Genomic DNA, 144,179 nt, shown 5'->3' with positions numbered 1-144,179 from the left:
CACACCAAGTACAAGGTTATGCGACAGTGTTCAAATAGTTTGAAACATGCATTCCTCAAGTCCTGACAAAAAACTGTAAAAACTCTGCTGTCCTCATTTCTAATATTCACTTGAAAATGGTCCTGCTTTTCAATACATTTAAGATGATAATAACAATTTAGTTTTGAGCACCTACATATATGTTGCACTTATTATTACCTAACCCAAAATAAAAACATAAACAATGCAAGTTCTCAACAGTAATTTTTCCCTATTTATGTCAATCAATCAATGTGTGGATGTCAAGGGGGCTGCTAGCCTATGAGCCATAGGCTATGACTGCAGCGGCTCTTTCCGAACCTGTCAGTATGCTAACGGTTAGCTTTCATGCTAATGGTCATCTGTCATCTATTTTAAAGAGATCCAGGAGGCTTAATCCTTCCTTCCATCATACAATTGCTGCGTTTATGGCGTCCATGGTTTAGAAAGGTGTGGTTGGTAGTTGTAAATATTTGTCTCCCATCCTGATGAAAACACCTTTGGTGCATGCATAAGCATACATTTGCACATGAAAGAACGTGTGGCTGGACTTAAGGAACCTGGTCTGGGGCTTATAAATAGGCTATGGCCAGTCAAAGCCAACTATAGCTGTGGAGACTATTAGCCTACTACCATCAAAAGTACATAGGGGAGAACGGGGGAATCTGAGGCATCAGGTAATGTGAGCCACCCCCTGTATCTAGGCAACGGAAAACATTTTTGGTCATGTGAGATATGTTTTCAAGCCCCTGTCATTTCACCTTGGCCCTGAAAGAAAGGACCTCATGGTGCTGTGGTAAGCATGTTTTTTTCACCAAAATAGGTATTTTGCATGTAAAAGTAAATTTTCTTGCTGTCAACTTAATCAACTGTTGTGCCAAAGCAAATGCATTCATGTAGAAAAACTTCTATCATATGTGTTGATGAATTACCAACATATAAAAACCATGTGATGATATTAGCTAAAGGTTAGCCTGAAATGCTAAGAGAGGTAGTTTTTTCTCAAATTGTGGTGGTGGGGGAAAGTGAGCCAAATGCTGACACTGTCTCACTTTCCCCCACCATGAGGCACAAGTTAAGTTTAGTCTTAAACATATTTTAATGTAATATTACATAACATATGTTTTATTTTAATATCATACACATTGTAGAAAAGCCATCATGCCAAGGAAATACACCAGGAAGACGACCTGGGGCAACCACATGGAAAGAGCACCTTCTCATCTTTCCCTGTAACCTTCAGGGCTGGAATGTAGAGTAGACCTAGTTGAGTATGACAGGCTGATGTTATAATCCAGTTGGGTCTTCTCCTGTGTTCTGAGTCCCAGGCTGTTCTCGCTGGTTCTGATTTTCCTATGCTTTGACCCCCAGACACAAGCTGGCTCTAAGGGTCCTGTGTTCTGACCCCCAGACTGTGTTCTAATCTAACTGGTTATATCTTTCTTTTGAATCTTATTAAAACCTTCTGAATTATAATGTGTTGTATTTGATTTTGTTCAGAGTTACTTTCAAGTGTTTAGAAAATTTGCTTTGCTTAATTGACCAAACCCCATCATTCTTTTACTAGTCCGACATTAGTTCTGGAATGTGTGGCTAGCTTTCAATATGTGTTGTTATGGTAGATTCAGAGTGGAAAAAGTAAGTGGATCAGTTTAAACCCAGCTGGTTCGCTTTACCCCCTTGATTTTTCTGGTCTGTCTCAGTTTACCCCACAGCTGGGGTAAAGTGAGCCATATGACAACTTTTTTAAAACAATCATATTTTCACTGCCCTTTGTCATACAATTGCTGCTAATGCCCATTTCCAGGAAACATCCTGAATTAATGGGAAATGTGTAAATTTGAGTGATAAATCATTTTAGCTCGCTTAGAGGGGAGCAAAGTGGCTCAGATTACCCCATTCTCCCCTACTCATGGTCAGTCTGCCCCAGGGCAGCTGTGGCTACTCTCGTAGTTTACCACCACCGGTATGACTGTGTGTGAACCAAGCCCTAACCTCAGCGATTTTTACCAGCATCCAATAAGGAAGTGACCACAACTGTAGTAACCAGGAAGTGCCACTGGGGGCTTGGAGCAGAAGACAGCCATCTCTCATTGACTCCAATGTTAAACATGCCGTTTTCACAGCATTATTAAACCTGTTTACAGCCTGGGCCACGAAACCATTTTAGTCTGTATGTTTAGGTCATATCTCCATGACAACACTGAGGGGGGTGAATTTTTTTGGCCCACACTAGTTTTTATTCTTTTGGAGGTTAAAATGTATTGGCGCGATCTCTTGAGTGACAGCTCTCCGCCCACTGTCCCTCACTTTGCCTCGAAGCTATACGTCAGCTATCTCCCTCCCCCTCACAAAATGGCGACGCGCACAAACCAGGATTATTGGATGCCGTGTGAATAACTGAGGTCAGCCCGGATGCTACATCCATATTATTTACTATCTATGGTGTGAACAAATTGAACCTGGAACCCTGTAAAGCGCTTTGAGTCACAGAGAAATAAAGCGCTATATAAATCCAATCAATTATTGTCTGTGTATTTGACATTGTTACATCACAATAATAAACATTCTTTTAAAATAGGCTAGGATAGCCTTCATTTAGTTGGAGTTAACTTTGAATTTGAAATTTTTGAAGTAAAAGGTTAATGGTAGGCTAGGCTTTGTTTAAGAACGCTACACCTTTGCTTTTGCAGATCAAAGTTTTTCATTCATAGAAAGAAAAAAGTCAACACCAGTCATATTCTAATTGATCAGATTTCCTTCAGTTTGCTAAATTTCCCACCTTAAATCTGTGGCTAATAATCTAGGCTGAGGAAATGGAAATGGAAGTTGGGAAGAGTAAGAAGATGAACATGCGGGATACATCGAAAACAGGACAAAATACAACCATGAAGGAATGAAGTAAAAATGTGTGAAGTGGAATGGTTGTTTGAGGTGAGACAACGGACACCCCAAAGACCTTAATTCCACAAGAAAAGATGGATGGAGGATATTGATTCGTATGCGCCTCTCACATGCAATCAGATAGGCTACTGTACAAATTGCCTTTTTTGTCGATTGGTAATTATATAGGTGAATGATTTACTGGCAAAGCCCAGCAACTGATAAAATGTGCTCTTTTTTTGCTGATGTCTTGGTTAGCCATGATGCGAGATTGAGAGATCACACAGATGAGGATTACATCTAAATAACTGATGGAGGGGAGGGGGGATTCACATCTCATTTTGTCATATAAACAAAATTTCCATCTCAGTCAACATGACCTCGGACTTGATCCATTGGGAATGTAAAAATAAAGCTGTTTTGGTACGAGAACACGCTCGGGTTGACGTCAGTGACACAGGCATAGATTTGTCTTCATCAAAGAGATGAATAAGGGAGTGATGAGCACATACTTATTCCAACCTTTAAAAGACAAACAGCAGACGACAGTGAAACCCCAACATTGTTCAGTGTTGTTCATTCATGCATTCTGCTGCTGAAAAGGAAAAAACTCCTTCTCTCCCACTGTGGCTCGTCTGAAATCCTAACAGTGCCCTGCTGTGGGCCTCTGCTACTTCAATACATTTTTTTCTGCAAGTAATGACTGCATCAGCAGATGATAGTGGAAGAGAGAGACAATGGCAAAAGGGATAGTTTTCAACCTATTTGCTCAGCGTGCTGCAACAACCTCCGTCTCAGGTGAATTCCATGAGATTTACTTTCTGTCATGGCAACGCTAAATCCATTTGAGATCGTTGATAAAAATATTGCATCAAAATCAAGTTGCATTAATCAATATTTCTGTTATAGCAATTTATTAAATGACTTTGTGTAATGTGAAAGGTATCGCTTGTAGTGACAAACCCCCAGAGAGTTACCACCCACTTTGCGGCTTCCCCTTGGCTCTAGTATATGGAGAATTGTAGCATCCTTTAGGCTCATTGTTCTGGTATAGGCCCACAGTATTAATATTGAATGTATGTTGAGTCTCACTGCTCTCATTTAGCCTGTTTGGTTCTTAAAGTACAGTAAATACTAGATTAAAGTCTCTGGGTGCCCACAAGCAAAGCTCGGAGTACATCACAACAAAAAGGTCTCTTCAAAACAAACTTATTTCAAACAAAGCCAAGCTTATTTGGAAGAAAAAATTAGTTGGAAATCACAACCAAAACTGTTCATTGCAATTACCTGAAGTCCTAGATAATGTGACTAAATCAGCAGCTTGTTAATGGCCTGTCTGAGCTTCTGACTGCCCTTGTTACTCATTGGAAAGAGTTGTAGCGACCTCACAGTATTCCCCAACTGCAGCAATGACTTTGTTAAGTACCCTAGACAAAAATAAAATGATGATGGCCTAAACTTATCGAATGAAATCCATGTTGAAGGATAAAGTAAAATGATCAGCAGAAAACAGAGAAAAAGCTAAAGGGGTGTGCTGTGGATTTTGATTCGGGGAACATAAAGCATAGCTTTCATTGCTGTGATTTCTCATGTGAAGCTTTCTGACATTGTTTTAGTGCATATACTGTATACTGGCATGCTGGTTTCCTCCCAGAGTAGATAGGAGCAGCAGTGTGAATGAGGGCTTAGAGAGAGAGAGAGAGAGCAGCACCAGCTCCCAAAAGCCTCGTCTGGCTATCTCCTCCCCGTCCCACACCAGAGCGCCGACAGAAACATGTGCACATTTTAAAGAAGCAGTCTGGATTTCCGGATGGGCAACTTCATTCATCTCTGTGTGAGAGGGAGAGAGAGAGAGATATCGTCTATCAACCCCCGGAGCAAAAATAAAAACCCAGTGGGGGTTTGGAGTTCGACATATTTTATATGCAAATGACTTCATACTTTCAGGCACTCTTTGTAGTGTAATGAAAAGAAATAGCAGAATTAAGAAAATGTATTTTTTAAGCTGGACTGATGGCTGATTTTGTGCGTTGTTTTAAAATACAGCTGTGTGTGTGCGTGCATGTGTGTGTGTGTGTGTGTGTGTGTGTGTGTGTGTGTGTGTGTGTGTGTGTGTGTGTGTGTGTGTGTGTGTGTGTGTGTGTGTGTGTGTGTGTGTGTGTGTGTGTGTGTGTGTGTGTGTGTGTGTGTGTGTGTGTGTGTGTGTGTGTGTGTGTGTGTGTGTGTGTGTGTGTGTGTGTGTGTGTGCTGTCGTCCTGGCTTGTGCCTGGGTTTCATTTTCAGAGGGTGAAATGAGGCCGGTTGATAAGACTGCGGGAACGAATTGCATCTCTGCTGTCTCACATTTTCCCATTGCAGCGGGGTTGACCCCCCCCCCCCACCCCCCACAGCTTTGCCACAGCAGGCACATCTTCAGATATTAAAAGATTATGCCGGTCAGAGGTAACAAAGACTGTGACAAGTAACTGAGACATGAACAACAATCCGAGCGAGGATATATCTCATATTAGCTTCCCACCGCCTCCCCTTTATCTCATTCCTGTGGGAGAACACGTTTGCGAGCGTCAGTCAGGGTTCAGTAGGTCTATTTCGGTTAGATGTGTGTTTGGTTATAGCAGCTCACTTAGGCTCGGTGCACAGCCGGGGTGTTGTCTGAGCACTGTAGCGTTTCTTACTTCTATGTGTGTTTATAGCGCATGCCATTTCCAGCAAACAACAACCTAAGAGCTGTGGTGTTGTTCATGTGTGAGTGTGAGACAGTACCCCCAACCAACTGCTTCAAAATTGACTCAAAATGCAAGGAAGTATAGGTAGGAGGAACCCATTTTGACCTTACTGATGTGGAAACAAGTTTTTGCTTACATTGTGTTAATAGACATTTGTAGAACAGAGGTACATGTTGGTAGGTTGAGGTGTAAGATCGAGAAAACTTAAGCTGTGTCCAGATTACAATTACAGATGCTGAAATTAAGATGCTTAGGAACCAGAAATTGTTCTTAGGAGTTGGGGGAGACCAACACATGAGCTATATGGATGAATGAATGGATGAATACTATGTCATCCGTCCCTGGATTGAAAGGAAGTCCATTAGTTATAGGCATGTTATCACTGATGGAAGCTAACAGGAAACTGCTTACAACTGATAATCATAAAAACTTAACAAGGCACAGTTACAATACTAAAGTGAATGGATCCCTTACAGGGTCGTTGGACACATGGAAACTTGCAGAGGTATGTATTCCTCCTGAGTAAATAAGCTGTTTGCTACAGAAAAACAAAATTTGCATTTTTTATCTTCTACAGACTCATCAAATTGCAGTGCCCACAGACACAACTTTGGTTAAGAATCTTTACACTAGAGTAACAGAAAGGGCTCGAGGCCTGCAATTCAATTCGCAAGAGATCCTACAAGTGGGTTAGACAAGTTATTATTCCATGTGGTGACACGTGACGGTGATACTGATCGTTTCCAACTGAAAAGAAAAAAAAACATCTAAATGTAAACACCACTAAATAGGTTAATAAATACAAATCCAACCGAGCGAAAAGCGAAATATATATTTTTAAAGGAGAAGTGCCAACCACAGCGACACACCATGAACAATGATCGTGGATTGGTCAAGTTTACTTTCACTTTAGAAGTTAATTAGCACTTCCTCTGTAAGGATATGTGTCTTGGCAGCATGTAGCTCTGCAGTGGCCAGAAGAAAGCAATACAATATCTCAATCAGAAATCTAATCAGGTAAGTCCTAAGTCCTCTAACGCCTTCACACTAAAAGTGCACAATATGCAAATCTTATTTAAACTTTATCGAATTAAAATACAGCTGCCATCTGCCCATCTAAAACTGTCCAAAGAAACCAGCTGAAGTTGTGTTCCGTGTCGAATAAAAAAAAAAACGAAAGCAAAAATACATAAAAAGTTAACTTTTCAGTCAAGCTCTGGACTAAAGTAAATGAGCAGCAGGTGTGATTGCACCCCTCGCTGCCCCAGGAGGGAAAGGGAATCCTGGTGTGGCGCATCCCGCTCCGCTCAGTTCACATGGCAACGAGACCCTCCAACCTCAAGAGGTCGGCCACACGGGGATCCTGGGAAGCTGAGCTGTCAGATCCAGAAGCCACTCAGGCGTGGTATATGATGCAGCAGGGGGGGGAAAGAGCAACACACACATATGCACACATGCACAAACACACACACAAACACACAGCACACACAAACACACGCAGCGCACACAAACACACACACACACACACACACACACACACACACACACACACAGGACATGACACTCAAATTCCCCAAATCCATCAGCGTTACTCCCCCATCCTGCATTACTGACACTACTCTCTGTGTGATTCTAGAGCTCCTCTCCTCCCCCCTGGCAGCCTTCTCTGTGTTCTACCCAGGTTAAACTGATACTCTCTGGGGCCGGATGGGGGGCCAGGGCCCAAACTGGCTGGCGGGAGCCAAGGTTTCAAGGGATGCAATTAATCTCGATCCAAATTCCCCCCTTTAGGTGTGATTAGAAAGGAGCCGGGCTCAGAGGAGAGAGGCTGCAGCAGGATGCAGTGAGTGAGCTGTACACTGAGACCGGGGATAATTTGTCTCGCTAACGAGGATGTAATATTGATTAGGATGCAGAGTGAGATCATACGCCACCTCTGTAACATTTTAAACCTTCATATCGATTTCAAATATTCGACCAGGTCACAGCTTCAAAGGGTATTTGATTTGGTTTAGGACAGTTTTAGATTTAGCTGTATGGCGTCCCCAAGGGGTCAATATTTTAAATAAGATGTTATGACATAAACAGTAGTGAATAGTGTAAAATGTGTAATGTAATCTCAACAAACAGGAGCTAATAGGCTACATTTCTTAATGGTTATGAGCGCACAAGAGGCAGTGATTGACTGAAATTCAAATTATGAATTCAAATAGTCATTGGGGACTTTAGAAGAATATAATATTGTATAATTATTGAAAAAGAAACTCAAATGATAAAATGATTTTAAATAACTTCTGAATGAAATAGATAAAAGTTAATGAATGTTTGTACACATTTTGTGACATATCAATTGCATGTGTTATTTTTTATTTAATATTAAACACTTTCTGGCTCCATATGTAGAAGTACCTGTGTCTCCATTATTTGTTCTTGAACAAAAAAAATACTTTTAGGAGAAAATATGACATTACAATTCACCATACAATCATTCACATTCTCCTGCTGTGTGTCATTTCATTTCATTTTTTCATTTATTGTTCATAAGTGTCACTATTATCTCCTAGTAGTCCTTCTCTTCATGCTTATTACTTATTACTCTGCAGCTCAGTTCCCCCCACGGGGATCAATACATTTTCATAAGATCTCTCCTGCTGTGTTTGGATATCTGATTCAAAACCAAACACTGAGCAGAACCAGAGTGAAGATAGCTCGGGTTGCGACGTTTTTCATTGCTTTGGATTCAGCATGCCTCCTCTGCGATAAAGACCCTTGATCCTTTCCGAGTTGAACCTTCCCCCGTCGACTCACACTCAGGTCGTGACATCAGCGCTCGGCTTTGATCACCATATCAACAGTTCTATCTCTCGCTCGCAAAAGGCAACGGTAGGAAGGCAGAGCGACACGGGGATCAGAAGCCAACATTTCCAGCAATTAATAGGGCTTTCTACATCGTTAGTCCGGGTGAGTGTTAATAAAGGCGTGTGTTTGAGTAGGCCAAGAGAGGTTATTTGATTGCAGCAACAACAAAATAAAAGTGCCAGGAGCCCAAACCAATCCATCTCATAAACCTGACTGTGCTGGACTAAATGTTTGATTCATAATCTCTTAGTAATGACTTTGCCGTCAGAAGAGCTGTCGGAGTCGGATTTCATCCTAACCTTGTTTGCATAATACTGCGGGGCCTTTAAGGGTGAAACGCAATGACAAAAACCCACAAAGAGCCATTATGCTTCTAGTGGCAGGGCTCACTCGCAAATCACATTATTTAAGGAATGAATTATGGTGCTTCACAGGCAGTAGGTTTTAAGTTGTTTACTCGAATCCTGCGGTGTTCGCTTGGTTTGTCGGGTTTGTCTGGATGCCTCCACTTGCCATTCATTCTCGTGTGGCAGCAAGGATCCATGAAAAGGCCGGAACGATTAGCTCTAACCTTGTGACTCACTCATACACTCTTTTCTCACAATGAACATTTACCCGTACACAGGTTTCAAACTGTGATTTTCGGCTTATTTAAAACAAAAACAAAGAAAAAATTCTAGCAAAGGTTCCATGTTTGGATTGGATGGATTCAAATTATATTTAGCAAAAACAGCATATTTATGACTTTGTCAACATTGTTGAAGAAACTCTGCCAATGAGACTTGCTTGGTGTTGGTCCTTTACACAAGAAAATATGTCTATAGATTACTGGTGAAATGTAACATAACCAAAACAAACCTTTAAGGCATACTCAGCAGTGACACAAGACTTGTCTAGTTTCGAACTGAGCTTGCAGTGCGTCAAAAACTATGCTTGGCCAGGGCCCGTCTGCTGGGGTATTTGAGTGCAGCACTAAAAGACGTTGTGAGCATCCATCCATGCTAGTTTATTCATTATTTTTTGTTCTCCCTTTACTCATCTGTATAATCACTTTATATTCTCAGAGTGTATAAAAAGCAAAAATTAAAGCAACTTTTCCATCCCCATCGACCCTGCTCAGAGTTCTCCACACACTTGGAAGTGCAGTTTTACTGGATAGATTACTGTCTTTAGCAGCAGTAAGAAATGGAAATAATTGCTGTGCACTTTGCCAGAGTCAGACTGTACCTTTAGGCCTCGTAAAAACCTTCACAGAGAGGAGTGGGGTAACACTTTTTGAGCAGGCGCACACACACACACACACACACACACACACACACACACACACACACACACACACACACACACACACACTCACACACACAGGCTGCCAAACATGCAATCAGTTCTTGTCTTGGCTCCTGTGATTAGTCACACCAACACTTCTTTATTCACAGCAGCTCAGGGACATCCTCATGTGACCGCCATTACCACAGTGGTAAGCTGACAGAGGGGGAAGAATAATTAGGAACGATGCTTCACTCACATGCGCCTCCCAGCTTCTTCTGTACGTATAATTGGTCAGACAGTGTACTGATGCTGTCAGGTCAATATACAGAGGCGAGTGCTGTTACGGTTAAAGATATTACTGAACACTTTTTCCATGTTGAAAGATCTACTGTAAGGCAGAGGAGGTTTTAGGAGCTGGAAGATTCTTGGACTGGAAACTCCTAAATTATGTATGTTACGTATAGTCCTACGAACCCTATAATCCCCCGTTTCTCTAGATGGGAATTGCACCAGGTTCATTTGCAGTAAAAATACAGATTGATGGTGATAGTGTCACAATAACGGCTCTTAGATTTTATGAGCTTCTGCAGGTGCTGTAAAAGCATGACAAAGTTTTTGGTGGCGCAGATACACGGAGGAGTGAAATGCCCTACTGAGTCGATGCAGAAAGCTAGAAAAGGACATCCCACGTAGATGTTCTCAATGCTTTAAAACACAGAGTGGCCATTTGAGTGAAGCCGATGTCATTTAGCTTCTACATTCATATTCCAAATGTCTTACAGCCGGGCAATTACCGCCAAGCTTGACATAGACATGCCAGGGACACACCAACTGCTGCTCATGTTATTAATTGCCACGAGAAAAATCTAATTTGTGCTCAGCAATTTAAGAAGAAAAAAGGGAAAAAAGGAGCACCCATCTTCTCTCTCTCTCTCTACTCCATGAAGTGAGGCGTCGTCTGAAGTGGGGACTATCCATGTGCAGGTGATATGGAGATCAGATGACCTGCCAGCCAGCCAAGGCGACCTGTGGCAGCCAGCGCCACCCCCCCCCCAGCCGCCTCTTGAAAGGAGACACAATCCCGATAAATGTATTCCTGTCAACATTGCTGCGATGCCTTTTTAATACAGCCCCCGGAGGATTCAGGCCAAGAACAGCCCGAGTCAAACTCCATTTCTGCGGGGCCGAAAGCAAGTTGTGACAACGAGGGCCTGGAGCAGGTCAGGGACAGTCGAGGACTGTGTGGCAAACACACAAGCCATGAAGGACGGATAAAGGCTGTTGGAAGTGTATTTTTTTTTTTTTTTAAACACAACTGAACTGAGTAATCCCAGCGCGAACAGAGTAGTGCGACACCTTTCAAGCTCAAACTCCATCACTTATTAAAGCTTGACTGTCGAGGACAAACTAGGCCAGGGGTTTCGGGAAGAAGTGTGGAAAGAGCTATTTGGTTTGGGTAACTTCTGTCCGAGTGCACGGTGGAAAAGTTTGCTTTTTTTGCACTCTTGGTCGGTTTGCAAATGTCAGCACAATGTCGTGATGCTCATCCATCACAAGCAGCACCCCATATTCAGAAGATCCAAACCTTTTGTTCTGCTTGAGTCATACAGGAGCAGCTGCATCACTTTGCACTGTTCTATGGCATTGTTTCAGTGGTTGGTTGGGAACACCCCTTATGCACAGACCAGCTGTGCAATATAACTTAGTTATATACATTTACTCAAGCACTGTACTTCTAGCCTGTTGAGACCAGGAAAATTGCCAGCCTGATCTACGAGAGTAAAACAAAAGTGAAGCTTGCGCAAGTTGAGGCTGGTCTCAACAGACTACTATACTTCCACTGTATGCCTCTGAATAATTGTACGTATTAAACAACATTTTGCAGGTAAATATTGTACTTTTGATTATACTATATTTTCTTTGATAGCTGTTGTAACTACTTGAATAAGTATACTTAATCTAATAAATTCTGATATATTATTATTGGTCAACACACCTTGAGACATGAATCAATCTTTCTGTGGTGTGGAGAGTTACTTTTCAAATCTTCCTCTCTGCCACACTCCAGCCACTCTGGATTTGACTATGAAGGACGCCCGTTCAAACTGAAATAAGCCGTTACATTGTTCTTCAAATGGATGTTTTTAGATTAGCTCATGCTGACAGTGAAAGCAGCCTCACTGCTTGCCACACACACTTTCTCATCTGCACACACAAACACATCCTTCTTTCAAGAAGCCTTCTGAAGGTCCTTCACCTGGTGACCCATAATCCAATGTTCTCGACGTCATGCCCCCGACATTACAGTAGCACAGCTTTCATGATGGGCCATCCATCGATTTTATGTCAGGGAGGAAACAATAAGGAATTGATTATGAAAGCCCCTTAGACCGTCTTAAATTCAGCTAATCCTATGCTTTATGTGGGGTTAAAAGCTAGTTTGTAGCAGCCGGCCAGCCGCGGTGGGCGAAGCAAAAAGATTAGGTTTGTTTCTTGGGGGTAAAAGGCCGACAGAACAATAAGGTGGCTCACAAGTTTTGGGGCAAGTGCAGGTCAAGCCCTCTATCCCTGCCTGCTCTGTGTCCTGAACTGGCCTTAGTACGCCCTCAACATTAATCGACATCTAAAAGGTTACATTTGAGAGCCGGATATTGAGCCTCGCGGACTGCAGAGTATAAAAGCAGGGCAACCAGGTTGGAAGAGAGTAGGGGCTGAAGCCTGCCGGCGGGCAAGGCTTCGTGTTTACTTGTCTGGGTCAGAATGTCACGCCGTTTTATCACACGGAATGAAAGAAGATATAAGGCATATGTGCAAAGTACTGTGCGGTAAGACCGGCTCAGGAGATGGCTGCATGATTAAAGCTAAATTAGATCAGGCTGAGAAACCTGCAGTGGTGTGTTATTGGATTGTTAAATCATTATTTATTTTGTAGATTAATAATTCATTTAAAAGGCAGTAATTGAATAGGTTTGGTGGGCCACTCTCTGTAAAAATAGATATTTTAATAGAATTCTTTAGTTAGATGTTAATGGATGGTCTCCCATGATTACTCTTGTATAGAGCTTTCGACTGTACTTGTACTTGTACTGTCAGGTTAGGTATTAAATTGTCCAATTTTGAAACATTGGATTTTTTCTCATGATTTTTCTCTTTTCACTATATGGCAGATTTAATTTTGTTCTAAGGAGCAACTTTTATGCTTTGATTTTTGGTTCACATAAATGGATTGTTGCTGATATTCTTCCTGATTTCATTTTCATATTTTATTTAATGTAATTTAAGTTTTTCAAAGTCACTGTCTTTTTCGGGTTTATTATATTGGTTCTGCATTAGGAATGTTATAGTAAGAGAACAATCAGTTCAACAACTCAGCTAGCTATTGTGCACAGTTTGAAGGAAAATGTCTTCATTGGCCTTTCAAAACACATTAGCTGAGCGCTAACCTGCTTACACACAAATCCACAACTTCTGCATTAGGTGCTCTCTTTGTTGGCTCTGTTTTAGATCAAAGCGGACTGGAGGTGCAGCCGCAGAGTCAGTGCAGATTACCTCACGCTGCCAGGTTTGGTTCTCTGCCAGCGGGCTACTTTGGAACAGCAGGGCAGTGGCAGCTTGCTGTATAGAGGGCTTTTCTTTATGGTAAATCACTGACAGTCCATATCTTTAATCGCACCCATTAGATTTCTGGGGGAAAAAACTAGTGTGAAGCCCTTCAATTAATCTGTGAGGGCACTCTTCACTGCATCTGCACCTGCTGCTAAAGCACTGCACTCCAATTTAAATTACAAAACCACAAACGACATCATCTTTTGTCAGACAGCATTGAGGTTTGAAAAAAAGTGTTGAGCAGACCACAGTTTCTCTCTTTAAACAGCAAGTACTGTTCCTCCGTTCACTTTACAAATTACTCAACATCAAAAGTGACTTTCATCCATCACTTGTTACTCAGTAATTACATTTTTACGAGTTATGTAAAAAAAGTCATCAACTCCATCTAAAGTTCCTTTAACAACTTCAAAGCCTCCTCATCCCACAGGTTAAATCTTCTGTATATCACATGTAAACACATGAGAAAATTACGTTGTAGCATAGCAGAAAGCCAACCGTTTTACATTTATACCTAGCAGAACAAGTCCTTATTGTCTTTTCATTCTGTTGCACCCCAAAAGGGAAGAAGAAATCCTCAACATTGAATTATTCTGATAATGAAACCACAAGGTCATTAAAGGTCAGGCTGTACCTATAATCCTATTCTCCGCTATCTACGTACTTGAGCTCAATCAGGAACTGCTGTTTCAGAGGGAGCCATTTTGGCTTCAAGGTGGCTGGTTTATGGGAATTTAATAACCTGATGAGACTAGATGAAGACGTGGCGGTTCGCAACCTTCAGTTGTCTTTATAAATCTTTTATCCAGCCTCTGCAGCTTTGACGGCTTTGTTTTCTTTTGTTTTGAGGTTCTGAACCTACTTCTGCACTGAGTTGTGAAGAGCACACTTTCTCTGAAAAATCCTTAATTGCTTTACAGCGAAACAGGGCTGTCACGGGCAACATTTCAGGCTGCTAATGATTGGCTCTGTATAATCCCGGCTGCGTGGGACTGTGTATGTTGCGAACCAGGAATAATGCCGAGCAGAATTGCTTAATTAAGAGCTGTGATTGAGCATTGAAACAGTAAATAAGGTATTCTTCCTCACCCATACGGCTGAAAGACAATTCATCACCACTCAGTAAAAATAAATGTTCACGTATTTGCCCACACTGGTTCCATTCGGTGATTGTAACACACCATGTTTCTTAGTAAAGCTCTCCCATTCGTCACTCCTTTCCGCAGATAAAGTGAGAATTTGTTGAGCCGAAAGTCAAAGCATTTTCCTATTTCCAGGCCGTCCCCACGGGTTAACGCGGTGAGAATAAATATAAACCCATTCTGTTTCAAGGCAAGGCAAGGAATCGGCAGAGAAAATCGTCCTTTCATACTGCACAGAAAAAAAATCTTGTTCCAACTTGAAGAAATTGGACTTATTCTCTGGAGTTCAGCTATCTGAGTTGTAATCAACATCCCCCCCGAACCAAACATCCCACATCTCATTTCAACAAATGATGTGCTGACAAAATAATACACAGGGTACAAATGCATTTACATATAAATTAAACCCTACACCTCGGCGATGGCTGCACAGAAATGTTGTGCGTTATGAGTCGATAATTTAGACTAATGACTGCAATAATGGCAGTGTTACTGTAGAAGCATGTAAGTGGGATATAATTTGCCTATAGCATGTGTTCCCAATGTGCTGACAGACACCAGCATCAGTCTTGTGTATTTATTTTCTCAACAGCATCCAGAATAATGTGCCAAAGACAAGATGAGAGCAGACAGCTGAGAGCTCTTTTCAGTTTTAAGCATATTATCGGTCCCACTTTGGAAAGCTTTATCTGTATTTAAATAAATAAATAATAACTAAATAATAGGCTTAGTGTTGTGCCTTTAGTTTTATCTTGTCAGAAAATGTAGAAACATGGCCTTGGTGGCACAACTAAACTAACAATGAGTTGTTTCCCCCCACTAAGTACAGTTGTTATTAATTGTAGGATTGTTTCTTATTAACTTGACATTCCTGGATCACCACATATTGTATTTCCAAACTTAAATGATTACACATGGAGAATATACAGTGGAGGAAATAAGTATTTGATCCCTCACCGATTTTGTAAGTTTGCCCACTTACAAAGAAATGAGCGGTCTATAATTTTAAAGATAGGTTTATTTTAACAGTGATAGACAGAATATCAAAAAGAAAATCCAGAAAATCACATTAAAAAAAATGTATTAATTATTTTGCATTTCATTGAGTGAAATATGTATTTGATCCCCTACCAACCATAAAGAATTCTGGCTCCCACAGATTAGTCCTCGTGCTTTAAAAAAGTATTCCTAATCTCAACGAGTTTCCTGTGTAAAACACACCTGTCTCAACGTGTTACCTTTATAAAAGACACCTCTCCACAGAGTCAATAAATCAAAACTCCAACATCTCCATCATGGGCAAGACCAAAGAGCTGTCTAAGGACATCAGGGACAAGATTGTAGACCTGCACAAGGCCGGAAAGAGTACAAGACCATTGGCAAGAAGGAGACAACTGTTGATGCAATTATTCGAAAATTAAAGAAACAAAAAATTACCATCAATCTCCCTCGGTCTGGGGCTCCATGCAAGATCTCACCTTGTGGGGTATCAATGATCATGAGAAAGGTGAGGGACCAGCCCAGATCTACACAGGAGGAGCTTGTTTATGATCCCAAGGCAGTTGGGACCACAGTGTGAGGAAACGGAAGGTTCTCCGTGAGAATCGTGACTGATTCCCTCACTGCAATCTGGTGTGTGGCACTGATTGGCTGATTGGACCCAGGTGTGAGGAGATGATATATGCCCTGAGATCCCAGTGCTTTGTGCTGCTCATTATCTCACCTTAAGAGGTAGTGAGAGGTTGTCTCTGAGTGCTCCCTGTGTGTGTCTAAGTCTTCTGTTTTGTGTGTGTGTCCATTCAGCTGCTTGGCAGTGGTGGTTTTGTTCGTGTTTTAGTTTTCAATATTAAAAGGTAGCCTGTGTGGCCCTGCACAACTTGGTGCTTTTTGTTTTCGCCCCCCTCCCAGTGTCGCGTTGCGATTTAGTGGTTATCCCTCCGGGGATAACTTTTAGAAACCCCTTGGTCCGCACCTGTGTCCCAAACTCCCCCCCGAAGCCTTACAGAATGAGCAGCCCAATGCAGGGCACAGCGGACCTCACTAGTGCTGCTGCTAGTGACAGCTTAGAGGTCCATAGGCAGGCAATTTCTGCTCAAGGAGCCATGTTAGGCTCGCACGACCAAACCCTACGTGCCATTTTAGAGCAACAGGCCTTGCAGGACTGCATGTTGCGGGAGATACTGGCCCGTTTACAACCACCTGGGCCAACCCCTACCCAAGCACAAACACCTCCAGTTCCACCCCATGACCCTTTTGTAGGCCAGGAGACCAAGCTGGCAACCCCAGCCCGCTATGACGGGCATCCAGGGAGGTGTAAGGGATTTATAACCCAATGCAGTTTAGTGTTTGAGTTACGACCCTCTATGTTTAGCACCGACCGAGCCCGGGTCGCATATATAATATCCCTTCTTTCAGAAAAGGCCCTTTCATGGGCTACAGCCTTATGGGATAGGCAGACTCCAGTCTGCGCTGACGCGCCCCTCTTCATGGCGGAGATGAGGCGTGTGTTCGACCACAACGTTAGTGGCCACGAAGCAGCCAAACGCCTCCTTAGGTTACGTCAGGGCTCTGCAAGCGTTGCAGAATTTTCAATTAAATTCCGGACTTTAGCTACGCAATCAGGTTGGAACAGGGAGGCTCTAGTGACCACTTTTAGTCATGCCTTGTCTGAAAGAGTTCAGGATGAGCTCGCTTCCCGTGAGATTCCAGATTCACTTGAGGATTTAATCTCATTGGCTATTAGAATTGACAACAGAATTTGTGAGCGCAATAGAGAGAGAAAACAAGCGTACACCCACCAGATGTCCGAGGAGTTTAGTATCCCTTGTGAAAGACCTACCCTGCCTGAGGGGTCCCTTAACAATGATGATCAGGAACCCATGCAAATAGGACACACACGGCTTACTTCCGTGGAAAGACGGAGGCGTATGAGCAGTGGCGTGTGTCTATACTGTGGGAGTGTGGGTCACTTCATTCGCCAGTGCCCCTCAACGCAGAAACACAATAAGCAGGGAATCAGGGTAGGCGTGTCAGACCTTGGGGAGGTCTTGCAGAGTCTTAATAATTCCCCTCCTGTGGCCAGTAGTCGCACCCCTTTGTCCTTTGAGTTATTTTGGGATGGACACTGGCGCGCCTTCTCGGCATTTGTTGATTCAGGAGCAGCAGGTAGTTTTATGGACTCAACTCTGGCCCAAAAGCTCAAATTACCCATTTATGATCTTCCTTGTCCACTCGCAATTACTGCAGTGGATGGGCAAGCTTTGGGTAGGGGTAGGGTTGAGAGGGTCACCGGCCCGATTTTCATTCGCATTGGCAATCGCACGGAAGAGATTACGTTCTTTCTTATTGATACACCTCAGTTACCCCTCATTCTGGGACACCCGTGGCTCAAGGAACACAACCCTCACATCAATTGGAGGACTGGGAGGGTGATGAGCTGGAGTCCAAACTGTGCATCTCACATGATGGAATCAGACTCGGTTCAACTCCAACCTGTTGGATGTGAGCCTCCTCCTGCCACCAGTGCCTCTGTCTCAAAATCTCCCAGTTCAGTAGGCCTTCCCTGTGCTACCCCCAGTGACCGCCTGACTCTTGGGGTTATTGAGACCTTGACTCCCTCTGATTCTTCGCCCTCTGTGTCTCTTCCTGCAAATGGGGTTCCTGCAGAGTACGCTCCACTTAGTGAAGTCATTAGTAAACATAAGGGCCGTCCACGTTCAAAAAATCGGAGGCTAAATGCCTTATCTATACGATTCCAGTGTTCAGATAGTGACAGTTCTCCAGAGCCCATTGTGCCCCTTACCCGCATCCGTGCCCCACTGACCGAGGAGATTGACTCGGTGGTTCAGGGGGCTCAACAGCAGGAGCCTGACCCAGGAGGGGGGCCCCAAGACTGTCGGTATGTTCCGGCACGAGTGCGATCACAAGTCCTTGAGTGGGGCCACTCCGCAAACCTCACAAATCACCCTGGTGTTCGTTGCACTATTGGTTTTCTCAAACGGAGATTCTGGTGGCCCCGGATGGGTAGAGATGTGAGCGAGTTTGTGGCAGCTTGCAAAATTTGCACCCGAAACAAGACATCACAACAGCATTGCCGCCCAGCCCCAAACTATCGGGTGGGTCAGAGGGTGTGGCTCTCCACAAGGGATCTCCCACTGCGGGTAGAGTCTCGCCAATTGCCGCCACGTTTCGTTGGTCCCTTCAGGATCATTCGAAGGATAAACCCAGTCACTGTTCGCCTCTTGCTCCCTCGGTCCATGAGGATTCACCCCTTGTTTCATGTTTCCCGCCTCCAGCCAGTCTGTTCCGATCCACTAGCCCCTCCAGGGAGGCCTCCACCCGGGGTGGGTGGGGGGTCCTGTTGGAACGTCAGGTGCCGTTCCTTAGAGGGGTGGTCCTGTGAGGAAACGGAAGGTTCTCCGTGAGAATCGTGACTGATTCCCTCACTGCAATCTGGTGTGTGGCACTGATTGGCTGATTGGACCCAGGTGTGAGGAGATGATATATGCCCTGAGATCCCAGTGCTTTGTGCTGCTCATTATCTCACCTTAAGAGGTAGTGAGAGGTTGTCTCTGAGTGCTCCCTGTGTGTGTCTAAGTCTTCTGTTTTGTGTGTGTGTCCATTCAGCTGCTTGGCAGTGGTGGTTTTGTTCGTGTTTTAGTTTTCAATATTAAAAGGTAGCCTGTGTGGCCCTGCACAACTTGGTGCTTTTTGTTTTCGCCCCCCTCCCAGTGTCGCGTTGCGATTTAGTGGTTATCCCTCCGGGGATAACTTTTAGAAACCCCTTGGTCCGCACCTGTGTCCCAAACTCCCCCCCGAAGCCTTACACACAGTCACCAAGAAAACCATTGGTAACTCACTATGCCGTAATGGATTGAAATACTGTACTGCAGTCAAGAAGGGACATGTACAGAACCGTCTGAAGTTTGCCAATGTACACCTGAAAGACTCAGATAATGCTTGGGAGAAGGTGATGTGGTCAGATTAGAACAAAATCAAGTTCTTTGGTATCATAGTGACTCACCATGCTTGGAGGAAGAGGAATTCTGCCTATGACCCCAAGAACACCATCCCCACAGTCAAGCATGGAGGTTGAAGCATTATGCTTTGGGAGTGTTTCTCTGCTAAGGGGACAGGTGGACTTCAATGCATCGAGGGAAATATGGATGGGGCCATGTACCATGAAATACTAGGTGACAACCTCTTTCTCTCAGCCAGGTCCGTAGAAATGGGTTGTGGATGGGTCTTCCAGCACAGACCCTAAAAATACAGCAAAGGCAACAAAGGAGTGGCTCAAGAAGAAGCAAATTAAGGTCATGGAGTGGCCTAGCCAGTCTCCGGACCTTAATCCAATAGATCTGTGGAGGGAACTGAAGGTCAAGCGACAGCCTCGAAACCTTTAAGATTAGGAGAGGATCTGCACAGAGGAGTGGTCCAAATATCCCCCTGAGATGTGTGCAAACCTGGTCATCAACTGCAAGACACGTCTGACCTCTATACTTGCCAACAAGGGTTTCTCCACCAAGTGCTAAGCAATGTTTTGAAAGGGGATCAAATACTTATTTCACTCAATGAAATGCAAAATAATTTCTATCTTTTTTAATGTGATTTTCTAGATTTTCCTTTTGATATTCTGTCTATCACTGTTAAAATAAACCTAGCATAAAAATTATAGACAGTTAATTTCATTGTAAGTGGGCAAACTTACAAAATCAGTGAGGGATCAAATACTTATTTCCTCCACTGTAGATCCTAAGGGGTTGAAGACTATAAAAAGAAAATGGTAACATCCTATTTTCAAAACATACTGATGCTATGATACCCTGCTCAAGCTTCCTCTCGGATTGATTGCGCAAAATTCAAATTTCTTGGTATTTTCAATAAAATGTCAAGTAGCATTTCTGAAGCATGTGACGTCGAAACTATAACCAGACTGGTTTCCCTCAGTGTTGTAGCATATTTTAGTTTGTTATTTTGGTCTTAATCCTCCAACTTTAAAGTTTTTAAATCAACTTGGTTTTCATCTGGCCAGTAGGCAACTTTTTTGTGTGGGTGAAAAAACCTGGTGCAAACCCACTGCACCTCATCGCACCAAACAGCATACAAAAAGACATATGGTATCTGAAAGGCAATTTTTTTTATTATTATTTATTAATGTATCTTTAAAGACTTAAACCTCTTGGGTCATTTCTGTGTGAAGTTGTTTGCTGACACATATCTAGCCACATCTACTTTGTAATGTGATAACATGTCAATATGGTGTTAACAGCTCACTACAGTGCCCCAAAGTGGCCAAAAAGAGAACCAAGATCCATCGATGCAAGTTTTTTACTGCTAGGAGCTAAAAGGTGTAATTTCCTTTTAGTTAACAGTCTTTTTAGGACAATTTTTAGGAACATTTACCGAAGCCGAGAACGGCCGTTCATGCATGCATTAAGTTAATTATCTCATGATCTTGAGAAAATAAAGCTTGTTTACTCATGATATTTTAATTATGTTTAATCTTGAGAAAGCAAATTAACGTCATAATCAACCCACGGTATTGCAAAAGGTTGCTTCCTCTTAAAAATACTGTAATATTAAAAAAACGTGACAACATGATTGTAAGTCTTGTTCTACCAACAAGCTTTTTCTGGCAGATTGCACTTTAATGGGACTAGTATTCAATTTTTAGATCACATTATGGCAACACTTAAGAGCTAGTAAGTGGACATTTGGTTAACATTATTTTGTCAAACTACCATTGCCAAGATCAAGACTGAACTTTTATGAGCATGACAGACAATTTAAGCATTAAAGCAGTTTTCCTTTTTGTTGCAAATAAGGTTTTTAAACATGAGTTTTCTGGCAGGGTGTCTCAGTTCAGCTTGCCATCCCACAGAGTAGCTTAACCGCACTGATAGCAAACAGTATACAATGCTCGACCCTACATGTGAGAGGCCAAAGTATGTTTTGTCAGCTAAACAGGAGATAATTTAGTGGTGAGAGATTCACAGTCCATCAGGTCAACGTGAAGCTTTTCTGCTGCCCCTCTAATGAAACTGTAAACTGACCCCAGGGGATCGCCTGCCACGCAGATTGATTGCAACCTCACATCTCCTGCAATAGGCCACTGTAGACCCCCTTCTCCAGTGTGTGGATTATGCTTGTGTATGATTAGGTCGATTGTGACGAAAAGACATTAAATAAAAGCCCTGTTGGTGGCACGTCTGTGCTGTAAAGAAGCGCCACCACTGCAAATCTGAATGCACGACCACACTGCCTCCACTTTGCCCTCACAGCTGTGCATTCGATTCCTTCTCACTCTTGGAAAAGGTTAATGTGTTTTTCCCAAAAAGCAGCCTTGTGCTGGGATGTTTTTCAAACTTTCTCACTCCGAGTTAAATTGTCTGCCGGCAAATCCGATCCTCCGTTCTTCCTCTGTGGAGCATATGCTGCAACACATGTTTCACAGGTTTCTTGATAACACCAATACTGTGTGTTTTGCTTCGCTGCTGTCATCTCATCAGCAAGCCCCCTTTGTTCTCGGTGCGTGAGGAATTGTCGACGACAAGTGTCTTGCAGAACTTCAAATTATTCCGGTTACTGAAACGAATACATTGAGAAAACTCAAGTGTTTTTCTTGGAAAACATGGACTTTCCCTTTCCTCTGCATCTGTACGCTCATGTTTGCGAGGCTCGTATTTGGCGAGGCTTTGTGAAGAGCAGCAGGACCTGAAATACAGATTTTCCCCACATGAACCAGCCACCACTGTGACGCATAATTGAACCGTATTTGTATCCAGAGGGTTGGAAACTCAGAAACCTCCTGCCTATTCACATGCAAGGGAACAGGGATCAAATGTGCCGTAACAACTTCCAAAGGAAAGCAACTACATTCAACACAATGGCACACATGTTGCCAAAAAAGAAAAACACCTAGAGATTAATTTTATCAGCATGAGGGCTGGGTAATTGTACTAGAGCCAATTCAAAACAATGCTTTTATCACTACCTTACTTTGACAAATTGTTTTTGTACCACGCACCGTTTTCATGTAACAAAAGAAGTTCTTAAATCGGTTCTTAAACCTCAAATGACTACATGTAAAAAGAAATGTGTCACTAGTAAAGGAATTGTCACCCTAGCCTGGAGTCTCACTTAGCAGTACATGCTGCTTTAGAATCATCTAGCTATTTGTTCTGCTGTTGCACCAACAACCTTCAGCAGCTACATCAAGGAATTTCCGTCAAGAGTTCAAAGACCAAAACAAAGCTTAAAGAGAGTGAAAATTGGACTCAGGAGCAGAAACACAACACCATATGAGTGTTGCTAATTTTGCTAATAGCTAGTGATAAACCATTTCCCACCTATCCCTCTCAAGGGATGTTCTTTAATCCGCATGAAGCAAGAACAACCGTTAAAGTGCCATACTAGCATGCGTATCGGATGGATTTTTCTCTTTTTTTAAGGAAGATGCTGCTTCAGGAAAATCATTTGTTTCCTTTCTGCAATCCACCCCTCCGCAGGACCTTCACATGCCCAGCAAAGGCAATCGTTAAGAGCCTCTTTTTTCCCGCTGCCATTAAGGTCTAATATATCAGTTGTGCAGTCAATTGTACGTGACAGGCAGCTTCTTGAACTTGAACTGGGTCATCTGGTGACAGATAACATGGCCCTGTTTGTTCAATTTCCTCCTCTGCAATGGCATCGCTCTGGAGTGAGTTATTATAAATCACTGTGGATGCGACCATCATGTATCTTGTCAGTGCCGGGGAGAGTGGTGCAGGGTTTTTGTGTGTGTATGTTTGTTCCTGTGTGTGTGTGTGTGTGTGTGTGTGTGTGTGTGTGTGTGTGTGTGTGTGTGTGTGTGTGTGTGTGTGTGTGCATGTTTGTGCATGTTCTTATGTATGTGTGTGTTGGAGAGACTGATCGTACAGTTCGTGAAATGGAGGGAAAAAAACAGGAGAGGACAAATAGGACGGGAAACTACTTGAGCATGTGTGCAATTTTTTCCCTAATGTGAAACATGCGTCCATTCGGGCTGTGTTATTTACATCGCTACAGTGTGCTTTTTGTGGGCTACATCTGCTCCTGAGTGTGTGTGTGTATATCCATATATTTGCGCCAGGCGAGATGACACAGGCCTAGGAGGTCACCCCAGGGGCCTACGCACAGGCCGTGGTGTTATGAGCATTAATGTGACACAGAGATAATGAAGCTCTGACCCACCACCATCCAGCCACACAACCGCCCACTCCCGCCAGCCTGGGAAGAGAGGTTAACGTCTGAAGTGGACAGCACATACTGGAGAGTGGATGGCAGATTACTTGGCAAAGCTATCCTCATTTCTTTTAGCCCTTATAACACTGCAGGGGACAACTTCTTCCACCTCTAATATTACGGGTAATATCACAGTGAGAGCGTGTGTGTCCCGCTTTTATCTATCTAAAGAGGTAATAATCACTGGCAATAAATCAGTTGTATTGCTCTACATGGCTGGCCATAACACAGTGATCAAGGCTGTTTTTTTCTCAAAAGCTTTTTAGTTGTTGTTTTTGCAACATTCGGGAACAAAATAACAGAAGGACAAGATGGCTGTAGTTTAATGTGATGCACCAACGACATGGAGAAGTCATCATTCCAGGCGAAGCCCAGGTGGAGCTAATAACATTAACGATGGATGGCTCCTGCTCCTGCTAATACTACTGCAGTGCAGTGATCAATCAGGTAATCAGTTGCACCTGTGTTTGACCAGTCAAGTGTCTGCTGTGAGAAAGAGGCTGGTTTTTTAAGGTATTTGTTTGATCAGTTTTTTTAAATGATTTAATAAAAAGAGGTATAATATGCTTCACCTTTGTCATATTACCATTATTAATCTTTTTTTTATTATAATTTTTGGGCATTTTTATGCTTTATTGATAGTGCAGAGAGACAGAGGTGAAATGTGGCAGAGAGGGGAGTGACATGCAGAGAACGACCGCGGGCGGGAATCGAACCCGGGTCTGCTGCTGGGCCCGGCCCGGGAGGGGGGGGGGGGGGGGACGCCCTGCCAACTGAGCTAAGGGCGCCGCCACCATTATTAATCTTACATGGTCACTTATAAATACGTTACCTATTATTGCAAAGCATCTGCGGTCTCTTTTCACAGAGGTATTCGCTTGCTAAACAAATCGCCACTAGAACCGCTAAAAACTGAAAGTTCCTCTTATTAGCTGCTTTAAGAAGAAAATTTATCATGAATCAGGCCTTTAACAACATATGTACAAATCCTTCAGAATAGTGCTAAAATGATAATGGACAGTTAAGTTGACATAAGTGATTTAGAAGTTGGGATTTATGGTTAAGAGTATTGAAAAAAATTATCTTGAGATAATGTCCTTTAAAGATGGTTGTATGGGAGAAATGTACAGGCGCAAACAGACAATGTTGGGTAAAATAAACACAAAGGTACATTTTGAAACTTTATGTTAAATAGTTTGAAAGAAGACATGTTATGGAAGCAAAGCAGCCAAACCTCTCAAAATTGACCAGTGCTTTAAAAGCTTTTCATGTTTCTTTTCATATTGCGCATCTTGATAGGAGCACATTGCATCGTTTTTTTTTCTTGTGAATGGTTTTTTGATTGAGGCAGTGTTTGTTGGGATTCAGCGGATTACTGTTTTTTTTCCCAGAAGCCCCGTGTGCCAATCCTTCACCGCCAGTTGGCCTTGAAGGAATCTCTGGAAGTGTGACCGTTTCCATTGCATCACACACTGTGGCCATTCTGCTTTGGACTAGTGTCCTTGGCAGTGGCTGACAGCTAGCCTGACGAATGGATCTCCAGACGCCACGTTCCTCTGATGAAGAGAAGTCACAGATATCCGTGATGCGATTAGGCTTTCACAGCTCTGCAGCGACGCGGGTCAGGAGCCTGCAGACAGAGAGGAAATGCAGCCAGATGTTGGCCCTTCACTGACAGTTGAGAGTGCAGTGTTGACTGGTGGAATGTAAACCAAGTACAATGACTTCACTACAATTCAAAGAGGATTATTGATATCTTCCATGAATAACTATAATTTTTTACAAATTAAGATTTTTGCATTAAAAATACATATGAAGTGCTTATAAAATGGGATGCTTTTTTTCCACGTTTCAAACTGCCCAACATTAAAAGTAGAGCAACAATAATTAGCTGATTTAATAATTAATCGGAAATGAATTGAGTTCAAAACGGTTTCCATCATTAAGGTCATTTTCATGCAGAAATGACAAACATTTCATGAATCCAGTTCCACAAGTTTTCCTTTCAGTTTTCTGAATAATTGTAAATGATGTCATAGTCTTGATGTTTGGACTGTCAGTCAGACACAATAGGTTTCACTCTGGACTGTGACTGTGAGTCACTGTGACAGGCATTTCTTACCATATGCTGCCAAACAATGTCCAAGTCAATGAACGAAATTAGATAATAATCCGCTGTAAAAAATCATTTTAAGGATGCACATTTACACATAACTAGTTATATATTGCAAATTCTGCATAGTTATTCAAACATTTTGGAAAAAAATTGTACCACAAAGAATCATTGATCTACTGCTGGCAAAGTTGCATGGTATCTAGGCCTATAAGTTTAAAATGTTCCCCTATTCATCTGCAGTGTCAGGCCGTAATTTAAGTTTAACAAGATAAATATAAAAGAGCCAGGAACGGGTGTGAAATCACAGACTTTTAGTACTTATCATGTACCTATTGTGTGACTTCCTGAAAGGAAGTCACGCACTGTAGCTTGAAACACCCAGGTTAAACCTGTGAGCTATAATTGATGTCAACGCGCAAACAACTAATTGGCTGCCTATTTTCATTTTTTAAACACACACACACACACACACACACCCACCATATATTTACCATATATGTCCAGTGTCAGAGAAGGCATGCTTACTAGACGTCACTTCTTCATTTAGATTTGGAGTTTGTAAAGGGTGATGAGAGGACCTGCACCATAACAGCGTGGGCAGCACATCATAGGATTGGGTTCATCAGAGTTAACATGGAGAACATACAAGCGGTAAATCTCTACCTTAATTAGGCCTCAAGAGGCGGATCAGTTCAAACATACAAAAAGCTAAGCAATTTAGCATTTAAAACCGCAGTAAAATGAGTTCCACAATTAAAAAAAACATACATACAGTATACAAAGTATTGATATACTGACAGATTCACAAACCATATAGTAAGTATTTTGTAGTCCTAGTCCTTAAGTGTCTGCTATAAACTATTTCAATAAAGTGCAACTAGTCCATAGTCCTCCATATTTAGAGGATTTTTCACAAACCAAGTGCTTATCGACTTGTGCAGGCTTTCGAAAGGAACACAAGCTGGCGTGTTCATGTCATGTGGCATTTATTCACGTACTGTATATAAAGATTTTGACTTGAAACCTGAGTCTTCTTCATGCAGCCTTGCTCCACAAGGTGTGTCCTCTTAAAGAACACTCTTGAAGCTAAAATGTGGCTCTCCTGACATTCTAAAAATCTGCATGTTATTTTGTTGACTTTGACTTCATGATCAGAGCAAATGGAACCGCTCACTCCCATCAAAGCTGCACCCTTCCTCTTCCACAACATTTTCCGAGACCGTCTAGAAGGTTTTATTTATTTATTTATTTATTTATTTATTTATTTATTTATTTATTTATTTATTTATTCACAGGGGAGAAACAACAACAGCCAACAGATTGTGTGAGGGTCCAAGAGACCGGGCTAAAACATCTTCAAAAAGACACGCAAACAAACTGACTACACAGAGCAAAGTCAATCAGGATGAAGAAAAAACACCACACGAGCAGCACCGAGGAAATCAAAGCGGGCCTTCATTCCTGCTCATTAGCTTCTCGGGTTCCTGTGACAGAGTTAGACCTGTACATCACACAGAGGCCCCGAGACGAGTGAGACGCCAATTTGTCCTGACATGTTAAGTTGTGACTCGATCAGATTACCAGACGTGGGCCCGTTAATGGACGGGATGAGCGCCTGTCTTTTCCACGCTGAGGGCTGCGGGCGGATTCAGTTCCATACAGGAGTCTATGACCTTGCCAGTGTCCATCACGCAGTCAGTGGCTCATCCACAAGATCATTGCCGCACTTCAATCAAACATCAGCTGTGGCAATTTACTGTGGGATGATCACCTCACCCTATACTCTCTCCATCGCCTCACTCACTGTCTACAGAGAAACTGGCTTGAGAAGGCTGCCACTGCAACAAAGGCCTGAGGTGAAAAAGGTTGTAAGATATAAGCATTCATGTGATTTATCCGAGCATATTTGGCTGAGAGAAAGTGAAGATGTTCATGTGGTTAATTCCATTATAAGATGGAGCAGCTGGATAGCTCAGAAGGTAACATCACTGACTGTGGTCCTTGACTCCTTTGGCAGGACCCGTAATACTAACTGCATACTTCCAGTTGAAGGACGCTTTAAATAAAAGCATTCATTACATTACAATATGATTAATAATACTGTGGGATTCAATTATGTATTATACAAAAGTTATTATTGTCCCTAAATGAACAATTCTCCACACACCATAACCACTCAGCTTCACCACATCTGGCAAGGTGGCTCTATGTCAAAGCTGATTGGTCGGCCTACCACTTTGGTCCAAAATAAAAAAAACTATGCAATGGAATCTTGACTTTTCCTCTGCTATCTTGCTACTATGTTGCTGCCATTTTTTGGGGGGTTTTTGGTGAAAGGTGTCATTGGCTTTTTGAGGAGGGTTGCCACTACATGTGGATAGTCACATAGATGAATATGTTCAGCAAAACTTTTCCGTGAATAAATACAGACATAATAACTTAAATTGAACGTGTTTTTGTCCATCTGTTCCTAATGGCTGGTGGGGGTTGACAGTACCCAGCTGGCTAATAGATGCTTGTAGTGGGCTATTGCCAGCTGTCTCTTTACATCAGGCGTCCAGCCATTCTCAGGATAGTGCTGACTCTTCTGCCCTGTGCCAGTTGTGAAGAAATCTGTCACTTTAAAGCCAGTCAAGGGCATTACTGCTGCCTGCTGCACAGCTTCACAGCCCTCCTCATACCACACCAGTTCCACACATGTCGCAAAATAACAAACTCTACCTGCAACATAAACGTCATGTTGCTTTTTTTCCAATGAAGCAGAGCTGTGTCAATCTGCAGGAAAAACTATTTCTAGCTCTAACTGGAGTGAAGGGGTGAGTTTATTTTGTAGAGGTCAAATTTTATAACAAGCCTTTCGTAACAAAAGTAATTACAACGATTACACGAATATGTCATCTTGTTTATCTGATTGCTTTGCGGGGCCCCTCAGTAAAATCAATTTTCACGGTTTAAATTGAATTGCTTCATTAAGAGAGGTTTGTTCCGTGTTTTCAGAGCTGGTTGCGCTGCATTGATTGATGTCTGATTTAGTTATCAGTGCAGGGAGACAGAATGGAGGCAGCTCATAGTGTGTGAAAAACAAGGAGACTGGAGCAGACAAAAGCCAGACGTGAAAAGCAAATTTCCGCCGCATTTAATGTTCCCTATCTCTGTGTGTGTGTGTGAGTGTGTGTGCGCACGTGCACATCTGTACCTGTGTGTGATTGTGTTAGTGCAAACCCATGCTGGCTGACATGTTCCGTTAGAATGATCTTGGCATGGCATCTGGTACGTTCTCTAGACGCTATTGTTTCATGAACACCAGACAAACCCTAACCCTAACCCAGAGAAAAACAACCAACAAAAGTCAAAGCATAATTTTTTATGTTCATCTTAATGAAAGACAAATAGAGCAGGCCTAAGCACATTTCTCATATGAAGTACTTGTGGGTTGTATTCCATCCTTGGTTCTGCATAGCTCTACTACAAACTTGATGGACTATGCATGCTAACACGCTTACACAAATACAAACATTAATCCAAAGGGGTTATTCGTTGGAGTACATGAGTAAAATCACACACTATTGCACGTGTCACTTCTTCATATGTAATCCTACTGTAGCATAGACTTCACTCACATGAAAAAAACATAAAGAAAATATTATATTATTCTATGTGATTTTGTTTGTTGGATAAAGTAATCCATCAGATCAGACTCACAGTGTGGACGCCTGTTAAATTTAATCCAGGCACAAATCTAGCCCCGACAACACTAGCATAACATTAACATGATGAATCAACTCTGGAAAGATGATATATTGCACAGCTGCACGACAACAGTGGTGTGTCGGAAACAAAACAGTTGTCCCTAAATGATTCATGAGTTATAATAAGGGGATAGTTTGTGTACACAGTGTTGGCCGATGAGGGACTTGGGGAAGAGAGAACTATATTAGGGCATAGTGAATATGGAAACAGCAGTAACAGCAGTTATAGAGTGAAAAGACTGTAGGTTTCTATGTTTGCCAATCCCTTTTCTGATTTTGTGAGAAAAAAAGCCAGGCCTCGGCTTTGCTTTGCTAGGCTCGGGGGAACCTGTTTGTAGTGTAATGTTATTCTGGCCCGTGGACACATGGGGGCTCTGCCACAACAAAAGGGAGATTAATTTGAGGGTCGGAGAGTGAGATGGCTTTTCAAACAGAATATATTAAATGTCTTCTTTTTGCTCGCTTTCACCTTCTGTGTCATCTGTCCTTTGAGTATTTGTTCCGCTCACCTGTAGGCTACTGCGCTAACAAGGCTCCCTGCTAAGGTCCCCGGTCACACTGTATTTACCACACCATCACTGCAGCGACGCGGGCAACACACACTGTATATACACCGGTTACAATGGCAGCACAATGTAGCTTCCTGGGCTAACCTTTAATATTTTGAATCGCACTTTTTCAGAGATGTTCAGTGGATAGTTTGGAACCCTCCGTAAAGAACGGAACTGCAGCCAAAAAAAAGGCTGTTTGGTTGTATCAAGGGAAAAATAGACTTAATATCAGGGTGGCCTTTTATTGTGGACAGTCTAAGGTACACCTGTGCACTAATCATGATGTCAGATCAGCATCTTGATGTGGCACACCTGTGAGGTGGGATGGATTATCTCAGCAAAGCAGAAGTGCTCACTATCACACATTTAGACAGATTTGTGAACAATGTTTGAGAGAAATGGTAATATTGTGTATCTGGAATGAATTTTAGATCATTAAGTCCATCTCATGAAAAATGGGAGCAAAAACAAAAGTGTTGCGTTTATATTTTTGTTGAGTGTAGTTTAACAGTGAACAGAGATGGAACGCTCCCTAACACTGCCTAGGGGTATACCAGTTTGTCAAATTCAAATGGATAGGATTTTGAGTGCAGAATTTGTCATCAGAAATAGATGATATTTAATGTGAATTTTAAAATACTTTTATGGCTAATTTACCCTATAAATCAGCAGTACTTTCAATAAATACCACTTTAATTGGCTGTATTATTTGCATTTCAATATATTCTTACAACCAAATATGCTCCTTTTACTTGATAGTGTTCTCTTTTTTACTTTCTATATATGTCTCTGCTGTTGCTTGGATGAGCCGATCTTACCTTGCTCCTGATCAGCACTGGAGAAACTCTCTTTCACTCACAAATTGGGCCTTTGATTATAAGACGTATACCTTTCCATGTATGTGATTGAACTCACTCAGCTATTTCCAAACGTTCCGCGGTCATTGTCTTCGCACCTTAACTTGCGATCTAACAAAAGTCATGCTGGTTTTACACACGGCAGGTGATAACGAAGTCATACGTTTTTCCCACCTGCAGTGAATGGCACAGTAGAGCAGGGTATATGAGAGCAGGAATACAAGAAGTCCATGTTTCTTCCCAGGGGGTAAACCTCAGCATGCCACCCATGCTGCTGCAAAGACAGGCCTAGAATGTACTTTGAGGAACACATTAAACGGGATTCTATGTTATGCTCTTATGTTCTTTATATAGTGAGCAGATAGGTGTTCATTACAGTAAAGGGAAGTACTTCTGCCAATTAGAGGGTAGATGATCAGCAAAAGAGATACACCGAAAGTGGAAATCAAATTGTCTTACAGGAAGACTGATAGCACTGTGAGCCCTGTGCCAACACTTTTTACTTGATATAATTGTATCCCCTGGGAACTAAATTACAGCCTTAGTTTTGCTTTCCCCAACCCTGCTAGCTGGACACCAAACCCAGCCAAGTAGCCCCACAAAATCTATTGAAAAATTCCCCATGTCATGGTTTCAGGAAGTAATATATCCCTTTATGTTAAGACTCAGGAGAAAAAGAAAGACGTGTGAAGGTCGATGTGGGAGACCGGGGTTCACATCTTTTCATAAAAGGCCAATCAATGTTTGGTTTATTGATCATGAACGTTGATCCTTAACCCTTTAAGGATCTCCCAAACCAGGTGATTTAGTAGTCTAAGCCTAACAATGCATTTGCCATAACTATGTTCTTTCCTAACAACAAGCATACTGTAGTTGCCCTGTAAATACTTTAACAAACGTCAACTTTCATTGTTTTATATTTACTTGTGTGAATATTTCAGGTTAAAGAGAAAGACTTCAGATATTCAGGGGCTGGAAGACAGGCACTGCTCCGTACAGGTGACTGTATAATATCAGACATGGGGTAAATACAACCTCAGAGGTCTATTAGAATCTGATGCAGTGACTTGTCACAGAGAGAGAGAGCGAGAGAGAGAAAAAGAGAGAGAGGGAGCGAGAGAGAGAGAGAAAGAGAGAGAGCGAGAGAGGATGTTTTTGTTTATACAGAGTCTGACCATGGTGCCCAGACGGCTGACCTTTTTACCTCGCGTCATGGCATGAAAGATGCAACCTGCTGCTGTATGAATCCTGGGTAACCTTGCCCCCGTAGGCAGGACATGCCTAAGTATAGCTGCCCGCCGTGCCAGAGGTCAGCGGGCGGCCCTGCTCGTCAGGAGAACGGACTGCTTGATTAAAGCATCCTACCTCGTGTCCTGCTCCCACCCTGGGTTTTGCATTTTTTGAGGAACAGCCGTCGGCAAAAAAACCCTCCCTCCCCCTCCCCCTCCCCCCCTCTAAAAACACATCCTGAATTCATGCAGAGAGCGTACGGTCAGGAATCACTATATGGTGATGTGATGTGACGCTAAGTGAAGAAGCTGGCTGGCTTTTTGAGAGAGCTAAGAGGTGGAGAAGAGTGATATGAAGAGGGCAGGAGATGTGCTGACACCTGGGCCTGAAGTGAACTCTTCCTGAACGTTCTACCTCAGCGTAGTGACACACAGTTATATAACGGACCGACTATGCTTCAGCCCAGCCTTCATCATGTGTACGTCTACTCCCAAAGTAGAGGTGGAGTCAGCCATTCTATAGAATGCTAGTTGTCAAAAACACTTTGTCACAATCAGTGAATATCTCCTCACAATCCTAGTTGTATATGTAGCGTGTGTACACTGAACAAATATATATGGTGTTGGTACACAGCTTATATAGGCTCTCTATGGGCTCATAACGAGTATGTTGCTAGCTACTGTTTTGTTTACATACCCTTTGTCTACATACCAGTTTACAGAGCACAGTCTGTGTATTAACCACAGTTTTCTTTTTAGAGCACACACATTATGGACCGGTAGTGGATCGTGAGGAGATAATCACTGATTTTGACAAAAAAAGGTGATTTTGACAACAAGCATTCTCCAGAATCACTGACTCCACCTTTTCATATTTTGAATAATTACATTCATTAAGAAGCCCGGGACAGAGCCTGAGTCAGGCTTCTGCTGCATGCTGGGATCAAAGTGTGTCTTGACAAGTTTACGTAAAGCCGTAGAGTCATAAATTAGGGCAGCAGAAAGAGACATTGCGAAGGTGCTTTTGCAAACGGCTGCTGGTGATAAAGATGAGCGTGTGAGAGGCATCAGAAGAACTGCTGTGACTCGCAGCATATTAGTTTGGGTGTCAGCAGCACAGTCAGATTGTAATTAAATACCTTACCGGTGCCGTGCCCTACTTTTGCCCAACTTTGGCAGCCCCAGCACATGATCTCCACACCGCCGGGTTGAAGGACATGATAAATGACATGGCCTTGTGAGGCAAAGGCAAAAGTCTGTGCCATCTATTGTTTTTCTTTGTTTGTTGATCCCCCCCCCCCCCTCCACTTCACCTCCATTTTCTTTTTCTTTTTTTATCTCCCTCTGTCTCCACTGTGATTTATCTCCCGGTTGTGTGTGTCTTTCCCGCGATGGTCTAAAATTAATTTCCAGAGATTGTTTTTAAAACAAGAACAGGAATACTGGGGAAACGCAAAGTGTAAAATTGGAATTCCAATGATACTTGTTTATTGCTTTGCTGCGCTCCGGCGTGGCTGTCATTATCATTGAGAGATTGCACTTAATCTCCTCACCAGGCTTAAATAAATAAAAAGTAAAAAGAGAAAAGACTTCTGTGATGCGGTGACAGTGACGAATGAATTTCCACCGCCATATCTGCAGAAATTGTGGTGATTTTCTGATGTCAGCAGCTACTGTATAGCTTTATGCTTAATGGTGTGTTCGAGGCGTCCTTGTTTTTTGTTATTATTTATGCTGTTTGCTCTCCACAGTTCTTGAAGCTTCTGTCTCCTTCAATATTATGATTCATTTATTACCTCGTCAGAAAGTTATCTCCTCACTCTGATTTCTTTGGGATTCTGACTTTTTTTTACCTATTGCCATGACGTCATTATGAATAACAATTCAATCAAATCAGCTAAATAAGCTTGTTTTTGACAGCTCAGAATACAAAAATAAATATTTGTATCAACCATATATATTTGTGTAATATGGGAGGGTTTACTTATTACTACCTGTTGTACACAGGGGAGCAGTTAGCTGCAAAACAGTTAGATATTTCACTTGTTGGTGGACATACGTGTCTAAAATATAAGTCAATACTTCTAATACCATGCTTTAAAATGACTCAAAGTTTGTCTAAAGTTGTCTAATGCAGCCTACACTGTAGAGTAGTAGTAGTAGGCAATACTATTAAGTTACATTGGCTACAAGGGAAATACTCAGAATACAAGTTTCCCAAAGATTGTACAAGGACAGTATTGAGTAGATGTACTTAAAAATAATAAACATCAACTTTATTTGTATAGCACCTTTCATACCCTCTGAAAGTTGCTTGAATAAATAAAGCTGTGGACAAAACAGCTCTTGTTATGTCCCCGAAGAAAAACATGAAAGATGTTTTATCTGACAACAAAGAAACTCGTTTTCCGCATAATTAGCGAAGGATCAAACTCATTTGTTATCTTAATTTCTCACAAGTCGCGAAAGAAACCAATGACTTTAGGAGAAATGTGTCAGACTCTGATGCATGTACAATCTGCTTGCTAGTTAATAAACTCTGTATTATTTTCCCCTTTTGATGCAGAATAAAACAACACACACACACACACGCACACACACGCACACACATACACACACTGAGGACAAACCAAGGACGCATTGCCAAGGAGAGGCACATTTTGGCACTCCACCGACGGAAGCTGCTGCCAGGCCTTCCTGCCGACGGCCTTGTTTGCTCGTGGTATTGTGTGCCGCTGGCTAAAATTGAACACGGAGATTATTTATTGATGCAGAGTTTCATCAGGAACGACCAAGCCTATTTTCTTTTCTTTTTTTAAATTGATCAACCAGATAAGCCTGATAAATATTATGATGAGTATTTGGAAAACCTTCTCCAAACAGAGACAACCGTGGCTTGACCATGATGACTCATCTGAAAGAGTTTTTTTTTTGCTTGTTTTTTTGTTGTTGTAGATTTTACACTCAGGGCTCATTTCATAGTCAAGCTGAAAGTCGTGCAGCACAAAAATCTGCCCATAAATTCAGACGATTCACCCTCGGCGCTGACAGGAGCCCACAAATCTGACCTCCCACTCACTGTCAATAGAGCTGGAGAAAGTCTTGAGTGTGTAGAAGGCACATTTTGGAGCCTCTTCGTGTAAAGCTAACTGTCAAAAATCAAACTAGAGTCTTCTTTCAGGGTGGACTTATAAGCTTTGAAAACCACTGGCTAACACAGACATATCAGACCGTGGCGCTGGCTCATTTTCTTTTCCCCCTAAATGATAGAGATTAGGGAACGTGTAGGGAGCTTTTTAAAGTTGAAGACAAAACATACACCGAGCTGTCCTTTCTGTTTCGCACAAAAGCAAAAAAAAGAAAATCACCTCAGTTAAAACTTGCTCTCTGTCTCTCCTCCTTTGAAGCTAGCCTCTATAAATAACTTCCCAGTGGTATTGTATGTTTTGGGACTGGAGAGAGAAAACGAGCTTAGAGTGCCCTCTACGTGCAGGCTGAAGAAGCTATGTGTCTGCAGAATGTGGCACACAGTCATGGAACAAATGCTCCAGATATACAGTAGGATGTACAGAATCAGGCGTGTCTGGCTGATATTGAGCCAAGCAGAATGACTTGGCTGGGATGTTGATGGATGGTAAAACATTTTCCATTTTTACCTGCCTCTTAGGCGGCCGAGATGCTGCATTTTTTCCACACAGGCTCAATATTGAGAAGGTGAAATGCATGATGGGGGAAATTTTAACGTTGGTGCTGCCCTCTCTAAGTGCAGTGTCATCAGGAGTTAAGTGGGGAGGCAGGCCAGATCAAAGCAGCCGAGCAGATCTTCACTGTCTGACTTCATCTCTGCTTAAAGCCAGAGAAAAACCCCAGTCACAACCCCAGATGCTAAAGGAAAAGAAGAATTCTTCTATTTTTTCCCCCTTCTGGACTCATTATTCCCTCCCTCGCGTGCAGGGCTTCATGCAGCAGTCACGCTTGCGAAAAAGTCCAAATCAAAGCGCCTCGTTTGAAGACTTGTTTGGTTAATAAGTCTATTACTGAGCTTCAAAAACTGCAATTAGATGGGAAGTCTGGAGTCAATGTGTCAAAATCCCCGCTGATTCTTCCTCCAGTCAGATGATGGCGATGGCACGGTTTGATTTGTCACATGGCTGAGACTCGCGCCGAATGAATAAACAGTCACAAACATATACATTTATAAATATCCTGGCAAAGGAGAGATATTAGCATACTACACATGAGCACCTGTGAGGGAGTAGAGGATAGAACAGGGGCTGTGGAGTCAGATGTGGTGGCATGTTTCAGACTGCCTGAAACCAGTTTTCAATTAATTTCCCTGTTCATCTATAGTCAAGTTTGTAAAACAAGGAAATACATTTTTTTTTGTGGGGTGGGGTGGGGTGAAAACAAAGGAAATTTCTAATAACACAGTGTAGCAAAGGCAGGCCAAATGCTTTGAAAGCCATAAAACAGGAATTATCTTGTTACATTTTTTTGGAGGGCTAGTGTGAACAGAAATTGTGACAGCATCCCCAAAATGTTTAATTAAAGGACTGACTGACTCTTCTTAAAGATCACCTATTGTGCTTTTTCAACTGTTATGACCTATAAACGTTGTTATAATGATTTATAGTCATGTTTAACCACACTTAATTGCCAAATGATGACTTACATGCATTAAGACGTATTCCCTGCTGACCCTCTGGGGTGGCTGTGCAAAGCGCTAAACACTAACGCCGGTCGGCGGTTGTGATTCACTTGTTCAGATTTACGGGATTTATCTACGTAGATCAATCCGGATTTTCCATGTATGGTAATGCTGCAACGTGCTCAGGCACGCTCCTGTCATGCCCCCACCTGCCTGCTCAAATCTGCCCGTGCTCCGCTGAAAGTCTTCCGGAAGGTAACCAATCACAACGGAGTAGGGTTGGCAGGAGGGGGCGAGGGAACGGAGAAGCACAAAGCCGAGTGATGACAGAGAATGCTGAAAGCGCCCAGATGAGAGGAAGAGTTTCCCGAAAATCTACATAGTTCGTTGTGCTGTGATTCGTGTCAGGTTGCTCTATAGGAGTTGTGAGGAAGGTGTAGCTTCCTAGCGTATTACTATTGTGGATCTCTTAAAGGCAGAACTCGCTGCAGGTGATCGGTAAGAATCACACAGATGTTCAGGTCCAATTTGTTTATTATCTTCTGCACCACCACATTCACAATCCAAACTGTCTGATGACTCAGTGGTTTTGCGCTAGACGCACGTCACATCAGATGACAGGTTTGGATGAGTTGTGACCGCAACACCCACGGTTTCCCGACTCACGGGGAGCGGCTTTTCCAGCTGGGTAAAGTCCGTGAAAGTGAAACTTAAGAGCTCACGTCTGAGGAAAACGTCTGCTAGGGGGAACCTTTTTCACAGGAGTCATTAATGAGAAATGAAGACCAGAAAAGTAGTATAATAGGAGATCTAACCTTAAAATAATCAATAATCAACCTCAATAGCTGACACGCAAATATCACCTGAGTGGCATCTTTAAAGCTCTATATTATAAATTCATGACCGGATAAGGTACAGTGTGTAACGGGAATTGCCGTTTTCAGAACATGACTTGGTAGAAATGGAATATAATATTCATGTCTGTTTTAATTAGTGAATAATAGCTTCAAAATAAATGTTTTTTTATTATATTACAATGAGCATTTTATATCTACATTGAGAAGCGCCATCCATGTTGCACTGCCATGTTTCTACAGTAGCACAGAAGGGAAAAACTTGACGGCCTCATGTGTATTTATATCAGTGGGCATCCACTGGAAATGCACCTGTTGGACGAGCAAGTACAATAAATGACTTAATACATCTTCACCTCATCACTTGATATTGTCGAAAGACTTGAGGCAATAGTGGATGATGTCATCTTTAGTAAAACGTGTTCTTGAAAGCCAACTGAAGCTTCTGTAAATTCTTAGAGCGGGAGGGTGTGCGCCCACACCAAACGTGTCAAAAATGGTTCTACGCGCATAACGCGCCTAGTCTCCCTGACAATTATTGATTTCCCCTGATCAACCATGGCTGCGAGCAGACCCGACCCGACACAACAGCGTGCATGTCCGCACAAAAACAACAACAACACAGCCAACAACTGTGCCAAAAGACAAATAAACAGCACATATAGCCTAGCATTAAAACAGCATTCCGCTGCTGCTATCCGGCGCTAACTTGGTTTATCGGCTAAGCACAGCCGCACATATTCACTGAATTAACCAGGAAGCCCATTCTCCAGGTTTACTTTCCCCACGTCTTCTATTCCCAAGCGGCTGTCATACAGCACCGGCCGCCCGCAAATACATTTTCCTCCTCGGTGTTTGTCAGCCTCTGTGTACACTGTTCTCCGACCGAGCCGATGTATGTGACGTCGGGTCATTCTCCAAGCTGATTGGGGGCGTCACACGTAGGAGCGTAAAAAGTTCAATAGGTATGTGCGTTAAGGCTCATTTATGCTCAACGTTATATCCGTCACTGCCCTCATACTTCCATGCGTCCTTTATGTTGGATGGAAATTAAGCAAATCAACCACTTGTAGGCAGCAGTGCCGCTCAGAGTCAATAGTTACTCAAAGGAAGGAGAAGAGTCAGTGAATTAAATTTTACATACTATCTATCCCCCCGGCGATTTTCTGTGGTACTGCTCCGTTCTGTCCGTTTGGTACGCATCCGCAAGTTTGCAGGATAAATGCAGAAATACGGACAAAATGTACGCAGAGTACGGACCATGGGCACGGACAGAAGGCTCGGTCCGTATCCGTATGCGTATCTAACATAGAGCATTAATGAGCCTTTAGGCGCGTTAGGTGTGTACGCGCCTAACGCGTTGCTTTAGCGCGCGTAACGCATCTACGCGGCTAAACCAATGGTTCCCCATGGAAAAATTGACGATTTTATATGCCTCTTATGCGCCTAACGTGTTTGGTGTGGGCGCAGCTTAAGCCACATCCCATTCAAAGTACTAATAAGTCTCTTGTATAAAAATGTGTAGAAAAGTAGATTCTGAGCTTTGCTACTGACCAAGTAATCACTGTGTCTTTCTTTGAGTTTTTAATCCCCATTAATGGTCCAAAATACAGATTTGACCAACCACACATATTGCTGTCAAACCCAGAACATTTCAAACAAGCTCAAGTCAGTAGAAGCACCAGCATCAAACAGCAGCCGGAGAGCGTGAGCATACGTAGTGAAGCACTTAGCAGCTCCTACTGGCTCCTTAATATATTTCCCTTAGGAGTAGTGAAGACTATTAATAGCTAAAACAAGAGTGAAAGTGGTCAGATTTAAAATACGAAAATGCTAATGTTCCACTGTGTCTGCTCGGTGTGCAAATTGCAAAGTGTTGCCAACTTGCCATTGTGTTGACAGCGTGTTGCACTTTGTTCAAAAAACGAAATGTCTGAAAAAAGATAGACAATGGATGGACACATACTTGAGGGCTTTTACGCTAGAGCTAATTTTTTCTTTTCCACATCTAGCTGGATTGTTGATTATATTATTATGGCGTCTGAGTCGTTCCCTATGGTAAAAATCTGACACCTTGCCCCTTTAAGATCAGGATAATGTCTTTTCAAAGTGTCTTTCTGACACTGAGCCACAGTCAGTGCGTTTCCATGGCACCAGTGAGTTTCCAACTAGATTGGATTAAGACATATACCGAACTAGACACTCGAACGGACCATGTCACTTGTCTGAGTATACATGGCCTTTCAGGAATCGGATAAATGTCCGATGCATGGCTGTCTCCACTATGCTAGATGGCGCTGTAGCCCTTCCGGCAATAACCCATGGTGTAGCCTATAACGTGCATGCACACAAGCGCAGAACGAGAAGTCCGATATGCGATATCCGATCCCTGTATACATGCAGAGAGAATGCCGACTATGAACGAGTTATCCAGGTGTTCTTATCCGACTTCGCTTGTCCGTTAATGTGCCGATTTGTGTGCGAAGTAGATCGGATAAAGGTCTTTACGTGCATTTTACAAGTCCTGTTGAAGTCTTATTCGTTTATTTATCCGAGTATGAGTCTGCATGTAAACGCACTGACTGAGAAGCCAGCCAGTATACTGTGAGTGGCGTAACGCTCGCTGGAGAACCAACAGCCAGTTCTCCACTCAACAGCCTGCATGGCGCTGGAGCAGACAGATGTGCTGATATGCCATCTATAGCCGCGGGCCGTTTCTGACTTCTAAAGGCTTCCGCTGTCAAAGTGGGGCGCCTGGGAGCGCATGACACAAAAGTTAAATGAAGGTTAAATGGAAGCACTTCAAAGTGGGAGATCTCCACTGAAAAATAACGGCGGAAAGGTTAATGTGTGTCTTGTTGGGAACACCAGAGCAGCTTGTAGCTTTTGGGCATGACGGTTTGAGGTCCGGTGTGGGTCACAATGCCTTGGGCCCGCCGTTTATTGCTTTTATTCACACAGTCTCTGTGTGCAGACAACTAATGCTTGCAGAGCGGTTTTGTTCCAGGTCAGATTTCCCTCTGTTATAGCTTCAATGCATATGCAGTAATACTAGAGGCAGACGCTATTGGCTTTGAACATGTTGGATATCATTTTGGAATCACCTCTAATCTAATGGATGCTCCTCGCTTGATAGCTGATACATGGAAACAGGTTGTAAATGCAGCAGAAGAGTTGGATTTTTTTAAATTTTTTATCTGGGCCAATTTTTGTTAGGTAAGATTTTTTTGCCTTACAGGGAACATCAGGATCAATTTAGTGATTTGCAGGTTACAGAAGTAGTTCAACATTTTGGGAAATGTATTCGCTTTTTTTTTGTCAAGAGTAAGTCACTGCAACCGGCCAAGAAATTGTTTGGACACGGTTGGGCAAGCTCTCTTTTTAAAATGCTGCTGGCTGCAGCCTCATATTTAATGGACAGAGTGGTACCAATCTTCTCGTCCAACCCTCTGCAATGAAAGCAAGTTGAGATTTTTAGGGTGGAACTCAACTGCTCAATTTGTATATATTTTGATGTGCAAACTGATCATTAATTAATTAGAACCTTTCAGACACATACGTTAAAGAACTGAACAATCATAGCAGATGTTTAGATATGCTGGAAACTCTGCTCTTTGACATCAGATCTTAGTTAAATACATTATACGGTTGGCATGGTGTGTCAAGTTATATTGGCTGCAGTCTATGAATATGATTATAATGCAGCTGATATCCACACAGCTGTGAACCAGCCAAGGATCTTGATGCATGAAGGAAACAGCTGACAATAAACGCAAGACGGGGGCAGTGCTATTCTCTATTTATTTGCAAAACTTAACATAAATGAAATAGTCCTGTTTATGCAGCCTGTGTAAAAAAAGAAAAAGAAAACGTCAGATAGTAGGTAGATGTAACTAAGGCAATTATACCAGCTCAACGCCACATCAAAATAATGCTAACATCTCCTCTGGGCTGCCTGCATCCCTTCAGTATTTAACCTATTATCACAACATAGTTAGTGAAGTGCGCTCAGCCCGATGTGACAGCTAATTGCCAACCGCCAGGACTCCAAAGGCAGCCGACCTGAAACTCTCGCAGCTTTCGCAGGGAATGGTTTGACACGGCTTTGAAGGTCAACTCCTTGTGCATTCAAAGGCCCAACAGGTGCCCCCCTCCCCACGGGGTGCCAGCTCCCTGCTGGAAGGCCCTATCAAAGGCAGACTGGAGAGGCTTATTGTTCTCTCTCCTCTCCAGTTGACCCTCACCGCCCCATTAAAATCTAGCCTCAAACTCTGCCTGAGGGTCTCCAGCCATCATCGGCACGCGCTGCCTTCACCAAAGCACTGCATGCTAATGAGTCAGAGGAGAGGGGAGGGGGTGTGTGTGGTGGTGGGGGGGGCTGTGTTTGCATATTTAAAATGGGGGGTTGGGTTTCGTTACCAGGCAGAATTAATAATAGGATCGCCCGTGCTTGATTATTAGTTAGGTTTGATGAAGGAGGAGATACACGTTGAGGTATATGTGGTGTGTTGACTTTTAACGGTGTGACATGCACGCACACACACACACACACACACACACACACACACACACACACACACACACACACACACACACACAGTATTCATGGGTCTTTTGACTGGGCATGGGGGTTCTGTTTTTACCTGGTGGTTGGTTGGTTTGTCTGTGGTATAAACATTTGAAACATATCCTAGACTTTGATGTGCAGGTCAGCCAGCTACAAAAAAATAACTACTGTATTATGTTGATGTAATTAACTTGAGCACATACGGTATCTTGATCGACAGTCCAAAGTGTATTGTTGTATATACTGTATTGTATTTTCATAATTAGAGTTGAATATATTTTAATCTGGGCCCTCTTGTGTGCAGATTGTATAGCATACATATCTTGGAATATCTCCTAGTCTTAATTAAAGCCACCATGCGTAGTTTAAAAAAACAATTGGCACCACCCAGTGGTTGTATGGGGAAAAAACCTCCACCAATACTCAAAGGGAAAATAAGGATGAATGAAATGAATTTGCCAATTGTGACTTAATAAAAAAAAAATCTAGGAAATTAACCAGTTATAAACCAGTTCAGTTTATATTAATGCTGCACTAATCTATATTTTCTGTGTTGACAGCATCTCTAATGACTCATGGTAACAGGGCCGCACGTAGTGACAAACCCACAGAGAATAATCAACGCTAAACCACTTTGGTAGTTCTTCTCATTTAGCATCAAACATAAGACACACGCACGCACAAACACACACACACACACACGCACACACGCACGCACACACACACACACACACACACACACACACACACACACACACACACACACACACACACACACACACACACACTGTTGTTCATCCTCTGGTGAACATAGGGAAATATTTGGCACCTACAAAGTCAGATATATCTTTTGGTATAACTGGTGGAGAGCAAGAATAGAGCGATAAGTGATTGAATAGTGGACTTACATTCATCCGGTGACCAGAAACACAAGTTCAAATGAATGCTAATGTTAGCTCTGTAAGTACTGAATGTGCCTGATTAATGCTCTCCAAAGAGGGGCTGGTCAATGGCACATATATAAGACCTCTTATCTTCCCATGACCCCACATTAAAATCCACTCATTTGATCACAGATATTTTTCCACCATGCTTGGACCTTTCTCAAGGCTAGGTCAATGTAGGTGTCAGCTATATAAATAATATATAGAATCTACAGCTACACCTGGTTATCTACAATCAGAATTGTTGATTGCATTGTCCTCTCGGACAATACCGCTCTGATGAAAACACGTAAAAGGTGGCACTCTATTATAAACAGTCGTGAGGCTTATTTTGATAGATACTTCCTTTATTTTGCTACTGTGATAGGTGATAACATTCTCTTGGAATTACAAAAAAACAAAACATTTATAAGTTCCTTATACCCGTGTGGAACTTTTCCTCACTGTAACGGATGACGGAGGCAGTGCAGAGGTAGTGGGAAGACTGACACAAACTCAAAAGTAGTTTAATGCCGTATACATACAGGATATTGTTTCCCTGATGAGAAAGCACACAGTATGTCTGCTACTGGTAGGACCTAATGGACTGAGTTCACAAAACTACAGAGCTGAGGTCCAAACTTGTGAACACAAAACTGTCCGCAAAATGGGTCTGTGCACAAACATATTTGCATCCTTCGCTTTGTGTGCAAAGCCCTAAAAATAAATGTATGTATAGCAAAATACTGCCCAAGATAGAATAATGCAGAAATATTTGGACAATATGTGGTGTTACAGCTTATTTGTTCATGTGCGTTAATATGGCGTAAAGACACAGAAAGGAGTGAATTTTGAAAGATTAACGATATAAGTTGGTTATTTACACTATTTACACATTGTGTAGACTGCAAGGATTTGTAAACATACCGTACAGAGGAGGAGCAACCAAGGTGTCATGGATCAAACAAGACAATATAATTTTGAGTGTGTTCACAGAAAGCTGTTTATAATGGTCAGTATAGCACAATAAGGCACAGTTAGCTTAACAGCCTTCGGCCCCCCAGTAGCAAACTACCTTGTTTACAATCAACACCAACACACGCTGATCTTCTTACCGAATCAATCAGTCAAAATAAAATGGAAGTTTGTTCAAGAATTTTTTCTGCAGATTGGAATTGTGTTAAATAAATATAACACTTGACTTTGAGGCAGAGATGGGAGTTTTGAATGTGTTAATCCCAGAACAAAATAAACTCAATTTCCCCCAAACGATTCTGTTTTTCGAATTCTGTTTCAGATCACGTAATTCAGAGTCAAAAATTCAATTGAAATTCAGAACACGTCGTTTAAATGAATTCCCCTGGTGGCAAAACAACTTATTTCATTGAGTTTTGCTCCACGGCTACAAAGACTGTTTTCTTGACTCTGGCCTTTAAGGATTAACTGGCCCAATTTGTGCCTCTTGATTGAAACTCCATGATTGTTTGAAACTCCAATCTGCTGTCATTTCAGTCAGCTAAGCCCTGTGTTTGATGCTTAGCACTTTACAATTCACAACTAAAACCCGAAATGTTGCCACATTCTGCCAAGTTTGACTTAACTACTTGGAATCCAAAAGAAAAACTCAACAGCATCTCTTACAAATGTTTAAGCCTTAACACTCTGCATACTGATCCCACACATCAGGGAAAAAAAGAAGAGCTTATAACAGTTAATTAAAAAAATTCAGCCGCTCTAAAAAAAAAAAAAAAAAAAACAGAAAAAAAACAGAAAAATTAGGGCCCAAAGTATTTCATATTCACTTCAATCTATCTTCTGCTAAATTTAATCTCCAACTTCAAAATAAACCTCTGTTATAGACTGTACACATAGAAAAAAGTCCACACAATACGTATATGAGATGCTAAGCAATTGATAAGGCTATTGGTGCATGTCAAATTCAATCAGTTATCTCTATTTAGATTCAAACATTTTAATTAATTTCCTTCCGTTCTAAAATAAAAAATAAAATAAAAAATTAACTGAAACGCATAGAAATGTATTGCTTAAACTTGAACAAATAACCATGTGGTTATGAAGTACAGAAGGGAGAATACCACAATATTTCAAGCATTTGCTATTCATTATATATCGGTACAAGTGCTCTAAACCAGCATTTACCAACTTTTTGTCTTATGTCGCATTTAAACTTAACACGATCTACTTGAGAGTCCTTATCAAAGATATGAAACCATGTTTGAACCAAGCTATTTTAAGTTGCTGATCAAGCAGGCTAAAAGAGGAAAACCTCGCTCTTATTTTACTGATAAATTCATTCAATCTTTATTCATCTCGAAGGATCATTGAGAGCAAGCTCTCATTTACAATGACAAAAGGAAATTCATGAATGGAAAAAAAATGAAATTAAGTGGTGTTCCCTTTGGGTCCTTCAAACCATTGCAAGTTCTAGTTTTGTTTTATGTGTATACTCTAAATTATAAATACAAAAAATATATATTCAAACTGGCAATCCCCCAACCATTGGACAAGACCATGTATTGACACGCTTACATCACCCATGAAACTGAAACCCTGTTTGGTCGAGTAAGTAAGTGTGTTCTCCTGTTGAAAGGGAACCTTGACTTGCTTTATCTTTTGGTCTAGTTGTTTTGAAACCAGCAGGGGGCAGTGTTATTTGGTACAAAGAGGTTGTACAGCAGTGAATTACCCTCTCACATGAGAGTCATCATGAACAATCAGCATAGTGACATCTGAGTGCAGTGAATGGAAGTAGTCCATCTTTTCACTAGTGTAAGTGTAAGCAGGAGAAGTTTACATTCATAAAAAGGTATTAGTGTTGTTCATTAACCACAAAAACAAAGTCACAAACATGGCAATATAAAACTATGGACCAATAGTATCATTGAAATGGCGGCGAACTGCAATATGAATCTGATAGCCAACAGACTTATGTACAATAAATGGCATAGCAGACATGCCCAACCATACCCTAGGAATTCATCCAGCCAATGATGGTGGCATTGAGTCTTGGATACAGACGGAACAAGGTTGAGAGCCTCTGCTACAGAGCTGGACATCCATTTTCATGATACACATTAAACTAAACAAAGCACAAACACATTTGTTACTAAAACATGTTTGGCTTTGTTAGGACATCTGACACAGGACACCATTTGGTCTGCGTTTTGAGATGACACATGATCAACAGCACGGCAGGGGGACATTTACCAACACTTAACACACGGAATGGATAAGAATATTGAACAACATTGACAGTTATAGCAACGGTTACATTGCTACATGTTATGTCCGTCAAGTACATTTGCACACAACACTGGTTGAAAATACAGGTAGCCTTGATTAGCATACATTGATTAGTAGTATCAGTACTAGTATTCCCTATTGTGTTTATAATGGCGTGGAAGTTAGTGAATTAGGTAGTGGAGATACGGTAAAGGACAACAATACTTATACAACATTACTTTAACAGTTTAAGACAGACATGTTAGGAGACAAATGGAGCAGACTACACCGATTTATGCCCGATTTTAAAGTTAGTCACAGCAGAAAAAGTGGCTCAAATGTAACACTTAGATATATCAACTTCATATAATACTATCAAGTATTCACTGCTTAACTGCCCCAGCATTCGTTACATTCCAGTTGAGGCAATGTATCACATAATGGACTGTCACACTGACGACAGGGAATACATTTCACTGTATATCTGAATTATAAATATGAGAGCTTATATCGCTCATGGACTCTAGGTGTAGAAAAACCACTATTATGCAGATGGGTTTTGGTCATTAATACCTTATTAAGGCCCTCAGAGGAAATTACATTCAACCATAATTAAATTCATTGAATTGCAGCAGTTTAATATAGATGTGTGGGGTGAAGTATGGCCATTCTCTCTTTTAGTGCACCGTCATGGTAGACAACCTACAGGAAGCATTTTATGACTTGATCTAAGTATTAAAGTGGGACATTGGTGCAGGTTTCACTACACGACATAACAGTGCTCGGGCAGACGGCATAATACACAGGGCACCGGCGTCACCAGCTGTGAACACATCTGGTATTCATTTATGGAGGTGGGATTATCGGGGCACCAAATTGCCATATTACACACAGTGCAATTAGGATCTTTGAGCTCTTGGTTGACACATCAGCATATGGATCAACTATTCCCAGTGTATTGCCGATGCTGCATACGCACTGCAGACGACAAAATCAACAAGTCGTCAGGGGGTTTTGCTTCCCACAGAGCTGAACAACCAGGGAAAATCAGACACATTTTTTCGCCTCTCGACAACTGCCACCATCCAGACAGATTTTTCCTCTTTTGTTCCCTATTGAGATGATTTCATGAACTAGGAGCAGTTGCTTCCAGTCTTTCAAATCTGTCCAGTTCTACACAACTATAGAGTGTGGAACAGGCATCTCAAAGGATGATACTTGGATTATGGGTGTATTCATCACCTGTAATCCAAGCATTACGGGTGATTATAAAGACGATGATAACTTCTGAAATCATTATTCTTTAAATGAACACCACCGATTGTAACGCGTCTGATCTGACTGGACAGTTGGTACAATAACAGACATTGGCTATTGTTAGCATCAAACCCATGATGTTCAATCAAAGAAAAGGGTCATTCTAGCCCCCAAGGAATCATTTCACCGCTTCCTCTTGTTAGTTTAACCATCCCTCATTTACGGAGACCTTCAGAAATCATGAATTAAGTGTGCTGTTGAGACAGTAGCAAGACGCCGGTGCTGCATTCACGTCATATCGGAACACACAGAAGGAACAAACGGAATGATACTCGTTGCTACAACTAGGAATATTTTAACTTGTTGAGATAATGATTACTTAAGTCAACCATAAGCAAACGGCAGCACATACTACTTTTCTTACGCAGAGCTGATTGTCTGACAGTGAATTTGACAAGTTTTCCAATACATCCAATATATTCCTACCAACATCTGTGGATGTGCTGCCATGGTAGCTGTTAGTTGACTTCATTTTGGAATTCCTTCATTCTACATAATTCTGCATTTAGGCTGTGAATGTACTTTACCCCTGTTTGCCATATTGTATTTACAGTAAATCCGATATGAGGTGAACGTGGCGAAAAAAGAAAATTTGGTTAGTAATATACTGTTTCCCATTCTATTTTCTGACTTTAAGCATCTTCACATGCATACAGTATCTTACACTATTCTCTCCGGAAAATATTTCTGTTATAGTCACAGCTGATGCACTTTGACAAACAAATACAGGACGCCGCACAGCTTCCTACAACATAGCTGTTGCTTTGGCAGTTAGTTTTTACAGAAGTGCAGTGGACCCCGAATAGAGCCTGGCGGAACACCGAGAGGCACCTCTTGGCTTAGGGCTCAGTTTGATCGTAGTGGAGGGTGCTGGGACGTTGCCACGGAGGTGAGTGTTGAGCTGTTGGCAGAGCAGGAGGATCTAGATGTTGGTTTCCCGCTGCACGTGGTCCTCATCTGTTTTACTTTGGTCGTCCAGCTCCTCCAGCGCCTGGGCCGCTCCATCAGCGTCCTTCTGATCCGGGACATGGTCCGGGTCCTCCGTCTCAGTCCGTTTGTACATCTCTGCACGCTTGCGCTCACGGTCCAAGAGTCTGTAGTTGATGAAGTTTCCAATGAAGAGCCAAATGCTCGCCAAGATCACGACCGCTCCACAGGAAAAATACATGTACTTGTAGTTTTTTGTGAGGTCAACCAGTTTCCCTGCAAGACAACACACAGTTTTTTTAATTTTTAAACGTTAAAGTAGCTGCACGGTTATAAAAAGAAGAAATCCTGTAGAATTTAGATATAATTCACCGAAAACACGTCAACTGTTGTGTATTTTAACCATTTGAGTAAAGACCTCAAATGCACATTCAAAATGGCAATGTAGTAAAATCAGTTACTTTCCACTTTCCAATTGCAACACTCATTTGATTCACTTTGGGATGAATTTAATTTCTCTTTTTTTTGTCAACTTTGGGGAATTTTGACATACGAACAATGAGCATTGCTTACCCTCAAAAGAGTACTCCACTAATATTTAAACCCCTCAGTCAGTACACACCCATTGTCAGCAGTACAATGTGGTATCATGCGTTTAAAAAAAATAAGCATATGGTCCCTTGACAATCAAACTAGCTTGCTTCCATGTTAGCTACTACGAATAGTGACTGACAAGCGTAGAAACTCTCAGTATCTGGTGGGACTGGGCCTTTATAATATTGTGAATTTATTGACTGAATCTAATCATTGAAACTGCTAAGAAAACATGAAAGTACAGGCCATAAAAACAGTACATGTTAGTGAATGAATGATGCACTCAAGAGAGACAAAACATACCTGCTAGAGGTGGACCAATGAGGACCGGGCAGCACTCCACAATGGTAGTGAGTCCCACAGCACTGGAGAACCTTTGAGGCCCAACCAGATCCATCAGTGTTTCAAACAGAACTGAGCTGACCATGCCAAAGGCAAAGCCAAAGAACATGGCATAGACTACCAGACCAGTGTAGTCTTCCACGAATGGGCAGAGGCAGTGGCACACACCATTGTACAGCACAGCAAAGCTAAAGAAGTACTGGATCCTGGGCCGGACCCAGCGCGAGTTGGCCAGTAGACCCATTGAGGGCCTGGCAAACATGTCCACAAACGCCAGAATTGATAGCAGGAAGGCAGCCGAGTACTCGTCCACACCAAGGTCCTTGGCGTAGGCTGTAAGGAAGACAATAGGTGCAAAGAAGCCCAGGAACATGATGACATTGCCTGTCAGGTAAATGAGAAAGCCGCGATGCTTGAAGAGTGACAAGTCCAAGTACTTGTTGATGGTTTTCCAGACAGTGCGCTTCTCTTTAGTTGTCGGGGCCAGGATGGCTAACTCTTCATCCTTCTTGATCTTGCTGGGCGGTGGTCCCAGAGGCCTCATGAGGGAGCCAGCAACACAGCAGTTCAGCAGCAGGCCGCCCAGGATCAGGAAGCTGCCTCTCCACCCAAACTGGTTGAAGAGCCACTGGTTGAGAGGAGCCAGGGTGCTGAGGAACACTGGACTGCCCGCCATCGCCATCCCATTAGCAATGGGGCGCTTCTTACAGAAGTATTTACCAATCATCGTCAGCGCTGGCTGCAGGTTGAAGGCTAGCCCCAGTCCTATGGGGAAAGATGTCAGAGGTAGATTAAACGTGTAATTGTTGCTTAACTAAATAACAAACACATTTTATTTTAATACACTTTGTTTGAAGTAACTGAGCATCTTTGAGCTACTTGGTTGAAGAGCAAGCTTCCAACATGGGTCTTGAACATGGTTGATGCTTTCAAATGCCAAGCTATTTTTGTTTTTATTATTATTGAATTAAAGCCACTACGAGTAACATGGCACGTTGGCGTCCCCTTTGGACAAAAGCGGTAGTATTTTTACGACGCCCGCTGTCGCAAAGCTGTTTTCTAGCTCGTGCAGGCGCGCAAGTGTGAACTGAGAAGGGAGCAACATAGTGCATGTCCGTGTGTTGAAAGTGTGAGGACTCTTTTCGGCTCCGTGAGAGTGGTTTTGACACTGCATCAACTAATGCCAGTCACTGCCACACACACCTGATTGCAATGAGTTGATGCAGTGTCACCTAACTACTCTCTCTCTCACGGAGCTGAAAGATTACGTGTCCGACTCGTCACAGAAAGCGAATGAACGAGAGACGGCAGTTAGTATGGATCACGATGAGGTAATGTGTTTATGTTGTTGTAAATAATGACTATTTCAGATAATGGTTATCTGATGATGGTGAAGCAAAGCAAACTTTGTGTTGGTACCAACCGCTCATTCATTTAGGAGTAAACACTGCAGTCTAGTTTCGCTCTCGTGAAATTGTATACACGTTGCTTGGCAACGCCCTGGTCCCGCCCGTAGCCTATATCACTCTCCCTTTTAGCTTTTCTTCATTGCATTTTTTCTTTGATGGTTCAGCCCCGTTATCAGTCATTATGAAGACAAATAACTGTCTCAAACAAAGCTCCCGCTCCCCTTCCCTCACCTGGAGGGATAGGCTTCTCAATTCACGTTGCTGCGCCACACTGAAATCTGCGACCAATACGGATATGTGACCATAGAGCCTGCACGAGCGAACCGAAAATCGGACTGGGTGTGCGACCAGACCAAAAGCAGTAATAAAAAATATTTAAAAACTTCTTTCTTTGCACTGATGGTCTCGTTTGCTGTTAAAGGTAATTTATGATTATCAGAGGAAACATGAGGCTGTTTAAAAGATATTTAAATGTTTCTCGTAGCCGCTTTAATTGAGTTTCTGTTATGCCAAAACAAAGAGCTGTCCATAGTTTGGGTTAAAAGACTTGGTGCAGAACAAGACATTGTTATAAGTTTGCTTTCTACACAAGGTGACCGATTATTAGATAGAATCATGCCATGGCATTGGATTTAAAATGGGCAATTGATTGATTGTTAGGCTTTACCTACAGTAGATCTATGAAATATGCTCTTTGATTTGAGACCATTTAGCTTTCATGAAGTAAAAACATCATGTTGGTATCCTGCCAGGTTACAACCCCTTTTAACAGTAAGTTGTAAATTAGCATAGAAAGTTATGTTAAAAACATAGAAATACAACACAAGAACCAGAATAGATTCAATAAACAAATCAAATTGTCTTCCCACAACAGTTTCTATTTTTAACCTGCTACTTAGAAGTCGAGCTTAATGAAATGAACCCGTGTGCATTTAGCTGGATTAAGATGGGCTTACCACCGATAACTCCTATGCAGATGTATAGCTGCACCACACTGTTGCAGAAGGAAGCCATGATCATGCCAGTGGAAGTGAGGCAGCCCCCCATCATGACCACGGGCCTGCAGCCATACGTGTTGACCAGAATACTGCTGATGGGACCTTGAACAAAAAGGAAAGCATTAAATCAAGCCACACATGTTGACGGATGTTTACAGCAGTCAGGATCACTGAAAGGGAGAGCATAATGATTTAATCTTGTTAGTGCTGCACGCCAGCGGGAACCCAGCTTCTATTAATAGCAGCAACTGGGCTCTTTCAATTTGAAGACACGACACTTCCACCGTCTCCTGTCAAACTGAGAAGCAGCTGACACTGAGAAGAATCAGAAAATACTTCCATATTATTTTCTGTTCAATATAATGTTTTTCAATATTGTCTGGGAAAGAAGTTCAGGTGCATCAATAAATATATATATTTTTTCTCCAGCATGTGATTTCCTGATTTTGTTTATACCACTGCAAATCTATTGTATGGATGTTGCTGCCAAACTGTAGAACTACTTGCAAAGGACTACTCAGGGTTTTTTAACAACACCTTTGATAATCAAATTCTGAATTTCTAAATGACTTTCTGGCCACTGGGGGACCCAATTACATATTACCACCTTGTAAAGGTCAAATTGCAAACGTTGCAAATCTACACATACAGCACCAAGCAGCTTTAGTCATCAATTGAAGTTGTGTTTGTGTCAACCTGATGAAAAGGCCAACATTCGCTTCACTCTACCTATACACAGTAAATTCCCCAGTGTTAAATATGCAGTGTCAAACTCCATTAACTCTATCTGAGTTAATATAACAACAGCTGGAGTAGAATGCCTCCTAGTGTTGGTGTCAATTTCGGTAGTTAAAAGACGGGGTGTAGAAAGTACTCTATAAGGCTTTAAATAACACTATACAGTGTATTTTTAACTCTATTTTGAGTTAATTTAACTCTAAAATTGTAACACTTTGAAGAGAGTTAATTTAACTCCAATTCTGAGTGGGACCAAATACACTCGGAAATGGTGTTAAATTTAACTCTTTTAGTGTTATTTTAACACTTCAAAATTTACTGTGTAGCTCCGTCAATCTGCTGTTTAGTCGCATAGTTTTATTTTTTTAACTGTAGAGTCAGGTGATAATTCTCTATGGGTTCATCCCTGGAGCAACATCTTTGGTCATTCAAATGTCAATGATGAGGCCTTTTCCTGTATACTAATGACTGAGCATCTGCCTTGTCACTTTATCACTAAACATGTTGTTCGGTCTTCTAATAAGGTACATCATATAACTACAATTTCAGAAAATCCAATATGTTATATAGTAGGGTTGATTTTTAATTTCTAGGATGCTAAATATGTTTCCATCTTTTCAATTATCGCCTGGTTCCCTGAATTGTAAAGAACAATAAGGAGGTTGACTACATTTAGATTTTACATTACACTGCTGCTCTTTTTCTTTCTATTCTATTGTTTTACATTTAGATGAGAATACGTGGCTGCTCAAATGACTCATTTTAGGAATCTGTTCATCTTAAGTTCGACCCCGCCTGCTATCCCTTTGCTGAACTTTAAGCACAGGAGGTGTAAATCGAATCGGGAAGGGAGAAAAGTAATAAAAGATGCTCTCATTATCGGCCAGAAGAAGATGTATGATATTTCTGCCAGGCCCAGTGCAATTTAAAAAAGACACAACGGGGCGAAGGAGGAGTCATCCGACTTAATTTGCTCGGCATGAATTATTTTTTTTTTCGACCTTGAGGAAAAGTTCCCCTCATTTACATCCACAGTCGTGATCAGGGCTCTAGGGGGCTCGGCGGGACCAAGACGAGGGAGCCCCTCAGCCTCCCTCCAAAAAAGGCTTATCATCTTCTGGCCAGACACAGTGTGGAGCCCATTACACAGTGGTCAAAACCCAAAACTATATACAGTATAACCGCCTAGAGAGAACGACACATATAGAAATGTGTCTAACCGTTTTTGCCACGACCCTTTTCGTGTGAGCTGAAGCGAATGGGCCGTTACAGCTCATGATGTGAGGATGCTGGCTATCCATCGCACTTTAAAAATAGGATCAAATCAACAGAAAAGGAAGAAAAACAACTTTTAAAAGCTTGTTCCACTGTAAGGACACTGACAATGTGTTTTTGGAGTGAGTGTGTGTCTAGCTGCAGATCCATTACACAGATATTTACAGCAACATAATGGAAGGTAGAGCAGCCAAAAAACAAGTTTATTTACGTGATCAAATTGGACCCATATTTTCTGGGTGATATGAGGCGTCGGGGTGAAGTTTAGGGCGGTGTGGTAGTAAGCAGCTTCATGCAGGACGATGCTGACATGGCAGCCGAAAGCTTAGTGACGTGTGTATAGTGACAGCAAGATTCAATACCCCTTTGGATAAAGTTTACATTTTGTTAATGCTGCATTGGCCACGTGTAAGCATACAAGCAATTGGACGAATCATGATATCAAGTATAAACGCACCTTTTAGTTCCATTTTGATCTTGAACAATTGCTAAGGGGGAAAATCTGTCTTGTGCAATAATTGTCTTTGGGTTTTGTCACTAGGCAACAACTTTTACATGACATGTAGTCATTTCATAATTTGTTAATGTTAACATATTGATACATTTTTCTGTGGTAACAGTCTCTTAATTAATCTGGAAAACTCAACTCACTGACAACATTTTTGACCGGAATGAAGTTCTACTTAAGAAATAGTCCCCCATGCAAACTGTTCACAGCACGCTCTATGGATTAGCCACTCTAGCATGCATGCTAAAAGACTACAGAGACTAAGTGCTCAAGCAGTGTCACATGCACTTCAAGGTGCTCTTGAAGAGGAAAAGACTTCTCACTTTTCAGAAAACCTTCTTCTTATAGCAAAGGGAGCTGTTTTGTCAAAAGTCTTGATTTAGTGAACCGGCTTGGACAATGGTGGAATAATAAGAAACAAATTAACGACACCTAGTAGGCATACTTCTATAAACAATATAAGATATGAAAAAGTTTTGTTTTAAACATAACTTAAAAGTTGAGGTATTCCCTTAATGCCTCCTTAGAACAAATGGTATTAATTTTTTTTTGCTTCATGATACCAACAGGTGAACCAGTTTCCTGTTTACCTATCATCTACCTGTGTTTACGACCGTCAGTGAACATAACACAGACGCACGCCGATTTCAAGCTGCCTCGCCCAAGGTCAAGTCCTCCTGTGTTTGTGTGTGTGTGTGTGTGTGTGTGTGTGTGTGTGTGTGTGTGTGTGTGTGTGTGTGTGTGTGTGTGTGTGTGTGGATTAGCAAAACTGATTCAGCACACACACACACACACACACACTGCCTGCGGCTTAAGCACGTCATCACTGAGCGTCGCTTGCTGTGCTGAGGCAATGAGGGATGTGTTGCCACAGCCGGCTGTTGTAATTCTGTGATGGATTGCGTGGTAGAGCTGAAATGTGCCCAACCCACAAGATAGTAAAACTTAACTAGTGCTCTCTAATTTTCTCGGTAGATTTTCGGAAGGTCTTTGTTTTCTTGTGTGCCTGTTGGTACATGTTTGTTAATGGATTTACATATTTGGTCAGGCAACCGTCAACTGTCATTGTTGTCCTGCCAGCCTTCAGGTATCAGTTGGTTTACAAACTGGTCTGAACACACAAGCACAGGTGTTGTAATTTTCCTACATGATGAAGCACTGGAATGGCCACTGATCGTTCAATATGGAATCCTACTGCTTGCTTGACTGACGGTTAAACTTTGCTGTTTGTCGGTTGAAAACTGTACAAACTCCGGTTGTATCCGACCTCTTTCATGAGACTGTGTCCGTCAAGCTAAAAAAAAAGAGATCTGAGATTTGTTTTTATTTTGTTTGTAAAAGATTGGCAGATTGCACACACAAGCTTTTCAGTAGTGATAAGAAAAAATGTCCTTTCTGCAAAATGGAGTGTGATTAGATCAATGCCACTCGCTGCCTGAAGCTCTTGCCCATTATCAGACAGCTTCACAGCAATAGGCGAGCTGTGTAAACACCAACACACACAGACACACGAAGTAGGCGGAAATTGGAAAAGGTGTTAAACATTCAAATAGTAATTGCTTCTTCGGCGTAACAGGCAGAACAAGAGAGCAGCTGTTTAATGAATAGCAAATGAGTGCAATCAATATGAATGAATGAGAAACAAGAGCCGCTCGCTTGGTAACGGCACATATTGACGACATCCCCACATGATCATGACATACAGTCGTTATAAAGCTTACCCAGCAGTTGGAGACCGGTAACAAACTGTGATTTGGCCTGACACACGCCTCACCTTAAGTGTTGCTCAGCCAAGGCAGAATGGTCTATTCCAAACTGATATTTAATCAACCTAACCCTTTCAGCAATTGTTTTTAGTTGAAGCAAACTCAAGTCTTTACTAACATTGAGCTAGTTAACATTCCCAGGGCTGACAAAGCTAAAGCCTGTCAAAATGTTTTTTTTATTGACAATCATTTTTGAGGAGGATCCTTTTAACAGGAGCTATTATGGTATCGGAATACCAATATATGTACTGACTGAGGGGATATTTTAGGGTTGGAAAATAAACTCGTTATGGCGCCCAACCACTAATTATTTATGCGCATCATATCCAAATCACCTCTTACGTTTTTGTGAGGTGTACCTTTTCCTCCTGAAGGAGACCACCTGTTTATAAGGAGGTGATAGTTAATGAGATATCAAAATTCATATATAAGGCTACCTGTTCTGCTCCAGAGAGTTCCTGCAGATAAAGAGTAAAACAATGACTTTTGCCGACAGAATAAGATTTAAACACAGTGTCAGCAGCTGTATGAAGGAAACAAGAGAGGTGATGTTATTGTAACCTTCAATGCTGTGTCACAGCAGAGCTATACTGTGTCGGAAATCGATAACAATTGGTTTGAATGAAGTTGCATGCCAAATGTATTGTTTTAATCCTCTGCGGTCCATGACTAGCCTAATAAGGTGCAGTCACAGAGAGGATGAGAGATTACGCTACGCTTCAGGTGGTGTTTCAGTGTCTGGTTCTCCTAGACAACAACTTGCATACACAGTGAGGCCCGGACCAATCCTTCACACCCAAGACAAGATCCACAAATAATTGATGAATGCGACTGTTACGTGCTACGGAAGAACAACTCAGGACCACACAGGTGGTTATGCATTGTGCCCAATGTCCGTGAATGACCTCAAACATACTGTTATCTTATTTTATCCTAGTTATTTACTGACATTTCTTACTTATCGTCCGACTTGTAGGCTGATACTATTATCTCTTAAGGCTAATATTGACTTATATATTGTCTGGAGGGATTTATAGGTGCCTAGAGAGGGAGAGTGACCATGTCAGTAACTGTGCTTCAAAAATTCACTAAAGAATTATTTATCAGCATTTGCTGCTGTAGTTCATTATTTTTGACAGATAGCGTCAACGATACAAAACATAATTAAATGTTTTGAAAACACGAGTTCAAGTTTTTTTTTGTTATGTTATGTTTGTATCTTGGTATTAAAGATGAATGCATTTGCTAGAGTAGTCCACTGCTCTTGGTGAAAGCTGCACAATGCATCATACTAAATGAGCTTTCTAGGGCCTGCTGTTGACCAGTACACACTGTGACATCAGCGGTACGTCGTGTGACAGGAGGATTACAGCGTGGACAGATGGCGGCCGTGGCACTGCCAAAGCAGAGAGAGCTGTGGGGACGGAGACAACGTGGGAAATACACTAGGTGATTAGCACTAGAGCTCTTGATATTATATATTTAGATGTGTAGCAGTAACAAAAATCCCATTTAAATGGATACAAAGCTCAGATTTTATCTTCTATGGTGCAAGCTTTTATGATGAATGCCAAATTATTCTCCTAGCCTGGTTCCACAAGACGCCCAACTCAAATATTTCAACATATAGCTTATAGATCTGTTATTGATATTTAAATGGATAACTTCCACTTTGTTGTAAAGTGAAAATGTGTAAGCCTAGCTTGCTTTCAGAATAGAATACAAACCTTTAAGCAACAAAAGCAACAACAGCAACTTAACAGTCCTCTCAAATGAATGATGTTATGATGTTGGAATGATGTTAAGGGACAAATGGTTAATAGCTAACATTAAATCACCTTGCTCTTAAAAAGGCAAAAACAGTCTTGTATTAAAGTATATACGATGCTCTCCAGTCAGTCATCTGCTGCCATAATAAACGTAAAGCAATTAATACCTTTTTCTTTTAATAGCTGTAGTATGATTGTAGTTTGTATTTGGCATGTAAGCTTATGAAGATATTTCCAATTTCAGTGTGACTTTAATTGAGATAGAAAATACATTTTAAAAAAATAAGGTAAAAACAGCCGGTGACTCACCTGCGGCATACATGACCGCGAGCATGATGGAGGAGATCCATGCGATCTGACTGTAGCTGCAGTCAAAGATGACCTGGATGTCTTTGAAGTAGACGGTGATGGCCTTGGGGAAGGCGTAGGAGAAGCCTATGGAGATGAAGGATGCGAGCACCACAGCCCACCCCCATCCGCCGTCTGGTGGGGGCACGGCGGGGGGACTTGTGGCCGGGGGCGGCATCACTGGCCCACCTCGACACTGACTATTTACTGCAGAACGACAGAAAAAGAAGTGGGAGAGAAAATTAAAACTCAGGAATGAAAACTTACCACCAGCATTCTATTTCCTCTATGACTTTTAATTAATTTAATTGTTTTAATTTCCTAACGGACTTGAGGGCTTAAGAAAAAATTCCCTTGCACATGAGCAGCTGTTTATAGGACAATGTCACAGATCATTACATACAATATATATAGATGAATCAGATCACCAGCTGCAGCTCATATTGACAGTATACAGACGGCTGTGTGGGATTATAAAGCAGGTCAAACGCTTTGTCATTTACAGTAGACACTGCCGGCAGCAATGCAACACGTCCCCAGAAGGATATAGGTTATGAGGTTAGTATCCTGGTCAAGGCATGTGCAAACACACACACAGTATCACATATCCGTTCCAAAGGGCATGAAAGCACCGTACCTGAGAGACCAGACCTGCCCCGCCCAGTGTTCACCTTGAGACCCCCACCCTCCACCCCCCTCAGGTAGTAACGACAGAGCAGAGGCTGTTGACTGATAGAAGCGTAGTAGCAGATTAAACCCGGTGCTGCTGTGTACAGAGCAAACACACCCTTATTGCATGGTATAAAAAAAACGTAATTTTGCTGAGTATAGGCTACACTGACATGAAGACACACACACACACACACACACACACACACACACACACACACACACACACACGTCAGTTTTGAAGACTTAATATAGACTAACATTAATTTCATGGAGACCAACCGTAACTGTAACCAGTGTTTGCCAAAACCCAACCCTAACCTTAACCACTGACCTAAAAATCTGAATTGTACCAATTGTGGACACAGCTTTTGTCTCGAATTGCACAAGCTGTCCTCAATAAGCTGTTTTGAAGTCTAGTGTGGGTCCCCGAAAGTCACATAATTCAGAAAGAAACACACACACACACACACGGCAGGCAGCCGCTATTATTTAGCCCTGTTTAACCTCATTTGCTTCACCTTCCTAATCAGACGGGAATAATTGACAGCTGTTTATTTAGCTCATGCTGCGTCCTGACATGACAGTAGCCAGTTTGGTCTTCACACAACAGCCAGGGGAAGACGCTGCATGCCTCCCCATGTTTGCATTACATCATCGCAATTATTTGAGATTGACACAGCTAGAGGCGGTTCACCAAGTACGGTTGTAAGATAATTGCCACCAGCGATTGCAGCATGTAGCAGAACGTTCAACTCTTTGTTAATATCAAGGTCTGTTTACATTTCGGCCTTCTTCTCCTCAGTCTTTAAATACACCATAATAAATAGCTTGAGGTGTTATGTCGCTCTCTGGAGGGAGTTTACTAAGGTCTGAAAAAATACCAGTGATGATGTCATCTCTTTGGATCCCCAGTATGGTATATTGACCCATACTAGGGGCTACAGGTCAGGATATCTCAGACTGTAATTTTGTAAAAAAAAAAATACACCAACTTAATAGACTACTAAAGACACCTAATCCATAAGTATTGTGTTTTACTTATGCATCAATAGGCATCCGAATTCCTTACACATGTCAATGCATCTTTTTCTTTTTAGTGATTTCACAGTAACAGTATGGATTCACAAACACAAACATATGAGTATTTACGCAGAAACAAATTGGTGAAACCTAGTTTAAAAAAGTGAGCTAAACGCTTGCAGCAAGTCAATGAAGCAAGAGGTTGTTCATTTTTCATAAATTATTAAAAAACTGAACAGCTTAAAGCTATACCCCTGTTGGTCCAAAATAGAGTTTTCTAAATGCATAACTGTGCTGCATTGGAGCTAGTGTTGGCGAGCAAATAGGAACCAACCCCTTGGTACTGTTGATGTAAGTCCACATATTACAGCAGAAAGAGCCATTTAATAACATCCCAGCCTCACAAGGGAAATGGACAGTATCATCTGTCTGTAAATGACCTGTGAACATCAGCTACCAGCATCAATAAATAATGACGCTCTCTTCCCTTGCTGCCGCTCTTGCTGGATCACGTTGCGATGTTGCAGAGACTCACACATACTAAGTTCTAAAAGTGTCAACAGGAAGCCACTAGAGTGATGAGTGCAATGCCATTCAGGTAAACACATTTGCCAAGTAAAAAAAAAACATAAATAAATGCTTCAGAGGTTTACACAGGTTAAAGAAATACAGAGAATTAGAAGTAGCTGCTGGCACATGTGGAGGCCTGAGAGTGCCAGTCAAATAATGATACACTAGTTGAAGCCATTAGTTAGATCTTTGGTCCCACCTTAAAATAGACACTAGTGATTGGTCGGCACCAAATTGCACTATTTTGAAAGGACACGTTGCAGTTTCCTGGTCTTAGCACCGCCCAAGACGATTGTGATTGGTTTAAAGAAATAAAAACAGGACAGCCCAGTCTCCCCCCCCCCATATGATTTAGCTTCGTTCCAGACCATCCTACTAGCTGTAGTTTGGTCTGGTTGTGTAGACTACCTAGTCTCTAACTTTTTTTGATTAGCGCTAGGCAGGTGTCAAGTTGTTTCACCATCAGTGAAACCCTTGCCACGTTTATTTTCATGAAAATAAATTTTAAACGAGTCACCCCATGCAAATAGGACAAAATATGTTCCAAAATCAGTCACATTTGAAAAATGATAACATAATGATGAATAAGATTTGACTGATTGAGTTCTGTTTTTAATCAATTCCTTCACATAAAAGCACACAGCGATAAGTAAAACATAAATTCATTTGCAAACACTAAATTAGTTTGGGTCTTTTTTACTGTGATGGAGGTTACAAAACAAAATATCTCTAACTTGTGCTCAAAACGTGCATGGTGAATGGAAATATAATCCTCTGTGTATTTCCCTTGTACTGACCCATTCATCAACATAAGAGATTATGCCTTTTTTTCAGACTTCTATACAGTTTGTCTAATCCATGCTAATCAGATTACAGGCTGTCCGCAGCATCACTCAGTGTCGATACTGGTATTGATTGATTGAACATTACAACAATGCACGATGGAGCCACATAACTCATAAGCAGCTTACATTTATGGGTTCCAATATGAAACTCCAAACTGATTGACCACTAAAGAGAAGCTGAGGAGAGGGGGGGAAAAGGCAAACTTTCCGCATGCTTGACGAATTTGGTTTATGATCAACCATTTAAGTACTTAGGAAGTCAAACAAGGCAAAGTCACTGTTCGGTCACTACAAAGTCAACACTTCCTCCCTGCCCTCGAAACCCACATTCTCCACTGTGTCCTTCACTTGGCAGAGCAGTGGCAGAAGCTTCGGCCAACCTGTCCATCAGTGTCTACACAGGATGTGTTCAGGCACAGTACAGAGAGTAGGTCAGAGGCAATTTGATCGTACCCAGCACACAATTACTGTAGTTCCCCATGGACAACAGAGAAAGTAGACATCAGGCGAAAACCAACGGGCAACTGAAAGGCATATAGTAGTTATTGAGATATTTCTGTCTGAACCAAAGTGGTGGACTGACAAACAAACAAACTGCCACAACATGGATAAAAACCAAAGATGACAATCATTAAAGGATTAACTACCAAAGTCTCAAAAACAATGACCAAAAATTCAACAAAAGCGATGAGAATACCAAGTCCTATATTGCTTGTCTGACCAATACAAATTCACTGAATGGTAAGAACCACAGGAGACCATGGATGCACAAACACACATCAGTGCTTGTTGTAGTGTGTTGCTGGGCCCAACACACAGTTTGATTTGGTCCAGTGTCCACTGTATGCACTTGAGATGACCAGTCACCCAATTAAAACAACAGAGCTGAGTAAGTGAGCAGCAAGGCATATTTACATTGATGCTCTGCTGACATGTTGATTAATATGCACTGTCCTAATCAAATAAAACTAAACTAAACTAAGGAGAAGGAAGGAGCCCATACACAAAAATAGAGTCCCTATAATCACATCATCCAACTCGCAAAAGCTCATCAGACTGGGTTACATTGTACTTAACAGCAAGTGTGTGTGTGTGTGTGTGTGTGTGTGTGTGTGTGTGTGTGTGTGTGTGTGTGTGTGTGTGTGTGTGTGTGTGTGTGTGTGTGTGTGTGTGTGTGTGTGTGTTTTCGTCCTTGAAGGACTCTACTAAGTACCTTGGCCGGAATCCTAAAAGTCTACATTCTTTGTATTATTGGCAGACCCACGGTCTCAGGTTTAATTCCAAATAAAAGGCCAGGCTGAGAGCCCAGTGTTGTATTTCAAGTGAGTTTCAGTAAAGGAGACACAGATAGGAGTGGCTGTCAAGGTGAGAGGCTAGGGTTGACCACAACTTCCTGGGGACAATGCTTGACTTCTTCAGTCTGTGCCACATTTCCTTTTTATCTGATTTGAAACGACTCTACGCAACATGTAAGTCGGTCTGTGGCAGGCAGAGATTCTAATAAAAAATACATCCCCAAAGTGCTGCTTACACTTGCATTAGTTGAGTTATGTGGTAATGTAGGGGGCAGTGGAGCAGGTTGGAAAAAAAACATTGACACAACACGTCATAGTCTTACGATATCGACATAGTAAGCATGTCAGCAAACAGTTGCCTATTTACACATCCAGCAAACACAGAGTAACACTAACTTTCAATTGGAGTTGTGTTTCTGTTTAACGTTTGCTCTCCTTTTAGCTCAAGTTTTAATCTCCACCAAATCTTGAGAAAGAAAAATCGCTATCTCACTGCTAAATGCTATGTTCATTGCTTAGCCACTAACTTATTTTGTTGTTTGGTCAGAAAGTGTAGAGTGGGTCTAACCAAGCTTTCAGTCTGAAAACAGGTGCCTGCATCTGGAATCCCGATGAGAGCCGTGAAACTCATCCAAAATCTTCAAGGTATGAGCCGCAAAATCAAAGCAATAGGCTGGGGGTCATTTAAACAACCCATAGGGACTGCAGTCTCAGTGGATTTGTTAGTACAGGCCCCCCTTCACATCACACAGTCATTTGATCCATTAAAAAAAAATATGGACTACTGCGCACTGCCTTTAATAGCCCTGATATCTCTTTAACTGATCTGATCTTTAACTTTCTCAAATAAATCCAAGATACTATTCCAATATAATTCTAAATTCATGAATTTTGGGGGAACACTGACTTTGTATTTTGGGTGAACTGGGACTTGATTCAGAATTATTCCAATCCTTAAATGGTCCTTAAAGAAAGATGAAAAGGTGCTAAGGTGCCATTCAGAATGAAAGAAGAATATTCCTCCCTCTCATTTCCCCTCACTAAATAAAGCTTTATTTTGACCACTGTTTGCTGAATGGACTAGCTTTATTCTACTTTCATTGATGGTCAAAGGTGGGGCAGTGATCGCATAATAATCGTTTCTTACTTTGCAGGACTCAAACCGTGGTGAAGGACAACAGAAGGTTGGCTGATTGACAGGTGCTGAGGTGGGAAAATAACTAAGTCAGGAGTCTGGCGCAGGAACACATTCATGTTTAACCTGTATATGATACTGGGTGTATATCTTTGAAAATACAGGATCTGGCTTCAAAGCATAATATTTGTCTAGACCTTGAATAGCGGGTAGTATTCAACAGTTCCAGTCAGATGCTGTTTTGATAAAACCAACACTGTAAGCCTGGTAAGGTCCTCCAGAAGGAAACCTGACCTCTACAGTCAGCAGGCTGCCAGCATGACCCCAGAGTCTCATGGTACTTCAAGTTATGGCAACGCAAGATTTGCTCTAAGGTAACCTTCAAGTAGCACTACTCACTTCGTTTTAGAGGGAAAGGTAATCACTTACCCAATAAGCAGCTCTCTAAATGTTGACAAAGCTATACAATTCGTTCCACTTATCAACGTGACATCTAATCTCACTGCAGTGATCCAGTAAACACACTTGCCCTTGGTCCTGCGCTCCGACAAACAGGAGAAATACCACAGGAACAATGGTTCCCTCTGAGAGCCGCTTACTGATCCAGAAGGCCACCAGGCAGGGAGTCTTCCCATAGAACATTCTAAGACTATAGTAGACTTTCAACTCAATTATCAGCCCACTGCTCTTTGAAGCCCTTGAGCTAATTCCCTGGGGATGAACCATGATTACAAACAGAACACTTTCTTTTTTGGGGTGTGATTTCCTGACAGTAAAATACACACGTATGCAGCACCGCTTGTCAAGTTTATGGCACGACAAGCCATCTGTAAGAAGGGTCCATTGCAGCTTGAAAGGAACAATCAATCAAGTCACCTGCACGTTAGTAAACCTCTGTGGACACAACAGCATGCTGGGAATGTCCTTCCATTGAATTCTTTCCATGTGGGACGCCAACGCCCACTTTCAACATCCAATCCAAAGCTTCCGATCCACTCCACTCCTCTCAACATGTCTGGAAGGTCAGAGGCACTGATCTTTGTTACATCTTTGTTTGAGCGCTTTGTTTCTCCTTTCATGACTTGAGACAAAAGGATGGCCATTTCCCTTAATTAAATACCATACATCACCAGCATTTAACTTTGCATCTTGAGATTGTGTGGAGATTCAATTTAAAAGAAACCCAGAGCCAGCTACAGACAAGTTGTCAAGTCAATGTGCAGGAAAAAATTAGTGACATTGAATGTATTCTTAGCTTCTGCAACTTCCTCATCCAATCCAAGCAAGAAGGCATCTTATAATGTACATATATACCTTGCAGATTTGCTTATCTTGTTTCTTTAAGGTCTTTACACTTCCTAATTAAAGTCAAAGATTTCTAGTCAAATCAGGTCAATGCAGAAATAAGAAATTGTGTAGATTAAGATTAATGGGGACAACTGGAGCGTCCCTTCTGCCTTTTCAGTTGTCAATTTGTCAAATAAAGGAGAAAAGTCCCTAAAACAAAATCAAGGATGACCTTCAGGATTAAGTTCTCATTTTCTTTAAAACTTTAAAGGTGCAGTGTTTAAAAGGAATTAGGAATTTTCAGAACAGACTTGGTATAAATGGAATATAATATTCCAGAAGTATGCCTTAATTAGCATATCATTGCTTGAAAATATCTCATCACTTGATATTGCAGAAGGAATAGATGCAGTGGTGGATGATGCCATCTTTAGTCACTAGCATCGTGTCCTTGAAGGTCACAGTAGCTTTTGTGAATTCGCTGAAAAGGGAGGGGTAGAGAATGACCATTGCAATCTTGAACTCTCAACATTCTCTACGTACATACTTATCATATCTAGGGCTGCAACTAACGATTATTTTGATAATCGATTAATCTGTCGATAATTTTCTCGATTAATCGATTATTAATCGATTCGTGTTTTGGCCTGTAAAATGTCAGAAAATTGTGAAAAATGTTGATACATTTTCCAAAGCCCATGTTGACTTCCTCAAATGTATTTTTATGTCCAAAACACAAAGATATTTCAGTTAACTGTCATAATAGGATTAAAGAAACCAGAAAATATTCACATTTGAGAAGCTGAACTCAGAGAATTCGGATTTTTTTTATTAAAAAATTACTTGAAACGATCAATCGATTATCAAAATAGTTAGCGATTATTTTAAAGCGACTCTTACCTTTGGTGCATTTTTACACTTTTTTTGGATTAGGTTAAAATGGTATTAATAAGGTAATTACACTCTAAAATATAAGACAGACCCACCAGGAGTAAAAACAAACAATGATTTCAATCTCATAATATTATGAAAAATATATATAAAATTCAACCAATCAAATCGTTCGGACCGAACGATTTGATTGGCCGACAGACCTGTCTGTTTGCGGTCTGCTTCTGTATTGCGCATTCTCAACTAGAGGGTTTGTTTTGATTCCACGGCAGACAGTAGCGAGTAGCGACCATTGTAGAAAAGGCCCCAACGTTCATAAGTTACAGTGTTGTTAGTTCTTACAGTGTGTTAAAATGTGTTTTGTTCAGTGTGGATAGCAGTCAGTTAGGGCCGTGAAGTCAGTCGGCCAGAGAGCCTGTTTAGTTTCCGTTCTCTTCTCCCTCGGTCAGATGTGTGAGCGTTGCCGCAGTAAGCGATCATTCCACATGGAAACGTGTTTATCTGAGTTTAAATGTGAATCACCCGTGTGAGTATGTACATGCAGTCCCGATCGCTGTTATAATATAGTTTGCATGCGATTCGCGGGTCGCAACAGCTGTTGTAACGTCTCCTCACGAGCGGAGTTTAAACCTTTGTTCTTTTCCCGCGATCTATATGCGACTGTGCCTGTGAAAGAAGGAAAATAAAGAGCGGATAAAACCCTACTCCTCCTCTCCTAGTCTCATGCTTATAGTCTGACGCCTTTGGCCATAAGTGGTATTCTGGCCGACACCTCTGAAGTGAAATCAGTGATACAAGCATGGAACGAGGGTGTGGGGGCATTGGAGGGAGGCGGGATGGTATGATAGTGCTGTAATTCTCAATTGCACGATGGGTGTGAGTCCCTTTAATAACCGATTAATAATCGATTTGTCGATTAATCGTTGCAGCTCTATCAAATCTATATTATCTTATAAAACATGAGGTTAGATTAGGAGGGCAATTTGTTGAATGCACAAGACGATTTGTCTGATGATGTTTCTCTAGAGCCAATCATCTCAATCATACCCTCATGTTATGATCAAATACACAAATCTTGAGCAGCTACTTTTGATTGTTTAGGTATTTCAAAGTGCGGGGGCCATTGTTTAGATTTGAATTGCAACACGTGTTGTTCATGTGGAGTACAATGCCTTCTCGTGCGTCAGGCGCTGATGTTTGCACACAGCAAGTTTGTGTCCACAATAAACTTGAACAAGGAAAGAAGAGGTCTTGATCTTGAAACCCGATCCAAACAACCAGCAGGAATTTTTTTCTCATATCCACCAGGCACACACAAGAGCACAACCCTGTCAGTCAACCTCCAGGGTCACAATAACCCATGTTTATAGATCCAAGTACAACCTCAATGACACAATCCAAAAATGAAAAGCATGTGGACCTTTAACTCCTGAGTAACGAAACAGGGACATTGTTACACAGAAGCCCAGCGCTAATGTCCCTGTCCCACATGATCAGACAGGCCACTGCCTTCAGGGTAAACAAACAGTGTGGACATTGACAACCCAATAATGTTTAGGTTACCTGCAGACTCAAACTGAATGCAAAGAAGACAACATCGAAACATGTTAGAGAAAAAGACAAATTGATGAACGATCACAAAACAGGAAGAGAGGCAAAAGTCTCCCCTTTCCATCCAAACGTTTAGATAGCCGCCAAAGAGCCTTCTCCAATGACAGAATCATGTAAAACAATATGCCCTCACCAACAAGAAAGCTATATTCTAGGATGCAGCCTCTATCAATATGGTAGCAACCAGACTCCAACCAGATCGCTTAGTTAATTAGTTTACGATGTAAATATTGTAGTATAGAGTTATTTTCGCTGAGATAGATGGCTAAGGGAAACCATGTGCTAAATCCACAAACTGCTTTTTTTTGTCTTTTTAAGGAATTGTTTGGGGAAAAATATGCTTATTCACTTTCTTGAAAAGAGTTAGAAGACAAACACACCCATGTGTGTATGGTAAATATAGCAGCAGTGGCAGGTTAGCATAGCTAGAGGAAGTGACGGCACCTGGCCAAGAAAGGTGCCTCCCCCACCCACCACAGCCACCATGGAAACCCACAATGTGCCACATTTGCCCTTCACTGCTATACATTTATTTAGCCTACACATTCTCACTCTGACTCTCAGCAGGGAAGCGAATGAGAGTATCTCCCAAAAGGTCAAACTATGCCTTTACTTGAAACTCAATTTGCATTTGGGGGCTGAAGCCTCTTTAGAACGAAAACATTTGTATTATTTTCAGTGTGATTTGAATTTTATTGGAAGCCTTAATTGGTTCTGTTGAAAAACACTAAATGTTTAGAATGAGTAAAGATTAAAAAAAATAATAGAAATTGGCAAAAACAAATGAGTCATATTTCGTCCTCCAAATGAAGTTCTTGAAATGAAACAAACCCAGACTCATTCTTATACTCTCTGGGGTTTTGCTGACACAGGTCTGGTATGACTATTCATTTAGGTACAGAATGATGTTTAACTGACAATACTGAGTTAGTATGGTTTAGCATTAGGCCTACTCCTATCCTGTGATGGTTGCTTTTAGGCCATGGTAAGTCTTGCTCATTACAACTGACATTAACAAGCTTTAAAGTGCCATAGCTACAACAGAGGCAAATACAAAACTAATGATTTACTTAACTCACTTCACTTTCAAATCACAGCACTTGTCATGCAGCAGGCCTGTTTGTTGTGGAACTGTTGAGCAGGTAAAATGAGTACAGTGATACACTTCAACATAACTTCACATGCCAAATGTGACATGCAAAGTTATTTTTACAGGCTCAGCTGACCAGGAGAGAAACGTCTCATCTGATGCCAAACCTACTTAGGAAGAAAAATAACTTCCTAATTGCATACCTTGGGATAATAATAGACTCACATTGACTCTGAGGACACCTGTAAAAAGTTGGATCTCCATCAAGGGAAAAACTAGAGCAGGCAGAGTGATGCAGCAGCAGCACTATGGTGATTCCTTAGCACTGCAGCACCATCATATGATGCTGCATGATGTAAGGATAGGGACCGGATGAAGCCGGTCGAAATGCCCGGGGCCTACACGGACTAAACCGGGCGCTCAGTCAAAGTAGCTAAAAGAAAACACATACAAAATAAAATAAAAAACATTTCATCCAAATCGTGTCCCTCCCTCCAGGAATTGACCACATGGCAGCGCCCCACACGGGGATTCCCATCTCTCTTCAAAGCCTCCTGAACGCATCACAAATTACAAATGTATTTCCAACATCCAACAGGGGACACACTGTACACTCACACCGCCATAAGCCTCTATCCCTCATGATGTGTTGCTTTCATTCATTCATCGCAGGCACATGATCATCTGTGTGCGTACCGAAAACACAAGCCAAAGCGCTCGGTTTAATCCCCCTGATCACCGGCGCGTCTTTTTAGCGATAAACAACAGGCGCTCAATGTTACTTTACCTCTGCGGGATGGAGGTGAGTGTCGGCTGGGATGATGGGGGGTCCTGCGCCGGGCTTGGTGACCTTGGATCAGAGAGATGCGTGCCGTGCGTCAGTGTAGTTTGGATGGCTCGTGTGTATGAATTTCCTGAGTGAGCCGCTGCCTGACGTGGAGCTGAGGGCGGTGCTGCCTCCGTGGCTATTTCCAGAGCAAGCCAGCTCAAGGGAGGATTGACTCAGCCTCTTTCAATGGCTCTTTACAAGTTACACACACACACACACGCACACACACACACAGTTCCTTACTCTACCCTCCTCCAGGGCACTGTCTGCGGTAACTTTCTCTATGCTCTGATGTGTCGCATGCAGGCGATCTGATAGAGCAGGAACAATGTAAATCAATAATATAAACAGAGTGTCTGCAACAATCTATCACAATTTCCCAGAAACCAAAGATATTTATTCTCTTGACTTTCAGGATGAAGAAAGTCAGCAAATACTTACAATGGGGAAACTCGAAAAACCTGAAAAGCTTGAAAAGGGTTTCTCTCATCAAAGTAGGCTATCAGTTTCTGTATCGTTTTACTTTTATTTTAAATAGTTACAGTTGTTATAAGAAGATTAAGCTGATTCAGTTAAACGTCAAGCACAGAAAGGATATACAATCAGTCAACTGACAGAAGGCTATATATTTAAATGTAAACTGACATTATTTATATATATATACATACAGTGGTGGACTGAGGGGGGACGGGGGGCGACCTCAATGGTTGAAAAAGCGAGCTAAGGTGCCCTCAAGAGTGGTGAAAACGAGAGGAAATGCCTTATTGACTGCCCTTTTCACATGCAAAACATGATTTGGTGCCCTCTAGGGTGCCCCTTCATACAATAAATTATGATGATGTGCCCTCTAGAACAAGAAAATTAGATGACGTGCCTTAATGAGTGCCCTTGCCCGTCTGGTGCCCTTCTAGTGCCCTTCTGCCTGTCTGGTGCCCTTCTAGTGCCCTTCTGCATTTCTGGGGTCCTTCTAATGCCCTTCTGCCCGTCTGGTGTCCTTCTAGTGCCCTTCTGGTGTCCTTCTAGTGCCCTTCTGCCCGTCTGGTGTCCTTATAGTGCCCTTCTGCCCTTCTGGTGTCCTTCTAGTGCCCTTCTTGTGTCCTTCTAATGCCCTTCTGCCTGTCTGGTGCCCTTCTAGTGCCCTTCTGCATTTCTGGGGTCCTTCTAATGCCCTTCTGCCCGTCTGGTGTCCTTCTAGTGCCCTTCTGGTGTCCTTCTAGTGCCCTTCTGCCCGTCTGGTGTCCCTATAGTGCCCTTCTTGTGTCCTTCTAATGCCCTTCTGCCCGTCTGGTGTCCTTCTAGTGCCCTTCTGCCCGTCTGGTGTCCTTCTAGTGCCCTTCTGCCCGTCTGGTGTCCTTCTAGTGCCCTTCTTGTGTCCTTCTAATGCCCTTCTGCCCGTCTGGTGTCCTTCTAGTGCCCTTCTGCCCGTCTGGTGTCCTTCTAGTGCCCTTCTGGTGTCCTTCTAGTGTCCTTGTAGTGCCCTTCTGCCCGTCTGGTGCCCTTCTGCCCACCTGGTGTCCTTCTAGTGCCCTTCTAGTGCCCTTCTACTGCCCTTCTGCCCGTCTGGTGCCCCCATGGTTGAAAAAGTGTTGCTAAAGTGCCCTCTGTGGTGGTGAAAACGAGAGAAATTGCCATTGGCTGCCCTTTACACGTGAACAAAAATTATTGAGTGCCCTAGGTTGCCCCTCCATACAATAGGCCTAAATGATGATGATGTGCCCTCTGGAGCAAGAATATGGCAAACCGAAAAAACATGTTGTGGTTAGCTAATGAGGTGCAGACGTTCCTCTCTTTGGTAGCTGACAAACGGGGAACGCGAAAGAGGCGTTGCTTTCATGTGGCGTCGCTATGACAAACAGCTACATCGAGTGGAACTTAAATCTCCACTGGATAATAAAGCAATAAGCGGACTAAGAGTATGTCCGTACCCATAGTGGAAAAGCGCAATTAGTGCCAAGTTAGAAAAATTTAATATTTTCAGTTTGCATAATCCGTTTAAATGTATATACATTTTTTGAGCGTTCAAGATCCGGTCCTCATTCAAGTGTAGGTTATGTCATGCAAGAGAGACGATAATAGTCAGCTATCACCTCAACATGAAGGAAAACTTCCTTCAATTTTTCCGTAGCTGGCTGTCAGTGGTCAAAGACTGTATGGTAGCAACCCATTGAATTTTCTCCAGTCTAATTTTTACTTAAATGTTAGTAAAGATGAAAGCAGCAAGGCATCCTCCCTTCTTTGTCTAAAATGTGAAAGTGCACAATGATGTGAACAACTCATTTTGGTGTTTATAAAGTCGCTAGAATAAGGGGAAACAGTGTCTTTGAAGCTACATTTTTTCTACTGTATATACTGTATTGAAAAGAAAAATAAGGAAGGAAGCTATACCTTACAGATGGTTATACATTTGTATATATGTGGTTGTCTTTATGTTTTTATATGTAGGCTAAGTAGACCTTAGGGTGAAAGCGGAGGGGGTTATTATAGGAATTGTTATTTGTAACATTGTACTTTTGTTTATATTTTAAAATAAAGTTTATTCAAAACCGACTGAATGTTATCCATCAGAGGCAAAATTTAAAGTATCAAAAGTCTTGAATTAAATCTTTTTGTTTGAATTTCATTATTTTTCAGTAGCATTAAAGCCATAACAATAATTATATTGATGACTGTAATTCAAAGTTAAAGGGAAGAAGTGGCAGCAGCACAACATGACAGAACGAAGTGGCAGTGGCAGTGAAAGCATTGAAAAGAGTCAGTTGCACGATAAAAAAAGCTGTAATGGAAGTTGATGTTTAACACCTTAAAGCCATTGAATTACATAGTAAGAGATAAGAGCCAGAGAAATGTCAGTGGAAATAGATTGATTGATGGGTGGATGGGTGTTTGCTTCTCTAGCCATGCTGTATCTGCTCTGTAGCCCTCTCCTCATTGTTGCTTGCGTGCATACAGCTGCTGGCATCGGCAGCCACACACTCAATCTGGGTCATTTGAGCTCAATCCGTAGGATTAATGTGAAAGGGTCACAGTGAAGCCTGTGCATATGGGGGCAGTGACTTGCCAAATGTGAGGAGGAAATTCAAGAAAAAGTGACCAATGATGAAGGGACCAACATGGGAAATAACTGCAGTCATCTAATAATCTGTGATGGATTCAGGAGGGGAGGGTTAGATGTAAAAGACTGTTAGCTCAATGGTTGTGGGAGTGCAAGAAGGAAAAGCACTTGGGCTAATCATTACATTTTGAGCGCCAAAAGCATTAGGCAGCAATATTATAGCCTAATTTATCTTTATTCTGATATAAACTGAAATTAAGGAAATTAAAGGTGGAGTCAGTGATTGTGGAGAATGCTTGTTGTCAAAATCACTGTTTGTCAAAATCAGTTAATATCGTCTCACCATGCGCTACCCCTCCGTAATGTGTCCAGTGCTATACAACCGAAAGTAATACAAATGGGTATAGGCCTATGTGGGCTATACAAAGTGGGTTGGACAGACCCGTAGCTAGCAACAATGCTATCGATATAAGATCAGATTTAACGCTATGAAAATACAAGTAGCAGCTACAGTGGGTCGGTTCGAGACCCTTTTGTATATATACCCGTTTACAGAGCCTAGGCTGTGTACTACCACTAACACATATTTTTCAGGGCACACACAGTTCGGACAGGTAACAGATAGTGAGGAAACATTCACTGATTTTGACAAAAAGTGATTTTGACAAAAAGCATTCTCTCGAATTGTTGACTCCACCTTTAAGCATTCATAAATTACTACTTTGTGCATCATGAGCCATGAACATACATTTGATAGGACAGAATGATCTAATGTTTCTTGATGAATCCAGGATAAAACTCATTTTCATCTTGCCAGACGTCACTAGAAAGGCATTTCCTCTGAGGGACACTACCTTTTCTGGCATCATCATCAGTCAGTCATTGTCCCAAGGTTGAGTCTGCTTCTTTGGGCGTGGCTCACTCACGTCATACTGTATGGATGCTAATTCACTTTCAGGAGGATCTCTAGGAGATAATCAGCGAACATGTCACTGCTGAGTCATCTTCAATCTCATATTCTACTGTACGCGTAAGCCTGGATCAAGAACAGACCCTGACACACAGCTGAGGAGAGCTACATCCGTGAGCTGTTGCCCTCTTACACTGCTACATTTTTCATATTGGTTTGTTTAGGCTCGACAGCTTACAGGCAAATAGCTGACTCTCTTTTCTGTGACTGTGGCGTTCCTCTGTGGTGTTTCTTGAACGCATGAATAAAAATTGCTATAATAGAGCATCAATCCAAACAGCATTTGGTTCTGATTGGCTGCTCGCCTCTTTGTGTTTGAACTACAACCCTTTTACCCATGACAGTATGTCAGTCATTAACTATTCATTCCTAAATTGCATCAGTGGCAAAGCTGCTGAATATAACCATGGGGGGGTTGAGATGCTCTCTCTTCTTACTTCCAGAATTTGCTGTTACATTTTGATGTATGAACACACAGTTTGTGCACGGAATCGTTGCATATGGCCATGTGACACCGTGATATACCCTGATCTGATCAAACTTGAAGTCTGAAGCATGAAAATGAATTGTGATGATTTTTGAGGGTAAAATCATCTCTTTTTCAGGAGGCTGCTTGAAGGCAACATTTGGATATCCCATTGTGTTCTAAATATTGTTTCATAGACTCTACCACGCTGAGACAAATTAAATATCCATGAGAAACACCTTTCGTCGTGCAGTTCTTGAGACCAATGCACCTGCAGTTTGGCCTGAAATTATGTGGCCTCTTTAAAGCTATAGCGCGTAACTGTTTCATATAAATAAATGTCTGTTACGTTTAAGCCATTGCCAAACGAGTTGACACCCCCCCCCCCCCCCCCCCCCGACACTGGCACAGGAGCTCAGAAAAATCCCAAGAAGAGCCCAAGAAATCTTTCAGTTGTTGCTTCTATTGCTAAGTTTAAAAAAAAAGACGTACAGCGGAAGGTATAAAATCCATTGGTGATCACGAGGGCTTTCTTTCGTGCAGATGCGCCGACAGTGTTGTTGTAATTATTTAGAATGCATCATGGGGCTGACCGGAGTTACGCAATATAGCTTTAAATATCTTCCGTATATCTTACAAACAGATCTCTCTTTCTAATAACAACTTACAATGCATACAAGCATTACCTCAGCACCAAACTATAGCACTGCCTCACAGTTGGTAGGCTACTTTCATCTCAACAATACCAAAGGGGTCGTAGCCTGCATGGGAGAATTCAATTCATCTGAGACTGTAAACAATAAGCTTTCATGTCGTGGAGAAAAACACGGACACGAGAGCTCAGATTATGGAAGCCCGGCACTCCCAATATCCAAACAGAAACTTTAGACAAGCCTGCACTGTTTAGGTGGAGGTGCGGCTCGCGGCGGGGAGGCCAAGAGAAATATTTGTTCCGTCTCACAGCAGAGGGAGGTCGAGACTGGCGGCAGGGAGCGTTTTAGGGCAACACATTGCTTTTGTTTGTGCTCGCCTTTTTTCACACGATTCTTCCCAACTTCTCACGAGACCATCAGATGAGTCGGTGGCATATGATTAAAACTTCAAAACAAAGATGGCTTTTTTGCATTTTTATTAGTGAATGAGCTCTGTGTTTCCACTAGTTTTGAATATTCAAATGGTAGGCTACGTGAGCAGCTTGCTTGTTGCACTTTGTCACAGCTCCACATCCAGTCCACCATGTTTGTTTTCCTCTGAAAAGGTGAGCAGACTGATTACACTGTGCGCCTATGTGGACAAAAGACCCAACACTTTACCAGATAAGCAAATTTTTTGATGAATGTAGCGTTAGTTCAGGTACGAAAGCATGCTTTCATTTGGTGATAGGCTGATCAGCTGATTGCAGTATTCTTATGTTAGCTAAAACATTGAAGGGGACCAGCATGGACATTATAAAACAATGTTTGCTCTTCTGATGCTAGTGCTTTACGCTTTACACAGCTCCCACCACCACACCAATGCAGCTAATAAGGATCCTAAATAAACCTACAAACAAACAAACAAACACCAACATCCTTCTGATGCTGTTACTTTAAACTAAGAGTTATTGGTCATGCATGTATTTTTTGAAGGCCGTTAACTCTCTCAGCAGAATCCTCAAACAGCAGAACCTTTGATTCACCAAAATGACCTGTACGAATGAAACCAATTATTTGGCCGAAGTGCCTCTGACTGTATTTCTACTATAAGCCTATGAGGTCATTTCTGGAGACAAAAATTTGAGGTATGTGGCCAAGCCATGTTTGACCCCTTAATCTTTTTAATCTTCTTATAGTAAGAAACATTTGCGCGCACTCCTGTTGTTTTAAATAGCAGCATTGAACTATGCCTCATGACATCAATGCACATGAAGAACTCTGAATCTTTAATAAGTTTTTGTTGTTTGACGGAAATCAAATTAGGTGAATGTTACAAACGGTAGGAACATATTATCTTCACGGCTTTAAGGGGAGTTAAAAGATGACATTGAAAAAAACGGGAACAGTTACAGTTAGTAACTGTAACTACATGTAAATGGTCATCTCTGGTAAACTCAGACCACAGTCCATTTATTGTTGGCAAGACTGTGGCTCAGTTGGTAGAGCGGGTCGGCTGATGATCAAAGGGTTGGAGGTTCGATCCCCGCCCTGCCACCTGTGTCATGGTTGTTGTGTCCTTGGGCAAGACACTTCACCCACCTTGCCTCGTGTGAATGTCGATAGTTGTAACGGCTGGACAGGGAGGACACAGGCGCAGAGACAGTACCAGTTTAAGAGGGTTTATTTAGAAGGAATCTGGGGTTTTGGGCCAGGCTTTGGAGTGGCTGACAGGCATGGGGGTCCAGGGGAAGTGCCAAGGGGAGAATCCGGGGAGACGAGCAGAGGCAGGCAAGAGCAGGCAGGCAGAGGGGTCCAGGGAGGGAGAGCTGGCTGACGAGGGCTGGAGCTGGTGGCAGGAGTCAGGCTGGGAGACTGTGGCAAAAAAGAACAGAATTTAGCAACAAGCTCAATGCAGGCGGAACTACAAAACGTCTAGGTGGCTGGAGAGTTACTGACTGGGTAACAGAGTTTACAATCTGGCAGTGTCTGGAAGGTAGGGCCGGGTATATGAAGAGCAGTTGATTGTTGATTGATGGCAGCTGTGAATGCTGGTAACTGACATATTGTTAATATGATTGTCCCTTGAACATAACACATCTTAATGACTTGGGAAAGCACATTTTAATAGTGAACATATATTTTTGATTAAATGTAACCTTAGAGGGAAGAGTGTGCTCAATGGGCATCAGGGAGAATTGCTTGAGTAATTGCATGAATATAGACAAGATCATGTCTACTCATGTGGAGGGGACAGTCGTCAAACAGGTGTTTTCTCTCTCAAGCTTGTGTGATGAAATGTCAACCTGTTTTACCTGTAACACCTGTTGCTTTAGAGTCTCAATGTATTATTCATTGCTGAAGCTGTTATAAAGAAGCTATGCTAGGAAGCAATAGTAGACACGATATATATTCCACCAGCAGGGGGCGATGTGGTTAATGACAAAAGGTCACAAATTAGCTAAATTGTCCTTGAATCCAACCACAATGTGTAAGGTATATTATGTTAAATACAAAACAAATTATAAAACATACACACTTTAAGATTTAAATCATGTGGATTTAGCTAAAAAAACAAAAACAAGATTAGAATAAAATGACTACAACATGCGTTCCACCAAATGCCCTCCATTTTTTCTCATTTTTTCTCATTTTTTGGGCTTTCTCCATAAATCTTGCTCACACCCTCCACACCCTCCTGCTCACCGGTGTCTCAGTCACCTATCGCCCTGCCCACGCACAGACCAGCCCCTTCTCACCACTCAGTTGCAACAAGTGTTAATGTTGTGTCACTCTCTTTTGCTCGCCAGCCTCTGAATCCTGATCACTGCAGCTCCATATACAGGTGAAACTCGAAAAATTAGAATATCGTGCAAAAGTTAATTTATTTCAGTAATTCAACTTTAAAGGTGAAAATAATATATTATACAGACTCATTACATGCAAAGTGAGATATGTGAAGCCTTTATTTGTTATAATTGTGATTATTATGGCTTACAGTTCATGAAAACCCCAAATTCAAAATCTCAGAAAATTAGAATATTACATAAAATCAATAAAAAAAGGTTTTCAAATACAGAAATGTCGGCCCTCTAGAAAGTATAATCATGCATATGTACTAAGTATTTGGTTTGGGCCCCTTTTGCATGAATTCTTGCCTCAATGCGGCGTGGCATGGATGCTATCAGTCTGTGGCACTGCTGAAGTGTTATGGAAGCCCAGGTTGCTTTGATAGTGGCCTTCAGCTCGTCTGTATTGTTGGGTCTGGTGTGTATCATCTTCCTCTTGACATTACTCCATAGTTTCTCTATGGAGTTCAGGTCAGGAGAGTTGTATGGCCATTCATACAGTAATACCATGGTCAGTCAACCAGTTACCAGTGGTTTATGGTACTGTGGGCATGTGCCAAGTCTAGCTAGAAATGGAAATTGTCTTCGCCATAAAGCTTGTCTACCAAAATCTTCTGGTAGACGGCTGTGGTGACTTTGGACTTGATAACACAGTGGACCAACAGCAGCAGATGACATGATACCTCAAATCATCACTGATCCAAATTAAATGTTGCGTTTCATTTGGAAATCAAGGTTCCACAGTCCCCAAGAGTGGAGGGGCACAAAATCCAAGGGGCTTGAAGACCACTGTCAAGTTTCAACAGTCAGTGATGATTTGAGGCACCATGTGATTTGATGATGTTGGTCCACTGTGTTATCAAGTCCAAAGTCACCACAAGTGTCTACCAGGAGATTTTAGAGCACTTGATGCTCCTGTCTGTTGACAAGCTTTATGGAGATGCTGAATTACTTTTTCCAGCAAGACTGGACACCTGTCCACAGTGCCAAAACCACAAGTAACTGGTTGACTGACCATGGTGTTATTGTGTTGATTGGCCAGACAACTCTCCTGACCTGAACCCAATAGAGAAACTATGGAGTATTGTCAAGAGCAAGTCTGAGGAAACTCTCCTCATTTCACATTGATAGTAAAATGCTAACCATGTTCTACCGCTGCTTCATTGAATCTGTCATATCCTTTAGCCTGGTGTCTTGGTTCAGTAACCTATCTCTAAAAAATAAGAATTCCCTGATCCAAATTGTAAGGGGCTAGTAGGCTGATTGGAGAGCCACAGCTGAACCCAGAATCCCTGCGCAGCTACAGAGACTAGCTGGGTCTATCTTGGAAGATGGATCCCACCCACTATATGGTGAATTTCAACTTCTCCCATCGGGCCGAAGGTACAAAATGCCTGCCTGCAAAACAAAAAGATACAGAGGCAGTTTTGTTCCCTCAGCTGTCAAAACATTAAATAGTAAGTAATTAAGCTACACACTAACTTATTAAATGGACTGTACGGCCTTCTTCATCTATTTATTTATTTATTTATTTATTCTGACCTTGTTTTTTGTATTTGCCATGATGGCTTGTATTCAGTATTTATCTTTTGATAGTAATACCTTTTTGTATGCTTTTATTCCATGTTCCTATGTCTGGAGCACTGTTGTCACTTTTATGTCACTGTCTGTCGATGTTGTTAATGTTGTCTGTGTGTGTAAGCAGCCAATTCTTTTTAACTGCAACCAAATCTACCCTCGGGTACAAATAAAGTTACCTTACCTTATGATACACACCAGACCCAACAATACAGACACGCTGAAGGCCTCTATCAAAGCAACCTGGGCTTCCATAACACCTCAGCAGTGCCACAGGCTGATAGCATCCATGCCACGCCGCATTTAGGCAAAAGGGGCCCAAACCAAGTATTTAGTAAATATGCATGATTATACTTTCTAGAGGGCCGACATTTCTGTATTTAAGATCCTTTTTTTATTGATTTTATGTAATATTCTAATTTTCTGATATTTTGAATTTGGGGTTTTCATAAGCTGTAAGCCATAATAATCACAATTATAACAAATAAAGGCTTGAAATATCTCACTTTGAATGTAATGAGTCTATATAATATATTAGTTTCACCTTTTAGGTTGAATTACTGAAATAAATGAACTTTTGCACGATATTCTAATTTTTCGAGTTTCATCTGTACTATATATCCTTCAAACCTGAAACATATCCGTTTAACTGCCTGTAGCCTACACCTGCGGCTGCTAGTACCCCTTAACTGCCATGTGCCTGTTCAATCGTAGTTGGTTCAGACTTGCCATGCCCTGTGTGCCACTCCCCCCCACCCCTCTGTAAGTTACCAACAAAAAGACCTTTAAAGGGTATACAATGGGATAAGATCAGAACAGATAAACTAGAGTATAGGCTATTCATCTCCAAGTAAATGATCAGGTTCAAATATACAAAAAAAATTACAGCGACCATTATTTCACCTCCATTTTAACTAAAAATTATATTGAAGTTGAAAGCACTAATTGCATAACAATGAATTAAATACTGTACATGATATTAAATGACATACATGTAGCACTTACATGTGGCACTTTCAAGTTTGGCTTATTTGAAGCTAATGTACTACTTGCATGATCCTTGCTGGTTTGAGTTTGTACCTTTATGGTTGAATGCATCTAATACGAACCTTATATTTCACATGACAGTGACCATTATTGAAAGATGGTACTGATGTTGAAAGTAATACTGAACAAAATGATAATGGTGTTAATGTTCTCAATCCAGGCTTGAAAACAAATTGATTAAAAAAGAAGATTCAAACCTAGAAGTAAAATTGAAATCACTGGGTGTTGTAAAGATGTTTTGTGCTACTTATCAGGAACACTCCCTCGCTCTTTCCATGAGGTATAGGCTAATGAATGCAGGTAAAACAATGGAGGAGATTAAGATAAAGGAAAGCACACAAGACAACACAAGGGGGGATTTGCAGCTCTGAGTCAACACAGAGTTAAATTCAGTGTGAGTTCAAACTAATCCCTCTGCACTATGGCCCACCTCTAGAGGTCACTATGTACCAGACAGCTCCTTCACAGTCATGGAGGAGAGCAGAGGAGTGCACACACACACACACTAACACATCACCCCCTCGCGTCATAATTTTCCCTCTCCGCCGGCCGGCCGCTGTGTTTAAGTTTACGGCCTGTACCCCTGATTTACGGCTTGCCTGATGACACCAAGAGGCTCTCTCCACACCTTGATGTTTACCTTTGCTGTCAGCTTGTTTCCACAAAGGCAGCAAAAGACCTCTGACTGTTTGGGTCGGAGGGGCCGCAGCTGGGAAGGGGGGTGCGCTCTCACCTCCACGCCATCCCTTCTGGTGTGAGGGTGAAGGGGGGTATAAGGAGACAACCAACAGCTGTATCTGTAGACAGTGTACACCTGTCTCAGACAATAGACTGTATATGAGGTCCCAAAGCTGATCACGTCTAGCCTGGCACCGCCCGCCTACATACTTCTGCTCGATTTTCATTTCACTTCATGTAGTCAGTCTGGGAGTGCGGTATATTAGTGGGTTTTTTCCAGAAAGATTTCTGAGGTCCAATCAGCTAACAGAAGGAGTGGCTCAGAAGCCGGCGCATGACATACGTCACGACCAAACGTTATGCGATTGGCTGGCAGATCTTGAGTGGCACTCGGCGGATCTAATTGTTTTAAACTTCAACAGACACCCGCCTTCAAGTGAGTTAACGTTTGTCAATTGAGCGATTCCAGACCTTCTGTACAAATTAAATTAAGTACGATGGTCTGGTAGGACCAGGCTAGATCACATCCACACACTGCCACAACTGTCACTATTAAAGCATAGAGAGTTGTTGTAAATACACATATTTCCTCGTGGGTGCCACGGAAGCTACGCAGTATAGCTTTAACCAGTCATTCAGTCTATTATTTAGTCCACCGTTGAAATAATAGTTGACCAAAAAAACGTGATGATGTTGTTATATTTTTCTGAGCACTTTAAGGTTGCACTAATCATTATTTGTATAGGCTACTGATAATGGATCACATGACTTTTGTTTGTAAAAAACCCACAGAGAATTATCACCAACACACCTCTTTGGACCCTTTTAGCGTATTTCAGCAAATGGTTTTGTATTTATTGCGTGTAACTTCTCTGTTTTGGTTTAGACTCAAGGCTCTCATCAGCATTGTTTCCAGAGCATACAGCTGTTTTCAACAAAAAAAGGCCAAAAGCCAACTGTAGGCTACAATACTAGTCCAGCAGGCAAGCAAGGTTAGCAAATTAGCTTGTTGTAACATAGTGGAGCATTTGGCACTTATAGATATTCCATCAGAAGTTGGTTAGAAAGAAAAGAACACAGCTAAAATGAGAGTGAATATTGAATTTACGAAAACAAGGCTCCAAATGAAAGCTTAAGCCATATGCGCTTTTACAAATAATTGTTGACCTTGGAAGAAGGAGTTGAGAAATAAACAATCCAAGAGTCCATTGGACAAACCAAAGCTAGAGGTTTTCCTCTGTTTTTCAGTCTCAATGCTAAGCAAAGCTAAGCTAGCAGGTTGCTATGGCTGTAACTTCATCTTTTTTCCAGATATGAGAGTGGCCTCGTGGCAAGGCCGCAAATAAATTCATTTCCCCAGATGTTGAACATGACTTTAATGCGTGAAGGTATCTGGTTGGTGTCAGTGAAGGGGTACTTGAGCAAATGGTGTTTGGGAACCTCTGCTATATAACCTCTAACTGCGATATAAAGTCGCTATAACAAGGAATGGGGAGGGGGTAAATGAGACTGAAAATGTCTATGTGTGTGTGGGGAGTAACTCTGCACAAACCTAAAGGTCATAGCCAGATGCAGTGTGATCCTGCCATTTTGCTTGAGTAAACATGCTGAATTAGATTTTCTCTGGGGTTTTCTGCCAACCTTAAAGTGTATAAACTATCTTGCTGCAAAAACACATTTTGGCAGGTAGGCTACTTAGGATAATTAGAAGAGCTGTGGTGTAGGTTTGATGCAGAAATATGCTGTATGGATTAGTCTAAAATATGTCCCCTTATATGAAGGTTTCCCTTGAATTCATATTGTTCACTTCTTTCAAACTGCTTATACATTTGTAGCACTAGAACAAAATCAAGGCGAGACTATAGCCTCCTCTACCCTCCCACGAATAGAGTTTTTTTTTGGGGTGGTCGATCAGTTATCTCCTTCCCCTTCTGAAACTAAAACAGCTCAAGCCTGGGCCTGAATGCCGCGCATCGTCGGCCGACTCGGCCCCTAAACAAAGGGTCAGGATGGAGAGAACAGAGGAGGTGAGAGGAGGAGGGCATGTAATCAGGACACAAGCAGCGGGAGGTTGGAGGAAGATAATAGTTAGATGGGGGGGGTTGGGTTGAGTCATCCAGAGTCACCGTGGTGCCGGCAAGGTGTTCTGTCCCCCTCCTGCCTGCCACAATGCTGAGCACACACACCACAAATAATTGGTTTGATTTGGCCTACCAAACACACACACACACACACACACACACACACACACACACACACACACACACACACACACACACACACACACACACACACACACACACAATTGTCATAGTGGGCTGATAACCTTAACTAATTTGTGACATTTTAAAAGTCATTTTAAGTGGATACAGGTTATTGTACCGAGGTGTCATAACAGACATTAACAGAATCTAGAAATAAGCGTTAACATACCATGACCTCCCTGGATTAAAACAATTAGCAGTTCGGTGACACCCACCCAGACAGTTTTTCACTCCAAACTGTCCCTCTCTAACTGAAAACACATTTACCCTGCAGCCTTTCTCCCCCCAGTTATCTCCCATCAGATGTGTTCACTTCCTCCGGCCTATTCAAGATGAGTCACCTATTGACAGTACATTGCTTTCTGCAATGACCCTTTCAACCCATCATCGACCTGACAGCTATGTGGTTTAATCTAACGAGGGTTCTTTGAAATGGAAATTTAAACCACCACCATAACCACCAACCCCCAACTCCATACCAAGCCATGCCTGACTTGTGAGCAGGTATGTGAACCCACAAAAACACTTCTCATCTTGAAACGTGTGACCCTCCGTGTCTTAACCTTTATTATACTATATATGGTCTTAACTGGCTTTTCACTGCAAAATGATGGGGTGTGAAGTGGGCAAGTTTGAAACTCAATTTTTTGCGGGCCTGGAAAATGTATTGAAATGTGCTCAAATCAAGTTGATGAAGTAAGGTAACAGGTTTTGGGATCTAAAATCAAAACAATGAGCTAAAAGACACTAACTCTGCCAATAGGAGAGTTATTTTCATTCGACTTAAAGTGATATATTTGTACCGAATGTGATAAAGGTTCCTTCCACTTTTCTTGTGCAATTACCTATTATCAAAATACAATTTTAATTCAACTTTCGTTGTGTTTCTTCCTGGCTGCAGTTATGCTTTAATTAACTGGTGTAATCAACGATCAGATACATTTTTAAAGAACATAAGATGGTATTTTTTATATATATGTATATATGTAAGGACAGGTTTATAGCCCAGTACTTACAGTACTGAGGTCAAAGTATGCATTCTTAAAAAAGAGGGGAAATATACGTATATCTATATTTATAAATATGTTGTTTTGTTTGGGGAGTTCCTAACACTAATATATTCCCATCAGTATAGTATCACCGTAGAGTTTAAGAGTCAATGTTTGAATTTCAACACTCATATGTCTGTTGAAATTAAGATCGCATATGTCTGACATGTGGTCTTTTCCTCTGGTTATTTGGTGCGCTGTTGATGCCCGCATGGAGTTTGATTTTTATATAAACTCAATATGCTGATGACTCGCTGCAGCCACCCCCGCTGCATTCCCTTCCAACTGTTTGAACAGCTGGGCTTTCTTTATCACTGCTGTGGACCCACCACTGGTTCCTCCATAGTGGGAGGGGTGAGTGGGTGAGGGTGGGGGGTCCTCTCAGCAGGAAGGAGAGGGTCTGGTGTGACTACTGCCTTGTTTGGCACAACACAGCTGGAGTCAAGAGAGAGAGAGAGAGAGAGACACACACACACACACACACACACACACACACACACACACACACACACACACACCATACAGCCATACACCAGACAGACCTCCAGTGCTCCAATTTGATTAAAGAAGCATTAAGTCTATATCTCAAGAGATCACGTCTTTGGGGGTTTGATTAGCATGATGCTAAAAGAGCAGGAATGAGATAAAATAGGTTAAAAATAGGGGGGGGGGGTGTTCTTATGAGATTGTAGAGAGACAAATCATGTCCTATTTATGCTTAAGTGTCCTTGAGCATGGTGATATCACTTTGTGATACCATCAACAAAAAGATGTTTTAGATTGTTTCTAAAATAAATACATTTGAAACTACTCCTGCATTAGTCCTATTTATGTCCTTATATTGGCAGTGATCATAGCAAGCAGTGGTGGTGGTTTTGCTAGATGTGTTACATTTAAAAAAAAATACACTTTTCAAGTTTTTTTGATTATTTTATTAATATTTCTCTAAAATACATTTATTTACATATACTGTATACTAAGCATGGGGAGTTGCTTCATCCGTTTCCGTCAATTAAATGTCCAGTCAGGTTTGCACCATTCTCTGGTTTGGTCTACTGCACTTTGCCAGACCTGTTTACTATGTCTAACCATGTGTATCAACATGTGAAACACACATACTACACACTAATTAAGCGGAGCACCAGAGTACGTTGTGTAGTAAATGTCAGTGGGGGAGGAAAGTGCAAAAGGTTGATTGGTCCTTAAATTGGATATTGAACTGACTTGTTTGCATTTCAGTCTGTGTATCTGCGTGTGGCAGGGTTATTATTGGATACAAAGGCACAGCAGTCTAATAACAGCTACAGAATGAAGTAAAACTGGGTTAACTGAAGTAAAACAAATGAGGTGCAATTTCACCTCGGGGTAAAAGATAATCACAATCAATGCTATAACTTCCGGCTAAAGTCCTATTTACTCTGACCTTGACACTTGAAGGTGATTGCATCTATGCGTTGTTTGCTCTTGTTTTTCTCATTCAGATAACTAATGTGGATATCAGTAATGATTTTCTTATTAGGAGTAAAATTTTCCTTTACACTGGTATCAAGAGCAAGATAATCAAGTTTGAGATTAGGAACCTGCTCTAATGCAACGCAGTGGAGAGAAAAGTGGGTCGCTTGGTTTCAGCATGTGTGTGTGTGTGTGTGTGTGTGTGTGTGTGTGTGTGTGTGTGTGTGTGTGTTTGGGGAGAGGGGGGATGGGGGATGGGGGAATTATGGGGTGAAAGGACACATGTTGACAAATCATACGGCCATCAGTCTGGGCCACCACACTCCGTGCCAAAGTCAGTCGTCCCATTAATTATGAGAGGCAGGCCTCCTAGCCCAGCTCCACACACTGGCCTCATTTATCCCTCGCTGACCAGTTCACACAGCAGACATTTTGTTTTCGGGGGTACGGAGACTTGTAATTGGCGGCGGCCACACAACGCAGACCTTAACACGGGCCACTTTGGAGCCTCTCAGCCACCCGTCAACCTCAGCCTCACACAGACCCAGCTTTGACAACACGTACACTGTTCTGACGTTTTAAATGCTCCTGTGTTGGGCAGCATATGTCCCGACGACTGGAATGAGCCTGAATGCAGCGCGGTCCCAAAAGGCCTCTCCACCTCAGACATGATGCACTTGAACTTATAGAAAGAATGTTTTCATGCTAAAGAAATGACTGCAGCTCCTGCAGTGCGAGGCTGATAACCTTTTCCCAGTTTTATAAAAGCGCATTAGTGCCCTGCTGCATGTGAACTGATGCGTTTAATGTTCCTGGTTTGTTTTAAATTAAGACCCAGACCCCCAACACATTTCAACTCATGGAGCTTGGGAGGAATTCAAATTCAATAGTCAGTTGGGAAAAGCAGCAGAGACACACCGCAGATTGTTATAATAACAGCATTATGCAACAATGGTTTTGTGACCACACAAGCCCCCCCCCCCCTCCAGATATCCCAAGTGTCTTGTTAGCAATTCTCTCTGGACAGAAGAAGGGCTTAGTTTTGACCTGCATTAACTTGGGGTCAGCCAAACAACATGTAAACACAACACTTATAAAGTTGATTGGTTGAATATGTCTTGGCAAATTGTCGCTCATTTCAAACAGATGGAGGAATGTTGAAATGTGATTCCAATATTCGTTTAGTTATTGCCTTTGTTTTTCGAGAAATATCTGGCTGTTACATGTTGACCAGCTCCTTTTTATCAAAGGATTTTTTCTAGGAAAACAGCTGCGACTGTAAAATAAGGTTGATGAGAGCTGTGGGACTCAACCAAAACAGTGAGGATGCGGGCCCTCAAAGCAAAACAATGAGCCATACAGACATTACTTCGTCTCACACTGCTGATGGGAACTGAAGAGTCTGGTGATCAATTTTTCATGGGTTTGTTGGTATGAATAACCCCTTTCAAGTTATACATAGTAGTTTTGATGAGTTGTTATTCTAACCATTTTGACCAGAGCAGCTTGAGCAGCAGTGGCTCAATCGACAAAGAAAAGCACTTTACTTCAAGCTTTATAAACAGAATCTATCAAATCAAATCTAGCAGAAGATCACATTCGATATAAACTAAACGAAGTGTCTCAAAAATGAACATAAATGATAGTTTAAATCTGATGCATGAAGTGTTTTCTACTCTTTTCTGCCTTTTTAAATAAGGTATATCTATTGAAAACAAACACATGGCTCACACGCATACCTTCCTTGTCATTCCACCCCTTTTAACTGTATGTTGTTACTGGCATGGAGTGGTACCTGGAGCTAGGCATGCTGGGTAGGCATTTTTCAGCAAGTTACTATTTTGAGTATAATGTCTGGCGGGCAGCCACGCGCAGCATTAGCAGGCTGGGCGAGCTCGCTGCCAACATCTGTACGTGCTTCACGCGGGGTCTGCGGAGGTTCTGGCACGGGTTAGCTGGATTGACAGAGCGACTCATAGCTCCACATACCTCTAAACTATCCTCACAACTGTCTGAGGGTGTGGGGTGCACTGAGAGGTATATGGGGAGGGGTTTCACAGCCAAAAACACATCTATCATGCAGGCGCCGCTGTGACTAAACAAATCAGCGGCGGCTAGAAAATATGATTTCACCAGTGGAGGAATGTGAGAGCCCAGGCAGAGCTGGAACGCTGCTGTATACACTGTGCAATAAGAAGGCAAATGTATCTCAAACGATTGTCCATACTTCCAAAAGAAGTACTTCCAAGAAGTATTTTTTCCTTGGGCTCCAGACAAAAGGTGGAGTAGGCGATTCTAGAGGATGCTTGTTGTCAAAATTACTTTTTGTCAAAATCAGTGATGTCCTCACAATCCGCTATACCTGTCCCTACTGCGTGTGCAGGCAAACAAAATCTGGTGTTGATACACAGCCTAGGCTCTGTAAATGGGCATGATGATACCTATGGTTGGTCCCCTTTGTTAACATACCCTTTGTTTACAGAGCCGTTTTTTCAGCAGGCACATTATACGGACAGTGTATCTGATTTTGACAAAAAGTAATTTTGACAACAAGCCTCCTCCAGAATCATTGACTCCACCTTTAAAATACTCCTCAAGTGAAGAGGGAGGCGTTGTTTCTGTCTGGTGTTGGTTTCCAACTTGAGACCATGAGGAAGCAATGAGCCCATGGATGAGTTTGGCCTGTAGGGACAGCAGTGTGACCCCCCCCCCTCCTCTCTCTCTCTCTCCAAAACCCTGCAGGGATCTAATCAATCACTACAAGCAGGAGAAAATACTCCAACATGCCAGTCCTGCCCCAGATTCCTGCTAAGTTTGTGTTTGTGTTTGTTTTGTCCCTGCTGAGAAGTCAGCACACTCTGAGGTGCTGAGAAAACACCAGATTCCTCAAGGAGAAGTGAGTTATTATCAGCAGTGTTGATCAGCGCTGAATCCAGGCCTTTTCTCTCTGTACGGTTAGTTATTCACCTGCTGAAGAGAACTGGATTTAATTAGGTTTTAAAGTAGATGAGCCAGTTGGAATCACGCCACGCGGCTCTTAAGTTAAATTGAATATTTTTTTTTTGCTGAAATCCAATTAACCAGCTCCCCGCGAAAATGAGCCTATATTGATGGAAAAACTATAAAAGCAGCAAGTGGAAATGAAGTTTTCATTATTTTCCAGGCGAGTAACGTTAAATCACCTCCATGCAAATCCTACTATGGAGTCGATAAACAGCCAAGTTTCTTTTCTGCCGCAATTAGAATTTTATTGACAGCTTTGTATTAAAAACGACTGCAGACTGGAGCAAATGCAACAGTGGGAATGTGTTCATTGGGTTGTTCTGTCATTAAGATAATTGCAATTGGAATAGCCTTGAACGATCTTAAAATAGAACAATAGTGGTAATGACCTGATGAAATAATTGTATTAGTTGTCAGAACATCTTGCAGCAAGAATGGTTTGTGCGTGAAGTATCTTCTCTGTGACCCTCACTTTCTGAGCCGTGCTGAGTGCTTCTACTTTTGTACGTGCCCCATTTGCCCTGGTTTGAGGTTTGAATACAAAGGGTTAGGCTACCTGGGGCCTGTTTCAGGTAGCTGGTTTTGAGGCAACCCAGAGTTTGTTCGCTCTGAGTTGGTGGAAACTCTGGGTTTTCCGTTTCAGGTAGCAGGTTCAGTGCAACCGAGAGTCAGTTACTTACTGCGGCAACATACGCCGTGGGTCTAACCTGCTGGGTAGGTGGTTAGACCTACCCGAGTTTGTTTTCACTTTACGCTGCAGCTCCGACTGAAGAAAGAGTGTCACTGTCACACGCGTCCCTGTACAGTTTGAAGCAAAATCACTCTATAGAAATCTCCATCGGGATGTTTTTATCATTTCCTGATGATTTTACGTTTGACCGATCATTTATCTGATCAGTAGCCTTGTTCTCAGCCCTCGGTCCGTTCATATAGGCGGCCACCTTACACATCGTGACATGCTCTACATTCAGATTAATAAACCTATTTGTATTGTATGTTTTTTAACGTCTGTGTCACTGAACAGATTTATGTCAGGTGGATTAACGTAACGCTGCGGCTGCACGCGATCGTTACAGTTCACTTCTGCGATCCTAAAGTCACAGACGAGCCTCGTTAAATAGCCTAATATGAATATAAAAATGGGTAACACTTTACAATAAGGTACACAAAAAAAGAGTAGTTACCCTTTTAAAAAGGTTAGTTACCCTTTTGAAAAGAGTAGTTACCCTTTTCAAAAAGAGTAGTTACACTTTTCAAAAAGAGTAGTTACCCTTTTTGAAAAGAGTAGTTACCCTTTTCAAAAAGAGTAGTTACACTTTTGAAAAGAGTAGTTACCCTTTTGAAAAGAGTAGTTACCCTTTTCAAAAAGAGTAGTTACACTTTTCAAAAAGAGTAGTTACCCTTTTTGAAAAGAGTAGTTACCCTTTTTGAAAAGAGTAGTTACACTTTTGAAAAGAGTAGTTACACTTTTGAAAAGAGTAGTTACCCTTTTGAAAAGAGTAGTTACCCTTTTCAAAAAGAGTAGTTACACTTTTCAAAAAGAGTAGTTACCCTTTTTGAAAAGAGTAGTTACCCTTTTGAAAAGAGTAGTTACCCTTTTCAAAAAGAGTAGTTACACTTTTCAAAAAGAGTAGTTACCCTTTTGAAAAGAGTAGTTACCCTTTTCAAAAAGAGTAGTTACACTTTTCAAAAAGAGAAGTTACCCTTTTTGAAAAGAGTAGTTACCCTTTTCAAAAAGAGTAGTTACACTTTTGAAAAGAGTAGTTACCCTTTTGAAAAGAGTAGTTACCCTTTTCGAAAAGAGTAGTTACCCTTTTCGAAAAGAGTAGTTACCCTTTTCAAAAAGAGTAGTTACACTTTTGAAAAGAGTAGTTACCCTTTTGAAAAGAGTAGTTACCCTTTTCAAAAAGAGTAGTTACCCTTTTCGAAAAGAGTAGTTACCCTTTTTGAAAAGAGTAGTTACCCTTTTCAAAAAGAGTAGTTACACTTTTGAAAAGAGTAGTTACCCTTTTGAAAAGAGTAGTTACCCTTTTCAAAAAGAGTAGTTACACTTTTCAAAAAGAGTAGTTACCCTTTTTGAAAAGAGTAGTTACCCTTTTCAAAAAGAGTAGTTACCCTTTTGAAAAGAGTAGTTACCCTTTTGAAAAAGAGTAGTTACCCTTTTTGAAAAGAGTAGTTACCCTTTTAAAAAGGTTAGTTACCCTTTTGAAAAGGTTAGTTACCCTTTTGAAAAAGAGTAGTTACCCTTTTAAAAAGGTTAGTTACCCTTTTGAAAAGGTTAGTTACCCTTTTGAAAAAGAGTAGTTACCCTTTTGAAAAAGAGTAGTTACCCTTTTGAAAAGGTTAGTTACCCTTTTGAAAAGGTACGTTTTTGAATTTTCTCCATCCACTTAGAATGGGGCTGTGGAGTCATTTTTGGAAAATAACATTTCAGATCCACATACATATTTTCATATATTTTCATATTTTCGGGGTCCTGGGGCCCATTCCAGAGGAGGTAATTTCAAACTCCTGAAAAAGTTGAACATTTTGAAAGTTATTAGAGGAAAAGCATTCTCAAACTCTCGACTTAGGCAAATTTCACTTAGTTCAAAAGGGTAACTAACCTTTTCAAAAGGGTAACTACTCTTTTTGAAAAGGGTAACTACTCTTTTCAAAAGGGTAACTACTCTTTTCAAAAAGGGTAACTACTCTTTTCAAAAGTGTAACTACTCTTTTCAAAAAGAGTAGTTACCCTTTTGAAAAGGTTAGTTACCCTTTTGAACTAAGTGAAATTTGCCTAAGTGGAGAGTTTGAGAATGCTTTTCCTCTAATAACTTTCAAAATGTTCAACTTTTTCAGGAGTTTGAAATTACCTCCTCTGGAATGGGCCCCAGGACCCCGAAAATATGAAAATATGTATGTGGATCTGAAATGTTATTTTCCAAAAATGACTCCACAGCCCCATTCTAAGTGGATGGAGAAAATTCAAAAACGTACCTTTTCAAAAGGGTAACTAACCTTTTCAAAAGGGTAACTACTCTTTTTCAAAAGGGTAACTACTCTTTTTCAAAAGGGTAACTAACCTTTTCAAAAGGGTAACTAACCTTTTTAAAAGGGTAACTACTCTTTTCAAAAAGGGTAACTACTCTTTTTGAAAAGGGTAACTACTCTTTTCAAAAGGGTAACTACTCTTTTTGAAAAGGGTAACTACTCTTTTCAAAAGTGTAACTACTCTTTTTCAAAAGGGTAACTACTCTTTTCGAAAAGGGTAACTACTCTTTTCAAAAGGGTAACTACTCTTTTCAAAAGTGTAACTACTCTTTTTGAAAAGGGTAACTACTCTTTTCAAAAAGGGTAACTACTCTTTTTGAAAAGTGTAACTACTCTTTTTGAAAAGGGTAACTACTCTTTTCAAAAGTGTAACTACTCTTTTCAAAAGTGTAACTACTCTTTTTGAAAAGGGTAACTACTCTTTTCAAAAAGGGTAACTACTCTTTTTGAAAAGTGTAACTACTCTTTTTGAAAAGGGTAACTACTCTTTTCAAAAGGGTAACTACTCTTTTCAAAAGTGTAACTACTCTTTTTGAAAAGGGTAACTACTCTTTTCAAAAAGGGTAACTACTCTTTTTGAAAAGTGTAACTACTCTTTTTGAAAAGGGTAACTACTCTTTTCAAAAGGGTAACTACTCTTTTCAAAAGTGTAACTACTCTTTTTGAAAAGGGTAACTACTCTTTTCGAAAAGGGTAACTACTCTTTTCGAAAAGGGTAACTACTCTTTTCAAAAGGGTAACTACTCTTTTCAAAAGTGTAACTACTCTTTTTGAAAAGGGTAACTACTCTTTTCAAAAAGGGTAACTACTCTTTTTGAAAAGTGTAACTACTCTTTTTGAAAAGGGTAACTACTCTTTTCAAAAGGGTAACTACTCTTTTCAAAAGTGTAACTACTCTTTTCGAAAAGGGTAACTACTCTTTTCGAAAAGGGTAACTACTCTTTTCAAAAGGGTAACTACTCTTTTCAAAAGTGTAACTACTCTTTTTGAAAAGGGTAACTACTCTTTTCAAAAAGGGTAACTACTCTTTTTGAAAAGTGTAACTACTCTTTTTGAAAAGGGTAACTACTCTTTTCAAAAGGGTAACTACTCTTTTCAAAAGTGTAACTACTCTTTTCAAAAGTGTAACTACTCTTTTTGAAAAGGGTAACTACTCTTTTCAAAAAGGGTAACTACTCTTTTCAAAAAGGGTAACTACTCTTTTTGAAAAGTGTAACTACTCTTTTTGAAAAGGGTAACTACTCTTTTCAAAAGTGTAACTACTCTTTTCAAAAGTGTAACTACTCTTTTTGAAAAGGGTAACTACTCTTTTCAAAAGTGTAACTACTCTTTTCAAAAGTGTAACTACTCTTTTTGAAAAGGGTAACTACTCTTTTCAAAAAGGGTAACTACTCTTTTTGAAAAGTGTAACTACTCTTTTCAAAAGGGTAACTAACCTTTTTAAAAGGGTAACTACTCTTTTTTTGTGTACCTTATTGTAAAGTGTTACCTAAAAATGATATAATAATGTAAACTGTGATCACTTGAGGAAAATGGATCTGGTAATAAATCAATCAGGCTCTTCAATGGAAACTGTCACCTAATGTGTCTTGACGTTAATGTTTTTCACTCCCCATTTAAAAGAAGCGACAGTCTGTTCTGTTTGCTGCACAGTAGGCTATTAGACTATAGCTTGCCAACATATTATACAGCAAATATAAAACACTGTCAGCAGCAATGCTGTGCCGCGCCAGCTTTATTACTTTACAGCTGATATGCGTAACTTTTTAAAATAGACTATGGCTTCTCATACGGAAGCGAAATTATTCTCTTGACAAAAAATGTTTGCTGTTTTTTTTCTGAATTGCCGAGGAGATTAGATCAGAGTTATGAGACAATATCCCGTTAATTCTTCTCCATAGGCTACCATAAGCTCATTCGTTAATATTTCTAACTCTAGTGGGAGGAGCGGAGATTTCTTTTTTTCTTTTTTGAGAAGTGGAGAAGTGGGAGGATCAATCATTTGTTTCTTCTGTTTCCATGGTGAATCATGTTATCAGCGATCCATTGACGATGGCTTTTATGCACACGCTCCACCCAGAGTGAACACGCTCAGAGTTGATTAACCCAACGCTGATCCACTGTTCTGAAACCGAAAACCCAGAGTTGCTTATCAACCCTGCGCTCTGAGTTTACCAACTCAGAGCGCAGGGTTAAACCCAGAGTATGTAAAACCAGCTACCTGAAACAGGCCCCTGACCAAAAGGTGAGTCTCACACCTTCCAGCACCTGTTTACAGGGACAATAAACCTTTAACAAGACACCTTTAAAAAAGACACACAACTGCTTATCACTAATCACCTGCATTGCGAGAGCAAAACCTGGCCTCATACCCAAACAATCAGACAACTAATGTGTATTGTGTATTGAGAAAGTGATACCTGATACTGATGGGTGGTGCATAACAATAGATGTTTATTGACAACCCATCACCCAACCATGTGCATTAATATAATGTTATACTGTTAACAGAAATGTTAAAGTAACATGGCTTCCAACATTTTGGCAACTAAAAGTTTTTTTTCTGATTGGCGCAATGAGTTGAAAAATAAGAAGTATGGCCATGATATCCCTTTCACCCCAAGTTTGTATACCTTGGGGGATATTATGGTATTACAGGATTTAACGCCATCTAACGCTGAATGGGTGCAAACAGCACTTATGCTAGGACGAAAACTTATAATAACAAATTGGAAAGCTTCTACTTTACCTGCATCGTCCCTGTGGTTCCTCAAATTGGGGAAATTAGCTGCACTGGAAATGTTGTCATTTAGGCTGATTAATAGGGTGGACAAGTACCATCAGAAGTGGGGGCTTTATCATGCCTACATGGAAGATAGAGCATCAAGGTGTTTCTAAATTTGTATTGCTGCCTTGCTTGTGCTGTGCTTTTTGGTGCTTTTTAATTTGATTTAACATGACCATTACTGTTTGTCTTGTTGTTTTTTGTTGTTTTATTTTTATTTTGTATTACTGTTTTCTCAATACAACCGTATTTGTATGTTTCTTCCTTTGCTTCTTGTATCGCTTTCTCATGTATATTTTCATTGGCCACTGCCATAATTAGGTATGATTGTGCAAAATGGATGTTGAAAACTCAATAAAAATATAAATCATAAAAAGAAAAGTAAGAAGTGTAAAGATGTTTTTCTTATAACAATGCAACAGAGAATATAAACATTATTATGCCGAATAATTTCTAACTAGTCAGATGAAGTGGAAAAGTCTCACTAAAATGGAGGGCTCTTTGATGTTTATTAACTTGTAATATCAGGTGCGCTTTGTTGAAGCGGTTTCACAGGCTGTCAGTAGGCTATATTCAAATGTAGTATAGTTACAAGCTAGGTTTTTAAGTAAAGCAAAGATTTAGTTATGAATAAAATAAAGAAGGGTTGCACCACAAACATAACTTCTTATGCAGTGCTACATTGTTCCTTATGTTTACATCAGGTAACAGGTGTATAAATAACGTTAGCATGCTAACATAGTAATGTTGGCAACTGTGGCTCAGGTGGTTAAGCGGGTTGGCCAATGATCCAAGGGTTGGCGGTTCGATCCCCGCTCTGCCACCAGTGTCATGGTTGTTGTGTCCTTGGGCAAGACACTTCACCCACCTTGCCTCGTGTGAATGTGTATGACTGCTGTATGTTTGAGGTGGTGGTCGGAGGGGCCGTAGGCGCTGAATGGCAGCCACGCTTCCGTCAGTCTGCCCCAGGGCAGCTGTGGCTACTATGGTAGTTTACCACCACCAGTATGACTGTGTGTGAATGAATGGAACCTGGAACCCTGTAAAGCGTCTTTGAGTGCCTTGAAAAGCGCTATATAAATCCAATCCATTAGTAGCCTATAAGGTAATGGGATACAGTCACCTTCTCACACTTTATTAAAATTCCAATAAATAACTACGTAAACTCTGAAAAAACAACATTAGATGCCACAAACAACCAAACATGCTAATGCATTAGCCTTAATAACCATATAATGTCAGTTAGTTTAGCATTGTGAATACTATTATTGACTCTGATACACATTCTCCATGTAGCTAGCTGAAGCATAGTCAAAACTAACATTCGGTTAACTTCAGCCTCCTAAACTAATGTTTTGAAGGTTATGTGAACTAATGATGCTTGTCACTTCCTGTTGGTTGCCACATATATTAATTTACGTATTATTGATGTATTTTCTAGCTGCTCATTTGTTAAATTATTATATAGAAAGTAGCAAGTAACTTTTTTGTTTCAACCTGCACACCTTAACATATCCCGGAATAATATGCCGACCCCTGCCTTTGATTAATGAAGGGGTGGATATTCAACATGAGCATTTCCTGTGTTTTTGGCACACACTCTGTCTTATCAAAGTGTGTTTTGCATCTTTCAAGCGTAGCATACCAAGTGACTGCCTGACATTTATTTTTTATTCGCATCAAGATCAGTGTGACTTTCATCTGCTTGTAAACAGATTAATGAGCCTGTGTCCTCACCGGGAAGTGCTAGCGGACAGTGAGAGTGTGACCTTGGTCAACAGGAAACTGTTGAACACTTTGCCTGAGGGGGACCTGACACATCTGCCCGGGCATGAATATCCCATGAAGGGCCCTTTAATGTGGAAATGGGAACAACAAGAAAAAGAGCTCACACTTTTTAAATTGCAAATGAGAAAATATCAGTCAGCTTTCAAGTGTTGAATGTCAATTAAAGCTTCTGTTAGTGACTTTAGCTTTAAGGTGAATGAGGTGGTTTTGTTTTCAACAACAAGGTGAACTGAGCATTTCTGTCTAATTAGCACTATGCATGAATTATGTGCACACTGACTTTGGTGTGAGGAAAAGATCAATTAAACCACTTTTTTTTAATATATAATTTTTGTAATTGTCATTGCAATAATTATGATCATTGATGTTAAGAAAATCTAAAACTTAAAATGAATAAATAATGTCTGTTTTTTCCCCTTACAAAATGCCAAAAGCCTCTATAGACTTGTTGTTAATAGACTGAATTTGTTTGAAATATATCAAACTGGCCTCTGGTAAGCTGTACTGGTAATTTACCACCAAACAGTAAACAGAGAAAATAATTGTCGGAATATTTTATCATGATTTACACAAATATTGTTTGATGTTTGTGTTTTGATGTATTTTCGTTGATGTAGATGAATTGTGTTGTTGGATGAGGATGAGAAGACAGGCCGGAAGGCTCGGTTGGTTTTAAGTTAATGTGTGTGTATAATTCATAGATAGCATATAAAGGGTATACTTCCATGTGAGAGATCATACAAATGTCCAGAACTGAAAACGAGATATTCTTTGATTTATTTTAAAGCAAGAAAAATAAATCAACTGCACTTGTTAACCTACTTTAACAAAATGTGAAGCATATCTAATATTTTTTTTTAAATATTGAAGAAGCTCACTTATTACCTACACTTGCTGACAGTAGCCTAAATAAATAATTACAAATGAATAAAAACTTTAAGAAGTCGGGCCTCAATACATTAACAGTAGCCTACTTCAAATGGCACAACAATTTGGAATATAAAATCTTGATATCTTTTAAAGTAGTACAAAAATTCACGAGTTGAAAGCATAAATAGTGTATAACAGGTTGAAAGTCAGCAGCGTTGACTACATATCCCAAGCACCCCCGCGGTCCCTCCCCCCGCATACCTCTGCTGTTTGCTCAGGCTGCGCTGTGGGGATCCTGCACAGCACAAGTTGCCCCAAACAGCAGCAGCGGCGAGGCGCACGGCGAGAAAAAGTTTCTCCACAGGAATGGGCAAGTTTGAGAAGAACGCGTTTCTTTTCTACTTCAATTCTACGGCCTCCAGAACAACACGGGACTGGATATAAGGATCGACTGGGTTGATAAACGGCACCACATTTGGGATTTTTCCGTTTCTTTTTTCTTTCTTCTGTGATTTCGCACTCTTTGGATTGGTCGCGCTTCATCTTGAAGAGAGAGAGCAGTGAAAAGAGTGGGCTGTTTTCTCGCGTGGGCCAGAGAGAAAGCAAGAAAACATGTGTACGTCCACGCAGCCACGCAGTTTAGCGAGGTTTGCCGTGGTTTTTCTGCTCGTTTTGAGGCTACAGCAGCGTGGATGTGACGCTAGTAACGCACGGACGTGTCCCCCTCCCTGCGCGTGTTCTGGGGAGCTGCTGGACTGCAGTCGGCTGAAAAGGGGCCGAATTCCAAACACCATCCCGGAATGGACAGTTCAACTGTGAGTCCAGTTTAAAGAGCCGTTTGTTTACCTTTAGTGCTGTCATGGATGATCGTTTGATCTTCCACTTATTGGTTTATTATTTGATAGTGTTTTCTTTCACACCTCTGCACTTTAAAGAACACACACAGGCTTAGGATGCGATGATCCACATTACTGCACTAGTGAATACAGAACAGGGTCTGGTTTCGCAGGAGAGAATAACCTGATTCACTTTGGCTTTCAAAATGTTGAACTTAAATAATTACCTCTGCCTTTAAAAACTTTCTGCAAAACTTGTTTCTGCCTCATCTGAAGTTCCACAATGGCGAGAAGCTTCAGTTCCCCCTAACAGAAAATGACTGGATGTGTCTTTCCTTATACTTGACTTTAAAACCCGGTCTATAATCTATACATGTAGGCTACTTTTAACATTTATTAGTGATGGCATTGGTCTCTGCAGCAGCCTGCCAGGCTTCTTGAGGGCCAGCAGGGAAGCACTAGCTCACTTTGAGCGTGTTTTTACACATCAATGTGCCATTGTCAGTGCCTCCAAACCTCTTCATTAAAGTGTAAATGCTTATGAATGCATCCTACCCAGAGCCTGCAGGTATAGTTCTTTCAAACCAGGCCTCCTGTTGTTGTACAGCTGTAGGGTGGGAGTAGTTGTAGCAGTAGTAACAGTGCCAGTAGCGAAGTAGTAATAAAAACACTATTGGCAGAGGTTAGGCTCCAGTCTCCCATGGGGGTCTCCCATATTAGATACAATTTCAACTAAAAGGCATTCGTAATGTTTGTAATGGTTTGACTTTATGTGCAGTGATTGGTGTAGGCGTGTTTTCCAGTGTTGCCTCTAGCCTCACAGACCCCGAGGCCTTCAAAGCCACTAAAGCATAAATCAGATGTACTGTGTGTGTGTGTGTGTGTGTGTGTGTGTGTGTGTGTGTGTGTGTGTGTGTGTGTGTGTGTGTGTGTGTGTGTGTGTGTGTGTGTGTGTGTGTGTGTGTGTGTGTGTGTGTGTGTTCGGCCATGGACCGTTTCCTAAAGTAATATCTCCATTACTCTCCCTTGTTTGTCCACTGGCTGCACACAGCCTTTACTCCAAAGCCTGTTGGAGCTGAAACACCAAACACAAGCTCCAGTGGCACGTCCTTCCAGTGTGTTCTCCTTTACAGATAATTATTCCTACTGGATTTGTATTGGCCTTCCCCTATAAACTGCAGATTATTATTGTCCTGTGTCAGGCTGCAGAGCTTGATTCACCGCCTGCCTGCTCCAAGAAGCTGCGTTTAAACTTGCCCCCGCTTTTGAATTGGAGTTTTTTTCCTCCTTTTCTGAAAATGTGCTGGTCTGGAAAGTTGACGTTGCCAGAGAAAACAGAACCCAGCCTGAGCCTCCTAACCAACGCACACAGCCTTCCAAAGAAAACGAAGCAGAAAGAGAGAGAGGGAGAGAAAAGTTCCACATGGGGGGAAAAATTCTTTTCACTCTGGCATGCTAATTTACGAGTGACTCTCCAGCACATCTTAAACCCCTTAAACCAGCCCGACCCTTTGTTTTCCAGCACCCCATTATTTCTGCTGATTTAGCAAGTTCAGAGCCAGCGATGGCACTGATTTAAGGAGGAGCGTGGAGGATTAGTTTGGAACAAACTCACAGAAGAGAGGAAAGGAGGGAGGGAGAAGAGGAGAAGGAGCATGAAGAAGTAGGATTACGCCATGAATATCTGGGTGGTTGTTTGGAGCAGGGGGGTTAGATGACAGATTTATGCCCAGCTTGAATGTTTTTTTTTTTATGTTTGGAGTTAAAGACTCAGAGCAATGCTTGGCTGTACTGCTTGGCACTTGAAAACAATATGTGCAATTAAGGGCAAATACCATTAAACAAGTTATTACATAGATTATTACATGAATCGATCATTTAACCATTTATCAGGGGAGTTTAATGGTGTTTGGAGTCAAGGATCTACTTTTATTTGGCCAGAAACCACAAAAGAAGAAGGCTAATATAATTGGTCAGGTAATGTTCAGTGAAAAAGACAAGACCGTAGGCCTACAAGAGGAGGTAAATAATATAAGGAATCCTTACACTTCTATAAGTTTACCTGTTGGTTAGCTAATGAGCCTGACTAATATTGGGCTGATGAGCTTGAACTTGCTAGGAATCCTAAGAAATTAGGAGTCAATGTGCTCTGTGGGCATAATTTCCCCTTAATGCAATATATGCATTAAGGGGAAAAATACTGAACCTTTTATTTATTTTTTAAATAAATGGAGAACTCTGTTTCTTATTTTTCAGAATAAAAACATGCACCTCTGGAACTCTTTCAAGATGTAGCATTTTATCAATATTTAAGATTTATGAGTCAAAGGACCATGTTTATTTGGCCAGGAAACACTGCTGGGCAAAAAAAGAGGAGAAGAAAGTGAGGAGGTAGATCTAGCCTTGTTATCCCTGTGTTTTGCATCACAGCCCGATGCTTTTTGTTAGCTGCTCATCTGATGTTTTGACTAACTGTTCTAGCTAATATATTCTGTATACGCTACTAAACTATACAGTTCATCACACTGACCTCCCAAAATCACTTAAGTTCTTGTCATTTATGAGAAAAACTTTTATATATTTTATTTATATTTTCACCAAAGTTTGCTCTTTAGCATGCAATTAGCCCTTTGGCTCACATGCTATCCTTTAAAAGGTCTTTGGCTTCTTAACACAAAAGTGAAACCCAAATTACCTAGAAACACTCATGAAACCTCATTTGAAATGTGTTGATATGTCTCTTTATGCTAATCTAAAATGCTACCGTGCTGCCGACAGCTCTTGTAGCACAGTGAGTGGCTTATTTATTCCCCTTTACACATTTTGATAAGAAAGTTGCGCGGCACATTTGCACCAGACCAGCAGATCTACAGGCCGCAGCCTGTACACAGCACAGCGTTATCTTGCTCCGCTCAGAGGCTGCTTTGTGAGGGAAGTGGAAGTGTCAGAGCTACTTAGGGTTTATCTAGGGAGTATGATAGGACACCTTTCCCATATGGCCCTCAGTGCACTGCTGTAACTACAACAACAACATCCAGCTAGCTCCATGCTTGGAGAGTAAATGAGGGCGACTAGAGGGGGGGGGGGGTGGGTGTATAGCCAAGGCAAAACTCTGGTTGAGTGAGTTATGAAACTTTCCACCAAAGAACAAAAACAGGCCCCAGAAAATTCGACTAGGGGTGTTTCAGACGTATGAAAGGCGTCCCTCTCGCTTTTTTTCCCCCGGCATTGCGAATACATTAGCAGTTGATAGGTTCTTCCCCTCCTCCCTGAGCTCCATGATGGATTCCAGATGAGGGAGGTAAGGAGAGGGGTGTAGGTTGAGGGGGTGTAAAAAAAAAAAGTGTCTGGCACCACAGCGTTGATCGTGCGCAGCAGCGTCAATAACTCCTCCACCACTTTATGGCACAGGGCTTGGGCTTGCCAGACTCCTTCAGCTGTTTTTTTCGGCCTTATTTTTTTTTAAAGCCAGCGAAAACAAGAGGCTCTCATCCCCCCCAGTGAGCTGCAGCCAAGACTGCTACATTCAGGTCCAAGAGCGACTGGGCTTAGGCCAGTTTGAGCCAGGGCTCTGATCCAAATGGTTCAGACACAATCCAGACACAGACCAAGGCTAATGGAGACTACAATAGACAATAAGCAACCATGTAACATGGAGTAATAGTTAATCAAAATTTACAAATTTCTAAGAGTTCTGATATAAACCCTGACTAATCAATACACAGTATTGCAAGAGGTTTGAGGGCCTTTGACTTCTTCTCTTGATGATCTATACACAGAATGAATATAAATGCATAGAACCTACATAAATAAATATTGATAAATGAATGTTATAATACTGTACAAATGGGTTCCGAAGAGAAACAAAAAGGGAATGTGGTCTGGCAAAATAACAGAGATCTGGATCAAACCACGGCCAGTACTGAAAGCTCTCTTTTGCCAGATTGTGTTCCAGTCAGCACAAAAAGAATCTTCAGCCTCAATATGTTATCAATTTGTCCGTTTTGGTTCTGCTCCTCAGCAGAGGCCTGATATTGAAGCAAACTGCTTAGGTGTGGACGTGATACAGCAAGGACAAATAGCCTTGTATGACTGTATTTGGGGTGGATTGGGAAGTAGTTAGATGTGACACTGGGTGGATGTTACATATTCATGGTCAGATGTTCAGAGTTTTTTCAATGCATCTTATTCTTGCTAATTTTCTGACTGCTCTGTTTCGTTTCATCACACACCAGTTTTGCACCTCCTCATTCTTTAATTACATCGACTTTTCTTGCATTCTTTTCCCCTGTTTGCAGTGTTATGGCACAATAACACAGAGAATTACGTTTGTAATTACGTGTGAGGCCCACATGGAAGACTGCAGCAGCTGAGAAATACACTCCATGTGTATACTTTTCCCTTTTTCATTTTGTGTTGCATTTTCTTTCCTCGCAGGGACCTGAGCCATAACAAATTGCAGGTGCTTGACGGCACTTTGTTTTCCAAACTACAACATCTAACTGAAATGTAAGTAGGCCTTGTGTTCTCGCCTCTATCTCACGTAAACACTGGGTCTTTCAAACCGCCTCCATCACTGCATTTTTCCAAACTATTCTTTCAACTGTGTCTTTTGTTCACAGAAAGCTGAACAACAATGAACTGGAGGCAATACCTGATTTGGGCCCGTACGCTTCAAACATCACAACACTTATTCTGTAAGTAAATGTATTTATTTATTCAAAGATCACATCTATGCGCTCTCAATTTAAAGGTGGAGTCAGCGATTCTGGAGAACGCTTGTCGTCAAGATCCGTGAATATCTCCTCACGATCCGCTACGTGTCCGTACTGTGTGTGCGCTGAAATCCAATCCAGTGTTTATACAAAGCATAGGCTTTGCAAACGGTCATAATGCTAGCTACGGTTGGCCCCCTTTGTTTGCATAGCAGTTTACAGAGCCTAGGCTGTGTATCAACACTGGATTATAAGCCTGATCTGGCGGGTATTCCTCCACCAGTGTTGTGGCTGCTGGTTGAAACAGAGAGCAGTGTAGCAGTGGTTCCTCCCCCAGTCATTGCCCTCTAGAGAGCTGGGCCTTTTGGCAGAGCTGCCTCCCAGACGGGGCAGCCTGAGACGGCCCTAGCAGCCAAGCCCCAGACGGGTCACATGCTTCAGAGACAAATGCCATCAGCAGAAATGGAAATGTTTTGTCTCTTGGCTGTCGCTGCGATTTGGTGTATTTTTAAACCTGCAGGCAGTGACGCCATGCTGGAAAAGAGAGAGAGACGATCTGTCATGTGGAAATGACAGAAACACAAACTTGGGGAATTATTCTGTTTAAACTTCAGCGGATGGATTTCATGAGTCTGTGTGGCCCTTATATGGCACTTTAGAAACCAATGGTGGTTAATCGGAAAACAAGGCAGTGTCTTTTGAGTTCCCAAAATGCAACAATGTATTGGTACATTGCCTGCTCAGTAAAGGTGGAGTCATCGATTCCGGAGAATGATTGATTTCAAAATCACTTTTTGTCAAAATCAGTGAATATCTGCTCATGATCTGCTTCCCGCACGTATTGTGTGTGCTGTGCGCTGAAAAAAAAAACACAACCTTGGCATTTGTTGCTTGCTACAGTGGTCCCCCTTTGTTTACATACCTGTTTACAGAGCCTGGTCTGTGTTTTTACAGCAGTTTTTTTTTCAGCGCACACACAGTACGGACAGGAAGCAGATCGTGAGGAGATATTCACTGATTTTGACAACAAGCGTTCTCCAGAATCGCTGACTCCACCTCTAATCCCTGTGTGTGTGTGTGTGTGTGTGTGTGTGTGTGTGTGTGTGTGTGTGTGTGTGTGTGTGTGTGTGTGTGTGTGTGTGTGCGCGCGCGCGCATCATAAACCAAGAGTGTTGGGCTGATACCGTGACTGTGGGTTTGCTACTGCTGTTAGACTGAAGGGAAAAGGCGTTTGACTTGTCATATCTCATCCAGTTCACACATTAGCCTCTGGAATATTGTTGTGCAATACGTGCTTCTAGATGAGCGTCGGATATTAGTGTGTGAAACCTCAACAATTTGCTTTGCTCTCTGTGGCACGTCTCTCCCCAAACCCACCGACATGAAGTTATTGTGGAAGAATGTATCGGTCTGATGACTTGATGAGGCGTATTCCTCATCAAGCCCCAACATGATGCTCTGCGCCAGCTATCAACAGTTTGTGTAGCTCAGAAGGTGTTGCCTCCAGCTATCAGTTTCAGCACACTGTGCCCAGTAACTCTGATTTGGATTTGAATTGGAGTATAAAAGGATTTGATATCCTGACCCAGGAAAAAAGCCTTTCTTTCATTCGAATGTATCATTATTATTTGTATTGCGTACGGATAACATCTGGTGTGACTGGCTGTTTCCTTTATGGTTGAAAACGAGGTCACAGGTTCATTTGCCACAACTGCTCTGTGTTGCTGTCCAAGTTCCCCTTGAGCAAATCTCAATGAATAGTGCAGAGTTCCTGAACACATTCACTTTAGAAATTCCAGACTTTCTTCCAAAACCATAATTTCTTTATTAGATTTGAGAATGTTGTTCAGTTTGGTTTTACCCAAATCGTGCTATCCATGTTAACTCTGCCTTAACCCACTCCAGAGAAATACCACAGATTTTCATAATTTCCTTTTATAAAAAAACACAAAACAGGGATACTTATTTATCTTAAAACAAGAGTATTTGTTGTACTTTTATTTTTTAATCTTAAAATCGGATAGGTCACTTTTAATTTTATAACAACATGACATATATCCGATGGGCTATAAAAACTCTGTTGAGTTTTAGTTTCATGAACTACATTTATCTGGTTGAGTATTAATGCTAATGCTCAATGAAAAAGACCAGAAGAATAAGCTATATTTAGAATATGACGGGGGGTTATATCTTAGCCAATGCTAATGAACGTTAGCCATCTGAGTTTTAGTTAGCTTGGAATCCAAAGAATTGTAACCGCAACGCTATGCGGTGTACATCAATATATGCATTAAGCGCAACATTCTACACTATTGAAGGTGGCACATTGTATCGTTTGCTGAACTATTTTAGGAAGAAGACTTTTTATTTTCCCCCTTAAAAGTAACGTGTGGTAATGTTTTATATAGCATAGAGAACTCTGCGAGTCAGAATGACATAAAAAACAAACTTATTTTATTAAAAGATGAAAACATGAGCAGGATACAGACCGTCTCAAGATTAAGTTTAGTTTTACAAAGATTTTGTGACTTATGTGAAGATTTTTTGTTTAACCAGGTAACTTTAATGCTTGTGGAATGATGGGAACTCCAGTGGTTCTCTTGACAGCAAATGCTAACTTGTTAGCTACTTACCTAGCTATTCCACAAGCTAATAAGCCACAGTTTATCATGCTTACTCCTGCGGCCATTTGATTTAAAAAAGAAAATCACATTCATATTAATATTAAGTTAAGTTTATAAGTTTATTGCTAAGTTAGTCCTTTGGCTCCACTCTTTGAGGTGGAAGTGGTGTCTGTGCTGCATTAACACACTCCAGATAAAGATTATTTTTCAAAGCAGCCATTGTCGAAACAAAAGTCACCAAACAAAAGTGGTCTTATAAATTGATTACAGTAAAAACTATTGCACACTCCGCGGGGCATTTGGTGTCCTTTTAAAAAGAACAAAGTGAACACTGCCATTTTTTTTCATCAGAAAGATAAAACTGAGTTGTACAGAACTGTGGTTATTAGCTGCGTTGGCTTTGAAACAACAGAACTGCCCTCAAAAACTCCCCACTCAAACCCAAAAAAGACACCACAATTGGAATCCATAGAGCTGTCGTCGACTGGTGAAGTCAGGGGCGTAATTGGTTTTGAAATGAGTCTGAAGTAATGTGCAGAAAAAAAGCACACACAGCAGAAGGAGAAACTGAAATTCACACTTCCTCTCCAACTGTCTGTGTTGGCTGCCACCCTCCTCCTTCAGATTGGGTGGCGCAGTGTGATTTTCCAAGATTTCTATCCCTTCTTCAGTTTCTGTGAGCTGGGAGGGTAGTAAAGAGGGGAAAAAAAGGCCTCAGGGTATCGAATAGCACTTATTCAAACAGCCAGTCAGACATAGCGGCAGCTCTCGTCGACTTCTTTGACCTCGCAGCTCCGAGTAAAAACAAACGGCAATAACCCTGCAGCTGGTAGTAATTGAGTCGTGATCATCTTAATTAATTGAACAATTTCCTAGGAATTTATGGAGGGGGTAAACCCCGCCGCCGCTAAATCCCTCTGACGGTGCTCAGGGGGGTTCAAACAAATGACCTTGAGATTCCAGGTCTGATTAGGTGTATTAGTGAACCTTTTGGTATGTCCACGGAAATGGGAACCTTGTCCATGATTGGAATTACATACCAAAACAGTAGCAATTATAGCAATAATCCGTGACATTTCCATAACGAATATACGTTATGTTTTTTTAAGATTATTCTTTGGCATTTTTATGATGTATTAGACAGGTTGGAGAGACATAGATGAAATAGGGCAAAGAGGGGAATGACATGAAGAGAATGACCACGGGCCGGATTTTAACCCTGCTGCTTCCGAGGACAATGATGGATACATTTTTTGCCTAGTGGCAATACAAATGTAATACAAATTGCGTTTCACAATTCCACAAAATCCAATTTGGTGTCATCTGATCCCAATCAAATTTTTTGTTTTCTCCAACCAATTCTTAAACCCAGAGGCATTTGATGGACAATGATATTGTTATTATGGCTGATCCCAGCTTCACATTTGAGAAGCTAGCTTTTTTTCTAAATAATAATGGCCTAGAATAGATTAACTAAAAACTGATTTTTGCATCGATAAGTTACTCTTAATCATTTCATCTTTGGATTCAATGTAATAACAGCTTTTAGCTATGTCTGTGACCAACAAGAGCAGTTAGCATTAGCAATAGTAGCCTACTAGCAACCAACTGAAAATCAATGAAAACACCTCTTTCATCCACATTGTTTGATAGACAGATGATCTCCGGGCGGACACACCACATTAAAGTGGCCTTAGCAACACAGAAAGGATACATTTTGTGAATCATATCGCAGAATGCATTTATGACCTTATATAACGTGCCTGCTGGGATTTAGCATTGCAGGAAATCCAGTTTTACACTGATACGTTAAGACTTTTACAGCTCCAGTGTCATTTTATGTGAAGGTCCCCCAGTTCAAGTTAATACGATCCCTGTTTCTACACAGTCAGACTGGGATCCGACGTGTTAAGATGATCAGCCATTTGAGTGAGATATGTGCACAGTTTAATATGGCGTCTCAACAGCAAATGCAGCCCTGGCTTTCATTACAGGCGCCACTGCAGAGAGAGGGAGTCATCGGATGGCTTCTCAAAACTCTGTTCTTTTTCCAATAGGAAATACCACACACACTCACACACGAACGCACCACTGCACACACACACACACACACACACACACACACACACACACACACACACACACACACACACACACACACACTTTGAGTGAGACGGTTTTAGAAAAAGCGACTTTCCACTTTATTTTATTAGAAGCATTATTTGCTGTTTGGTGAACAGAGTAATAACAATCGAAAACAACAAAAAGAAGTTCAACAGGGATCTTTGAATATTTTGCACAACATAACATGTCAGTGTGTAAATGTGGTCAGCTTGACAGCGGTAGTGGGACAAAAATACTATGGAGTTTTGTCAAGAGTGCTGGCAGATACATGCCCCAAACCCACATTATGTTGGTGTAACATGCCTGTCATAAAAAGGCTTTACCCACGCATGTATTATGCTCACATTTCATGGCTTCAAGTTCCCAAAAGGTCTGAAAAGTCTAAAAACAAGATTATTTGGTAACATGCATATTTTTTTTCCAAAGTTATCCAAAAAAGTGTTTGACCAACTTTCTACGCACAGCACTTTGTGTTGTATTACTTATACACACAGCAGCATGACGGCATTGATTCAGTGTCTATCTACAAACTTGCCTCAGTTTAATAATGAGCACATGTTAAATCAATGGCTCTAGATGCCCCGGGCTGTTATTGACACATGGTGGGCCTCCCATTGATTTCCCACTAACTGCAGCGAAAGCCCTGCAGCCACAGTTGTAATGGCTCTATAATCGGGTTATCTGATAGCAAAGTGGATGGACAAATTTGAAGTGTGTGTAATTGAAGTGTACAATGCCCGGCTTGTCTGGGTGGGGAGTGGATATGTTAGGCGATGAGATGAAGTCGCACAGAGTTTATGGTTGGCCTAATGTTGAAAGGTGCACTTAATAAAACTATAATGAATCTAAAGGGGGCTTCTTCCATACACAGGCAGTGTGCACCATGTGCGTGGCTCTATTCTCCCCTAAGAGAAACTGGACATACTGGTTCTTTCTCAGCAGGCAGGCAGGCCCTCCTCTCTCTCAGTGAGCAGTCAGGGGAACATGTAAACTGAGATACAGGTGGTGTGCGCTGCTTTTGTTTGGGACCGGGGGGCTGTGGTGCGTGGTAAAGCCCTCTGCAAATCTTCAAACAAAAGAGCTGCCTGTGCCGGTTTTCATTGCAGACCACGACCTCTCTTTTTACTATTACCCTATAGTTACTGCACAACCAAAAACTTCCTATGGAGTTTTGATTCTTTGTCATGTGCTATGCTGTAGCAAGCATGAACATTTGATATATAGAGCCTAATATCACAGATCACAAAGTTGCCTTAAGGGACTTTCTTCAGCATGCTGTCCCCAGACCCTTGATTCAGATTAACTAAACTCCCCCTGAAAAATCTTTGACATGGTGTGGGGGGGGGGGGAGGGGGGTTCTTGGAAGAAACCCCATCGGATTTGATTTAAATTCTTTCAGCAGTTTCATTGCATCATAAAATTATGTTTTTTTTGTGTGAAATCCAAGCTTTGTTGCCAGTGCCACAGTCTCTGGGCTGCCATCCATTCACCTTGGATCATTTTAGAAGTGGTGAATCTTCTCTGCTGTTTTTTTATTTAAGAGGTTTTCAAAAAAGTGTCACACTTTCCAGCCAAATTGTGGATCAGGGGTTCTGTCAGGGTTTTGTATAGCTGGGAGATTTCACCTTTCACAGCAGCTGCTTCTGCTTCTCTGCCAAAGGTAGACAAAATGAGTTTAAAATCAAGATCAAGCTCCCATAATTTTTTAGTTTTTACTGTTTGTCTACTTTTTACCACTGAAATGCTAGTCTAAACCGCATGAAACTATGTGCTGGAGGCATTTTCATGAGCAGATTATTTTCATTATCAATAACTATGATGGCTATTTTCTCAATCCAAAAAACTGTCCAAAACGTCCACATTATATATGTTATAGCACAAGACTAAAGAAAACACAACGTGAGAGGCTGGAACTTGGGCACATTGAAAAGAAAATGAATGAAACTATCAATAATCATTGTACGTCAATTCATTCCTTCCAAATACATGTTAATTGCTCTCCATCCTAAATACAAGCTTCATTATGGCTTTTGTTTATGAGTCTCTACTCTTACACCTTTTCTTTTTTTACAAAGGCTGCTGGAGAAATGGTCAGTAAGGTGTAACTGGAGGGGGGGCCTTTAACCATCGCAATGAATACTGAAAACGAGGCCTGTAGTCTAGTGCATTGGAAGGAATTCCTGCCCCCCCCCCCCCCACCCCACCCTCACTCTCTCTCTCTGCTGTGGAGTCCCATACACAAAGAGGGCACTGTACAGGCTCTGTTTATAACTAAGCAGTCTCTGCACTGCAATTTGGGAGGCGTGCAGCTCAGGAAATTGCTGGCCTCTGCCGAGGCATGCTTTCACTGAGGCAATGGTATTCATCAGCCAAGTAATTGGCAGGTTACTTTTTTTAAATACCTTGTTGGTAATGACCTTATAAACAAAATAACCCATCAATAAAGCCATAGGTTGTTTGGAGCTGGTGTGAAGAGCAGCAACATCGATCAGACTGGGCAATTTGTTGAAATATGCAGATGCATCATCAGCAAAAAAAAGGAAACTGACAGTGTTTCATGTTGGGTGGTAACAAGCGCGTGAGAGTTTAGTCCTATTTGAATACCACAGGCTAATTGAGGGACTTGGCTGTTTGTATACCTGGGAACATGAAGCTGGTGTGCGCCACAAGTCAAATACACAGTATTTTTGTCATTTATTGGAGCGACGGTGTCTGTGTTTTCAGAGCAAACAACAGGATCAGCAGGATCTCTGTGGAGCAACTCAGGCCCTTCCTCGCCCTGGAAACACTGGACCTCAGCTACAACAACATGGTGGACATAAAGGCCAGCTCCTTCCCCACACTGCCTCTCAAGAACCTGTGAGTGTCCTGGATAAGAATCATTAATCAGTTGTTCCTCTTTACGTCAACATGTAGTAGTACTTAAAGTGTGTTAGGAATCGTCCACACTGTAGCTTTTTCCTCAGTGTTTTTGCACTCAAAGTAAACCTTGTTGTCCACCCTTGTCTTTCTCAGGTTCCTCAACAACAATCGCATCTCTACCCTGGAGCCGGGCTGCTTCACCAACCTGTCCAGCAGTCTGCAGCTTCTCCGGCTCAACCGCAACCGCCTCTCCTCCATCCCCGCCAAGATCTTCCAGCTGCCCAACCTCCAGCACCTGTAAGCTTTCATTTGTTGGTGCTTCAAATCACAAGCCATGATAGTGGGTGATACATCCTATATCTACATATGGAGACTTTCCCCAACATTCTAGATAGAATGACTTTTTATTTTCCAAGATTTGTAATGACCTTTGCCCTGACTACACGTTAGCTTGGTGGCTAGGCTGCTGACTTGTAATGTTGAGGACATGTCTTGGAAACATTGCAGGATATACTGAAATAGAAGATCCCTAAAGTCAAACTCAGTTGAAGGTCCATGCTTTCTTTTCCCCCATAGCACAGCTCACTCTGGTTGTCTGACCGCTGACCACCACATGTGCACTCAAGTCTATACTTTTGAATATGTAATTCGTTGATATACTGGCAGGGTATTCTGCCAGCTAATGCCATCCAACTTCATTGTGGTGACCAACGGCATTTTAAAGTTACAACATGGTCTAAAATCTGTTCATGAGACTCTTCCACCCTTAACATAGGTACAGTTCTGGGGAAACATTACATAGTTTTCCAATTCATCGTAAAATATTTGCACCTAACAATAGTGATTGCTATAATTAGTGTAAACAGCCTGCCTTGTGTGTTATGGTTGCTTGTGCCTTCCATATACAATTTATGGTGCCTCCTTGACACCTGCTGCTTTGTGTGTGTTTCAGTGAGCTGAGCAGGAACCGTGTGCGCCGGGTGGAGGGCCTGACGTTCCACGGCCTGCACGCTCTGCGCTCCTTAAAGATGCAGAGGAACGGCCTCACCCGCCTGATGGACGGAGCCTTCTGGGGCCTCAGCAACATGGAAGTCCTGTAAGCAACATTCAGAGCAAGTTCTGTTCTCCCAGCATTCCTTTTATAAGCAGTATAAAGTCTCATTGTGTGTGTGTGCGCTTGCAGGCAGCTGGACTACAACAACCTGACGGAGGTGAGTAAGGGCTGGCTGTACGGCCTGCTGACTCTGCAGCAGCTCCACCTCGGCCACAACGCCATCAGCAGGATCCGAGCCGACGCCTGGGAGTTCTGCCAGAAGCTCAGCGAGCTGTGAGTCCACCTTTCTTTTTTTCTTCCCCTCCTCCTCCCTCCTTTTTTTTGTTGATTCCCTTCTCACTTTCCGTTCACACTCTGAACTCCCAACACTTTTCGGTGTCGGCCTCTCCTCCTCTCTGGCCCTCGCGCCTGCCCTTATTCACACTCTAGTTCCCCCCGTCACCAAATGCTAACGCATGCACACAAACACACACACATACACGCACGCACACACACACACTGCCCCCACACACACCCAGACAAAGCACCGTCTCTTATGCTCTGCCCAGTCGGTGCCAACTTTAAAGCACTGCCAAACACATTACACACCCCTGTGCCTCCTCTCTCTGTTCTGCCGTGGCTCGAGCCAAAACATCGTCCTCCGGAAGTCCCACTTATCCCCCCCTCATTATTATTAGCAGAGTCTCTCCCCTGTGCAACACTACATTACCCACAAACTCCAGTCATTTCCCACCCCTCCACACAACACATTCCTGGAAGCGGATTGAGTTTCCCTTTGTTGTGGCTGTTGTTTACAGCGGCGGTCAGTCCAGTGTGTTGGAGGCGTCTGCAGTGGAGGTTTTTCCTTCACAGATAGGTTGTTGTTGTTCTTTCTTCTCCCCCTCCACCGCGTCTCTCTCTCTGTTATCACTAGAACCTGAGAGTAAACAAGCCGCCTGTCGGCTGGGAAACCTGCCCGGCTATCTGATTTTTTCCTCATCTGAGTTTACTTTAAAACTACTGGGCCTCTCTCAAATGATTTGTGTCAAAGTTTCTTGTTAGTTGCAAAATGTGATCTTCTCACACATAGTAAGCCAACACAGTCTGGAAATGTTATTTGTTTTTCTATCTAAATTTCACATCTGATCCACTTTTGTCTTAGTTTGATATTTGTTGCTATTGTCTCCAGCGGTAGAATTATATAAAAGAGACAAACTAATGGAATGTTAAAGGTGGAACCAGAAATTCTAGTGAGCGCTTGTTGTCAAAATCAGTGAATATCTCCTCACAAATAAAATTGGACAACAGAAGCTTCTATGAACTAAAGGAAGGGTCTCTTTCTCTCCATGCGTCTTGTATAGTGTTGTCATGTTCCTGCCTCTCTTGTCTGTCCTGCAGTAACCTGTCCTCCAACCCTCTGTCCCGGCTGGAGGAGTCCAGCTTTATGGGTCTCAGCGTGCTGGACCAGCTCCACATCGGGAACAACCGTGTCAGTTTCATCGCAGACGGAGCCTTCCGTGGTCTCTCCAACCTGCAGGCTCTGTGAGTTCAATTCACATGCATTCACTTTGTGTAGAGTGCAAACCAATATGGTACCAACCATATGTCACAATGTTGGTAGTTTATCGCAGCATCTATCAGAGACACATAAAAAAAAAAATATTTTGGGCATTAATATATTTTTTATATGGACACTCATTGCAAAACCTTGGAAATTTAAAATGTCAAGTCGTTGAGGATAGTAGCCTATATGAAGTTTTTAAACTTTTGTAACCTTCTAACTAAAGGTGATAGCACATTGAGTTCTTCTGTGTTTTGGCTAATGGTAAAATTAAAGGTCCGCGCAGGGCTTTAAAAACAATAAGTAGGCTACCTCATATATTGCTCTGTTGCCCCTCCCCCCTCCCTCTTTAAACCCCCCCTCCGACATCAATCCTTTGCCTGAGTGGAAATATCCTGCCTGATTTGTTTTGGGGATGTGAAATAGATTAGTCTGTTGAGGTCTCTCCACACACATAAAAAAAAAACCTCCGTGAGGCACAACCCCCGACCTCAGCAACCCCCCTAACAGTTCCCATACCTTCGCCCCCCCCCCCCCCCACCCTTCATCCACCCATCCCCCCCTCTTTCCCACAGAGGCTCAGTAACTTTTCCCCTGCTTTTTATTTTTATTTTTTTAACTGGAACCAAATGTGTGCTGTGCTGCTGAGGTCACCGTAGGGCAGGTGTGCTTGCTAGGTGGACATGGATTGCTTCAGGGCTTCAAATACACCAGCCCCCCTCCTCCCACACACACACACACACACACAGCCTCAATCTCAATCAGCCATAACCAGGCATGCCGCAAAGGAAAATAACTGTTTGAAAGGCATTACGAGCAGCTGAAGGATCAAAAGAGGCCATTTCTGTGGGAAATGCTTGGCTTTTGGGGGTTGTTTGTACCATAATGCTGAGTATTAAGTTGTTTGGTGTTGTGCTGTGGATAGCAGGCAAAATGAATCCATGTTTACTTTCAACGGTCACAGTTTGAGTTTGATAGCAGCATCAAGGTTCTGCCGTCATTCCTTCAAAATCAAAGAGCAAGATTTTTTTTCTGTAGAGACGATTTTCTAGCTCTGACATTCAAAGATACGTACAGGAAAAATTCAATGAAGAGAAGATAGAGAGACAACTTTAGTAGGAACCAGGCAGGAAGACGGTTGCAATAGCTATTCTCAACTTTCAACTTAGCCTGGTTATAATGGATGTGTTTACTAAGAGAAATATTATAGAATAAAAAGAGTATGCAACTCGAGACAAGTTTTTACTTAACATACTATTTGCCATCAATCGTTACATTTAAAATTGAACCCACTAGCAAAAAATTATTGCACCCCTTTGGATAAAAGCGGTAGGGTTTTTACTACGCCAGCTGTTGTTCCTGGGTGAGCGTACCCATGACAATCACATTTAAATTAAAATGTAACAATTTAATCGAAGAACCAATAGAATGTGTTAATATATTTCAGATTCATCATGATGTATTATATAGTGGATATAGAGTCTGTGGCAACCCTTCCTTTGAGGGTAACTGGCATACATATTTTTGAACTGAATGCAGAGTATATTTATCCCCTCCAACGCAGTTTCAAACGCAGCACACATGTTATATTGCAGCACTTCCTTGTAAAACGTATTTTTTTTTCTATACAACGCAGAAAAGCCCACTGCAGACTTTTAACAGCGCCGCAAAGGCCAGAGAGTAACTTCCTGTCAGGCATTGGAGCCCCTTTGAATATCATTTAAAAAAGGCTCCAAAACATTTTCCCCCATCACATGAAATGTAAAGCCGCATAACGTTTTATTAACATCGCATGTCCAGTTGTGTTCTGGGTGTGGTGGATTTCTGTTTTTACAATGCGGTCTCTCTCTCTCTCTCTCTCTCTCTCTCTCTCTCTCTCTCTCTCTCTCGCTCTCTCTCTCTCTCTTTGTGTCTCTCGTTAAAGGGATCTCCAAAATAATGAAATCTCCTGGACCATCGAGGACATGAATGGGCCTTTCTCTGCTCTGGACAAGCTGAAGAAACTGTGAGTGTAGTGGATCAAACCCTGGACGGTGTGACCTAGTGGACCATGAACAGAATGAGGCGGCCCGTTAGTAATAAAGCCAGCTCTGATATTGATCACATTGTGTCTTTCCCTTTTTCCCCCTTCAGATTCCTCCAGGGGAACCGGATCCGCTCTGTGACCAAGAAGTCTTTCTCAGGCCTGGACGCGCTGCAGCACCTGTGAGTGGGCCTCCAGTTTCATACTTGATTGTTTCCAAAAAAAAAAACCTTAGCTGTAAACCAAAGCAGGCTGAATCACACTGAGACACAGACGCTTGTTTGTTAGAGAGAACTGTCTTCTCCTCCATTCCTTTCCTTTCCCGCTTTGATGTGGAATCAAGGGGGGGAAAAACTCTCTGCCATTAGTATCTTTACATGTGTGCCAGACTTTATCGATCACCGAGGCAATTGGAGCGAGATGCGTGTGTGAGAAACGTGTGTGTGTGTGTGTGTACAACAGCTGCATTTGATTTTAATTAGAGTTATTTTTTTCTTTCTTTCTTCCCAGCCTGTTGCCAGAGCTCAGAGTAGCCCAGAGTTAGAGGCCCCTCTCTCTTGATTAACGCAGAAAAACTGCTGCCCAGACTTTTATTGTTCTGGAGCCCAGACATTTTTTCCTCTTTCTTTCTTTCTTTCTTTCTTTCTTTCTTTCTTTCTTTCTTTCTTTCTTTCTTTCTTTCTTTCTCCCCGATTGAAGTTTTCGCAACCGTCGTACCGGTTGACGTTGGCAGAAAATGCTGCCATATATTTCTGCAAAGGATTGTACCAAATCTTGACTTCTTCTTCCCCCCTCTGTGTTTCTCCACAGAGATTTGAGTAACAACGCTATCATGTCGGTCCAAGCCAACGCCTTCTCCCAGATGAAGAACCTGCAGGAGCTGTGAGTATGAGCGCGTTTTTAAAGAACGGCTTTTGTTAGTGTTTGAGTGTTGATGTGGGACAGCACACCAGGTGAAACTCATTATGGTCTGCCAGGAAAGTCAGGACCAAACACTGCTTCACTTCGACGCAGGTTCACAGGGTTTGTTTCCATCCACAAGGTTTTATGCGATATAGTAATATGGAATGAAAAAATGCCCTCATGGAAAACAGTACGATTTGATTGAATGAATATCAACACAGTTTGTAAACTCGTCAGATTTTCTCTTTATCTGTAAAAGGCGTGTGCGATAAACACTAAATTATGATTATAACGAATATAAAACAACCTGTGAAATATGAATCTTTTCTTGGTAGACTGCGCCATCCATTTTTGGCTAACATACTTTTGTGGCGCGAAAATGAATGGAAAGTACTTCATTCGTCTGAAATCTATACCCTGTACCAATTGAATCGCATTAAATAGCATGTGACTTTATTATGACGTTTTTTTTATTTGGTGGAAATCTGTTGGATGGAAACCCCCTTTGACCAGCTTTATTGGCATTAGGGTTGCAAAGGGGTGGAAAGTTTCCGGTAAATTACCGGAAACTTTCCGGAAACTTTCCACGGGAACTTTCGCTCGGGAATTTTGGGAATATTCAAAATTGGAAATTATAGGAATTAACTAAATGTCGGTAATTTAAATTTTTTTTTTTTCATATGCAAACATAAATCTAAACATCTAAACACTATGTTTGGTCATAGGCAGACATCCATGCAAAATAATACAATTAAAAATCATTACATTTGAACATATTTATTTGTAAGAACTTTATCATGTTTTGATTATTTTATGAACAATCAATAATTTCACTGAACAACAAAAAGATGAATGTTGAGTTAAATATTACTCATCTGTCTGACCCAACCTATTCAATAAATAAAGTCAAATGCCCCCCATGTGATGGAGGAATGCACAGAGCATGTAGAGGGCATGGCCTCAGTACCCCTGCAGTAGGATGTGTGCTATGTGCAACTTGCCAAGGTTACTTGCATAAAATCTGGTTATTTTAGTCAAGATTTTGCTCAAATATATTTTCCCCAACTATATTTATAATCACTGTTTAAGCCTCTGTAAACCTGGTCTAGTAAAAATCAATATATGATATCAAGTTGGGTGTCTCAATAAACTTCAAAAAAAATCTGATTTGAAATTAAATGTTCATAAATATATAAAAACTTATTTGAAAACACTGCTTTTTACAGTCTAGAACGTTTGCCAGGACTGAAATAACACAGTTAGAAGGATTTAGTGCATTTGGTTTGCTTTAAATTTAGTAAATTCCCGTTTATTCCCGTTAATTCCCAAAATTCCTGTTAATTCCCATAAATTCCCGTTAATTCCCATGGAAAGTTTCCAACTTTGAAAATTCCCGGAATTTTGCAACCCTAATTGGCATTAATGTTAACCAGCTATGCAAGGCAATAAGACGTTTTTGGTTTATCGAAACTTAATACATCCTAAATTGGGAAACATTTCAGTTTTTTCCCTAAACTACCTAAGCCCAAAAATCCCAGAAAAGCAGCCATTTAAAGCAATATATTATTTGCCCGTGAATAATTTTGTTTTGGTATCTTCTCCCCGGGCAGGCGTCTGAACACCTCCAGCCTGCTGTGTGACTGCCAGCTGAAGTGGCTTCCTCTCTGGGTGGCAGAGCAAACCTTCCTGCCCTGCGTCAACGCCAGCTGCGCCCACCCGCACACTCTGAAGGGCAGGAGCGTGTTCGCTGTCAGCCAGGACCAGTTTGTGTGCGGTGAGTGATGCATTCACTCGCTGTAACACCTTTACACACACACACACACACACACACACACACACACACACACACACACACATACACATACTGTATACTGCCATTTATCCATGGCAGCTTTTCCATTCGCAAACTGACCCAGATTGTTCAGTATTTTCCCCCACTCCCGACAACCCTGGACGAGCTAATGAGTCTCATGGAGGCACCGTGGTGGAAATTTACTAAGTGAAGATTTCAGCTGTCCTGGTAACGGTCAGAGAGAGAGAGAGAGAGAGGGAGCTACTGAGGAAATATTTCAGTTCAGTTTTTCCCCTTTTCAGAACCTGATCTGCCAACAAAAATGGCACAAACAAAAGGTTTACCAGCCATCGCTTATTAGCCTATTGCAGACATGGACACATAGGAACTTTAAAGCTATAGTGTGTAACTTTTTCATATAACTGAATGACGGTTTCATTGACGCCATCGCCAAAGGAGTTGAAACAGAGTTGATTAAGCGTATCAGCTCCACAAAACTCTCTGTATTTCTCAGTATGGCAGCGTTTACAAACTGGTGTCGCCCCCCCGACACTGGTGCAGGAGCTCAGAAAAATACCAAGAAGCGCCCAAGAAATGTTTCAGTTTTGGATTCTACTACTAAAGAAAGAACCAAAGGCTTACCTCATGCAGATGCAGTGTTGTTGTAATTACTCAGAATCACTCATGGGGGCAGCAGAAGTTAGTCACTATAGCTTTAATTCAGCAAATTTTAAGATCTCCCTTTTGTGCCCCCCCCCCCCCCCACCCCCCCTCCCTAGATGATTTCCCCAAGCCTCAGATCACGGTGCAGCCGGAGACCCAGTCATCCCTGAAGAACACCAACGTGACGTTTGTGTGCTCCGCGGCCAGCTCCAGCGACTCGCCCATGACCTTCGCCTGGAAGAAAGACAACGAGGGGCTGAACGACGCAGAGATCCACAACCAGGCCCACCTCAGGCTGCAGGCCGGGGCCGGGGGGGAAACCGAGGTGACGGAGTACACCACCACCCTGCAGCTACGCAATGTGGAGTTCTCCAGCGAGGGGAAGTACCAGTGTGTCATCTCCAACCACTTTGGATCCTCCTATTCCACCAAGGCCAGGCTCACCGTCAACAGTAAGTTATTTTTTAGATGGGAGAAAAACTAGGTGCGAATTGACATAGTCAAGTTGTATTGGTCTCGTCTTGCTTATAGTCGATTAATTGTTGAATCGTGTTTTTTTTCATTGATCCATATGTATTGATAGAAATCAAGCAATTCCATGTACAATCAAACATTCAGCACGCCCATATAGCCCCATAGTTTGCAACTATGAGAATGTCGAATAGGGCTCCTTCCATCAAATTGTCAGTCCATCTGCAAGGTCCTTGATTAAAATGCCTGTCAAAGTCTTAACCATTCAAATGTATTGTCTTTTTTTCCTCCTTTGCAGTGCTCCCTTCCTTCACCAAGATGCCAATGGACCTGAGTATCCGTGCTGGAGCCACAGCCAGGCTGGAGTGTGCGGCGGTGGGCCACCCGTCCCCTCAGATCGCCTGGCAGAAGGACGGAGGGACAGACTTCCCCGCGGCCAGGGAGCGCCGCATGCACGTCATGCCAGAGGACGACGTCTTCTTCATAGTGGACGTCAAGACAGAGGACATCGGAGTCTACAGCTGCACTGCTCAGAACACCGCCGGAGCTATCTCTGCTAACGCTACGCTAACTGTGCTAGGTGAGAAACGGCACTCGCCTGGGAAGTCACATTTTAGGTTTATAGACATGTAGGATATGTATATGTATAGGAAAACAGGCAGGTGTGCTGTGCAATGAAATTTAATTTGTACTTTGTTTGTTCTCCTACACACTGAGAATAAAATAGAATAAAACTAATATACTTTATAAGATATAACAAAATATTTTTTTTAATTTAGTAAAAATATATACATACTGTAAAGGGACCATGTGCAGTAAAACAGTGTGCAATTTCAGTTGAAAAATATAAAAGAATGCAATTCTGAACAGAGTCAAGGACATGATGTGCTATACCCAGCAGTAGAAAACTAAATAAGCAGCAGAGTATGGGTGTGTATGTATAAATATACATAAATATGAATGAGAATAAATAAATCCAGTGTACCAGTATGGATATTAATTTGACAATATGAACATGAATATAACCATATGAATATCACATAACCAATATGAAAATAACAGGACGAGTGCTGCCATTATGAAGGACAGACACATTGCTTGTTTCCTTGTCAATCTTAACATGTTCTCCCGGCTGCTTTCCAGAGACGCCCTCCTTCCTGCGGCCGCTCATGGATCGCACCGTGGCCAAGGGGGAGACGGCGGTGCTGCAGTGCATAGCCGGTGGCAGCCCTCCTCCGAGGCTCAACTGGACCAAAGACGACAGCCCTCTGGTGCTGACCGAGAGACACTTCTTCGCCGCCGCCAACCAGCTGCTCATCATGGTGGACGCCGCCGAGGCCGACGCAGGGAAGTACACCTGTGAGATGTCCAACGCTCTGGGCACGGAGAGGGGCAACGTGCGGCTGGCCGTCATACCCAACCCCAACTGTGACTCTGGGGTGCAGGGGGGAGTGGGGGTGGGCGCTGTGGGAGGGGCTGGCTCAGACGATGACGGCTGGACCACGGTGGGCATAGTGATCATAGCCGTGGTGTGCTGCGTCGTGGGGACGTCTCTGGTCTGGGTGGTCATCATCTACCACACCCGCAGACGCAACGAGGACTGCAGCGTCACCAACACAGGTGGGTTCATTCATGGCGGCTTTTGTGACATAGTCACACATTATGTCATTGTGGTGCATCCTGCCGTCTTTCTTTCACTCGCTTCCTAAACAAATGCACACAGCGCCGGCACACGCGCTAGCAAAGATACTTATGACACCAGACTCTTGTGTCGTTGAACCACTACCTATTTTGTCCAGAGCGGGCGCGAGAATCAACAAAAGCTAAACGTTCCTCATAGTTCATTTAATGTCAATCTGCTACATAACTGGATGTCCCTGTTCTCCAGATGAGACCAACCTGCCTGCAGACATCCCCAGCTACCTGTCCTCCCAGGGCACGCTGGCTGACAGACAGGACGGCTACATCCCGTCAGAGAGCGGCAGCAGCCATCAGTATATGACCTCGTCCATCAGCGGCTTCTACCTGCAGCCTAAAGACATGAACGGTAGGCCACATGCCCCAGGCTTTTCTCTCCACAGAAACAAAGTCCATCTAAAGTATCAAGTTGTCCTGACATGATGTCGTTCCTTTACCCCTTTACAGGTTTCTGTCATCTGGACACAGGAAGTGAAACAGACATGGAGGCAGCCCTGGATCCGCTGCTCTGTCACTATCAGGGTCCAATCGGCTCACTGCTACGCCGAGACAACATGTACTCTACTGATCCATCAGACGTCTTCACAGGTCTGTACAAAGTCTCAGTCCATTTTAAAAACGTTCTTCTGTTTGTTATCCTTCAACAAAACTGTCCAGAACATTATGTCCAAATATTACTAAAGAACATTTAGCTTTTGAATTAATTTCTTTTCTTTTTGCGCTTTCTTTAAAAATTTCAATTTGTTATCCCTTCAGGCTGCTCCATGGAACAAAGGCCCGTCTGCATTGACTCCTACAGCGGCAGCTTGAGCAGCGCTAAGAGAAGGGACTACTTACTGCCGGAGCACTTTGACCTGTGCTCCTCCACTGTCCTGATGCAGCTCCCCAACGCCAGCCTCCACCCCAGCCCCTCACACCACCAGCAGAGTGACCGCAGAGCCTCGTCAGAAGAGGGGGAATCCAGCGACTATGGGAGACCTCATGAGTGTATACCCCACTGTAACACCTTCATGGGTAAGTCTCACAATGAAACAGGGTTCTAAACTCTTGAACCAAAATCCACAAAATCTATCTATGTCATTTGGGGAGTTAAGTGCATGACAGTAAGCATCTGAAAAGAGTTAGGCACTTTTGTCTAGTCTAGACAGTAAAATAGCATTTTTTTAACTAGCTTTTATCATAGTTATGAACATTTATTATCAATCAGACTTTTGTTTAAGCTTTTTGAGACACCAAACTTTGATATCATATCTTGGTTTGTACTATTTTACAGCAGATTTACAGAGTCTTTAAGAATTCAATTTTGAACAACTGTCTGACTGTCTTCTGGCATCTTTTCTCTCTTAGGAACGTTTGGGAAAGCTCCATGGAGGCCCCACAAGGACCAGTTGACAGGCTACGGCCCGCCATCGGTCACAAACAATGGAATAACTCTGCACGAGAATCCCTACGCCGCGCCGGATCCTGATTCAGACCTGGAGGAGAACGGTCTGGCCAAGGAATACTCTTCGTCGGAGCAGTGCGACGGTGTTTATGAACAGCCGTTTGACAGCAGGACTGATCCGCTCCCACAACGCAGAACCAGCACTTAGCTGAGGGACTCTAGTTGGCTTTTTTTGTCATGAAGAGAACGACCAAAAAATATGAACATTTTCTACCTCACTGAATGGACACTTTTGCAATAAAGGGGTATAAAATGTGCAACGAGTGAATGTAAAAGGACAATTTGATGTTCCGAGAGATTTTTTTTTTAAATTTTTAGAAAAAAGGGACACGTTAGCTGCCGTTCTTTTAAGGACACAGCTCCAGTTAAATAAATATAGATGATTATATAAGTTTTTTTATATAAAGTTTATTATATTTTGTAAAATTGTATATAAAACAGATTCCATTATTTTTGCTTACTTTTTTTGTGTACGAGTATTTTTGCAGCCCTGACTATTCAGTTTATTCCAGCTTTGAATGAGGCAGTGTTTTGCACATGTAAACAATAAAAAAAACACCTGAATGTGTGCTGCTACATTCACTGATGTGCTCCGAGTCTTTACTGACGTGAAGTTCTTTATCATGAGAGGAGATATATTAAAAGATTTGGAGGAACGTTGTGTCGGTGGATGAGTGTTGTTACACACACACTGGTCTTTTAGAATAGAACCACAGACCGCCAAGGACGCTCCAGGTCTGTCATCAGTCAGCCCCCCCACCTAGAGAGAGAGAGGTTTAACCGTTCGGTATCTCAATCTGCTTCCATTTAATCCTGGGAAATAATTAGAAATAATGACTTTCAGCCGAATCGTGGTGATGATGTGATCTTTTGTTATTGTTCAACAAATGTAGTGTTGCCCCAGATGAGCGAAAAACAAGACGTTAAAGCTGGGGTATATGATTTGGGGTTAAAATGGCAGTTGGGATAGAAATTCGAATCCAAATACCTCAACCGCTCCACTTGTTCTCTTTGGTCCCTCCCCTATGGTCCCTCCCTGACACGCTCTACACCAACAAAGTCGTGCCAAAGTGAATGGACAGTCTCAACAGCCAATAAGAACAGAATCAGAGCCTCTCTCTGATTGTTCAAACTGTCAGCTCATGTTAACTTTGACCAATCAGAAATCATATACCCCAGCTTTAAGCCATACTGTGAGTTAAATAAATGTTGGTAAAATCTCCTTGATACTATCCTGACAACCATTTGGCGCAGCCCTACTGTGGTTCAGTGACTGTTGATCTTTGACAGTGTTGCAACAGTGGACTTTTAGCACGTAAGACCACTGATCCAGTGTACTGCTACTATTCAACCACGTTTACTAAACCAACTAGTACTGTACCTCTGCTTCTAGTCATTTATAATGATGGGCATATCATTTTGTACTTGATCACATATAATACACTAGATATATTGCTAATTCTCACACAATACTGCTATTATAACTGTCTCATCAAGGAGTTCTACAACAGTTTCTTTTAACGCTACTGCCGTTACTTCACTACTACTGTTGCTCATTACTATTGGTCTCATCTTTCACTGCTGCTATGATTCATAACACTGCAGTAATTCACTACAACTACCCATGTTACTACTGCTAGTTCTAGTAGAAGTAGGAGTTGACTTGTAAACTATCAGTGGTAATAAATAGTAGTATTAAAGGCTTGATGGTGTTGTGTGCCCCCAACAGAGCCTTCAAGGCAGCTCTGCCTGGAAAGCCCTATCCCCTAACCTTAACCAGCGCTGCGTTGAAGGCTCTGTTGAGGGCACAAAGCCATATTAGTATATTTAAAATATATTATTTGTCTTCAAGAACAAACCTTGACAAACTTTATCCATGTGATGTTATTTTTTAATGTTGGTATGGGTTCCAATTTCTGTTTTAATAACATGTCCACATGCCCATATGCATGTTGGAAAACCAATCGGTTGCACATTTTACATAAATTGATAAGGGTGTATTCTGCAACAGAATCCACCATCTACTTAAGTGCAAAAAAATGGCTATAGAAAACAGCATTACAAAGTGCTAAAATGAAGCTGCTTGAGTTGACCAATACAAATGAACATTTAGGCAAAGTTACAGTCTAAATTCCTTATTTGTGTTGTGCAATGACTGCACTGCAGATCATGAAGGAATTTGGTTACAAAGAATACAAATCTACAAATACCATCACTACAGCCAACTATGCACCGTAACTGCTGCAATCACTATCATAAATAATGGCCCCATTAATAATGATGCTCGTAATTAAATACTACTGAATATAATTATATGTAATTTGTGTTGAACCCACTAATTGCTGTTTGAACACTATGGCACAATATGACTTATTCCAAACTAGGCACTCTCTGTGTCTGCTGGATGACTCATGCCCCCCCCCCCCCCCCCCCTTCTCGCCTGGCAGTTTGTTGTTTCAGGCCTCTGCTCTTCAACATGAGGGAAAAAGGTGTGCTTGTGCACCGGGCTAGCTGTTGAAACATGCTCTTGGAAAGCGTCTTGCGGCTCCCTGCCTGCCTACAGTGGAGTTGTGTTTACAACATGGCAGATTCACTATGGTGGTGCCAGCAGCTTGGAAGCGGATTCTAGTCAGATCCCCTATTCAAGAGCAGTTGTTTCAGTCTGGCGTTTAATCTTGGCAGCGTGAAAAAGAGCTGGAGCGAAGAGGAGTGAAATGGACTTTGTTTCTGTTATGATCAGATGTACCTTAAAGTTCTGTGTTTGGATTCCCACTTTCCCTTTAGTTTGTGTATGGAAATGCTGATGATGAGATTTGCTTTCATAGGCTGTGTTATTTGGCTCTTCCATCCTTCTGGCTGAATAATGTTTAGGTCCACCTGGCTGTTGGCTACGCTGCGCTGCTGCTTGCTGTGCCTTTACCCCACTGTAAAAGAATGAGGGGGTTTGTTGGAAGTGGTGCCAGTTCTTTGAGGAGGCTGCGATTAAGACAAGATGGTGGAACCACACACATCCAAACACCTGGGACACAGCTGCTGCTGAATGCTGCTGAGGCAACATTCAAAGAGCCGGTCCATCTCTGGCTCATAACCTTATCTCAGTGTGTAGTCGTGTCAGGTTAAGAGGAGAAACCATGTCTAGAAAACACAATCCCCCAGGATGGATAAGGGAGGCCAGCGAGTGATTAATGATAAACTCAATGGGTTCTGATTGCACTTTGTTGAGCACATGATGTGTGGATATGTATAGGGCTGACACGTTGTAATTTTTGGTGGTACATTTACAAACCTTTCTACAGCCAAAATGATGTATGATGAGCTGGTGATTTGTGTACGATGTGTTTAAACAGATGTCAGTTTTGGGCTTCCCAACAGCTCAACTGTGGAGAGGTTAAGTAAAAAGGCCAACCTAAAAATATCTAGGATTGCTATGAAACAGCGTTTAGTCATGTACCTTCCAATCAATGGAGGATTTAGGTTGCTGAATATTTATAAACATGTAGGAAGCAATGTGAAATTGAAACAAAGGAAAGGGCTTTGTTGGTCCAGGTACCAGTGCAACATAAAATAGTTTGAGTAACAGACCCAGATGAGTTTGAATGTTGACTAGATGTCCAAACACTGCACGACTGTTTTCTTAAGCTCTAGGAAAGGATTTTACGATCCTGGAAAGTTATCAGGGCGACAATTATTTTAGGTATGTCTGGGTAGAGTTTAAGCCAGCAAACTTGTTTGTTTCTTGAACGCCTGGGGGTCGCGCAACAAGCCGTTAACACAACAATGGTTAACCCTTATATATTCTCAGCCAAAATGGCTTATATTTTGACTAACTTTGGAATCCAAAAAAACCTGAAGCAACATAGGCATTCATTTCAAGTTTCATTTCCGGCTACCTGGTGAAATTAAGTCAAATATTAAATATCCATTAAGCTCTGTTTTGATCTCCACCAGTAAAATATGTTGCTCTTAGCTGTGTAATTGTCCACTCCGCTGTTTAGAACGAAGCATGAACTGATAGCGATATTGTGTCACAAACAAAGACTAAAGGCTTCTTAAAGTGGAAAACGTGTATGTAAAAGAAGAGATACAATGAGACCAACTTCTACAGAGAGTACAATATTATAGACAAGAATGTTATGCTTTTTCATTTAACTTTGAGAGTAAGTTACAACGTACACTCTTTATCAACTAAAAATGGACCACTTCACAGTAGAATTATCTCTACAGCCATGTACAGTCCATGCTTAAAACAAAATGTGGGGTTGTCAATAGGGACAACAAAGGAAATGTCTTCAGAAGTAGAAGTGGGCCATGAAGGTAAAGGGAATAAAGAAAGAGTGCTATATGTATTTAAAAAATACTCCTGGACTGTTTGAAACACTGATTGTAAACCATGTAAAAGGATCTGAGGTGAATTTTCCCTTGAACTGCCTTGTTCAAGGTCACTTAATTGCAACTGTGGGAAAAGTGGAAGAAGCTTTTTTTTTCAGAGTTTAGCAGTTGGTCTGGTGGATTCAAACCCTTTTCCGCAACAATGCTTGATCCCTGTTTTGCAGGCAAAGGTTTTACACTTCACTAAACTATGCATGTTACAATTAAGTGGGTGGATGTAATTCCCCCACTCAGAATGGTTTATTTACTCCTTAAGGAGAGTCTCTGAAATTGCTGCAACCCAAAAAACAATTTGTGGCCTAACAAGCGACCGAAGCATAAAAGGTTTTCCACTTTTGAAAAGAGGCTTTGGATCCAGGAGTCTCCTGCCGAGTCTGCAGCCAGTAACAGCCGAGGGGGGGGGGGGAGAAAAAGAAAACAGCGGCCAGATTGCAGAATAATTCCCCTGCTTTGATTCTACGTCCAGAGAAATGAGACAGGAAGTTGACGATTCCTCCAGACCACCAATGACTGGCAGACGACTGATGGAGTCCTCCACCTCCCTGTTCCCAGATCAGCGTCTGATCCCCAGGTTATGAGCGCTGTTGTGTTTACAGCTCTCAGACACTGATCCAGGGTCAGCTCCTCCGGCTATCGCTAGCTCTCCACACCCCCCAAGAGAACCCAGCCAAGAAAATGAATTGAGCATGCCACGGCCTTATCTCATTGCCAGACACTCCGAATTTTGTAGCTAATTTGCAGTCATTATTGCCAGATGTGGCGACATGGAGACAGATGTTTATGATATTAAATAGCTACAGGCGGCTCGCAGAAATGATTCTTCTTCTGTTATGAAGCTCAGGAAATCGGCTGGAGGATTGCTGTCTGACTTTTACGACCACTGGGGCCCGTTCTAACATTAGATATGCTTTGTCAGTAACTGACATACACGTTTAAAAATGAGGAGACCCAAGCTTTCGGTATGTGAGGTCACACTCGCTTTGGGTCCCACTTTCCCCGACTGTTGACAGTCAAATCCGACAAGATTTGTGTTGTGTTGCTTTTCACGGATGGTTCTTTTCGCTCTCCCTGGCTGATCTTTTGACATTTCAATCATTGGCAGATTGTCTTTGGAGCTTGGTGAGAATCTCCTGACCATACTGAATCACTGAAGCAGCCCCTTCGCTCGGTGCAAACCCCAGCTGAGGCCAACTCCAATTTGGAAACACTGAGCTTCAGAAAATCCCACGGTCATATAATATGTTCACACGAGTCGCCATCAGTGTGAATCCCAGCACGGACTCCATAAAACCCCATCAGACATCTCTTTTCAATCTCCAGATCCAGCCACGGCTCTTTGTATGATTAAAAGCACATACAAGGGGCTTTGCATCTCGCAGATGTTGCCATAAATCACAGTTTGGCCCTGCCTCTGCAACTGGCTGCCTGACAAATGTTCCACAATAACTGCGGGCCCCCACCCCACCCTTCCAGTAAAAGAAAAAGAAAAAAAAAAAGAAAAGGAGCTAAAGAGAAAAGAAAGGGGAAAAAAACGCTTGGAATTTCTACCCGGCTGCTTGTAACTCTTTCAGGACTATTGTAAAGTCTCAGCCATGTCAGCACAGGTGGAAACCTGAGGGCTCGTAAAAACCGAAGAAAAAAAAGTCCGCCCACTCCAGGCTTTCTCTTTCCCTACAATGTCTTAAACTCCCCGCTGTCCCAGCCTAGCCCTCCACTGTGACTAATTCCACACAAATCTAAAGAGCTAAATCAGTCAGGCTGTCTGTGGACGGCACTAACCGACACCCCCGCGCCTGTAAAAGACACAACCATAATGGCTGAGACGGAGACCGAGCCGTGAATCACAGTCTCTAAAGCACTAGGGGACAGAAGTGTTCAAAGCTCTAATCTTCACACCCATCATCGTGCTACTTCTCACATTCAAACATTTTATTTTGACACTTAAGAGGAATGAAAGCCAATTCGGGGATAGTTTGTATTGGACTGTTCCTTTGAAAGCAGGTTGTTTCAGCCCGTAGAGATGGATTTGAGCGATGGATGACGTCGTCTGATGGAACAAGTGAAATAATTGAATCCCTAAGCGAAAGCTAAAAAGGCTCTGGCAGCTCGGCCCTGTCAAACCCAACATACATGAAAATAAATCTGAGTTTGACATTTTGTGAAAAACACTTGGAAGTTGGAGAAAACCCAAACACATTGTATCTGTTATTTGGTATAAGGGCCACAGCCAGGACATGAGTAGCTGTAATCAGCAACTCATGTCAGCTCTGTATGGTTAAAAAAAAGAAAGTACCTTTAATTGACACTAATTGACAGCAGTTTTCATTTGAACATTTCTGATAGTGTGCAAACAAGATATAACTTTGACAGTGATTTTTCTAGAATGTTGGACAGAGCCAAGCCAAGCTAGCTGTTTCCCTGTTTTCAGTCTTATGCTAAGCCAAGCTAATGGTCTCCTGCCTTTAGGATCAATCTTAAACCTGCAAAAACTGACTTTTTTATTTATCTTTATATCACATGGGGAACATGCAAAAGAAACTAGCTCTGAACACAACTGAGATGGCAAACGTAAACAGCTGCCTAAATGCAAGTGCAATGTTCACAGACTTTGTAGCTCTGCGTTGGTCTTGCCAACTCTTGGGAGGAAAAAGGAGGTTCTTTACCTGCTAAATGCACCACTATGCTAACAAACTAGTTGCTACTTTGTCTGTTTGGTGTTGCGCAGGCAGGGGGGGTCATCCCAATGTTACCAGGTTTATATAGCACCAAATAGGATGTTCCTGAAATTGTCGATAAGGTTCAGGCATCACAGCTGGGTGGTGGACAGGAAGAGGTTAGAATAGGAGTGAGACCCCCCCCCCCCCCACACACACACACACACATACATGCACACACATACAGACATACTACCCTGACATACTACCCCATTGAGTCTGGGACTATTGAGCCCTGGGAAAATTGATACGCTCCCTTGTGCAGGTATAGAACAGGGTGGGTTTATTAGAACTTTTTGTTGGTAACAAAACTATAATGAGAAAGGGAACCTTTGCAGTAAAGTTGCAGGCCCCTCAAATCAAAACAACTAGCTGAAGGATGCTAAAAGCTCACCACTATGAGTGACACTTTTTTCACATTTCACATGGTCATTTGATCCATTTCTAATATAAAGGGTATTGGTGCAGCTTTCATTAGCATTGTTGTGGTCTGATAATCTGGTGAATACAAAATGTGCCCTAATTCTGGCAAATGTCAATCCACACTGATACATCGGCATTTCCCGTGTTTGTGTGTGTGTGTGTGTGTGTGTGTGTGTGTGTGTGTGTGTGTGTGTGTGTGTGTGTGTGTGTGTGTGTGTGTGTGTGTGTGTGTGTGTGTGTGTGTGTGTGTGTGTGTGTGTGTGTGTGTGTGTGTGTGTGTGTGTGTGAAGGGTTGGAGTTAAGTGTAAGGGTGCTCGTAGTGATGAGAGCAGAGATTTATGAGCGCAGACACCACTGACAGCAATCCGCCAAAGGCTAAGCCGTTTCCCTGCACCTGGGACACTATAAGCCACAATTTGTTTTACGTTTACAGCTTCACTTATATTATCATTGTACTTGTACTTATTTTCCGGAATGCATACTGGTAGCAGCGCAGCATAATTTCTAAATACCAAACCATCAACTGCGGCTTTACTCGAAAGTTTTTCTACTTTGTAAACTATCTGAAATTAAAGCACTTTTAATACATATCTGTGTATATAGGAGAAATAAATCACTGGCTAGGTAGTCCAGAACGACATAAAAAGTACACAATGCCTGTTTTTCTATACAATAAAACACTGCACACCATTTAGACACTCACTACATTTAGTCTGTGGTTTCGGTGTCAGATACCTCAGCAATAATCCCAAACAAATTGCGAATAAGGAGGTAATTGTTGTCGGTGTTTAGCCAAGTCAAACACTGGGCCTGGATGAGTCTAGGCTAGTGGAGCATTGACCCCCTCCAGGGTTTTTTTACGAGCCACAAGAGGAGAGAAAAAATGGGGGAAAAGATGACCTTGTGAGTTCAGTTTAAACTCCAGGTGGTTTCCGCTCCTCCTGTCAACGCTATCCAACGCTCCGGCCCCGTTGCATTCCTTCACTGTATGCAAAGGAAGCTGTGACATGGTGGCTGGTGCATGGAGGCTGTTGCCGGCAGCCCTGCAATTATCTTTTCAATTTGTTTGAGCCTGTTTGATCCCCCTCGACGGTGCCTGCAAAGCCCTGTCAGAGAGGATATGAATAATGACATGCACAGATCTGAATTATGAAAGCACCAGTGAAAAACTATTACATTAAAAGCAGACAGACATGGAAGAGTAAATTACAGCGAGAATGAAGATCCACTAATGTGAATAGAGTTATATTGTGTAAAAAAAAGAGATAATAAAAATTGCTGTCATTTCGAATTGGAAACTCATTTTTACAGGCGTTAATTCATCGTCACAAATGCACAGAGTTGTGTCACAACATGTCCAAAACATGGATTCTATCCCAGCTGTATATCTGTCTATCTGTATATCTCTATCCATTTTCTTAAATGCAAAGCATTCACTGTGCTGTTTATTGATTGGCTGTCATGGTCTCTTTCTATTCTCAGTTGATTGGTGGGTTCACAAGATGACTTTATCACTTTTTGCATTTGAGATGCATAGGCCGACCGATCGCAACACATAGACACCATCCAAATGTAATATAATGCTTCCATACTTTGCTCTTTGTGCCTCTGTAAAAGAAATCATACCACAATGAGTAGGCCACATGTTCACAATGTGCTGGAACTCTAAATCCAGACCGCATGAGTATACTGAACTCCGTTAGACAGCGTGATGTTGCTTGTGAATTCAACATTTTATTTTATGAAGAATGATGTGTTACTATGTAGTTTCTTCCGTCTTAGGTTGACCCTAAAGAGCGGCTTTAACGGCATGTCTAACAGCCAGTGTTTGTTAAACCAATAGACATTGCAGGTGAAAGCTGGATTTAAAGGTGCACTGTGTAGTTTCCGGGGAGGAGGATTTGTTTACATTCACAGAGCCTGCCATTAGTTTACAAAACACACTTTCTCTGCATGTAATTATTGGTATTGAATAATTCTATCAACATAAATCAAAACCAAACAATTTTGAGGGACCTGGAACCAAACCTATAAATCTAGAATATGTTTGTAATCCAAACGGTGGGCCCTGCTGCTGTAAACATCGACAGTGAAACAGTAACTTTCAAGGGAGCTTTTCTAACTTCAAACAGTGTTCCAGGGATCCAATTGTCCTGTGAGGAAAGTTTGATTTTTCAGTTATGAGAATATACCTTACAATCACTGATCACTTCGCTGACACATCAAAAGTTATATACTGCACCTTTAAAAGACTGCACAACACTGTATTGATCCTTGTGTGGGGAAACTGCATGAGCAAACAACGATAGCAAATATAGAGAAACTGATTATAAATGTCGCTGACAACATTTGCGACAGTAGAACGTTCCAACCTGACACATACACAAAAGATAATGAACACATTGCGGTGCACATACAGAGTGTGCCTAGTGATGCACCGTTCACAGCTGCTGTGTGAAACAAAATTTCAATCTTGATCAAATAAAAAGCTATTGGACTCAGTCATCAGCCTCCACCTGACCTTTGGCCTCTCGGAGAATCAACACTTCAGACACTCGTGGGTCAGACACGCTGGCACTGAGTGTGTGCTTGACCCCTGACTATGAGCCAAGAAACACACACCCACAAATGCACCCCAACTCTGTCTTTTTTAACGCCATTACTGATTTGAAGAAATTCCCATTAGCAAATATTTGATCCATCTTTATAAATTGGACTCAATGGTAAATAAAAGCTTTTTAATACATCCCAGGACACTATAACAGCCTTCTTTGTTTGAAGTTGGCAGTACATTGTATTGCATTGTACATTATTAGTTTTTTTATGAACAGACTTGATGTATTAATTCAACACTGAAAGCAAAAATGTAGCTTTGCTCCTCTGTCGGCCGGCCACCCACCCCGCACCCCCCAGTGCAGATACAAAAAGGCGTGAGCGATGCTGTCCTCGGGAATGATGGGAAAAGCCTTGTGCTGACAACGAGCAAACAAACACCAAAGGTTTTTCATTTCAGGCCCAGCCCGCTGTCGACAGCTCCAACAAATGAAAGCAAAGGGAGGGATGAGGACAGGGGAGTGGGTGGGTGAGGGAGGGGTACACACGCAGAAGAGAAAGACTAGCATGACACCGAGCTAATCGAGCCTCTTTCTTTAAAAAGGAGAAATGTCTCACCCTTCTTTTGTTGACGCTGAGAGCTCTTTGTAGAGACCTAATCTGATAACAGGTTGTGAGTGTTGTTCACAAACTAACCTCTTCGCTATGTCCTGAGACCTCAGAGCAGCAGAATGGAGTTTTGTGAAACCCGCTGTGCTACATGGATTCTCACTAAGGGGAGCGACACTTCCAAACAAAAGTTTCATCTTGTACTGATTACTGGCCTTCATCTCAATTTGGATTTTCAATGGCTTCCCTTGGAAGGAGCGCCGGGGTTTATATGTTTGCTGGAAAAGTCACAGCAATTAACCCATATACTCTCTTCATGTGTGCCAGTCATTAATGAGTACAACATGGCCAGTCCCTCCACATGCCATCAATTCAATCTTGGCTTCATGGCTTTTTGCTTTTTTTCCTCCTCTGGATCTAGGATTGGAGGGATTTAAACTCCAACAAAGCATAGACACAGTAATTAGAATGGTTGAGACCAAAGGTAAAGACATTTGATAGGCCGTCGGAGAGCCATATTCAGCATTATGTTAGTGTAAAAAAAGGTCCATAGGCTTTTGCATTTCCAGACCGGTGTCAGACAATCAAAACGCCCAATACCTTCACACACAGTTAACCCTGAGAGCGTGTCCTGGCAGGCAGTGTTGTGCAAACAGAGACGCTTTTTAGAACAACTGAGCTGTCGAATATTTATTGTTTGGTTAAGGTTTCAGTGAGAAATTACGACATCAGTCGGCGGCATAGGAGCAGCTCAGAGAGAAGGCGGGGATTTCCCACTTTCCCCACAGTCTGAGCCTGATCCACACACACATCTGTCCAGAAAGTCTGCAGGCAGTGTTGATGGATAGTCCTTCTCTGGCTCATTTTCATTCAAACTCCACAGACATAGGAGGGAAAAAAGGTTTGACTGAAAAGGCTCTTGAAAGCTACACTGACATTCTTTGGAGTGTTAGTCCTGTCAGAGTGCTAAAGCCTATCACAGGATACGAAATATCTGGACTGGGATCAGACTGATGAAATATCCACTCATTAAAGGGCTTGTCTTGTAGAAAGTCCAGTTTTTCTCTATGGTTGTCAAAGCTTGAGAGAAGACATTTAGCTGAGTTAAATACTGCCAAATCTGACTTCATTCGGAATCATCTTCCAGACAATTTCAGATGAATGTGAAATCCTCAGGTTTCCCTCAAAGGCCCTGTCTGTCAAACCAACAGTTCAGATCTGGCCAATAGTGTGGCCAAATCAATTCCTTTGAGTGGAGCCACTATGATCAGTGGATGTGCAAACCGGGTGAAGTAAATCTTTAACGTTCCATTTAAACTTTGGTAAACCCTGACAATCCCAATGACATTGCAAAATAGCAAACTGTGCTGACTTTGACAGGGCCAGGGAGCTGGAGAGTCCAACATCCTCCCAGCTGGTTAGCCTGTTGGCGGTTAGCTCGTCAGCTACTATGGTTTTTTAGCTAGACCTGCATTTAGCAAGTTCATCAGGTTTTGAGAACCCATTCAAATGTACCCGCTGTGGGACTAATAGAGGATCATCTTATCTTATCTTTGCAAGGACATAAGGATGCACTTCGCTGTGCATCTCACTTCTTTTGTCAGCTCATCACTGACTACTAACTGAACAAAATCTGAAAAAAGCATTGTGGTTTATATTAAATGGCCCCACGTGTCAGTTTTACCCATATGTGGAAAAACTGCTGAGAAATACAAAAATAATCCTTCACAGGCTTAATACGTAGACGTCATGCGCTTGCAGGCCCACCCAGGAGAGTGACTGCAGCCATTTGTCTTTTTTCATACGCTCTTTTATCATGAGCTCTGTTGTGCTGAAAACGTACACACGTCCTCCCACACTGACTCAGCCCGCTCCAGATGGGAAACGGAGCCACCCCCAACCCCATCCCAGCTCCATGAGTGGACGGGCATCTCTGCGCTCTTTTTCATAATGTGAAAGATTTTCGAATGTTTCCCAGACTGGGTGGCAACAGCCTCTGTGTCGCGACTTGGATAACGTCTTGGCATTGTCGGTTCAGTTTGTGAAACATAAATAAGTCTGATTGTAAGGGCTGAATGGCAGGAGAGGGACCTCCAGTTGGCCTGGTACACTGTTGTCTATGGTGCCCCTTTGCTATAGTCCAGACTGCAGACATTCCCATGCTCTTGTTTGGCCGATGTTTTGACGGTGGGGCTTCATCTAAAGTTCTTATGCTGCCAAGCCTTATATAGCCCTTTAATATTCCTTTGAAAGCCCTGTCCAGATTTAAAGTGTGTCTCCAGGGTAATCGACTATTTGATTCATGGGGCCATAAACCCCAATCACAGCAAAGCATTAATGAAAAGGGTCATCATTTGTGTTTAAGATTGCAGGGTGACCTATAAATGAGACATTCAAAGTGAAATAAATAATGATTTAAAAGGAGGGCAAAAGAAGAGTTTTGTATTAAATGAAAACCTGAAAGTCAAGGTCTAGGTGGGGAAGGGACAGAGGGACAGAAAGAGAAGGAGAAGGAGGAGAGAAGGTCTGCAGAGGCTACGTCTATCCTGGTCTGAATTACTATCATTATTGTAATGACTCTGTAATGCTTTCTTTCCTGGACCCAGTAATTGTTACCAAGCCCGCTGTTCAGAGGTGCAGGTGGACAAATTGCTGCAGAGCATTACTTTCCATGATAGCGAGGGGAACATAATCATTTCCACCATGCGGGGCCTCAAACAGGACTTTCCCCCTTCTCAATCCAACCTTTGGCATTTGCGGCTGCTCTTTTTTACTCACCAAACTATGATCAACAAATGCACATTTTAAAGGAATAAATAAATCTGCCATACCGTACGGTCCCTTGAAAGTGGCTGTTGGTACTTAAACTTGAAAGCTCGAAAAATAATACCCCAATAGTATTTGTCTTTTACTTAAGGGAACGTGGAAGGAATGCAGAGTTTTTTCCTGAAAAGCTGCCATTTCCCCCCCTTTCTCTAGCACTCCACGTGAGCCCCAGTTGTGTTGTATCCACATGTATTGACCCTTTTAAACTTCCACGGTCCATATAACCCACATGAACCCCCGCCCACCACCACCTGCGGCAAACTGTCCATGACTCTTAAAACTAGCCAGATGTTCCCTTAAGTCTGGGATTCCAAGGAAGTTCCATGACAAAGACTTACAGGACTGATGAAAGTCAGTTGACTGCTGTGAGAGGATGGTTATAGTTAGGTAACTCGACGTCACTCGACGTCATTGAAAATGAGGGTCACCCCTCAATTGGTCTCTCGAGGATAAATAAAAGTTAAATGAAAAAAATGAAAGGTAAGAAGAAGGACTGTTAGTTCTCTGATTAATCCATCAATAAATGCTATCTCATTAAATGAAATCCCAATAAGAGAAATAATGTTCAGTAGACAGTTGTGAAGATAATAGCCATCGTGTTTCTCTTAAAGTTTTGTCACTTGATTGTTCAACACGCCGTGTCTACTTCAACTTTTGTTTGAGTGTTCCTACATTTCCCACAATGCCTTTTAATTCCCCCCTCCAGAGAACATGTCTAGACTTGTTTTCAGCTGTTTTTGGAGTAGGATAAGAAAGATGTTGACAGTCGCACTTGCGCACATCAGCAGCACATTTTTAATTTAAAAAAATGCATGTCTGCTCCCTCAGAATGCCCCCTGTTTTGTGGTTGAAATTCATTTTTTTATTGTTTATGCAACTGTGTACAGATTTCTCTTTGTGCCTGCTCTGCAATGGATATGAATAATCATTTTGTCTTTGTGTGTTTAATATCATATGAGAAGTGGTGGGTTTATAAAGAAGCCCTTAGTTTACTATTCTTAGGTACTGACATTAACGGTGGATATTTTAGATAGCTGCAAGACATTCTACAATCAACTACTAGCAAATTTGTCATCAACTGACAAATTCATCCTGGACCGATGTCAATGTTGAACAGTGACACCTTCCCTCTTCTTGTAAACTAACAGTTGCTTAGTTTCACATGGAGCCGATGAAGAGAAACATTATCATTCATCTTCAGTTGTTTTTCATGCCCACCTGATGAATGTAAGTCCAAAATTCACTCTGCTACATGTTTTATGGTTGCACGGTGCACCAATCAATTTGTTTTAGAGAAGCATCATCATTTAAAAAAAAATAAAAAATGACTTGATCATTGTAATCGCAAATTTTGTCATCAACTGACAAAGTCGTAGTTGCCTAAAAATGAAACCTTGCAGTAATACTGTATGTCATGAAACATGTTTCCCTTTGGAAGGCTATCATACAATCTGTTGTGAGCATACATTCATGGCCATAGAAATGTTCAAGGTACATAGTGTAAGCAGTGAGAGTACTGAGGGACCAAAAGCAAGTGGACACATTATACAGCCTCATCCAAGGCCTTGATTCAAAAACACTTAAGCTTTCCGAAAAAATTGCTGCATTCCATTTTCAGACATTAGTTTTCCCTCTTTCCCCACCATGGACTTTATTTTCAGTCCCAGATGGTTCTTCGTTGAGTTCTTCAAAGTCCTCGCAGGCCAAACAAACATCAAAAGGCAAATTCCACATCTTTTGAAAGTGTTGTAATTACCAGTGTGAAAGCAGCACATATGTGGCGCACACTGCATCAGTCATACAGAAACACCTGAATTTAATCACCTCGCCATGGCTGCAGCCATCGTTTTGACACCCACAAAATAGCTGAGAGCAAAATGCCCCAAAGAAGTAAAGTGTGATATTTAGAAACTATCATTATAGGAGGCACAATAGCCACTGGCTCTCATTGTTGTTACATTGTTATAATTATCTTTGGTACAGTGAATGTGAAATATATGAGCCCCCATTTTATTTAAGAAAAAGAAAAAACTTCTTTATTCAACAGCTCAGTCCACAAATAAAAACATAAAAATGAAATTTTCTCACTTTTAATGACAAAGTGGAGACATCAAAGAGGAGAAGTTCAGCATTCTCAGACTTGACCACAATTAAAAGATTTTCAACTGTGAACTGTTTATAAGCTACACACTTCCTTTTTGTTCGGGCTCCCTCAGGCTTAAGTGTTAGAAGCATGCGCAGTACAGTATTGTATAAGAAAACATATTTGTTCCAGTACCGTCTGTGGGCTTGCCAGACGACAAATGAATACTTTTATTCCGGACTCAAAGTTCCATATAAAGAGCACCAATTGGAAGAACTTTTGTGAACTTTCAATATCTGTGTTTTCGCCCCATGACATTTCAAAGGGCCTTACTTGGTATACACATGGATTTTCTCATGCATTTTTTTTGCTTGGCATCATTCATGTCATTATGCAGTCCCTGGCTTATTGTCTTTGGCCATCGCCCACCACAGTGTAAGTCAGTGATCCTCGCCGTGGTGTATGGGAGAGACATGTTTCTGGTCAGTGACTCATGCAGCATGTTGAACCATGTGAAACCACAGCTCTGTGCCCTTGTGTTAGTCTGCCAGGAGGCCTACAGTACTGTCGGAGTGTGCCTTACAAGCCGTTTCCATGCTCTCTCTCTCAGCGAGCTAACTTGCAAACAGCTGCATTTTCCATCAGAAGTGGTTTCTAGAGATGTGTTCCCCCCTCCCCTCCTCTATCCCTGATGGGGGGGTGGGGGGTTGGGAGGCAGGGCTTCAGATAAAAGCAAGCCGTGATCCCCTGTACGGTCCATGCACATGTTGATTAGCGACATAGTCCTGAATCATGCAGACTAAGATTTACTGCCGGTGGACACGACATTAAGAAGGTCACCGTGGCCCGTGGGTCCTAGCCAATCAGAGTGTTTTCTTAACTAATGAACTGTGAGATCAGTCACTTAAACTCACATTACAGGAATTACTTTTTTACTAAGAAATATTTCGTCTTGTTTTTACTTCATGTTGGCTCTTAAATCTTTGCAGTTTGTACCTTAACGGGGGATTTAAAAAGAAAACATCATAAATTCTACTTTGCTACAACACCTCTACAACACTGTGTGTATTCTCTTTATAACACTTGCACAAGTATATGAATACAGGATTTGATTTGTATTTACATTGCGATTCTGTAGACAGTTCCTATGGTCAATTTACAGGTTAACAAATTGGACTATGGCCAGCGTAAAGTAAAGTTTTACCCAGAAGGCTTCTTTTGTGTGGAAAAGAAAGCAGCATCAGAGCGCCCTCTAGTGGCTATTTATACACATCCAGTTTGAATTCAGAAAGGAGAAGTTAAAATAAAACAGCCAAGGAGAGCATTTTAACATTGTGAAAAATCTGCTTTGACAGAGACCACATGTCACATTCAGTATTTCTGGCATGCAACAAAGCATGTTGTTCAGTGGGGGGAAAAAATACAATATAATCAATACATCAAATTGTATACTCATAAGCCTACTGGCAAACAAAATCACTATTTAGACAACTGTAGCTGTACCTCAAAACTGAGTTTACGTTTAAACAAGACTAGGCCGAACATCTATTGATCTTAAGAACTTGTCAAGTTGACCATTTTCAGGGGCTCTCAGAAAAACAACATCCTTTATGAAACTACTAAATTAGGAACTTATAGATAGAACATTTAATTTCCTTACAGACCCGTGGTTTATTTAATTATTTGTTTTTGCACTAAAGGAAGAAATATTTGAATGGAAGGTGGAAAACCTGTGAGAGGCGGATTTTCAAATATTTAATAGACAACCAACAACCAATGGCTGATGTATCAGATGTGTGTTGTATGTATTTCTTTTCATTCCAGTAACACCATTTCTATTAAGCTTGTTGCACGGTTGCAATGACCTCCACAAGAGAGACAGAAGCCCACTTGGAGATCAATGTGATTCTCCATCCTACTTGACAATGTGCGGTAACCAAAGAGTGTTCAGGTTATATTCAGCGTGTTTACTGTTTAATTGCCTGCTGGCTTGGGACGGCAAACAGTGCAGGAGCCAGTAGCTGATCAATACTGTCGGGTGAAGTGTGAAAAGCTGGATAGTGGGGGTGATCCTACCTCAGCCGGCGGTGACTAATGAGTGTGATGTGTGGTGAAGATATGGGGTCAGAGCCATCCTCACCCTTCAGAATAATGAACCCCATGCAGAGGTACAGATGGTGAAAATTAACTCAGGGGGAATGATAATTAGAAAGCACAGAATGCTGCAAAGGTTCAAGATTTGTTCTCATTTGGATTTTAAGTTCTGCTTTGATGATCCAAGGCAACACCGTTTGCAACATAAGTTTGTTAATGCTCTCGTCCTTACGAGGGCCCAAACACTTAACAAAAATCAAAATCAACATCTCTTCCCTGTCCAATTAAAGGTACAGTGTGTAATTTCGCAATATTTTGCTGCATCTAGTGGTGAGATTCTAGATTTCTCCCTTCAGGATAGTTTACAGAAGTTCCTCATCATCAAGTGCTTGTACACACCGTACCTTTAACAAAGTCTCTTTGAGTGACCTCTGTTTATCACTTCTGGTCAACTTGTACCTGGACAATCTGAAAGGACAAGCATTACACTAAACTAAATGTTATCAGACTTATCTAAAATAAAATCAAACCTATAGGTGTAACTTAGCCAAGTTTGCCAATCCATGTTGCTCCAGGACACTCTGGCAAATCCAGGGATGAAAGCCATAACCTTCCAGTTTCAGTACTACAGGGTTATCTCTACGTTCTAGCCCACGCTGCTGTCCCAATTCTTATCTACTATTTCAGAGGCCTCGTACGGGTTCGTCAGTGAAGGCACAGTAATCCCTGCGGTTGTGGACGTTCAGGTTCAGTCGCTCCACCACTGTCAGAGCTCAACCGTGACAAAGCTGGCAGATTGGAGGACAGTTATCCAGACTGGTGACACTGGAGACCAAACCAGAGGTCACACTAAATTGGCTCACCAGAGAAGGGAGCCGACCCTTCAGGCGATCCACGGCTCCTCCCTTCAACGCACTGGAAGTCCCAGCGGCCGAAGCGCTCGGCTCTGACAAGCCCCACATCTCACAAATGTGGCGAATAGGGGAACAAGGTGATCAGCCAGTGTCCTTGGAGTTTCCAATGACACAATTCAAAGGCAGGAGAGATTCAGGTCTTAGTGGACTTCACATGGGTTGCAGGACCCAAGATCTTTCCATAGACCACTTATCTGACCTCTTGGACTACCCGTGATAGGTTCGTTATTGTGGTGTAGCTTGCTTAATTTTTTCCAAATATTGGAATTAAGGATCTCACTCACCGACTCTGTAGATCATTTCTAATAATCGTTTAGTGAAATTCTAGTTAAGACCCACTCAAGTATTTGAACGTGCAGTGCTACCTGATTCTTTCTCAGTGAAGATCCATGTATAGATCCAGTTAACGCAGGTTTAAGAAATCCAGTCAGGTCAACCTTGTCCAATTGGTATGTTCTTTGTCTTCTAGGATACCGGGAAGCAAACGTTGTTATCATGTACGGGGGCCGGGCTACCTGCTAATTACTAGCTGCGGTTTCCCCCCGAGAAAAAAGCAAAGTGTCAAGGTTCATCAGACATAAATTCACTCTTAAACAATATACACAGGTTGATACTGGATCAATAACTACCCAAACTCATTATTTCTGATGTGTGCTCGTCTTTCTTTCTTTCTTTCTTTCTTTCTTTCTTTCTTTCTTTCTTTCTTTCTTTCTTTCTTTCTTTCTTTCTTTCTTTCTTTCTTTCTTTCTTTCTTTCTTTCTTTCTTTCTTTCAGGATTTCCTAATGATTGCTACACTTCATTATTCTTCATCCTGGTATCTTGCCTCACAGTTTTGTTAGAATGATCTTTTCTAGTACTGTTTTGTCCTTACTTGCCAATCCTCGTCTTTAAATTCAGTCAACAGAGTTTGTCAGACTAGTATTAACATGACTCACAATACTTGTCAAGGTTAGCAGGGGTTGCTGTTGGGATTTATTAATGAGACCATGTCTTTAGGGAGAGTTAGTAGAAAGGAAAACAGCCCTGCTCATACCCCAGGACATTGTCCAGCGGTTGTTATGTTAATCACTTAGGCCTAATTAATACCATGCATATCATTAGCAAAATGAAGATTCAAATGCCACCGTGCTTTAATTACCGCAGTAGAAGTCATCTACATTTCTGCAGTGAATGTTAACAGTCTGCCAGTGCTAATTTGCTTGAACCTCTCATCTGTGCAAGGACAATTACAAAATGGCTGTATAAGTTTTCAGGAGGAAGAAACAGGAGAAAAAATGTAGTAGCTTTGTTAGTGTAATCTAATATTGTGATTTTATTAAACAAAATTCTCATTACCCAATTTTTTCCTGAGAACGTGTGTGTGTGTGTGTGTGTGTGTGTGTGTGTGTGTGTGTGTGTGTGTGTGTGTGTGTGTGTGTGTGTGTGTGTGTGTGTGTGTGTGTGTGTGTGTGTGTGTGTGTGTGTGTGTGTGTGTGTGTTTCTGCTGTTTGACTGTCCGGCAAAAACCTGCACTTAACTCTCATACAGGATGTTTAGCGGTATCAAGATGATCTACACACTGTTGTGTGTACATGTGTTTAAGGGGGATTTCCTGATATAATCTCCAGTCCTTTCATTCCTAATGAGCGTCATTCAGTGTGGCACAAATCCCCTCCATTTACGCTGGTTACTGAGACGTGGGAAGAGGCCGTTTAACTAACCCACCTCCTTCCTTGTTTTCTATTGACCTTGAATGACTGAAAACAAGACCGTCAGACTGACAACAACACACTTAAAATCTCTTGATTGCTACATAACCGTTTGCGTGTGGACTGTCAAACACACACCAGTACACTTAAAGGGGATTTTGATATTCTTTCTAAACTCTGTTTCTAATGTTACGATCTGCTGGTCATCACATCACATTTGTCCTGTTCTGGCCTGCGTCTATTGTACCAAACGTGCTCTATGAACCTGCTCACCACCTGTGAAGGAGAAGGATGTACCGTGTTGATTGTACGTCTGTATACTGTAGTTTTTGCTGAATAACTACAATATGTTGCCTATACGTTAATGCAGGGTAAGACTGGTAGGACTTTGGACTTGTCAGGACGTGACTCTTCATTGCCAAGACTTGAGGCTTAGTTTTAAAAATAGGGATAATTTCCCAGAACACAGGAAACCATATTTTTAAAAGATTGTTAAATAATTGTCCCTCTGTGAAGACAATCCATTGAACAAACTGTTAACAATATATTCTCATGCAAACTATTTCTATGGTGAACTGTCTGAACAGGGAGATTGATGGATTATCCAGATGGACATGAAAACTTTGTGTGTGTGATTTAGCTCAACCAACCAATAGCCTAATTAAGGTTATACATGGGTGTTCCAATGACATAAAAATGTAGAAATACAACGATGATCTCTGCCAAATTTAAACATCTCCTTAATTAATCCTCAACTTGAACACATAATTAATTGATATTCATGCTCACCTCCCCTTGGCAGACTCAAACAGTGCTTCCTCGCTGGGAAAGTTAATTGTCAGGTTAGACGGTACGCCCTCAGAGGATTTGCGCTGTGAAGTATAATGATTTCAATTTTCTTTTTTTTCCTCCACTGTCAGTATCAGTGTCTATTACCAGTAACTGTCTTATGAATTTTAGTTGCATCCCATAGTACCACACATGTACTGTTTTAAACACAATGGCTGTTATCTGTATGTAGGTTTAAGTCCATACAAAAACACAAGTGTAAAAAACTACAGGTGGAGTTATGTGTCAGACTATTGTTGATTAGTTAACTTGGGTAAACACTTAGACGAGTTACCTTAAGACTGAGCCAGGCGAGCTGTCCCGTGTTTCCATTCTTTGTGCTAAGCTAAGCTAACCGACTGCTGGTTGTAGCTTCATATTTACCATACAGGCATGAGTGGTATTTCCCAACATGTCAAACTATTCATTTAGGTAGGCCTAGTTCCTTAATTAAGTATTCATGATAATGTTCCATCTACTGGTAGTAAAATGTATTCTAACGCTGCTTTTACAAGGCTAAACTGCAAATATTGCTAGCATTTTTGTTAACTTTTAGATTACTGTAGCTCTACTGTAATCAGAACCATTTCCATCTCCATTTTGTTCTTTTACGTGTTGTAATTTTTTATCTTCTGCTTATTCTTGATATCTATCCTTGAACTTCTGTGCTCCGATATGATGTTAGTTTATAAGACAAGGTTCTTGGCGGCCATCTTTAGATATGCACTTTTGTCCTCAATCAGCTGGATATGATTGCCCCCCCCCCCCCCCCTCCCCCCCTGGCTAAAGTACAGGCGACACCACTCAATATATATTTCTTTGTTCAAGTGTTTCCCCGGAGAGCTCGGGATGGGATGGGACAGAAAAGAAAATGTCCGTCTTGGCCAAAAGGATGCCAAAGCTTTTCCCTCAGGTCTCTTCTTTCAGTGGTGTTCGTTTGAAAGTCATCCATGACCGGGAGAAAACAATGTGTGTCTGTCGAATACTTTTCGTCCCCAAAGCTCATTGTGTAGCCTAATTTATTTTAAAAGATGTATTGTGTCGAAACCCGCAAA

At 41.8% G+C, this 144,179-nt stretch overlaps 2 protein-coding genes across 2 annotated transcripts; one reads left to right on the top strand and one right to left on the bottom strand.

Moving 5' to 3' along the window:
- Positions 1 to 43,650: 43,650 nt before the first annotated feature.
- Positions 43,651 to 69,801, bottom strand: LOC307268387 (monocarboxylate transporter 2). The gene is made up of 5 exons (XM_080050985.1): positions 69,696 to 69,801; positions 58,454 to 58,699; positions 52,047 to 52,190; positions 49,643 to 50,446; positions 43,651 to 49,021 (listed from the first exon to the last, which is right to left on the bottom strand). Exons 2-5 carry the CDS (start codon positions 58,668 to 58,670, stop codon positions 48,741 to 48,743), a joined length of 1,446 nt encoding a protein of 481 aa, XP_079907111.1. The 5' UTR covers positions 58,671 to 58,699; positions 69,696 to 69,801; the 3' UTR covers positions 43,651 to 48,740.
- A 27,773-nt stretch (positions 69,802 to 97,574) lies between these two features.
- lrig3 (leucine-rich repeats and immunoglobulin-like domains 3) lies at positions 97,575 to 122,570 on the top strand. Its single transcript, XM_080051208.1, has 19 exons — positions 97,575 to 98,068; positions 102,527 to 102,598; positions 102,712 to 102,786; positions 110,277 to 110,411; positions 110,568 to 110,711; positions 111,367 to 111,510; positions 111,598 to 111,741; positions 112,846 to 112,989; positions 114,933 to 115,013; positions 115,142 to 115,213; positions 115,842 to 115,913; positions 117,545 to 117,708; positions 118,506 to 118,841; positions 119,159 to 119,440; positions 120,004 to 120,480; positions 120,749 to 120,907; positions 121,006 to 121,146; positions 121,315 to 121,572; positions 121,906 to 122,570. The coding sequence occupies exons 1-19, from the start codon at positions 97,866 to 97,868 to the stop codon at positions 122,148 to 122,150; spliced, it is 3,348 nt and encodes a 1,115-aa protein (XP_079907334.1). The 5' UTR covers positions 97,575 to 97,865; the 3' UTR covers positions 122,151 to 122,570.
- Positions 122,571 to 144,179: the final 21,609 nt, after the last annotated feature.

The sequence above is a fragment of the Ammodytes marinus genome, assembly GCF_949987685.1.
Source record: "Ammodytes marinus genome assembly, chromosome: 22".
Lineage (NCBI taxonomy): Eukaryota > Metazoa > Chordata > Actinopteri > Uranoscopiformes > Ammodytidae > Ammodytes > Ammodytes marinus.
The sequence above is the reverse complement of the archived record's forward strand: the minus strand, read 5'-3'. Positions and strand labels throughout refer to the sequence as shown.

Coding starts and splice junctions, on each gene's coding strand:
- LOC307268387 (XM_080050985.1), bottom strand. CDS start 58,670: ATGCCGCCCCCGGCCACAAGTCCCCCCGCCGTGCCCCCACCAGACGGC. Junction 50,447..52,046: donor CTGCATAGGAGTTATCGGTG/GTAAGCCCATCT, acceptor CTTTCCCCATAG/GACTGGGGCTAGCCTTCAAC. Junction 49,022..49,642: donor CATTGGTCCACCTCTAGCAG/GTATGTTTTGTC, acceptor GTTGTCTTGCAG/GGAAACTGGTTGACCTCACA.
- lrig3 (XM_080051208.1), top strand. CDS start 97,866: ATGTGTACGTCCACGCAGCCACGCAGTTTAGCGAGGTTTGCCGTGGTT. Junction 115,014..115,141: donor CTGGACAAGCTGAAGAAACT/GTGAGTGTAGTG, acceptor TTCCCCCTTCAG/ATTCCTCCAGGGGAACCGGA. Junction 115,214..115,841: donor CTGGACGCGCTGCAGCACCT/GTGAGTGGGCCT, acceptor GTTTCTCCACAG/AGATTTGAGTAACAACGCTA.